Source organism: Drosophila virilis, chromosome 2 (genome assembly GCF_030788295.1).
Source record: "Drosophila virilis strain 15010-1051.87 chromosome 2, Dvir_AGI_RSII-ME, whole genome shotgun sequence".
NCBI lineage: Eukaryota > Metazoa > Arthropoda > Insecta > Diptera > Drosophilidae > Drosophila > Drosophila virilis.
The window spans coordinates 23,516,524-23,659,560 of record NC_091544.1 but is presented as its reverse complement, the minus strand read 5'-3'; the positions used below and the strand labels follow the sequence as shown (position 1 = coordinate 23,659,560).

General features: G+C 35.3%; 14 protein-coding genes across 35 annotated transcripts in view; 9 read left to right on the top strand and 5 right to left on the bottom strand.

Annotated features, from left to right (window-relative positions):
* lobo (lost boys) overlaps positions 1–6,002 on the top strand; it is a 32,152-nt gene extending 26,150 nt beyond the window's left edge. Inside the window, exons 3-9 of one of the 3 annotated variants that reach the window (XM_002052911.4) lie at positions 2,875–3,234; positions 3,298–4,012; positions 4,091–4,272; positions 4,860–5,075; positions 5,144–5,365; positions 5,422–5,616; positions 5,678–6,002. In XM_002052911.4, the coding sequence (XP_002052947.2) occupies positions 2,875–3,234; positions 3,298–4,012; positions 4,091–4,272; positions 4,860–5,075; positions 5,144–5,365; positions 5,422–5,616; positions 5,678–5,923 (2,136 nt within the window). In that variant the 3' untranslated portion in view covers positions 5,924–6,002. Of the gene's footprint in view, positions 1–2,874; positions 3,235–3,297; positions 4,013–4,090; positions 4,273–4,724; positions 4,761–4,859; positions 5,076–5,143; positions 5,366–5,421; positions 5,617–5,677 lie in introns of those variants that run through there. The other 2 variants (XM_015171792.3, XM_032432864.2) reach the window with 2 other exon arrangements.
* Positions 6,003–53,681: 47,679 nt separating this feature from the next.
* On the bottom strand, positions 53,682–55,478 carry danr (distal antenna-related). Its single transcript, XM_002052912.4, has one exon. It carries the CDS (start codon positions 55,253–55,255, stop codon positions 53,999–54,001), a length of 1,257 nt encoding a protein of 418 aa, XP_002052948.1. The 5' UTR covers positions 55,256–55,478; the 3' UTR covers positions 53,682–53,998.
* Positions 55,479–60,139: 4,661 nt separating this feature from the next.
* Positions 60,140–81,312, bottom strand: Bili (FERM domain-containing protein 8 Bili). 6 transcript variants are annotated; one of them, XM_002052913.4, is made up of 12 exons: positions 67,443–67,550; positions 66,795–66,892; positions 65,320–65,707; positions 64,584–65,254; positions 64,368–64,528; positions 63,962–64,308; positions 63,744–63,905; positions 63,502–63,690; positions 62,123–62,252; positions 61,663–61,761; positions 61,428–61,578; positions 60,140–60,436 (listed from the first exon to the last, which is right to left on the bottom strand). In XM_002052913.4, exons 3-12 carry the CDS (start codon positions 65,679–65,681, stop codon positions 60,309–60,311), a joined length of 2,400 nt encoding a protein of 799 aa, XP_002052949.1. In that variant the 5' UTR covers positions 65,682–65,707; positions 66,795–66,892; positions 67,443–67,550; the 3' UTR covers positions 60,140–60,308. The 6 variants fall into 6 exon arrangements, with proteins under 6 accessions (XP_002052949.1, XP_070063801.1, XP_070063802.1 ...); XM_070207700.1 differs by lacking the exon at positions 60,140–60,436 and adding an exon at positions 60,494–61,062 and having other exon boundaries at positions 67,443–67,553; XM_070207704.1 differs by lacking the exon at positions 60,140–60,436 and adding an exon at positions 60,496–61,062 and having other exon boundaries at positions 64,368–64,504; positions 67,443–67,553.
* Positions 70,689–78,729, top strand: Clbn (Nuclear export mediator factor NEMF homolog Clbn). The gene is made up of 6 exons (XM_002052914.4): positions 70,689–70,830; positions 72,338–72,428; positions 72,576–73,293; positions 74,913–75,805; positions 76,999–78,093; positions 78,327–78,729. The coding sequence occupies exons 2-6, from the start codon at positions 72,373–72,375 to the stop codon at positions 78,523–78,525; spliced, it is 2,961 nt and encodes a 986-aa protein (XP_002052950.2). The 5' UTR covers positions 70,689–70,830; positions 72,338–72,372; the 3' UTR covers positions 78,526–78,729.
* On the top strand, positions 80,213–80,485 carry Mocs2A (Molybdenum cofactor synthesis 2A). The gene has a single exon (XM_070207706.1). The coding sequence runs from the start codon at positions 80,213–80,215 to the stop codon at positions 80,483–80,485; it is 273 nt and encodes a 90-aa protein (XP_070063807.1).
* On the top strand, positions 80,484–83,322 carry Mocs2B (Molybdenum cofactor synthesis 2B). 2 transcript variants are annotated; one of them, XM_070207705.1, is made up of 5 exons: positions 80,484–80,618; positions 81,900–82,206; positions 82,367–82,591; positions 82,655–82,905; positions 82,968–83,322. In XM_070207705.1, exons 1-5 carry the CDS (start codon positions 80,490–80,492, stop codon positions 83,082–83,084), a joined length of 1,029 nt encoding a protein of 342 aa, XP_070063806.1. In that variant the 5' UTR covers positions 80,484–80,489; the 3' UTR covers positions 83,085–83,322. The 2 variants fall into 2 exon arrangements, with proteins under 2 accessions (XP_070063806.1, XP_002052951.2); XM_002052915.4 differs by having other exon boundaries at positions 82,292–82,591.
* A 1,981-nt stretch (positions 83,323–85,303) lies between these two features.
* On the bottom strand, positions 85,304–89,769 carry vig2. Of its 2 annotated transcripts, XM_015171789.3 has the most exons (3): positions 89,730–89,745; positions 89,215–89,662; positions 85,304–86,570 (listed from the first exon to the last, which is right to left on the bottom strand). In XM_015171789.3, exons 1-3 carry the CDS (start codon positions 89,730–89,732, stop codon positions 85,987–85,989), a joined length of 1,035 nt encoding a protein of 344 aa, XP_015027275.1. In that variant the 5' UTR covers positions 89,733–89,745; the 3' UTR covers positions 85,304–85,986. The 2 variants fall into 2 exon arrangements, with proteins under 2 accessions (XP_015027275.1, XP_002052952.2); XM_002052916.4 differs by having other exon boundaries at positions 89,215–89,769.
* Positions 89,770–91,148: 1,379 nt separating this feature from the next.
* LOC26530753 (uncharacterized protein CG7065) lies at positions 91,149–98,808 on the top strand. 2 transcript variants are annotated; one of them, XM_070207544.1, is made up of 2 exons: positions 91,149–91,290; positions 95,149–98,808. In XM_070207544.1, the coding sequence occupies exon 2, from the start codon at positions 95,315–95,317 to the stop codon at positions 98,276–98,278; it is 2,964 nt and encodes a 987-aa protein (XP_070063645.1). In that variant the 5' UTR covers positions 91,149–91,290; positions 95,149–95,314; the 3' UTR covers positions 98,279–98,808. The 2 variants fall into 2 exon arrangements, with proteins under 2 accessions (XP_070063645.1, XP_015027821.1); XM_015172335.3 differs by lacking the exon at positions 91,149–91,290 and adding an exon at positions 91,424–91,514.
* Positions 91,149–107,256, top strand: TTLL5 (Tubulin tyrosine ligase-like 5). Of its 5 annotated transcripts, none has more exons than XM_015171794.3 (5): positions 91,149–91,290; positions 101,887–101,935; positions 103,486–104,235; positions 104,648–104,861; positions 104,916–107,255. In XM_015171794.3, the coding sequence occupies exons 1-5, from the start codon at positions 91,242–91,244 to the stop codon at positions 106,665–106,667; spliced, it is 2,814 nt and encodes a 937-aa protein (XP_015027280.1). In that variant the 5' UTR covers positions 91,149–91,241; the 3' UTR covers positions 106,668–107,255. The 5 variants fall into 5 exon arrangements, with proteins under 5 accessions (XP_015027280.1, XP_032296767.1, XP_002052953.2 ...); XM_032440876.2 differs by having other exon boundaries at positions 104,648–104,841; positions 104,916–105,079; XM_002052917.4 differs by lacking the exon at positions 91,149–91,290 and adding an exon at positions 91,424–91,514.
* Positions 107,257–109,442: 2,186 nt separating this feature from the next.
* Nepl16 (Neprilysin-like 16) lies at positions 109,443–116,046 on the bottom strand. 2 transcript variants are annotated; one of them, XM_002052918.4, is made up of 10 exons: positions 115,810–116,046; positions 115,359–115,755; positions 114,924–115,216; positions 113,451–113,618; positions 112,091–112,174; positions 110,962–111,237; positions 110,644–110,900; positions 110,535–110,590; positions 110,089–110,473; positions 109,443–109,640 (listed from the first exon to the last, which is right to left on the bottom strand). In XM_002052918.4, exons 1-10 carry the CDS (start codon positions 116,044–116,046, stop codon positions 109,541–109,543), a joined length of 2,253 nt encoding a protein of 750 aa, XP_002052954.2. In that variant the 3' UTR covers positions 109,443–109,540. The 2 variants fall into 2 exon arrangements, with proteins under 2 accessions (XP_002052954.2, XP_032288951.1); XM_032433060.2 differs by having other exon boundaries at positions 115,359–115,700; positions 115,810–115,892.
* A 41-nt stretch (positions 116,047–116,087) lies between these two features.
* Positions 116,088–126,748, top strand: LOC26531866 (uncharacterized). 5 transcript variants are annotated; one of them, XR_011416231.1, is made up of 11 exons: positions 117,459–117,838; positions 117,900–117,924; positions 119,073–119,183; positions 119,246–119,384; positions 119,436–119,577; positions 121,495–121,611; positions 121,917–122,227; positions 123,173–123,481; positions 124,132–124,512; positions 125,403–125,509; positions 126,569–126,748. XR_011416231.1 is itself a non-coding variant. In XM_070207548.1 (7 exons), the coding sequence occupies exons 1-7, from the start codon at positions 117,503–117,505 to the stop codon at positions 122,322–122,324; spliced, it is 1,047 nt and encodes a 348-aa protein (XP_070063649.1). In that variant the 5' UTR covers positions 117,459–117,502; the 3' UTR covers positions 122,325–122,521. The 5 variants fall into 5 exon arrangements, 1 of the variants encoding a protein (XP_070063649.1); XR_011416230.1 differs by lacking the exon at positions 119,246–119,384; XR_011416232.1 differs by lacking the exons at positions 117,459–117,838; positions 117,900–117,924; positions 119,246–119,384 and adding an exon at positions 116,088–116,166.
* A 935-nt stretch (positions 126,749–127,683) lies between these two features.
* Gip (hydroxypyruvate isomerase-like protein Gip) lies at positions 127,684–133,869 on the bottom strand. 2 transcript variants are annotated; one of them, XM_070207549.1, is made up of 4 exons: positions 133,474–133,869; positions 132,294–132,408; positions 131,989–132,161; positions 127,684–127,727 (listed from the first exon to the last, which is right to left on the bottom strand). In XM_070207549.1, the coding sequence occupies exons 1-4, from the start codon at positions 133,661–133,663 to the stop codon at positions 127,699–127,701; spliced, it is 507 nt and encodes a 168-aa protein (XP_070063650.1). In that variant the 5' UTR covers positions 133,664–133,869; the 3' UTR covers positions 127,684–127,698. The 2 variants fall into 2 exon arrangements, with proteins under 2 accessions (XP_070063650.1, XP_002052956.1); XM_002052920.4 differs by lacking the exon at positions 127,684–127,727 and adding an exon at positions 130,367–130,813 and having other exon boundaries at positions 133,474–133,862.
* LOC6630860 (transforming growth factor beta regulator 1) lies at positions 127,698–129,491 on the top strand. Its single transcript, XM_002052919.4, has 2 exons — positions 127,698–127,846; positions 128,699–129,491. The coding sequence occupies exons 1-2, from the start codon at positions 127,784–127,786 to the stop codon at positions 129,449–129,451; spliced, it is 816 nt and encodes a 271-aa protein (XP_002052955.1). The 5' UTR covers positions 127,698–127,783; the 3' UTR covers positions 129,452–129,491.
* A 1,581-nt stretch (positions 133,870–135,450) lies between the features above and the next one.
* The window catches only part of Rat1 (5'-3' exoribonuclease 2 Rat1), an 11,718-nt gene continuing 4,131 nt past the window's right edge, over positions 135,451–143,037 (top strand). Inside the window, exons 1-6 of one of the 2 annotated variants that reach the window (XM_070207547.1) lie at positions 135,451–135,632; positions 135,685–136,039; positions 137,185–138,464; positions 138,868–138,957; positions 139,608–139,764; positions 141,797–141,888. In XM_070207547.1, the coding sequence (XP_070063648.1) occupies positions 135,558–135,632; positions 135,685–136,039; positions 137,185–138,464; positions 138,868–138,957; positions 139,608–139,764; positions 141,797–141,873 (2,034 nt within the window). In that variant the 5' untranslated portion in view covers positions 135,451–135,557 and the 3' untranslated portion in view covers positions 141,874–141,888. Of the gene's footprint in view, positions 135,633–135,684; positions 136,040–137,184; positions 138,465–138,867; positions 138,958–139,607; positions 139,765–141,796; positions 141,889–142,112; positions 142,288–143,037 lie in introns of those variants that run through there. The other variant, XM_002052921.4, reaches the window with a different exon arrangement.

Below are 143,037 nucleotides of genomic sequence, written 5' to 3'. Positions count from 1 at the left end.
AATGCTTAAGCGTGCTTTCGTTCCTTTGTTTTTGTCATGCTTTTCCTCCATTGTTGCGTTTGCGAATACAAGGCTTGATCCTAAATTAACACGTTCGAATAACCTTGAAGCGTTTCTTATTTCGCGCCATCGCAACGAGTACCTGATGTCAGCGGGTACACGAAAACAATAGGCCAGTCACATATACATAGGGGGGAGCTCGCACCGTTAACTGAGCCAACTCCGCCGGAGCGGATTCAATTAGACGCTGACGGACTGGCTGGCAGCGAATGGTTTTGACCTCGAATGGTGCGATGTCTCTACCCGCTGCGCGCTGATGCCTTGAAACACCTTATTGTGATTCTTATGGCTTCACGTGGAATTTGCATTTCAATTCCGAAACGGCGGGACGCGTTCACAAGGTGTGCCGAGAATGCCTCGTAAGATATAAGCGAACAAGCAACAAGTATGAGCACATCTGGTATGTTTTTTGCTATAAATTGATTTTGTTCTGACATAGCCGTTTCCGTGAATTAGTCTCTCCGTTTTAAATCTCGTCCCATTTTTTTTGTTGCACGCAGTTCATATGTTAGAATCGGCTGGATCGGGCGACTATATTATAGTCGTTAGAAATGATCGGTTGAGCAGTAGGTTGTTTTTTTAATCAAGATATCCTTACCTCACTGTGCTCCTTATATATATTCAAAATATTATCAATATCAATCCAACATATTACATATTACTGCCATAGAAACAATCAGTCTAAAATTAAGTTGTTTTGAAAACATCAAGATATCTTGAAATAGACCGACTGACAGACGAATATGACTATATTGACGCTCGGCTCGGAGTTGTCTACTTGTAAGCATTGTACATTTAATGACAATTTTAATACTGTCTACTCCCATGATATAAGTAGTTCAAGTTCGCGACATTGAATAAATGTAAGTTAAATAAGGAAAAATTGATAATTCAACTAGTTTGTTAGTGTATACAAAATGATGCTTACTTAGCAAAAAGAAGATCAACAAGGAAACGTAAGTAGGTGGTGCTAGGTTTGCTAGGCCTCACGAGATCTACATGTGTAGTAAATGCACAAACATAAGTACTTTTTTTTCTCGCAAATCGCTGAATAGTCCCCTTGGCCCTTGTCTTAAGAAAAGTGATGTATAGGAGACATGCGCATACACCTACGAGATAATTGCAGCTGCGCAGGTAAACGGTCAGCTTAGAGATAAGAAAACATCGGGTGGATTAGGTAGGGGTGCGATTTTTTCTTTGTCGCAGCTTGAGACAAAAACAAACTGACGTCTGTTCCGATTCTAATAAAATTCGCGCCGCAGGACATCCGCAACTATATATATGTGTGTGTGTGTCATCGTGAAATGATTCTGTATATATGAATGTTATACCCTCTGCTTGACTAAAAACTCCATGTCAAATGTTGATTTTTTTCTAGCATTTTCGGCAATTTTTCGTATTTTAATTTGAACCATCGCAAACGTAAGCTCCCGACCGCTCTATACACTGTTCACAGCTCAGACACTCCCTTTAATGAACATTGATTCCAATACCCGTAAATTTATAAGTAAGTGACTTTATAAGGCACTGAAACTATACAACTTTGTGTATACGTGGAGATAATAAGTGAGAATAATATGCGGCAGTTGGCTTGCTTGATTTTCAAGAAATGTTTCAAAAGGGTTCGACGGCAGTTGCATAAACAGGTAGATAGCAAGGCACGCATTGCACAAACCGATATGCTCTTTCACTTAAAACATAGGGTATAAATGTCGAATCCTTACAAGTCGGTTTCCGCACTTCCTGCTGCGTCAGCAATATTCAACTACCTTTCACGAAGGGTCATACTTACATAGGTATTAACAAGGTGTCCTTTTGTCTCATGCTGCGAAACGGTTTTGACGAAAATTCGTAGAACAAACTTCCAGTTCGTTGAATATTTTGTTGCTGCATCGCGATATTTACATTTATTTTGTTTTTAGCTGAATAAAATAGTAACTGATTAAAGTGAACTTATTAGATGCACAAAAAATTAAGTACTGCAAATTTATTAGAATATATATCATGGAACAGAGAAGTATTCGACTACCACGAGTGTATGATTTATGCGTACTCAAAACATTCAAGAAAACTTCCAAAACCTCAAAAATATGCATTATATATTTTTCTGTAGTTTTTAAAATTAAATTTTTTTTTTAATTGATTTCTTCTGTTCAGTAAATTGCATAAGTCGGAGCCTATATTACCTTTAAAGCTATATCGATTTTTTTTCTTGATTAAACGATTTTTTGGATTTGTTTTGTCCGATTTATTTTAAACATATACCAAAATTTATTTATTTTAGAAATTCCAAAGTTGGAAAAAATGGTTAAATTAGTTATTTTATTTCCATTCAAAATGCTTTCAAAGATCTTTGTGAAATTCATATAGTAGTGTTCCACACTTTACAAAATCCACTCTTTTTGGATGATAAACGTAGTGAGAAGTTATTTGATTTTTTTTTGCAAAGTTCACCACTCTTGAATGGAAAATGTTAAGGCAATAATCAAGCGTTTATTTTTCGGCTTCAAGTTCTCACCACAATCCAATTTTTGTTTGTTTTGTCAAAACTCTTTAAAGCTGAAACAAACTTTTAAATACTTAGAAATAAGAACAATATGGTATGGGTATATGCCAATTGCTGTTTACCTTATCGATTGTTTGGAAACGGAAAGCAGACCTTTTCGGCTAGATCAACTCGATTATTGATGCTAATTAGGAATATATATGCCTCGTGTCCAGAACCATTAAAGTCTTTTTTACCTGTCTTCAACGGGCCCATACAGAATGTTAAAAAAATATATATAATAAATCTTTATTGACATCGCTATTTAGCCGACTCGCTTAATATCTCCGGAGACCTTGCTTCGAAAGCGGCGTGGAAATTCATACGAAATGGCAACATTGTTGGCTAGCATGCTTATTGGAGCTGGCCATCCTGCTATGGTTGTGTCTGGAGTAGCACGACAAGAGACGGTTCTTAATGATCAACACAATGTGCCGTACCCGTATCCAATTATTAAGGAAGAGTCCGTTGAACAGGAACAGGTGAAGGAAGAACAGAGTGTTAAGTACAAATTGCGCGCCTTGCCTGATTTGGAGAGTCATCTAGAGGAAGAAATGGCCGAGGTCCACAAACGTAGAGCCGAAGAACAGAGACGGTTGGAAGAGAACCTTTTGCGAAAGCAAATGGCGGTAACAATTGCAGACATTTACTTTTACATTCACAATGTGAATTGAATTTTAAATTTTCCTTAGGATCTAGAACTTTTAGCTGTCGACCGTTATCACTATCGGCGCTCTCACGCATGGGTTGTGATTATAAATAACGCACCTTGGAGTGTAAAGCCCCGAATTACATATACGGATGTGAATGGAGATGTTGTGGAAGCCCCTCCCACCGGAGTATTCATAGAGCCCTCAACGGGATTTATATGTGAAACAGGCTGTAAACAATACATTTTAGTTGACACTGTCTGGAACCAGTATAATTACTATGTTAATAAGCAAAAGTACCAGCGCGTCGGTGATTTGCGTTGGGATTTACGCGATATTAATGATTGGGAACACATGCTACCAGGCGAGCCACCTGAAATGCGCACTTACAAAGTTTCATCAGATGAGAACATAACAGATGGCGATACTGATGTAAATGATGAAAAGCATTTAGATGCCATTTGTTACTGGGTAAACAGGCTTCACATCGGCTTCGCGGACTACGAACAACGTTTTCCAGGCTCTGGAAAAAAAGTTCAATACAAGGGAGCCATACACGAACGCTTTTCTCCATACTCGCAACGCGACGGCAAGGTAATGCAGTTGACTTTGTTTAATGATAATATATGCACCGATCCAAGAGTCCGCTACGAATATTATAAGAACCGGTTTGACTTAATGGAACAGTTGAATTATACCTATGAAACCGACCACTATGAGGAGCTGTTTACTAAAGGTCGAAACGATAGTTTAAAATGTAAGTAAAGTCTTCATGCAATTGCGTTCGAATGTTCCTTACTTAAATAAGAACAATATGTATTATATTTTGATCTAGCAATCGAGTATTTTTCGGACACTTCACTACCCAGAAGATTAAGTTTCTCTTCGAACTCAAGATTAGACTCATTGGAGACTGTAGATTTGAACCCAGGATCGATAATATTACATTATAAGGACCAATCTGACAGGTGCTGGTACAGGGAGTTTCAATTTAAGCCAGGTGGTGGAGTTCTCAAAGTAAGTGATCTCGTTTTTACCAAATCTCCTAAATATCAGCAGCTAGATTGACCAAATTAGGCATGTAGCATCTATAATACCATATGCAGCAAAAGTATAATTCATTTTATGGCTCGTCTTTCTTCGACCAAATGCCACAATTGATTTTGCTATTGTCTTTTTTAGAATATAAGAATATTCTATAGCACAATAAGATCTACGCTAAATATTATATCCAGATCGGTTACGAAAAAAAGTTATGAAAATTTTGTTATATTGGTTGGACACTTGTTAGCGGCAGCTAACACAAATCGCAAGATTTTCAATATGCGTGTGCACACAAATAAGCAAAGACATACACGCAAATATAATTGCAATTGCGATTGTATCGTATATTATAATATGTGCTAATATTATAGTTCATTCTATTTTTTCGTCCAAACTGTATTCTTGGTATGGCTATGAATAATAAGGCGGTGGCATGCGTTCATTAGTTTGCGAGTTGAAAGCAAGAGCTTAGCGCAACCTGCATACGGTGTTGGTAGAAGAAAGCTCAGGGTATCCCCTATTCGGCCACTCCCGATTTGAGCACTCTTACTTTTTTTTAGAAAGTCGTAGAAAAATTTCATCGCTCTGACGAAGATGAGATAGGATCAAATGACATTGCCAGCCGAACATTCTTGTTTCATCAAAACAAAATAATACTACAATTTCACTACACATTTGGAGCACTGACTGCCACCACAGTCGAATTTACGAAGCCGCCGAAGCCAGATTATGGCAAAGAACTGATTTACGACGAGAAGCTAACCAAAATATATAGGGTAAGTTTTACACATTTAAATATACTGTGTGCCTATATGCTCAGATTATTTTAAATTAACTTATTCAGGCGAATCCCTTAGATCCGATACGTACTAATCTAGAGCTATATAAATTGTTGCTGGAACAACTTCAGTCAGAGGATCGTATTAGGAAGCAGTTTGAAAAAATCCAGGATGATCTCAGCAATATTTTTGATCAACGCAGAATGGAAAAGAAGGAACCTAAACTAAAGTTCGGTTTATTTGACCCACTTCGCAATGGTGCTGCCCGTGCAATTCGAATGCAACAGGTTTTTAACTTGGAACTATTAAACGTTTTACTTATCTGATTCGACTTTTCTTGCAGTTCAAAGAAGAGCTAGAACAGAAACGCGAAATAGCCAGTAAGCCGGCAGACTTTTTGGCTCCATATTTGGTACCATACAAACTTCAGGATGAACTGACTCAAGAACAAGCCGTGGGTGCCTACCATGCTTGCTTAAATGATTTGAAAACTCGATTTGTGACTCTTCTCAATAATTTACAACGACAATATGAAGACGTAAGTACTATTTATATCACACCTATGAATTTGGCTCGTACATCTCTTTTTAAATGAACAGTTAACCAGCGAGGCGAAGTCTTTAAATCGTTTCTTAAACAAGTTCGAGAATCAGTTTGACAACTTCGATTATAATCGGCTTGTACAGCAGGCTAAAGACTTAGAACTCAGGAAACGCATGGTACAGCAGCGGCTAACTCTGACTCATCAAGAATCTCAGAAAAAGTATGAATGGGTTAAAGCTTCATTGCAAAAAGATCCTCGATTAAACTTAAAAATGGAAGATAAGAAAACATCTGATGAATAAAAATCGTAAATAAAAATTATTAATGGACCATACCAAAATTTAGAAATTAAATGCTCTCCTACGGCACGCTAAGTATTTGTTTTATTCTTGTAGTCATTTGCCTGACGGCTTACAGATATGTAAATGCTGAGTTTGATGAAAATATCTTGGAAAATGTAATATTTTGCCATACAAAAGCTCTTTCAACCGATTCTTTTTATAGTGACATATACTTATTAGAGTAAGGCAAATTTAATAAAACACATATATGATAATATGAGCAATATGAGCAGCATACCAATATCATTTTATAAACAAATTATAAACCATCTTCAAGAGTATAAAAAGTGTCAGTGGAATAATTAATAGAGTCTGCATATGTGACAAACGTACAAACTAATTACATTTTTCGGCATCAAGTACAAAGGCTCTAGTTGAGAGCGCAGTGCTCCCGTAACATACATACTGTTTATATATATTTTTTATTTTTGTCTTGATCAAATCTCTTAGGTCTCAAGAACTAGAGTCACCAAACTTAACATGTAGTTCAGCATAGTATATATTGCTCAAGTTACTTTTATTTTAGAGCCATCATCATCTTCCGCCACCATTACATGGCTATTAATCAAATAAATCCATTTAAATTACAGATATTTTTAAAGCAATTGTCTTTTTGAGAATATAAAGGGGATATTGTGTAGGCAAATCTGCCTTATGGGCTAGTCAAGAACGATCTAAGACGGATCTCTATGACTTATTCATTTTGGCCACTTTATTTCTTGCATTCGGAATAAACACAACTATAAGCTTGGCCCATTTGCATAGTATATTCTGAATGTTTGGATCACTCTGTAGTGTGCTCGACTTCAGAATCCCCTGTACCTTTCAGTCAATTACTATTTTGGTATTTCTGATTGTTTATCAAAATATCTTTGCTAAATCTCGGTTTCACTGTGGTCCCTACCTACTTGTAAAATGTTATAAACATCGGACCGCTATAACATATAACTGCCTTAGAAACGATCGGTCGAAAATTATGTTGTTGTATTAAAAACATTTTTGTTAATCAAGATTTTACTATGCTCCTCATATCTATGCTAAATCCCATCAAAATCGGACCACTATATCATATATCTGCAATAACTATTTTCCCTGTGCTACTTAGATACGGGTAATGCATTATGAGCATTATGAAAAGCGTCTGCAGAGGTATTAGATCTTCGGCGTGCCGAAGATAGCCTTTCTTTCTCGTTTCTCATTAAGACCGTTGGTGGGGCTGCTGAGTAGAGGCGTTTGCTAATAATGTATATATCATGTAGCTGCTATATTAAATATGGGTGGACTAGTAGAATATTATATGGTTAAATATTCTGTTTTCAAAGATATTTTAACAAACTCAGCATTTGCGAGCTGCACTATTCTCCAATATCTACAAGGGTATTAAATCTTTGTTTTTCGTTTTTACTTGTGATTGTTTTATTTGCAAAATATTCAATTTATGTGAATGCTCTTATGCTCTTAAAATAACCAACAGCTTAATCTAATGCATTATTTGAAAACGTATATGTATATATATAATTATAAATGCGTAAGAGCGGAAAAATAATATTGAATTTATAAAGGAGAACAACAATATCGTGCATGAGCTTAACGTAATGTAAGGCAAGTCAACACCCTGGAAGTATGGCGTTCAGATATAGACGCGAATGGACTTGGAATTGTGCGCGGTTCCGAATACTTGAACGTACCATAAGTAGGGGTTGAAAGTATGTTAAAGTGGATTCTAAAATGCGAATGCCAATTTCATGGTCTTGCATCACAGCAGCAACGCGGGCACCGTCAAGTCATACCCGAGTGTGGGGGAAATTCGTTTCAAAAGTGACCGTCTGAAAATTGGACAAAGTGGCTGCCGCGGCCGTGTGTGGGTTCAAGGCATACAATAAGGCGCACAAACATAGCCGGAGGCAGTAACAACAACATCATATACACCCATACTCACATATACATTCTCTAGCACGTCACATAAGCACATGTGCGAGCGACCACCCGAGCCGGACTCCTGTCCGTTTTGGCGCTATACCCAAACCACCCACCGTCTACCGCCCTCACAGAAACACAGTCGTCTACGTCCTACGCACACTTCCAAGCCAACTTACTTACATATATGATGCCAGTGTCCGTCCATCCCCCATCGGCGGCGTCTAAATTGCGTTTGTCCCTTGAAAGAATCGTCCTAAGATGAAAGTGCTGTCCCTTGTCCGCCAACCGTCCGTTAGCATCGCTGAAAATTTGCTCGTGGCATGAACACATGTGGCGTTATTTCGTCGCAGATTTTTGTTCGCCAACTGGACAAGGATATTGTATACACTGCAAACATTTTTTTATCCGACCCAGTTGTTTGTACCATTCAAAACAAAGAGTATGATGAAAACGTACTTCCATTAAATGTAAGAACAGATTTTTTACAACATTTTCTAATTGTCATAATCAAATTTAAAAAAAAAAATATTGGTTAAATTTGACCCTCCTTGTATTAGTCAGATTCTATGTAAAATCCGTTTGAACATGGTATTTTAAGGCTTCTAAAATTTAATATATAATATACAATTTTTTATATAAAATATAATTTTGTAAAGACTTACATATAAAGATAGCGATAAATATTTAGATATTTAATTTAAATCATACGTTTACAAATTGAAATAAAAGATAACATAAAACAACAAACTTTAACGAGAAACTTGTCTGAGTCAGTATGGCTGAATACTTTAAACTTAAAATCGGATGCGTTTTCTTTCAGTGTAATTCGAAAGTACTCACTCCAAGCGTCTCCCATAGCGGCAGATATTCGTGCTTCCTTTGGCGAGCCGTGGGCCACGGTGAGGCCTTTGTCGTTTTTAATGCTACGGCCCGGGTAGTGTCCAGCTTGCCGTAAGTACAGTTGTGCAAATACACTTCTAGCGGACAGCATCGCGGCCCAAGAATTTGTATTTTATCAGCATCGTGCGCGTCGCGTAGTCAAGGACTTCCAATATTTACGCGAAATACACACGTATACAACATACATATGTGTACACATATATGTATATATATACACACATACACACACACACACATGTATATACATATAAATATATATATATATATATATATATATTTATATATATGAGTCTAATGTGCATGTGTTTGTTGAAGCAAATGGGATATGTGACGTAGTGGGGAGGGGAGGGTTTCGCAGGCCTCTTTGGATATGATGTGCATGTGTGCGTGTTTTTGTATATGGGATGTGGGAGTGGGGTGGACAAGTAAGGCTGAGGGTTATTGTACGATCCTTTCATTTTAGTCCTAAATATCCTTCTTCCAATATTTCAAACGTGCTTCGTGACGCGTCCGTTTTGTAGGATGAGTGGGTCGAAGGCGGCCCTTTGTGGGCACAGACTTTGTCACCAGTGCCGTCGTTGTCGCCGTCGTAGTCTGCGTTGCTTCTGCTGTTTCTGTTCTTGTTATTGTTGCTGCTGCCGTCGCTGCTGACGTGTTGTCCTCGCGTCACGGCGCGCAGTTTAGCGTTGGACAGACGAGAGCTCACCAGGGCTTACGGCCACTATGCTCTGTTGTGGACATGCGGGGCTGAAACCGGGGTCAGCTTTTATCACGGCATTTATTTTTCTATTCCACTTATAATATATGCCAGAAACAGGATACACACCCACATGGGCATATATTGGATATTTATTTTGTATTCGAATGCGCGGCATCGGGCACCGAGTGTCACAAGCATTGGCGGTGTCGTTTGGTAGCTGAGCCGCTGGACGGTTAGTTCAGGGTTATCCAGGGTCTGCATTTTCATGTGTGTTTGTGTACTTGTATGAGCGTATTTTGTAAGCATCGGTTATTCTCTTGGCTTGTGCAAACGGACGGACACTGAAAAATGGCGAGAATCCACTTGGGTGATTTGCGCGATGTCGACATACACAATCATACGCGGCACAAACACATGTACCTACATCTGGTATATACATTTAATGATGAAAACATTTCTTTCTTTCAATTTTTCGTATCCTTCTTTTGGGCACACATCCATGTGCATACATTTCAATCGTGTACATATAAAAGCTATCGGATAAGTATTAAATTCGTTAAGAGTTCCTGTCGAAGTGGTCATTCTTAACAACAAATTATTCATTTCATTTTTCAATTCTATCTTACCTTCTAAAAATAAGTTTAAACGTTTTTTTTCTTCTATTGTTTGGCATAAATATATATGATCTAGCAATCCGAAATTAATTTCTCTTGCAAGTATCACATATATATGTAAAGTAGAACATACATAGCTTTGATATTATTTTGCTTGATATTATAATATATAATAGATATTATAGCAGCAGCCCTGCAGCTGCGCAGGTTACGTATATGGCAACATATAAACCTAAGTATGTTGCTGGTCACCAAATTTTTCGAAAAGTATGTAAAGATAAGATTATAGAAGGTTCAGGGCAGTCGCTATTGGTAATTTTTGGCTCATAGTTCAACATCTAGTATGTCTTTCAATTTTTGCACACCTTTTTTAAACTCGGCGAAGTGGATTTTTCTCAATCGTTTTTTTTTTCGATTATTGAAGCTCTAGTCATTAGGCTATAATCATAAAAGCAGAGTATTTACTTAATAAATTCGGAAATCAATAATGACATGAAACTGTTCCTGCTTTGAGTAATAAAATTGATAAAAATAATATTGAAGAGTAAGATCTATAAATTTTTATATTTATTCTATAGACTAATAAAGCTCCTAGTACAACTGTAAAAAATACATGCCATGTCATTTATTGTCGAAAAGACAATAGGCCTGTTCTCTGTATGGTGTACGAAAATATATATTACAAAGTTGTGTATTACAAAAATATATCCCGTTTACACACTTTCAAAGGACTTTGAGTACAGTAATTATGCAGTTGAGGTTCAGATGTTCGGTTTATGGTGAATAGATATTTGAATTTTGTTTTCAAATCGATTCGCATCAAAAATGACTTATAGCCTCGTTTGTAGCTGGTTTCTTCCGTCTGGCCAAACGTTTTATACTATTTGAGCTTCTCATTTTACTTTGCTTTTAACCTATATGATTCTTTATTTCCTATTTCCTTAGAGTAAAAAAGCTACATGCGCTTTTATTCACTTATGGTGAAACGTAACTGGTCAATAAAGTCTGGACACCATTATCTTTGACACAGTGTCAATGAAATCCTACTGCTTATATGCCGGCTCGGCACTTAACGCCTCTTTCGCGTTCGAAATCGTTGCTTATTGCCCTAATTGCCCTCATCTTGCCCACTTGTGCTGGTAACTGCTTATCTGGGCACAGTTGATATGTTGATGATGTGTTTACTGCAGCTTAAAGTTCATTTTACGACTCGTTTTATTTATATCTCGGTACAGAGCCCGAGGTTCGGCCTGTCCTGGCGTCAATAAATTTTTATGAGCCATGATGCGGTTGCTCTTGTAGCTGGCGTCCATATAAACTGATTTCAATGTTTTATGGCGAATGTTGTGGCCATTCGTTTCGTATGTAATTCCCGTTCAACTTTTACGTAAGAAAATTAGTTTTCAATTTGTTGCGCATTTCCCAGCAGCTTTTTGCCCTTAACAATAACAGTAAAGTCTGCTTGTAAATCAAATCGATCAAAAAGTAAACAACCTACTTTTATTTTCTTGTTTATTTTAACAAGTATTAATGGAAGACTATTAACAATGTAACTATATGATTAATGTTAGCATATTAAAATATCATTTCAATGATAATAACGTCAACTCCGCAAAGTCAGTTATTGAAAAAACTAAAGTCGCCTTTAAACTTACTGCTAAAATAACAGCAGGAAATGAATTCTTGATATGCAGAAAACAACGATTGTTGCAACAATTAAGAAATACGCCAAGGAAAAAATGTTTGCCTACATATATCGGATTTTTGCCAACAAATTTGAAATATAATAAAAAAAATTTTATTTATTAATTTGAAACTGTGCAATCACTATCGTTACAAATATTTTAAAAAAGAAAAATGGCAACTGTAATCTAGCATTAAAGTCCTTACAACTTTGAGGATTTTGACTTTTGGCTTCACCTGGACGAGTGGGTTGGATTTCTTGCATGAAAGGTGCCTCTTAAAGACTTGATCGGTATAAACAGACAACTCAATACTGCCATCAACGTATGTTCCTATGCAAAGCAAGATATCTTGTAGAAACTTTGCATAGATCTATCTTTGTTAAACGCAGTACAATATCGAAACCGGAACAGATCACTATATAGCTACCATAGGGAAGATCGCTAGAAAGTTAAGTACTTGAATTAAAGATAATTTTAGAACATTTATAAATATGGCGTTCGAGCTATACCCTGCAACTTTGATGAGTTTGATGAAGTTGTCTTAAAACCGGGAGTGTCCGACTAGAAGCTAGCCTGAACACAACACCGACTTACTTGAACGAGCATTAAAATATACACAAAACACACCCATAGACATATGCCTTCACTTACACCAACAGATACAGCCAATCTATCAATCCAGCTTTTTTGGGCTTAGGTATAAGACACACACTATTTGTTTTAGATTTTAGCTCAGCTTATCTTAGCATATATATATTCTCTCGTATAATATTAGGAACAACTCGCATTTTTAGATAATTTGACCTCTATGTAGACTTGTGACTTGGAGTATACACACACAAAATTCCGTAAAGATCTGACAACAAAAGTAAAACTTTTTCAAAAACTTATTTTAAACAGTGTGGCGCAGGCGGAAAAGCAGCCCTGCAGTTGCGTAAGTTGCGCAGATGGGGTGTTTGAGATGGCATGAGTTTTGTGTGTTGTGCATTAATGCAGGTAAAAATACATACAAGGCTTGAAGAATTCAAACCGCGGCCCTAAGAAGCAAGACATAAGATTAGCCGGACATGAGATTTGGTAGTCATGCACATTCGAGGTCAGCGATAAAACTGTTTAAAAATCGATGTATTGGTGTTTCAGTTCGATGTATCAATTACTATTTTTATTTAATGGTAAAGGCATATACTGGTATTTTTGCATAACATAAAATTTTAATAAAATTCTTTCCCCCTTTTGGAATAAATCGTGGCACTAACTTATTGTGCTAATTACTATCGTCTCATCCCTAAACGTCATACCATCATTTCGACTTAAACGGAAAAAGGAAAAACACGGATATCTTCTCTGTATGTGCTGCTATTTTGGTTTAGTTTTTGTTTATTGAAACTGGACTTTTACAATGGCTGTGAGGTGTATGGCGGTAGGCAAATGGTGTTCAATGGAGTTGTACGAGTTCAACATTGGTACAGGAATCTAAAATTTGTTTTTATGGTAAAGCAAACGAGCGCGTAGCAGGAGCTGCATTAGGTGTCAGTTGAATAATGTTTAGAGCATCTCCTCGTCGGGCACTCTCGACTAAAGCTTTTGTTTTTACTTTAGTTGTTCCATCTACATATGTACATGTGCATATTTTCTCTTGTTAATCGCTTTGGCTGCTATGTTAGTTAGTGGTCTGTCTCCCGATAAATTCATTTTAAAAGAAAATTATTGGTTAACAGAACTTATTTGACTTTATTTCAGAGACGTCCTACCAAAACGTTAAATTAAAAAAGTACTATTAACAAAATTTGTTTCCGCAATTTTAAATTTTTGATGTACATATGTATGTATGAAGATAATTGATTTAAGTCAACCTTCCACATATTGTGATGATAAACAGATAAGCGCACATATCCCAAAAATAGTCATAACATTGGTTCATTTATACTACTTAGTGTATTCGTTACCTCACTAATTAACCCAGTTGCACCTATATATGTATATGTAAGTGCAATTTATGTATATATATATATATACATATGTAGGTGCATATATACATAAGTATATTCAAGTACATATATGTACAGAAGTACAAGTACATATGTTCAGCATTGACATTGACTTTCATCTCATTATAATGGCTATTTATGACCACCCCAGCTCTTATGTATTTGCATAGTCTGTGGATATGCATGTGCTGCTCATACATATGTGTGTGTGTATGTGTGTATGTATGTTTGTATGTAAGGCAAATGCCAACCGAATTGCCAGAAGCATTGCTTCAAACCACTTGTTTTCCTAATTTATTGATAATGAGCTATTTATGGGTTTGTGTCCCTGTGCTTTAGTTGGCCAACGATGGTGACAGGGAAAGTGTTCTTAATTGGCCGTGCGTAGCTGAATAAGTTTGTGTCTATGAACATGAAGTGTATGTGTTTGTGCAATACAATAATACAGTCTTTACATTCGAAAAATATACCCGTATATCCGTTCCAGGTAGACTGCTTAAATTATATGCCTTTAAGTCTATATATCTGACATCACAATCATGATTACTTTTATATTTTTACCCGCGTAAGTGTTCACATTTTTCAATTTTTTTTCAATAGGATGGCCAATATAAACTTGGTCCCCGCAGTTTTAAAGGTAGAGCTGCTCTTAATTTGGTAAAACATATTTTCTTAACGCCGCCGAAACACTGCGTGGACTCTTGATAAAATCTATACATCTTATTAAACTGAATGGGTAGCTAGAAGCTATTAATCAGTTGCGTCCGGCTTCTTACTTGTAATGATTGTTATATCCCATAACCGGACAACATTTTTACACTCTGAACCCATTTAAATTTTGTGCAAATATAATGGGCAGAAGGATGTATTTTATGTCTCCGGACTTCTTTGTTTATTTAAAGTCGCCGATTACTTGCCCTGTTTCCAAGCAATCGGTAAAAAGTGTTAACGAATGAAATAGTCCCCATATTTGGTATTCTGTATTCTTTATACGGTTGCCTAATGTCAATAAGGCAGCTTTCTGAAGAAGCTGCAGAGTTTAGATTCAAGCACATGAAAATGTTAAAACTCCGAAATTTCACGCGTTTTGAGATTTAATTAACTAATTGCTTTAAGGCGCTGATATATTTTTTTCGGGACAGAGAACTGCCAAAATATGTTTTTTGTTTGTGATTAATGATTAAGATTTACTTTTCATAGACAATATTTTTACACCGTGAGTCAAACTTTCATCAACGAAATTTAAATTACGTATCCATGAATGTATATCTTTTTAATATAAAATAATTACAATATTAATAGAGTACAAAAAATTGAATTTGCAAGGAAACATCAATAAGAAATCAACAATTCTCGAGATTCTCGTTTCGAAGCTTCTTTGATTGAGACGGCTTCTTATATGCTTTCAGAAACAGAAAATTAAAATTTGAAATAGAAAAAAAAATTGCTGAAGATATTGATGCAAAATTCGAAAAATTAGCATAGAGTAAATTCCTCGGTTATGAGTGAATACTACTTCTTCCCATAACACCACCCTATTGGAAATGCTTTTTACGAATCTTCGCATTTAGTGTCCGATCCTAATGAAATATTTCATTTAATACCAAAGACCAAACAGGAATCCACAACGAATATTCTCGATCAGCGTGATAATAGGATTTCAATATCGATATTATTATAAATTTTGGGACCTTTGAAAAAAATAATAATAATACAAAATTAAAATAATAATTTTTAAAATAAATTCTCAGCTTAGAAAAAAGGTCACAGATCAAATTAATTTCTTCAGCCACTTCTACGCGAAGGGTCTTGGCTCAACCCAATGCAGAGAGATACCCAAATAGAATACGTCCCTGCAATATAGCACAAACCAAACAACACATAAATGGGGCAGGTTGAGTCAGGAGTGCCCGACAAGGAGATACCCTGAACACCAAATGCAGCTCGCACTACGCGATCATTTTAAAAATTACAAATTACAAAAGAATGTTACCTCTCTTGGAGTCGAACTCGCAAATCCCTTTAAACCGCCGAACTACTTGCCACCGCCTTATATTTTACATTCAGAACAAGAAAGAATTCTCAGGGAAAAATAACGAAACTATGTTTTCTCTAATAACATCGGTGCTTCAAATGAATATTGATGAAATTTGCGACAATGGATCTTATTGCGCTAAACACGTATATTCTCAAAAAGACAACTGCATTCAATTGGTTTATTTTATTTACAGCTACTGGGTTGTGGCAGGGGCTGACGACAGCTATAAAATTAAAGTACTTGATCTGTGTATACTATTTCATGAGCTACAACCAAATTTGGGGACTAAGAGATTTGCTCAAAAACAGGATTTAGAAATCGATTGCTTGAAAACGGGAAAGTTAACGAAAGCTCAAAATCGACTCGGCTGTTGATGCTGATCATGAATCATGATCATGATCGTGATACTGATATATATATATATATACTTTATAGTATCGGAGAAGCTGTCTCATGCCTATAACATACCGTTCGGGATATAAAGAGTTAGTGATTAATTATTTGAAATCTTTTTACTTCAATGTATCATTGTAAATTTCCCTTCAGAGCAATTACCCTATAAGTTATTAAGTTATATAACCTTCTTACAGTACACCACCTTCATAATCTTTCGTTTGGTAAAGATCCGAAGTTTTTGATCGATTCCGGCCCCCTAAAAAATAAGTCAGACCAAAACCACACACATATCACCTTGCCATTTTGATATGGACTTTACATTAGAGCGACGTGTGCGTAAGAAAACATATATATTTTAACAAGTATACGACTTTTTGCATATACAGCTAAATATTCAGTAACATCTAATTGTCACTATACAAATGTGCTGTTTCTTATTAGATATATAATGTATGTATGTGCACATAACAATATCCATACATACATACATACATACATGAACAAATATAGTTATACAGAACCTGCAAATTTTCATACGGACCTACATACATACATATTTGTGTACAATATACGGTCCTTACATACTTTCTTGTGTACACATATAAGTACATACATACATATGTATGTATGTTGTGCTATATTCTTACACTTAGGTTGAAGTCTTGCAATCTTGTCTCCAATGTGCAATGTTTCATTTGTCTGGTATAATTACTTGAGGGCAGAGGCTAAAACAAAAATAATCATTTCGAATATTTGTAGCTATACACAAGCACAGGCCTGCTCTCTGGAGGTGTTTAGGAAGGGCGTTTTAAATACCTAAAGAAGTACTTATATTATACTCGCTCGTCTGTAGACATGTTGTAGAGCATCTAAGTGTATATCGATAAACATACATACATACAATATACGCACATCTCTGCGTACAATTATGTATATGTACAGTAAAATACATATGTAAATGCATCCGCATGCGAACACACACGATTTCTTAAATCCCTTTATGTATGTGTGTGAAAATATACTTTTTGGAAATTCATATACAAAATGCATGTTTGGCTTTGGGGAGTGCATGCGTGTGTATGCAACTATTTTCATTGTATGCGTTCTGACGTCCAATAACTGAGTATTCCAAAAACTTAACTTACCGAGAAGCGATTGGTTGGGCACGCATGTGGGTAGCTGCTTTCTTAGTTTATCTGTTACTTCTTAATCGTGCTAATTCAGCTTTCCTTCTTTCTAGCCACGTATTAAACACTTGTTTAGTCCCGGAAATTGTAATTGTGAAACAGTGTACTAGGTATCTACATGCATACCTGCATGTTATGCAACGAGCATAGTCGCCAGACATACATATGTAAACATACATACGTAATCGAAAATTTGTGGTCCATTTTGAATAGAAATATCCGAAAACGGAAACTTTAATGAATTCGATCTCAAAACTACATTGGTTGAGCAATGATGCTACACGTTTCCCAAAAGTTGATAGCATCGTTCCTTGCCAAAAATAATTATAACTATGATTGGCTACACAATAAATTATTAATAATTTTTGGTTGCCAACAACTTATTTTTCTTATCGTTATTGGCTTAGAAAAGTGAACTTAAAAGCTTGAAACAATAATCTAGTATTACCGTTATATGATCTCGACATCTTTCTCTCAACGAGGTTATTATAGCTTTATAAAAATTTGTTTTTTTAAGTACTGGTTGAAACAAGCTGTAATTTACTGAAAGAGCTCTAGTAACGACCGAAGCCAAGGTTTCTACAATAAATATTTTCAACTATTTGGATTCTTATTAATATCTCAGGATATACTTTACTACTTATCTTTTAACTCTAATGATGACATACGCCCACTAAACGAAATGGGAAGAGAACATTTTATATAATATTTCTGGGAACATCCACAGCTTCTGAAAGAACATTTAGTAAAACATAACATAATTATCAAGAATCTGAATAAGTCATTATTAAACCTAAAACAACCCACCAAGGGAAAACATGTACATTCATATATGTATATTGTGACTAGGAGGTGTTTTCCGCCCATAGCAAGTAAATATATCTATCTTAGAAATCCAAAATCGATTAGACGTATTAATTGTTATGTAGGATGCTTAACAATACATTTGAAGCCGAGGAGGATACGATAAAGTAGCTGAAACACGAGTTCATTAAGTTCTTAGATAGGACTTTAAAATTAAGTTTAAAACAAATCGGACTGATCAACACACAGCCCAAATCATGAGAGATCCACAACATAGCTGTGGTTTCTGAAAAGTCCAGCTGCACGTATGAAACTTGAATGTAACTTTTTTGTTTACCATCCGATCAGTCTCAAACTCATTTTTAAAGATCTGTGTGAAAGTTCATTTAATGTGTTTCGAAAAACCATTTGAGACATGTTTTAAGAGAAGTAAGGATATCTTCAACTGACTGAAGATTTAATACCCTTGAAGACATTTCTCTTTTGCAGATACGTGAGAAAAAGTGAAACTCAAAAATATTGAGACTGTTGATAATTTTTTTGAAAACAGAATATTATACCTACTATTCCACCGATCTTTCCTATAGCAGCTTTATGACATAATGAAACTAATAAATTCCGAGCTCGGTCAAGTTATCGTAGAAAAAGTTTTCATATTAATACCTAATGTTTGCCCGATTGTTCCTATGGCAGCTATATGGTATAGAGGTCTGATGGGGCATAATAGCATAGTAAAAGTGGGCGTACTAAAAGTTATAAGTCTTGGTAAGTTGTGGGTTAGATGTCTTAATGTTTTATATATAATTTATTATTTATATATATTATTTATAATACAAGGGTATAAAATACACACAGAGAACAGCATACAATACAATTGCAAATACAATGTATACATGTGTAAACCAATTTTTGCAATTTTCTTTAGCTGCGGAATTCGCATGGCGCATCACATTTTTCTTTTGAGTTTTTCGTAGCGATCTTTTAAAATTTTCAGCACAAGATCTTATTGTGGGATAAAATAATTGTGTATTTGCAAAAAGACAACAGCACAATTGTCGTCAAATAAGATGACTCTTAGCTCTTAAAACAGGAGATTTGCTTAAAAACTCAATTTTTAAAAAGATTCTTATCGATTGTTTTGGAACGGGGCTATTTTTCGATTATCGCAAACAAACAAGTAAGCTAGCAAAGCTCTTATAGGTTCTGAGATCCTTGCGTTTATACATAAGGACGGACGTGGCTAGAGTGACTCGGCTATTGATGCTGATCAAGAATATATGTATATACATTATGCCGTCGAGGATGTGCCCATATACACAATTTTATTATGTTTAAAATATCGACTAAAATAGATTTGAACTAATAATTTGAGGATCTTTCTTGGTCTTTTCCAAAAATATAAAGGATGTAGATATTTTCTATGTGCCAATGTTCTAGTAGGGCGTAGCAATATGGCCTTAAAACTATATCTGAATCGGGTTTATACTAAAACTGCCAAATTTCTAACTTCAATAGCGCCGAAAAAATTATGCATACATTTTAGCAATGAGCTTAATAACGATCGGAATAACTTCACTAGTACTAAATTCCTGTCAATTACAAGGTAAGATCACAGGAAACCTTGACCGTAAAGTTTTTAATAGACACTAAAAAAAACAACAACACGAGTCGAGAATATACTTTAGAAGTATATTCCCAAAAATTTGGCGAAAGAATTGTCAAGTATCTCTTTATCTCTATATGTAAAACTGCGTGTCTTGACTGACTGATTGGCGACCAACGCCTAGCCCAAGCCGTAAGAGCTAGGAAGTTTAATTTTTGATTGTAGTTACCTTATGTGATGAAGATGCACGTTAGGACGGGGCTTAGGAAAATTATAGCCGGAAATGCGCGAAAAATCGCGAAAAACGTTTGTATAAAACTTTTTTGCTTATCATCGGCCACAAACTCATTTTCTAAAATCTTTGTTCAAATTCATTTAAGGGATGTTTCGCACTTTTTGGAAAATCCATCTCTCCTTAATATAAATGGGGGTCAAAGATATGGTGGGTGACGTTTCGCGTTGAAATTCGTTTGCAAAAATCTATGCGAAAAATCATTTGAGACGTGTTTCTCACTCTTCGCAGAATCTAAGACTCCTTCTTTTTGAGAACATTATTTTATACGTGCCACGGGCAAGGCCCGTATACATGTTCACACATTCCTATTCATATGCTTTAGTAAGTTCAGCTATTGCATTATTATGTTAAATTATCCATTTTCGGGCTCTGTTTCACAAAAATTATCTTATAATTTGAAGTTATCCCCTATTCCTTTTATAAACATCCGCAGAAAACATTCATTTCTGTTGTTTGTCGTTTCAGACAATACATATGTATGTCGTAACAGGCCTATAGACGGATCATTTATTATCGGTTCAAAATTTGCTTATTGTATATATATATATATATATTTTCATCGATTGTATCGCTTTCAATTCAGACAACAAATAACACACGAGGCACCCGACATTTTTCAATATTCGAGAATCTCATAACCGCTTTTAATAAGTTTTACTTTCCTGAACGTCTTTTGGCTTAGACGGTGGTTGCAAAAGCCTCTGTCGACTCTGACTTTATAATTAACGCAGGAAATCCTTAAGTCCCTGTAAAGTACGCAGTTGCATATGTAAAACGGAGCTCTGGACAGTCGAAGAATAGGCAACTTTCGGAGTGGTTGCACTTTTTTGCAAAAAAGGCGACCATGTTTTCGCTAGATTAAGGTTTCTATTCTTTGAGGTTAATCTGTTACGTTTCGAAATGCGTGAAATATGCTAATTTTTTACTTAACATAATTTAGAGTAAATTCCGCTAACAGTTAAATGTAATATATAAATGGATTTATAAAAAGCTTCATTAAGACCAATTTGTTTTTTTTTTTTTTTTTCATTAAAAATTGTTATAAAAGAATCATATTTGGAAAATGTAATATTTAAATTAAAGAGTTTGAAACTTATTAATTACAAATTTTTGTTTGTAGACTTTAAAACGTAATGCCAAATGGTTTTTTACCACTCCTCCCTTTATTATAGTATACATAAATTTACATGCAAATGCCAACTACCCCACATTTACGCAAGCCGTGAAACTTAGAGTGGGAATGGGTTAGTAGACTTCCAGGCCTGCTCACTCTTTTAGGTTCCTGGTCAACTGCTTTGTTGGCGGCAACGTGAAATTGCCAACTATTTTACTTATATACAGCCTTATATTTTTGTTGTTGCAAACCCTCTCTGTCTTTGGTTCTTTCCGCCCCTTCCCATCAATGGTACATGTGTATGTTTGTGTATTAATTTACCCTCCCACTCTCTCACGCATACGCTTACGACGGACCACTGTGGCCAAGCTGGCCGTTTCAACTTGAAAATTCGAATTTTCGCAGCTTCCATCTCTTGGACTTGTGCTAGTACCTCAGCCGGTGTTCCTACTGCTGGCCCAGCCTCTTCCGCAACCTCTGCTTATACTAAAGCCTCTACCTCAAATACAACTTCAGCCACGGTGATGGCAACAGCAGCTACGAGCAGCAACGGCGATGCCGACGCAACGAAACGTGACCTAGCCGGTTAGTACGCAGTCCACATGGCCTCCATCTTCATACCCATTTTATGCCGCACTGGACCACTGGCAGGACTTCACTCTCATCCTCATCATTTGACCCCCATACAGCGTCGGACGCCGATGTAGCAAGCAATCGCAAGCCGTATGCAAACAACATTTTGCAAAGCTACTGAAGGTTCTTGCTGGTCGCCTTCGTTGGTTTCCTTCGTGCGCTTGCCATGTCAGTGCCTTCATGCTGCATGCTAGTCCTTTTGCTTCTTCTTGTGCCCTGTACGATGTCCGAGCTAGCACACACACACACACACACACGTGCGTACTTATATACATATATATGTACACGTAAATGTACGTATACATATATTGTACATATCTATGTACGTATGCTGTGATATTCGTGTTTGTGTAAATGTTCGCATTTCTAAATTCGCATATATAGCAGTGGTCAACTATGGAAATTATCGATCGACTTGCTTTTGGTGTCAGGTGGTTGGGCGATGGATGTGGTGGCAGCAAAGGCAGCAGCATGATGGACACGCAGTTGGAGTGGAAATGGAGCGCTAGCTCTTGTATGGTGGCAGCTGCAGCCCCAACGGATTTAGGGGGCGGCATCACCCAAGGCAGACATGGGCGCAGTAGCAACGCGATGATGTTGATGAAGATGAGACAGGGTTAGGGATAGATTTTGGAATAGGGTCTGTGACGAAGGCAAGAGCTTGTTCGAGCAGTGCCTGCGACAGCGACAACATACTGTATAGGACGTTTGCGACAAACGCTTGGTCCTTTGCTTGGTTGCTAAGGCAAAAGCGATGCGGCTATGGCATGGCCGTTGCCTATGTTGGTGTTCAAATCTCGAGTTTGAGAATAAGTTGGCATCAACGTTAGCGACAACAAAATTCCACTGCCTGCACACATGAATCATCCCTATCCAATGCTCAGCACGACGAATCTAACATGACGAGAACGAGATGACGATGACCAAAAGGAATAGAAGCTACAGCAACTCCAATGTGAAGCATTCGGTGGAAACATTCTGCCCAGCTCGCCTTTTCAGCCGTTCTGTACTAAGGCAGTCCACCCAGCCTCTCACCCATACAAACGGAACATGGCACATCAAAAGGCTGCTGGTCCCATTCGACCATTCAAATAGGCGAATGGGTTGGCAAGCCGTTTGGAAAGACAGGTGTGGAGTTGAGGGTGTACGACGGAGTCAGAAATTGCTTATGCGACATCTAGTGTTTTTGCTTTTTGGCCCATTCGAGTCCAGACGCAAAGCAAGAAAATATGCAGAGCATACATGCTCGTATATGGAAGATTGTACTTTTGCGTTCGTGTATATAGATGTATCTATGTTTGTTACACTTTTCGCTATAATTGGCTAATATTACCCAAAATACCAAACAAACAAAAAATAATTACAATAATTAAACTTATTAGCACACTACCTGCAAATGTTGTTTATCCAAGGCTTAAATAAGTATATTGAGGATATTAATTTTCGCGGCTTCACAGCTCCAATTTGGTGAAATTTTTTAACAGTATCAAATATTACGTTCCTTATCATGAGAAAATTGCGTTCATTCTGTAAACAGAGTACAAAACTGGTCTTTAGCAAAAACAAAATTTTCAAATTTAGTTTACGAGATATGTTATGTGACTCTAATTATAAGACAGGCACATATTTTTCAATATAAGTTTTAAGATAATATACATATTTGGAATTTGATTACATATTTTAATTTGCACGCTTACCACGCCCGTAGCGAACTTAGCCTGCACGAATATGGACATTGCACAATCGAAAGATACTCTATTTCTTCACTTTGTAAACGAGTATAAAATAAATTAAGATGACTGATGGCGTAATCTTCAGCTGAGCATATATTCAAGTTTGGAACACAAATAATTGGCTATGCCGATTCAAAGTTCCGCAAAAGCACCAACTGGGATGTTGAATTCCATCTCGGTCTCGCTTGTCGGAGTACAATGTGAACAACGCTGTTTAGACGAAGGAAGGACGTGTGTTGCGTGCTCATCGAAGCATTAACTTGAACATTGAATGTTCTGCTGGACGCAATATAGCCTGGCCGGTAGAGAAACTCCATACCGTTTTGGGGCTTATAAAACCTAAGGGAATTTATTCGTGTCTTGGCAGCAGTCTTAGTGTTTAGATCGCTTTGGATAGCATTAGACTGGGTGACATTCGCAAAGCTGGTAAAAATTTGCAATGACCAATGGTCCATTCTCCTGAGTTTAGTTAATTACGAATGCGGAATGTGTTGCTCATGCCTTCAATTGAGCGTAATGGTATCCTAATGGTTAACCGCATCCACAATAAAATTTTCGAATCGATTTAAAAATTAAATTAGGACCGATCAATACAACAACAGTTGAACATCTAAAGACGCAACCAATTTTCCCATATTCGGGAGGGAGCACTCACAACGGTTGAATTTGATTTTTCGTCGGAGCTCGTTCAGCCTGCAAACTTGTGCTAGCGAAAATAACTCTTCTCCCGTCCAGTTACAAACATTATTGTAGGCTTACAAACTTTTATGTCCACTGAGATCTTACTCGGACTCCCAACATCCTAACACATTCAATCTATCCTCTTTTGGCCCAATAAACTCATTACTGGTCTACTTGCTTATGTTAAGTTTTCTTAATATACATTATCTTGACTCGATATCACAAAAAGACTTGTTTTTATTCAGGAGCTCCCGACTAAAAATAAATTTAAAAGAGTCCCTCATTTGATATTACGCACGTAAACGACTAATCTTTTTGAAACGTCTATATTTAACAATTTATTGTTGACGAAAAAAACGAATTAAAATAGCAGCTTATTTAAAGAGTACTATACTATACAATCAAAACTGGAGTGTTGTTTGAAATGGTGCATGTTTGTGTGTACATGTACACAGTAATTTGCACTAGTTAACGCAAACTCTTGGCTAGTCAATATACATAGACATACATTTTCATTTATAAATCCTGTGTTTCCGATCTCAATTACATTTTTAGCAGTCGATTTTATTGAACTGTCAAATATTCGTATATACTCAAAACACAGTTTCATTGAAATTTTAACATAAGTTGATGGGGACTTTCAATTGATTTATTTATTTGACTTAAAGCTATTGGTCGGAGGGGAGGTGGCGACATCTACACAATGAAAAAACCGTATACTATTCCTGAAGCTTAGTTTATAATTTGGTAACCAGCTACTATGCAAGTTATCTATTTTTGGAAATATACTCGTGCTGAGCGGGAACTACATTGAAAATAACTCTAGCTCTTAAAGCTTCTGAGTTCGACACGTTTATACATACGGTCAGACGGACATGACTAGATCGACTGATCATTAGTTTTACTATGCTCCCTCCATTTATGCATAATCTTATTTACATCGGACCACTATATGATAACTGTCATTGGAACGATCGGATGAAAATTGTATTGTATGAAAAACTTCATTGTTTTTCAAGATATCTTACCCATAATCGGCATTAACTATTTCCCTGTGCTTCGCCATGCCGGAGATAGCCTTTCTTTCTCGTTAATTTTGTTGGAACAAACTTCTTTTTTAAAAGGCAACCGTGCCTGCAGCGTATGCAACATACTTATATTCAACATAAACCAAGTTTCCTAAAGATATCTTTAAATCTGAGTTTGCATAGAAACACCTGATCGAAAATATATATACTTATGTGCTACGTGTTACACATATAATAAATCGCAAGCAAGGATAAAATAAACATGTGTGATAATATTGATTTCTATTACGCACGATTCGCAGTTACCATTAGTGCGGGTAGCTGCAATTTTTATTTATATCAAAGGCAGCGTACACGAAACTGTATAGACGTCTGGCCATCCACATTTGGCCTAACCTAGTCTTCTCCACCGTCTAACAAGTGGCCCATAAAACTTCAACGAACATAAGGATGGATGTAATAATTTATGCGCGATGCTCCACTTTCAGATTACGAGTGCGAGTACAGTGGCATCTTGATTTTTATTTTCTTTTTTCTTTTATGTTTTCCGTTTACTGGTGCATATACGACGTGCTCAAATTTTCTTTGTGTGAGTCATCCAAGCGCTCAACCTGAGACTGGGCCAAAGACTGAGACTAAGTTAGTCGCAAGTTCAAGCGGTGACAGGTCACAAAAAACACTTTCCACATACTGAGCCGAAGAATAGAAAAAAATCAATGCTTAAAGGCAAAGAATAAAATATTTATTCATCCATTCTAGATTTCATTCATGAACGTTTACTGCACACACACACACATATGCTACAAATGTTTTGCTACTCGTACATGTGCAGAGTATTCCCGCTGCAAACTTTTTTATGGTCCCATACTCTTTCTATCTTTTCTAGCCCGTAGCTTCTACTACATACTTCTTACTCCTGCATCGGTGCCTGCGTTTGTAAGGTTGTTGCGGGTTTTTTTTAATACCCTTTAATCGTTGAAAATAAACACAAATTGTATAAACAGTTGATATGTGTTTATGTGGGAATGAACTCCGAAAAAGGAGATAAAAACGATGTTTTTCCGACATCAAAAAACGTTTTAAGAGGCAGACAACGTTAATAATTAATACTATTTAATAAGTGTAGCTTTATAAACTATAAACTAGCTAAATGTTTTTTTGTATTATTTTTGCAAATTTCTAAATTGATGTGAAATACTCCATCATACAAATATAAAGGGTATGGTATATGCGCATATATGTAAAAAGGCAAAGGCGACTATATCTTACGGCAACTCGGTGCAGTTTAAAGGGTATCGTCTGGCCGGCCACCTTCGATTAGTGGACTGTTGTTTTATTTTGTGCTCCACTCAAAGTTACAACTTAACTGTTATTTTATTACAACATTTAATAAAAATCAACAAGTGCATGACTTTGCTAGAAAGGAGTGCGCTCCTGACTGTGCTGCTGCTTTGTATGTTTTGTGCCCCAACACTGTACTCGCCCTTGTAGCTGTAGCTGTAGCTGGCGTTTGAGCAAATGGAGCGTGATATTGTGGCTCTATCAAGTTTATATTAAGTGTTGGTATTAAAATAAAAATGCTTGTTATTTTTCTTGCCTTTTTATTTAGTTGCCTTTACCCATCTTTTTTATTGCACACAACTCAAAGCAGGTCAGAGATAAACCTAAGGCATGGGTGAAGGGAATATACAGGAGCGCTAACATCAAATCAAGCGTAATTTAATTACCCTTCTGCAACCGGATTGTCTCTGCAATAACAAAATATCAAGTTTCGATTAAAGCCAGTATGCTTCTTAATTTTTTGCAGACTATAACGGAATTGGCCGCTGCCGTTCTTATTTCGTGTTTCAGAAATTGACCCGATGTGCACTTTATTCAGGATTCGTATTAAGTATTTAGTTACAGCCTTGAGTTTGGTGGCATATATGTATATTTAATTCTGCATAAGCTAGCAGAGCTCACCTGACGTTGCCAGGCTTATCTTTTCTGTTTGACCTAACTATGTAGATATATATATACATATATATATTATTAAATTTGAAGCAAAAATTAGACTAATTAATTTTGCTTTGCAACACTATTTATTTTTTTCGCGTGTTTGAAATTTTTTTAATACTTATAAACAAGTAAGAGGCTCTAGCCGGGAGCTCCTGACAAGGGAATACCCTGAACCCTCATCTACCAACACAAGATACAACTCGCACTACAAGCTCGTTTGCTTAAGCAGTAATTAATTAAAAAAGAAAAAGAAGGAAAGTGACTCCTCGATAGGACACGAACTCGTAATATACCGCACTACTTGCAACCGGCTCTACTCAACAGCCACACCACCAGCTCTACTCAACAGTCACACCAAGAATTGAGTATTCAAGAGAAAATAAACTGATTAAAATAGCAGCACAGAAAACAATACAATCACAATTGTAATGCGCTGATAGAATTCAAAGAAGACGCGCATGAATATGTGTGTGTGTACATGTATACATAATTTCTTGCAATTTGCGTTAGCTGCCGCAAACACGAGTTTAGCCAAAACACATTTTCTTTAATAGCGCTTGTGCTTCTTACAGTACATCTTCTTTCTACAGTACATCTTATTGTGCTATAGAATATTTGGATAATCTCAAAAAGTCAACTACATCCAAATTGTGGCTTTAATACAAATTGGTTCTTTAGCTGATTTTTAGCTATGTGATTATAGATGGGAGATGAAGGATACTTGATGTATAGTATAGATATAGAATAGTATATTCTAGCCATATTTTTTACCAAATTTGCTCAAAAAACAGGATTGACAGGATCGATTGCCAATTCCTTGGAAACAGGACAAGCTATCGATTATCGACGTACATAAAGACGGACATGGCTAGATCGACTCGGATGTTGATGCTGATCAAGAATATATATAATAATAATTTAAATAATAATAATATAGCTTAAACAATTAAAGCAAGCTTGCATAATAAAAGGATATACCAACATGGTTTTTCATCATCCGGAGGACTCGAATCCCAATAACAACATGACTATCAAATATGCTAAATAATTTGTATACAACATTTTTGAAACCCTTTTTATCAGTACTTAATTATTCGTCTTGGATCATTTTTTAAAATATTACTTAAATATGGAATGTCGAAGCCAAAATTTGTTTCAATACGTTTAGTCGAACCACAAACCATCCAACAAAGTAGCTAGCATGTGAGTGATTTCCCACATGTACTTCTTATTTGCTCTGGTCCGCATCTTGCTTACTTCAGCTCAGCGATGAAGAGAGTTATAGGATGCTTTGTAGAAAATCATGTCGGTCAAATGTGTGATAGAAGGTCATCGCTGTCTTCTGTTTCATAGATCGGTGAAATGCATGTCTGTGAAGTATGAAGTGTATGGAAGAGTAGCAGCGCCCCACATATTAAATTGTTTTCTATTTTGGGTTTCATTTTTTCCCTTTTAAAGGAAGAAGTAATATAAGATAATAAAAGAGTTTGGAGTCCAATTTCCCAAGTAAATATATATGCATGCATGTATGTATATATTTAATCCATAAAAGTTACTTTCGCCCTTTAATTTATGTATCGACTGTGGGCAAAGTTTTATCCTATGAAAATAAAGCACAAAAATCAGAGTAAGAGCTCTGACACTGACCTAGCCCAATGGCGTTCATATTATTTAGCTTACAAAAAACTAATGTAAAAGTTCTGAATGTGCCGCCGCACACACGCAAGCACATTTACATGAAAACAGAAACACGTGCTAGAGCATGCATACATACATGAACATACAAACATTTATACCGTACTACATATCATCAGCAGTGTGATAATACATAAAAATGTACTAAGCATGTGTGCATATGTACATTTAGTTAAGAAGGAGGCCTTTAAGCACAGGCAGGCAGGCTCGTAAGAGTGCATTCATTAGTGTGGACTATGCATCAAGCGATCCGAACACGTTTGAAAAGAAAACACGCTCAGCAGCTGTGTAATGTTTGATCCAACATTGTAGATCTGCTCCCAAAGATTAAGATCTGTACTTGTACTTGGTACTTATAAATTGGTTAGAACAACAAACACAAAAGTTTGATGTGCCCATCCACCGCTCTCCAACCACAATGTTGGTCAATATGTCATTATTTGTTTGCATGCGCTAAGTTCTAAATACATATATCATATACATTACACACATTCATATTAAAGTAAGAATTTATTCTCTCCTTTGAGTTAGCTATAAAAAAAAAACAAACGGTCATAGAAGCTCCACGTAGTGACCAGTCTGAGCCCCAACTCTAACCGACATTGACCTCGACACCAGTCTGGCGTTGAGCAGACCAACAGCAGCACACAACACACGACATGCAATATATATTATTATGTAGACAAAGTCTGCTCAAAAAAGTGCAAACAGAAAAAATAAAAAAGTAAAATAAAAAGAAATGCTTACATATACATAGACAGAAAAGAAGTGGAAAAATTGGTTTTATGATTCAAGGACAGGAATCACATTATTCTTACAACAGGGTAAAAACCCTCACATATGTACACTAGGTTATGGGAAGGCCCCCATGCCCCCATTCCCCCAAATAGTCTTGTCTTTGCGGTCGTACGCTGTTCGCTTTTGGCTCAATTCAAAGCAATAATTTAAGTCGAACATTTTTATTGCTACACATGCACTCTTTAGTATGTTCGAGTGTATGTATGTACATGAACTCTTATATCCCTAATATGTACTATTTACACAAAGTGAAAGTACTCTCGATTTCGTTCAATTGGAATTTGAACTTTTGTAAAAAGAATCTAAAAATACTAACTACATAGGAAAAGTGAAAAGTTGAAAAAAATGTGCTCTTTGCTTTATCTTTTTCTCGTTTCTTTTTCATGTGTAAATAATTTTTACATGATTATATGTATGTATGGATATATGTATGTATGTATATCTTACATCTATATATAAAACTGTTTGTCTTGAGTGAATTGTCATTAACGCACAGCTCAAACTGTAAGAATTTGGCTACCTCATGTGATAGAGATAAAAATCAATTCATCCTTGGTATGAATAAGGGTGAAAGATTTGGTGGGTGTAGTTGGCGTTAATATTAATTTACAAATATTTTATGAAGGCTCGTTAAAGACTTTCTTTACACCTTTAGCAGTATCCAAGACTTCTCTGATTAAATGCGATTCAAAGATTTTTTGGGCGAAGTTTTGTACCTTTGGGAAGTTTTGTCCATTTGGCTTTCAATTTATTTTCTAACATAACATATCAAGAATAAAAAAAATACGCTTCGACCGATCGTTCCTATGGCAGCTATATGATATAGAGGTCCGATCCAGCTGGTTTCGACGCATGTACTACGAAGTTGTATCACGATAGCTTAAAAACAGAGAGACTAGTTCGTGATACAAAAATGTTGTGTGAGATTAGATTAAAATAGATTTTCCGTTTCTACGCCTATCGAATTATAATTCGTTAATTATAACATAAAAAAATATTTTTTCTTAATTTTTGTCGTTTTCATACTTTGCACCTATTAAAAAACGGTACAAATTTAAAATGGGTTTCTGTAAACTTATGTAAATATGAAATATCAAGTACAATTGCATGTGGACATTCAGAGAGAGAGAAAGATTTTCTTTGCAGCAAATAAACGAGACAAACAATTTTTCAGGAAAGAATTTAATAATTTGGGACCTTAGCCTAGCTAAGAAACATTCTGCGCCGTAAGCATCGCGATTAAAGTTGCGAATTCTAAAGGAAAGCTCCAATGCTGTAATTATGGCAGAATCCTGTGGGACAATGGTCGAAGCTGTTTGATTGTTTCACACAGAAAAAGCGTCTATAGAATGCTTGTCTATGGGATAGTCGTGACAAGAGCTCGTAGGCCACAAAAAAGGTCAGATTAAAAGAAAAGTGTAAGAAAAATGGTGCAAATATTACTTTTATTTCACAGAAAATAGAACATTGTATATACTGTGTACGTATAAGAGAGAGTTATCACTTTGAGAATGTTTATTTGTGCTCCAAAATTTGAAATTATTTTTGCGCTTAGAATGTGAATTCTAAATTTTAATAGTAAAGTTAAACAAGAATAGTTTGTGTACGAATATTTTTTGATAATTTTCTTGCTCTATTTTTGTGCACTATGTTTCGTCCATTTTGCAATCTTGCATCATGTCCTGCTGAAAAAACATTGCCCACTTAAGCAGGCTAAATATTCTGCACAGTCGATTTAAGTGCTGGTTGTGTAAAAATATGATGTAGTTGCGACAAGCAAATTGATTGCTCCAGAATATAAATTCTGTGAGAATTTTCTGGTGGGGGGTTGGCAATAGCAATTAAATGATATGTATAGAATAGCAGGCTTGCCCATGAAAGGTACACACCCGTGTTAAATTAAATGTTAAATTAAATAATAATAAACTAAATGTAAGCATCTTGATCTCCAATTCTATTGTAAAATATAAAATCATTTTGCATCGAATCAAAGTATTCTTAAAATTCGCATTTACTAACGAGTTAGCTTGGAGCTTGAGCGCGAAACGTTAGCCACGAAATCAAGTGGGGTCAAACCCACTTTCCACTGAGAAAGAAATCATTTTTCGAAAAGTGTGAAACACCCATCAAATGAATTTGAACAAAGATTTTTGAAAATGAGCGTAAGGCCGCTCAGATGGTAAAACAAAAAAGTTGCATACAGACGTTCTTCGCCAATTTACCAGTATGTATATATTATATATATATAGTACATTAAAAATATGTTAGAGACAAATCGGAAAAAACCTTAAACTTCTCCAAAAAAAATCGTGCATCGCACTTTCTACAGAGGAGTCTTGAATTTTGTGAAAAGTCTAATCATTTGAAATGAATTTGAAGTCTTTGACCCCCATTCCACCAAGGAGGAACGGATTTTCCAAAAAGTACAAAAAACTCATCAGATGAATTTTGTCAAAAATCTTTAAAAATGTTTTTATATCCAATCGAATGATAAGCAAAAAACTTTCATACAATCGTTTTTCGCCACAATTTACCACTGGATTATATGTGTGTGTGTGTGTGTGTGTGTGTGTGTGTGTGTGTGTGTGTGTGTGTGGAATACATAATGTCCTTAAACTTTATTTACGATAATTTTAACAGTCCTGGCATTGACCTTCATTAACTTAAGATGCAGTAAAATTAAACACCTTACTCGTACCGTTACAGTGCAGCATGCACCCATACACATACATATGTACATACTTATTTACTTCAACAAGTTAATGTATGTATACTTAATAATGTAAACAACCTTACATCTACAAGCACATGTGTATAAGTAGCATAATGAGCCATTTGACGAGACGTTATATGTATTTCAAAATACATAATAATAATTGTGATAATAATTATGTGTTTACGCATGTCTACATGTATGTACCTGTGTTTGTTAGAGCTTATGTATTAACACGTGCATGTCGGCTGGCTCTGACTCATAAATACATTTAGCCAGGTCCAAACATCTACATTTCAACAAATTAGGGCAACGTCAGCCAATTGCCTATTTAATTATAATGAGCTGCGTCTGATTGCGGCTGCAGTTTTGCATACAACATAGGATAAGTATGTGTGTGTATATACACATGGAATGAGATTTAGAATGCCAATATATACTCATTTGACTAAATACATAGTGTGCGTATATTTAATGATGCTGTTATACATATATGTATGTGCACGTTTGATACATTACACATACTTTGCACATAACAAATGTAACCTTGAACTTGAACGTGGGTATGTACATGTCTGTACTCGGATAAGTAGGTCTTATTAGATCTCCGGTTATACCCTTACTTATGCGATGGGGATTTCGATGTGATAAAATTGTAAATAATTAGTCGATAAAGTAAACAGAAACAGTGGCGAAATACGCATTATTTTGTGCTTAAAAAATCTTAATGTCAAAAAAAAATATAAAACAAAAATGAACCCATCTCACTTTTTAATTGAGATGATGTTGCAAATTGACCATCTATTTTGTTAGGTGCTTAATTTGCCACAAATAGTTGAACTCATTAAATGTGAGTAAATAGGGTATAATGTATTTGTGGAAATGTATCTAACAGGCAGAAGGAAGCATCGCTGACCCCATAAGGTATATATATTCGTGATCAGCATCACAAGGGCAGTCGATCTAACCGTGTCTATCTGTCTGTCCGTTCCTCCGTACGCATGCAAGAACGCAAGGATCTTAGAGCCTGTAAGAGCTAGAGACTTAAAAGTGAATTTAGGTCCTTCTAGTGCCTGCGCAGTACAAGATTGTTTCCGATAATCAACAACTGGATACAGAAATCCTGTTTTTTGAACAAATCCCTTAAGTTTAAAGGGTTTGAGTCGTTCTAGAATTGTGTAGGGAGTGCCTAACTCAAGGATATCCCAAAGCGTTTTCCATCAGATACAGCTCGCGCTACACACTCGCTTGCTGGGTAAGGTCTTATATATTTTTTTAAAATCGATTATTACATTAAATTTCTCCACTCCTCGAGATATATTATCTTTTATAATTATAATAATATTATAATAATTCGGATCCTCGCATGATTGTTCACGTGTTTATGTCAGCCCTTGCCTGACACCTTTTAACTTGTTTCCTTACAATATCACAACCAGTACTAAATTCTACAAAAAAAAAGTAAGTTCGTATTCGATAAAATATCATTTTCACAAGCTGGTTTTCGAAAAATGTTATTGTTTTTAATGTGATTAATTGACTTGCCAAAATTGTGGCGTGTTATTTGCTATTAAAGCCACTCCCCAGTCACATACTTCTACTCCTTCCTTCTTTTAATATTCAAGTTTATATGCAAAGAAGTGTCTGCTGAAGTGCGTGGCAGTGCCAAGACCAGTACGCCGTTCGTTGTTTTAGATCAGTACAATTACTAATCATTTGAATAGAACACTTGGCTTTCTCTTTGTCAACGAAAACCTTATTATACCCTTGCAGGGTCCATTATAATTTTGTCGTGAAATGTGTAACGCTTAGAAGGAGACATCTTTGACTCCATAAAGTATATATATACTTGATTAGTATCAACAGCCGAGACGATATTGCCGTCTGTTTATATGCGGAGACTTGCTCTTAGTTTTAAAGCAATCTCCATGAAACTTTGCAGAAGTCCCTCTTTTTGTTGCATGCAGTATATACATATGTCGGAAACAGCCAGATGAATCAAAAATTAAGTTGTTGTATGAAAAACATTTTTGTTTATCAAGATATCTTGACCAAACTCGTCAATTATTAGCTTTACTATGCTCCCCATATAAATACAAAATCCAATCAACATTAGACCACTATATGATATAGCTGCCATAGAAACGATCGGTCGAAAATTAGGTTTTTGTATGAAAAATATTTTTGTTGATCAAGATATCTCGATCAAAGTAAGCATTTATTAGTTTTATTATGATGCTCATATATATGCAAAATCCTATCAACATTGGACCACTAAAACATATAGCTACCATAGGTCGAAAATTAAGTTGTTGTATATATGCAAGATCCTATCAACATCGGACCACTAAAACATATAGCTACCATAGGAACGATCGGTCGAAAATTAAGTTGTTGTATGAAAAAAGTGTTGCTTAACAAGATATCTCGACATTTTTCTTTACCTTCTTTTTCGATATATTTGAGTAATTAATTTAGTATAGTATTAATAGTATTAATTTCTTTCTTATTATTAGTAGCATCAAGATCAAATGTAGCTCGAGCCTCGCGCTTTCCAATAAATATACTTATCATATGTAAATTATTCAAAAAGCCACTTATCGAAATTAACAACTCTTCAATTTCAATAGCCTGAACCGATTGAATGGGTAAAAAGGGCAGAAGGAAGCATCTCCGATTTCATAAAGTATATATATTCTTGATCACATCAATAGCCGAGTCGATCTAACTATGTCCGTCTGTCTGTTCGCCCGTCCGTATGTATAAACGCTAAGATCGCATAACCTTTAAGAGCTAGTGACTTGAACTTGAGATTGAATTTGAACGTAGGGCCCTCTTATTGCCCGCGCAGTACGAGTTTGTAAGCGGATATCGATAACTTCTTCCTTTCCAATCGATAAAAGTTTATATTTATATATATATTTTTTAAAATAGTATATGACTTCTAGAATAGTATATACAGATACTTGAAACTTGATTTATAATTTTATAGCTATCGCCAGCCCCCCGTCTCCACCCGATAAATTGAATCAATTAAATAAACTAATTATAGCCACAATTGTGTTTTTAAGAATATACGATTATTCCATGGCACAAAAATATCTACTGCTGAATATTTCATCAAGATCGGTTCAAATTAGTTATTTAACAAACCGTGTGGCTATACATAGTATATGGACAGGCCACGTCTCAGAGTTATGCGTGCCTCCATTGAATTTTATCAACAGAATTCTAGTGTATTTGTATTAAATTCTGCACATAGTACATTAGCTGCTATTTGAATTCCTTTTTTTTGTCTTACCGAAAATGAATGGCAGGATTGGCTGTCGAGTGGAGGCAGTGAAATGTGGTGCGGTTGGACAGGTTCAAGTCCGATTAGGAGGAACTAAATTTTTTTTTAATTTTTAATTGCTGTTGAAATCAACAAGTACGTAGCGGGAGGTACATTTGATGTTGTTCAGGGCATCCCCTAGTCGGAAACTCCCGCCTAGAACCCATTACTTTTTATACCCTTGCAAAGGATATTATAATTTTGTCTTGAAATGTGTAACGCATAGAAGGACACATCTCCGACCCCGGAAAGTATATATATTCTTGATCAGTATAAACAGCCAAGTTGATAAAGCCATGCCCGTCTGTCTATATCTATGCAAGCTAGTCTGAGTGACTTTAAATAGGTATTATAGCTCGGAGGATATACGAGGAGTGACACTTTCTTTGTACTTAAACCAATTTCCCAACATTCATTTTTATGCGATAATTTTTTTAGTGATGAACCCCTATGTTAGTCAAGAAACAAATTTCCCGTGTAGCGTGCGTGCTTGTGTGTCTTAGTTATGACAGCTTGTTACTTCTCCACTTGCGACGATGTGTTATATATTACTATATAGTGAAACAAATGTTTTCCATCATATTTTTTAGGTATACCGTAACGCAATGCATTATTTCCAAAAATATCAACATTTTGTATACGTTTACACAGCTTTGACTTTTGTTAACACATAAAAACTCAACGGCCGAAGTTGCCTACATATGTATGTATCGAGCTTTATCTTTCATACGTTCACTTATATAAGGTTATGTGTACACAGATTCAGATACTACACTTATTTATGTCCTATGACTGTATATAGTACATAGCGTTCACATAAGTGTGTGTACAATCTGTAGATGGCAAGTCGTGTGTATATATATGTATATGTATGCGTTTGTTTTCCAGAAAATGTCTAATTCTCTAAAATGTGAAATTTTACAATCGCCTAGCGCACATCTTACCCTTCATCTACCCGGCGCTCCCAGGACGGAGCATCAACTCGAGAGATGTTGCCGTTGCCCGGACAATCCACCACACTCACACAGAATTCTTGCCATAAAGTCGTCTGCCCCGTCTCAGACCCATGCAACGGCGCGTTGCTTGACCAGAACCCATGCTCATTCCAAGTTAGTCCGTGGCAACTACCCACGGCGAGTCCAGCGGTCCCCAATCGCGCTGAACTCCCACTCACGTACTATTTGCGGCATCGTCCGCTATGTAGCACTCACACAGGCGCATTTGCACACATACATATATCCGCTTACATGTACACACACACACACACACACACACACACACACACACACAAACTCACTCTTATCCTTTTCACATGTCGCAAGTAGTATGCAAACAACATTTTGCAGAAAGAGTTCGTTCCTTGGTCTTCGTTTTATCTTCATGGCAGACCCTTACTTATTGTGGGACTGACCAGTGTTGTTGCCAACGCCATCACACCCATACCATTATATATATGGATGTGGATGCTACTGCTTTCGAAGGTTGATTTAGTTTTAGCCTCAGCTATAGCTACGGCAACGGCTTCGTGTGTGTCGCCGGTGCTTCTAAGAGTAAATGCTTAGTGGGTTCATACGTATGTATGGATGTGTGTGTGTTAGTTGTTAGAGGGTGATTTCGTACATTTGCTTGTGTTTGTGTAGATGTCCGCTTCAAAATTCGCATACACAGCAGTGGTCAGCTATGGAAATTATCGATCGACTCGCCTCCAGCGCCAGGTGGTTGGGTGCTATGATGGAAACGTGGGGATGGCACAGCGACGACGGTAGAAGCAATCTGCACTGCGCCGCAAGTTGCTCTGCCATGTGTGGATCCATCGTCGTACAAGTAATCGCAGTGGTAAGGCGAACGAGGTAAAGGGAGTCGCATTCAAGCTAAATGGCAAGAACGTTGACGGCAGCAGCAGCAGCAGCAGCTAAGAGATGCCCAAAAAGAAATTGCGGACATTTACATTATGTGTCCATGTGTGACTACCTAGAACGTTGGCCATGGCTAGCTATGGCTAAGTGTGCATGAGCCTGACCGTATGTGCTTCCATATATACTGGCACACAGTGAAATATACGTGGGTCCACGTCTGCTAGCGATGTGTCCTCTTGTACTAGTCCAGTCGTCGAGTCGTCCAGATGTCCAATCGTCGCTTTTTCGCCCGTACGGTCCAGTCTAGGCATTGAACTCGTAGGTCTCCACATCTACATCAACGGAACGAGACTTCGTTCGTAAATGGGCGGTGGGAGCCATAACTACAAGGCAGACGAAGGAAGCGAATGACTAACGAAGGAAATTGCTGATATTGTGTGGAGCAAAAGTTCTGCATGTCTGTTTCTGGTAACGATGCTTTAGTTTTGACAGGACCTAGAAAATCTCACTACAATACCATAACGCATAGACACATAATTTCAAGCATTAATATATACATATGTATTTATATATTTGTAATGCATACAGACACCAAACACAAATATACGCAATAGGCGCGAATATTGCATGCCATGTTGATATAGCTTTGTCCGGCATCTTGAATCGGTTCGTTTCGGGTTTCGTTTGAAAATGGATAAAAATGGTTTAAAGGTTCTATGCAAGTATATGTAACAATCTTCAACCCCAATATATTCTTTGTCAGCATCAATAGCCAAGTCGATTTAGCCTTTACTGTCTGGTCAAGAGCTAGACAATTATATTTTAAAATAATTATTTTCCTATAAGACACGCAATATAAGTTTATCGTTTTCACTCAATATCTCGTTTCATTTTTAAAATACAAATAGGTTTTGAAACTCGTTGGTTTGTTAAGTTGGACACGTTCGATTTGAGTACTCGTGTTGTATTGCCTAATTCTTTAAGAGTTCTTCCACACCGCAGCGTTAACAATTATGCATCTACAGACACCCGAAACAAATCAACACAGCCTTAGTAGCAAATTCAGTTATGCTACTAAAGATTCAAATTTGTCGAATCGACCAAAAAGTGGTTGAATATTGGCATTGTAGGTTGTGGGCTCGCCGCGACAACTTGGATCCGATCTGAGTCACAAAAACTGTTAAACGGGAGAGTATGGCAAACGCCTCCACTTGCGTCGAGCATACCGCCGAACCGAATAAGTGCGCGGGCATGAGCGCAAGTAGATGGGCCTGTGCAACCTCTATTCACAGCGAAATAAAAGCTTTAAGAAAAAAGTGTGCATGTGTTTTAGGGATGACTTAATTCGAGTTTGAATTCATGGCTAAACTTATGCATTATACTGTCTTGAAGGAAGAGTTTTCAATTTTTTCATGGGCGATAAACATTTTACGCACTTATATTTCAAAATTAACAATTTTTATTAAAAATGGGTAAATAGGATATAATATATATATATATATATTCTTGATCAGCAGCAACAGCCGAGTCGATCAAGCCATGTGCGTGGTCTGTCCGTCCGTCCGTATTAAGTAAATAATTCAATTTGTATTGCTCACCAATGTATGATATTTTATCCTGCTATATAGTGTCGTCTTTTATGATTTCAAGTCTTATTGAGGGAACTTTTTTTTTTAATTTATTTTTATTACTGGTGTTAGTAGAAGTGGATTCAGGGAATCTCCTAGTCGGGCACTTCCGACTAAAGCACTTTTATTTGTATTCAAAAGAGATGGGTCTGCTTTGGAATCTCAAGATCGATTGCAAAGAGCGAAAAACGAAAAAAACAATCTAGGTCATTTCGGACATTCTGTTCTCAGGCACAAATTGGAACAATCGCTCCTGCTTGCAATGGTTGGATTTAAGTGTTCACACAAACACGCTGGCATCAAGTTCTTGCTCACATAAGAAAAAATTCACTGCGAAAACTTCGGTGTTTACTGTCTGATATTTTAGGGATTTTTAAATGAGTTTTATTATTATGACTAGCTTGTTTTCCTTGCATTGTCCGATACACGACGAGCTTAACTAAAGCAGCGGCAGAGAAAGCAGAAATTCTTTTTAAAACCCCTTGCAACCCAGATGGCATGGTTTGATTCTCTTTCTTTTTCAGACATTCAAGAAGTTTTGGCCATAGAGGCCCATAGAGTTACTTCACTTTAACAACATGGAATAGGCTTGGAGGGTGTCTGATTTCCATTGTGGAGTAATACAGCCCACAGCCTAACCATTTAGCTTACAATACATAGAGTCTTCAAACGACTGATTTGTCATTGCGAAAAAGCCTCATGAGTGATATGTCCATGACTCTGCCGCAAAGTTAGTTATTCACTTCGAATTCCTTACAGCCCAGAGACATATGTATGTGTGTAATCACGTTCAGAGTGTGTATGAGGGTAAAAGTTAAATGTTTATCGCGTGGGTGGTCGCTGCCACCCTGCAATTGATGAAAATATCTGATTATTACAAACGCATTGATCGACTTGTGTGCACATCCACACATTACATACATATGTATGTATGCAGATCATTGCAGGGCAAAAGTGATAGCCACAATTTTACAAGGCAATAAGTGAGTGTGAGATACACTCATAAATATATTGACGACGCTGTGCGCTGACCAAGATACGGCTAGTTCGGGCTTGAAGCTCGCTGTTCGACGGACTCTCATGGAATTTCTTCGCATCGAAGAATTTACAGTAAAACGAAAAGGTATGAATGTCTTCGGCCCTAAAAAGATCTAAATCTCGTAATCGTTCCTATAGCAGCTACATTATATAGTATTCTGACCCGGTTCTGATCCGAGATATGTACTGCCTGCAACAGGAACACTGCTAAGTTTTAAGACGATAGCCTTAAAACTGATAGCTTCATCAACTCGGTTGATGCTTATCTAAAAAATATATATATTTAACTAGCTCAGCCCTGCCTAAAATGTTTTGTGCTAAAAAATTTAGGTACTACCTTTCCACTAAGTAAACAACCGTGGGAAATTGAAATTTACCCGCTCCATCTTATACTCCACTTCTATTTAATAATATGTTTAAAGTGCATCGAATAAAGAACCAAATGTTGGAATCAGAGATTTCCGCCCTTGCTAGTCTAGTGGTAAGAATCTTGAGGCCAAATAAAATCTTTCGTTTAAGCCTTTGACCCGCATTTTCCATCCAATGGTGGTGAACTTTGCGAAGGCGTGTCAATAAAGCTCTGATAAAAATATTTGAAAAAAATCGTTGGTTGAATCATTTATTTGGAAACGGGGCAAGTTATCTATTTTCCCAAACTCATACTGAATGGGCACCAGGTGGACCTACATTCCAAATTTCAAGTCTCTAGCTCTTACAGGCTTTGAGATCCTTGTGTTCATACCTTTGGACATTTATACATTTAAAATTGTAACTTATTTAGTCGACTGACCCAGACCCCGGTTGTTGACTTGCGTAAATGACAGGGACTTAAGCAACCGTGAAGTGCTAATAGCAAAAAAAAAAAAACAACAAAAGCGATCTCACAAAATTGTAAATAATGGTCCACTAATTTCCTTAGTGCAACAGATACATAGGTTACTAGTGTAAGCGCATTATCCACTTATTGTCGTGATATACCCGTAAAACCATGTTTTGCAATTAAACTGTGGGAAATAGAATCATGCCCAAAGCTAGGAAAGAAAAGCAGGACTACATTCAAAAATTTGGAGCTAGAAAAAATGGATGTTTTTATGTCGGAGTCGTGTCAAAAACCAACAAACATTTCAAACACACATCGCAAGCACTTTGCACGTCCATACAAGCCTAATCGGCGACAGTATCACATGACGGCCAAAATGCCACATCTACATCCAATGCGGTGTTGGACACCACATGGCCATGTCGCACTGCACGCGAAGACGTAGTGGTTATATGAGCGAGGCAGAAGCAGACGGTATACTGTTGCTGCAACAGAAAAAACAGTGAAGTGCATCAAGCTGCATGCCACTGGGCAAACAAGCGGTTTCCAACTGACTGCCTAATCCCCTTAAATAGCGCGGCCTGCTCGTCGTCCGACGATTTTTTCTCCGTGGCTCCAAGCGTTTAGTGAGCTGTGTGACGACCGCAGTTTTTGTTTTTACCGCAATTTTGGCGCATTGGCGAAAGGCAGTTGGCGCAAAAAGAGTCACTTGATTGACCTTCGCATACGGCTGCAGTTTTTTCTTCATTGGCGTCAACAATATCACGGCAGTTGCCAACTAAATTTCCATATGGTGCAATTTTGATGCGTGCTAACGCAAAAATGCTTTTATTCATGGCCAGCTATTCGCATTTTTTTCTTACATAGTGTTCACTGCTTTTGCATCGCGTCGAAAAGTGAATTTTTTGCTACTGCAATTAAGTTCAACACCTTTTGCGACTGTGCCAGAAGAATTGTGGGTATTCAATAGCTGCCAGAGTTTGTTATACACATATTTAATTTTCGGTTCCCAAAGTAAAGAGTCATATCTCAAATATAGCCCACTATACATCAAGAACGTATGTACACTGTAAGGATTCCATCGTACGAATTTGTCGTTTCTGCATTAATTTGAACGAACGATATTTTAATCGATGATCCATTAATAAATTTATGTACGTATCTATAGAATGAAACAAATTGAATAATAATTCGGCGACATTCCTTGGTCAAATTCAACTCAAAAATTGAAATAGTAAATGCTCCGCTCTACATATCTAATGAAAACATACAAAAATATGTGAAAATTCCTCATGTAAAAAAAGGAATAACAAAATATGAGTAAAGAATTCATTGATAGACTTCACAATCAACAAAATAACCTAGCGTTAAGTCCAACAGATAATAGTCTAGCAGTAAAAAGACTTAAAGGGTGCATATTCTTGATCTCCCAGATATATATATTAAACATGTACAACTTCAACCTTAACATAAGACAAAACAAGTAAGAGGTTCTAGTCGGGAGCTCCCGACTAGGGGATACCCTGAACCCTCTTCTTCCAACATCACATGCATATATATATTTTATTTTAGAAGCTATGTGTCAAATTTGGGGACTCTAGCTCTTCTTACTTACCAAAATGGCCCATAAAACAGGATATCGATATCGATTTTCATCGATTGCCTGGAAACGGAGTAGGCTATCGATTATCGGAAACAAGCTCGATCTGCGCAGGCACTAGGAGCACCTACATCTGAAATTTTTGTCTCTAGCTCTTATAGATTCTGAGATCCTTGTGTTCATACATATGGACAGACGGACGGACGGACAGACGGACAGACAGACAGACGGACAGACAGACGAACATGGCTAAATCGACTCGGCTATTGATACTGATCAAGAATATATATACTTTATGGGGTCGGAGATGCTTCCTTCTGCCGGTTACATACATTTGGTGTTGATAGAGGTTCACGGTATCCCTTAGTCGGTGACTACCGGTTAGACAACTTTTACTTGGTTTCACTTCTGTATGTAAAGTATAAGTATAGTACGAGTATTTTAAAAATTTCACGAAAAATGCTTGGGTAATGAATATATGAAAGCAAGGCCATGAAGCACCTGCTATTGCTTAAAATAAAGCTATGAAAATTAAATTGAAGTAGAGGAACTAAAAAAAGAAGTTGCAATGAACATGTTAAATACATGAGTGAAAAATATGGAATACACCATTGAAAAATAAGTAGAAATCCTCATTGCCAAACTCGCATAACAAACAGGCGAGAAGCCTTTTTACGAAACATATACATATACACACACATGCACTGGAAGGGATTTTTCCGGGCTTAGATGTTAGGTTCCTACCGTTTTTTACCACTTGTGCTGGAATTCTACGAAACTTCGGCTTGTAACGTAATTACATACAAAAATTAAACTTCTAAGCTCTAACGGTTGGGCAATGGGTTGAGAATAACATCAGCTATTATATCTGCTTAATGGAACGAAATCTTCTATAGCTACCCGGTCGAATCCACGGGGACTCACGTCAACATCAATCGCAGGCACGAGTGAGCTGTAAAATTTATGACAAATTTTACTACTACACAGCAGCAATTTGATTACACTACTAACCCTATTTCAAAAACTTAACTAAACATAATATTGTAACAAGGGTACGAGAGCAACACCGCTCGTTGTGCTCCGCACAATAACCTTCGCTCAGGACATTCGTGGGCTTAACGAACCTTTGCCAATCTGTTGACCACTACCACGGTTAAAGTTATATGTGCTGACCACATTTAGGCGTACATACACATACCTTCATAAACACTTTCAGTCGTACATAAACAGACAAATACATACAAATTAATTTGTATGCATACACTTACATACACACGTATCTTATAATATACATTTATATTAAACAACAGCTACTGCTCATTAAAGTACATAGGTGTTTAAACCATAATACTGCATAAAGATATTTATGTATATATATACATATATATACATATATCTATATATGTATGTATGAATATGTTATATATTTAATGAAAGTTTTGAGTAGTGTGACTATGTATGTCATAGTATATAAAATATATACATACATTTACATACATACGTATATTTTTGTAAATTTATACGCATAATATATTTGTAATACCATTTTCAAACCTAGTCGTAAGCATTTTTCAGTCCTTTCATCCCTTTTCTGGACACTTTGGGGTTACTACAGGAGAATGGTGTGCGTGTGCACAACACCTCGCGTGCTTTGGCCCAGCATCCACAAACCGCATCTATCACAAATTTTAGCTGTTGGCAAATGGTGTAGTCCGTTTTGAGCCGGTCCGGTCCGGTCCGGTCCGGTCCGGTCAGGTTCTGTCCCGGTCCGGTTTGGGGAGGCCTGAAAGGCCTAACGACACGGTTGATTGTCCAGCGACACAGTAATGCGCAAACACAAATCGCACCACACTCTGAGCAATTATTAAAAGAGTGAGTGGCACGTTAAATTCTGTCTACTTTGGACCAGGGCTGGAACCATCGCTGTTGTGTTGTGTAGACATCGCATGTAAAAGGGTTTGCTTAGGGGTTCTTTATGCCACCTCCGCACTCGAAACAAAATGTAGGCCTATTTTTTTAAAATTGTTTAAGTCACAAACACACATGTGTGTATGAATGTAAAGATATACAATATATATGCATGCGTAAATTTAGATGTGTATGCATAATAACTGTTATAAATGACGGCGAGTCCCAATTTCAACATTGGTCGTACACATGATTATAAAACAAGAGTATTCTAACTAGTTGAGAATGTCCGACTGTACCCATGTTGTTTAATCACAGCAGCCCCGTTATTGCCTATAAACAGACATACACGTACCAAGCTTACAAGTTAAGACAGTGGCTGTAGCCTCCTTCCCAAGTATCCAAACTTTGATTAATGTATTTCAAATAATGTCTTTGACTATATGCTTCCCAATTTTGAGGAAAGAATAAAGTGTACTCATTATTTACTTAAAAAACAAGAATGTTCTAGGCAGAAGTGTCAGACTAGGGTATACCCTAAACCATCTTCTACCAACACCAAATAAAGCAAAATCAAAATTAAAGACCAAAATTAAAAATCAACATAAACAAGTAAGAGGTTCTAGTCGGGAGCTCCCGACTAGGGGATACCCTGAACCCTCTTCTTCAAACTACAAATGCACATATATTTTTTATTTTAGAAGCTATATGTTAAGTTTGGTGACTCTAGCTCTTATTATTGACCGAAATTGCCCAAAAAACAGGATATCGATATCGATATTTATCGATTGCTTGGAAACGGAGTAAGTTATCGATATATAAACAGACATACACGTACCAAGCTTACAAGTAAAGACAGTGGCTGTAGCCTCCTTCCCAAGTATCCAAACTTTGATTAATGTATTTCAAATAATGTCTTTACTCATTATTTACTTAAAAACAGGAATGTTCTAGGCAGAAGTGTCAGACTAGGGTATACCCTAAACCATCTTCTACCAACACCAAATAAAGCAAAATCAAAATTAAAGACCAAAATTAAAAATCAACATAAACAAGTAAGAGGTTCTAGTCGGAAGCTCCCGACTAGGGGATACCCTGAACCCTCTTCTTCCAACTACAAATGCACATATATTTTTTATTTTAGAAGCTATATGTTAAGTTTGGTGGCTCTAGCTCTTATTATTGACCGAAATTGCCCAAAAAAAGGATATCGATATCGATATTTATCGATTGCTTGGAAACGGAGTAAGTTATCGATTATCGGAAATAAACTGGAAATATCTGCGCGGGAACTAGGAGCACCTACATCTAAAATTTCAAGTCTCTAGCTCTTATAGGTTCTGAGATCCTTGCGTTCATACATACGGACGGACGGACAGACAGACAGACGGATATGGCTAGATCGACGCGGCTATTGATGCTGATCAAGAATATATATATTTTATGGGGTCGGAGATGCTTCCTTCTGCCTGTTACATACATTTGGATTTCGCACAAATACAATATACCTATTTTTAGTGGGTTCAGGGTATAAAAAAATAAATCTAATAGAGGTCAGCATAAATTTAAGACACTATTTAAATGCGTGTGCTTATATTGCGGGGGCTATCGCAAATTGCAAGAATTTCTGTATACATCCAAAGCATTAAGAGATTCCATTCAGACGGATGGCAAGACGAACATTGCACAAAAACAATATAGTAAATATACGGCTTACCAAACTTTTATTTAGTGCCTCTACCCCTCCCGAATTGTCGACAATGACAATTAAAACGTTACTCATCCCACGAAGGTTGTTCATCCCTTTGAAAACTAACAAATCTGCACCGCATTCTGTGCTCAGCTGACAAAAGACTTTTCAAATAAATCACTGTTTCTAATTTAGACTATTAGATATCCTTTACCAAAATTTAACAATAATTTCACTTGAATTATTGAATTTTATTATAACTATTATAACAACTAATATTAATAGAATAGTTTAAGGAAGCAGTCTTATTGTTGGTAAAAAGAATATATAATCATAATATCATGTATTCATTAAAGATTCAAAAGAATAGGGTATGACGGTAGCGTGCAAATGAATGCACCAGGCCACAAGAAACACTGACTTGGGTAAATTCATCCATGTCACTCTCTCCGACTAAACCGATACCTTAGGCATTGGAAGTTTGAATTATAAAAGATAACAATTTTTAAAAATACGTAAAACGTACATTTTACGAAATACATAAAATAAGCGTACAGCTGAGTATGTAGATCTTTAGAAATAAATTTGAAACCGAAACTTCACCCAGCAAATTTTACTTCTACCAAGAAATCGGCTATGTGGTTACAGCATCGATTTTTCCGAGAAGTGTCAAGCATCTCTCAGATGAATTTGAACAAGGATTTTTAAAAATAAGCTTAAGGCAGGGCAAATGGTTAACAAAAAAAGTATACAATCATTTCTTGCGTAATTTTTCAAGACCCCGCATGCCAATACACCTCCAACGCACAAGGTTAAAATTTTAGCTTGCTTTAATTGATGATCAACTTTTGGCCTAATCCGTAAGAGCTAGAAAGCTAAGCTTTGTAGGACTAATAATTTGAGGATATACTGTTTGTTCTAGCAGAGTACCTAACAACTTTAACTCTCAAAGGTATAAAGCTGATATTATGTAGTTGACCTATGTAATCTTGTGCTACAGAATATTCGCAAACAGATAAAAGTCTTCAAATGATGACCTAAAGTTTATGGTTTCCTCCAAAAGAATTTTTATTAATTTGATTTTTTGGGGTGGGAAAAACAAACATCCGTTAAAAATTTCAAGTCTGAGATCAAATATATGATCAAAAGATATGGCTAAGTCGACTCGTCTATTGATTATGACTAAGAACATAAATTCTTTTTAAGGATAGCTTCTGTTACATACATTTTTACAAAACCATTACACCTTTCACCCACTTTCAATGGGTTCAGGGTATAAAAATGTACATAGATTTACTTTGATGTTTGTAAGTACAAAGATGTAACAGAGCAATAGAGTGTATAACTATAAAAAGAAATATGAAACCATAGCTGCAATTTCGCTGAAAGACAAAAAAGTGATTATTTTTGCTAAAGATGCTGGTTTATATTTTCAAGTCAATAGACAAGAAAAAATATGTGTCCGTTTACGAATCAGTTTTCTTTGTCTGAATTTAAATTACAAAAAATGTGGTAGCAATAAAATAAAACAAGTCTAGCCTAGATATAAATACGTACATGTATATATATAAGAATGCTTAACTTAGAAGGGCCCAACTGGCAACCTGTATCCATTTATCAAAATACATTAAAAATATTGGAATGTAAAGCTATATCACAGTCTTTTTGGTAAGGGTGCAATTGAAAAAATATCATCTATATCGGTTAAGAAACACAGAGTTTATTGAAGAAAACGTGCATTTGCAGCCCACGTGACAGCGGCAACGAGCTCAAATCGCAAGAATTTCTCTATACATGTACTCAACGCATTCACGCATGGTGTGCTGTGCTGTTATTTTAACAGTTTTTTTGTTTTTGTTTATACCCTTACAGTGGATGAAATGTGTAGCGCATAAAATGACAGATCTCCTATATCTCTATAAAGTATATATTCTTGATCTGGTCAATAGCCGAGTACGAACAAGTCTCTCAGATGTAAAGCTTTTGTTATGAAACTGTGCAGAAGTGCCTCTTTCTGTTGCACGCAGAACATGTGTCGGAACTAGCTGGATCGAACCACTCGGAAGGGGTCGAAGAGTAGATTCTTGTGTCAAAAACATTTTTTTTATCAACATAACTTGGCCAAACTTGGCATTTATTGGTTTTATTATGCTCCGTATATGTATACATATACTATCCACAATAGACCACAATATCATGTAGCTGCCATAGGAACGATCGGTCGAAAACTAAGTTGTTGTATAGAAAACTTTTTTGTTTTTCAAAATATTTTGGTCAAACTCGGGATTTAGAGATTTTACTATGCTTCCTTAATTTTTTTTTAAATCTTATTTACATCGGGCTGATAAAGTATCATATAGTTGCCATGGGAACGATCGGTCGAAATTTGTTGTGTGGAAAATAAATGATTTGTTTTTTCAAGAAATCTTGACGGTAATTATAAGTTTCACTATGTTTTCTAAATTTATGTGAAATCTTATTTACATCGGACCATTATATCATATTACTTTCATAGGAAGGATCGCTCGAAAATGAGGTTCTTGTATGAACAACTTTTTATTTTTCAAGATATCTTAACCATGGTCGGCATACCTATTTTACCTGTGCTTCTTTGATACGGGCAAATCACTATGAGCATTATGAAAAGCTTGGGTCTGCAAGGGTATTATATCTTAAGCGTACCGAAGATAGCTCTTCTTTTTCTTTGTTTTTTTTTTTTTTTAATTTACTTTTATTATTTTTTTTTATTTATGATAAGCGAACGAGCAGCGCGAGCTCCATTTGATGTTGGGACAAGAGGGCTTAGAGTAGAGTTTAGAGCCTCCTGTTTTAATCTTATTATTATTATTTTTAGAGTGTAATGAAGTTAAATATTATTAATGTTACTATTCTATAAGTAGCGCTGAGCAGTAAGACTCAAGTTAAGACTAAAACATCCCTACAGATTCGAAACGGCACGAAAATACTTAAGTTTTTTTGCGAGTTATAGATACATGCATGCAATATGTCTGTACATTTCAATATCTTAGCATACATACGTACAACTGCAATACATATATGTCTATATAAATGTTCAGCTACGATCGAGCGGGTTACGAGGCGTCACAATATTGACAGCAGTTGGATGCCAATGCTCTGGATATGCCCAGAGGATTGCTTTTAAGTAATTTAATCCTCATCCAGAATGCCACGAAGATGTTTACATAAACAGAACATGCAATGTTAACGCATACATTGAAAGCTTGGCTGGAAGGCCGGATGGATGACATGAATGCATGGAAACTTTGTCAGTCGCGTAATCATCGTAATAATTCGCTTCAACTTCAACAGTTGGCAGCAGCAACAAGAAACCAAGCGGAAATTACCAACACGCGATATTTAATTTAACCAAAAGGTGAACCAATCATTCGTCTGTTGCGGCTGCTTTTGCTATTCGACTTTGTTTAGAGTAGATAATTATTTCCCGAACGAAGCTTCTGTACATTTTTGCAGGCAAATGTATACTAAATGATAAAATGAAAGTCAATTTAAAAACATTTTTTAACTTAACTTAATTTTTAAGAATCTAGAATCCCTATTAATTTTTTGCTTCGAATTTCGGTGAACCATTTCACCCATTTTCCACTTAAATTAAATTTAACAGATATTTGAAAATGAGTCTGATGCCCATCGAAAGTTAAGGTAAACATTTCCCGACTATTTCTCATATGAATATTCAACAAGATCTTGGCAAATGAGATTACATCCCAGACAGTCCCCATTTAACCTTTGACCCATATTTTCCATCTTTTGAAAAGTGTATAAGTGGTATCAAAAGAATTTTCACAGATATTTAAAAATGTGTTTGAAGCTGATAAAAAGATATAAAAATATCATAACACTTCAGTGCTAAAATATCTTTCCCCATATTTTCTATCATCTATCCATCACCATTTCAGTCAACTTGCACAAAAGTGTGAAGTAAACTTGAGATCAGTTTTCCTACCTGGCAGTTGTAATTTTCCAAAAATCCGTCTTAGCATGCACATCCAGCACATAAGGTAAGGCCCACTAGGAGCAACTTTGAAGGAAGAAAGTTCAAACTTGAAATATAAAAAAGAATTAATATTCTTGGTCCATTCAATAATCGAATCGACATGTCTGTCTATCCGTCCGTTAAAAATGTTGTACACTAAATTTATGGGGCTTAAAGATTTTTCTATCTTTAGAAAAACATTTTCAAAACAGTTTTTCCTAAATTTAGACCGATAATAGAAACCCACAATAAAATTTGATTGACTGCAAGTTTTTTTAGAAAATTAATTTCTCAAATTAGGGCTAGTAAGAGTGTACTAGTTGGGAATGCCCATCTAGGGGCACTTGAAACCCTAAACCTTATTCAACCAAATGCATCTCGAGCTACGCGCTCCTTTTCTTAAGCATTAACAGAACTTAATTAACAAACAGACAGAAAAGGAAAAGGATACATTACATTTAAGAGAATTGGATAATTAGAAACTGTTACGCTTTGCAATTGTGTTGTATTAAATCCTTTTTTGCCAGCGTATACTCACAAACAAAAAAAAGGCTTCAAAATGTGGATAGTATGTGGTAGATAAAATTTAAATTTTTGCTTACATATGTATTTCAATTTAAACACGGTATTCCTTTTTAGGAAGATCTACTACAGTTAGGAGAAACATAAGTTATTAAAAAAAACAAAATCCACAAATACAAAGTGCAAAAAAAACACACAATTAGAATTGTAGATGCAATTGTATCGCACATATGAAGTCTGTTTTCTATCGCCCGAGGAAGCATGCTTATTTGTAAATTAAAGTTCATTTAATGTTTATACTTTGGTCAGAAGAAGTCCACATTTTGCACCACTCGAATAGGACACTTTACCTATAAAAGAGTTCCAAAAAGTATATGAAAGTATAAAAAGGCAAAGCCTCTATCAATATACGCATTGTATTCAAATTGTGGCTAACCCAAATTGTAATTTGAAGATGCAGTAATACGAAATGGTTGGTCCAAATGTTAGGTTCGAAGATCATGGAAATATTAGCCATAGCCATCGGAGCTTTGCCAAAATAATTTTATTTCAGTCTTAAAAAACCACGCGGCATGGCATGCCATAGGCAAAAACCGAGACGTTAAGCTACTTTTAAGAGGTTTTAATGTGCTTTTAAAATAATACGATGCAAAGTTATAAAACTTGCCTTGACCTCACATTTTTCGATCATTCTTGCCAGACTCTTAAGAATTGGACGCTTCTCTCAGCGTCTTCTTAAGCGTTGAACTTGTTTGGCATCAATCAGGGCTTTTATTCGATCAATCTTACGTGATTTTTAAATAAAATCGGTAAAATTAAAATTTTTGAACAACGAACGTGTTTAAAAGACAAAAACGACAAAACTATTTTGAGCTATTAATGTTCTCTTGAAGTGACGCAAAATTTGACTAAATTTTAACAAATGATAACATTAAGAACTTGCAAATCATCACAAAGCATATGCATATGTATCTCAGCATTCCCACTAGCACATGCAGGTGCGATCATTCCAATTTGTTCCTGAAGCTATGCATGATTCGCAAGGTACGCCTCATGGCTCAAACTGACGAAATCAAAACATCGGACGCTCTTTGGGGTCCATGCTTTATAAATTTGTTCATACAAAATATGTTTAATTAATATAATTTTAATATTGTTTGTAAAAACAAAACTCCATATGCTTGTTGTGAGTGTGGTTGCAGATGCTCTTTAGATCTTAGCTTTTGCAAGTGATCTTGAGATTTAATAAAATAATTATATTTACTAAAAAATTTTTGATATTTATATTTAATATTTGATATTTATGAAACATATTTTTGTGTAAAGTGCATGTAAAAGCACATACGCCTTATTAGTGTGCCTTGTGCTTTTACCTACTATTTTAAGAGCTACAAGTAAAAGTCGGGAGGTCCCGACTAGGGGATACCCTGAACCCTCTTCTTTCAACATCAAATGCATATATATATTCCATTACAAAAGTTGTGTCAGGTTTGGTGACTCTAGCTCTTATTATTTACCAAAATTGCCCAAAAAACAGGATTTCAATATCGATTTTTACCGATTGCTTGGAAACGGGGTAAGTTATCTATTATTGGAAACAAACTCGATCTGCGCAGGCACTAGGAGCAGCCACATCTAAAATTTTAGTCTCTAGCTCTTATAGGTTCTGAGATCCTTGTGTTCATACATACGGACAGACAGACAGACGGACATGGCTAGATCGACTCGGCTATTGGTGCTGATCAAGAATATATATACTTTATGGGGTCGGAGATGCTTCCATCTGCCTGTTATATACATTTGGACTTAGCACAAATACAATATACCCTTATACCCATTTTAAATGGGTTCAGGGTATAAAAATGGTGTAAAGCTAATAAATAATATCAAATAGGTATCAAACGTCCACAAAGTCCAAGAGAAGATGGTGGAAAACAAATTCAAACATTCTGACCGGGAGCAATTGGATAATGTGGACGAAAATATCAAACATTTTTACTGGTGTATTAATTTACTGAGTATGTCGAGTTCAATTCCTTCAAGGGACGACTGAATGTCCTGTCGAGAACTTACCTGTGTAAGTGTAGCATTGTCAGTTCAAAATATTTGAGCTCAATAATGCAAATAGCTATATGGAAACTTATGTATGTTTACAAAAATATATGAATATGTATATGTTAAAAATATATGTAAAAATATGTAAAAAACAGAATAATTTTAAAATACTACATAAAATGCTTGAATTAATTAGTGGACCTAAACCTTTACCTTGCCATATTTTCGAAATAAACAGTTTAGGTTTTGGCCCACTAAATATTTATGAAATTGGTTCGGGCCATAGCATCGAAAATAACGAAATTCCTGAATTTTGCTTAGATATCTTACTTTCTTTTTTCTATACGATTTTGCTCATTTGTAAGGAACATAGTGAAAATAATAAATACCGGGTTGGCTCAAGGTATCTTGATAAGCAAAAATGTATTCCTATTTTCATTTTCTACCGATCCTTGCAGGGGTATAAATATTTGTAAACAACTTCCATGTTGGCCATTTGTTATGAAATTTTTAGATCCTTAAGATGGGAATTAATAATTGTAATTCGATATTTCTTGATTTCAGGAAACCTTTTCAAGTAATTTTTGGTTGAAGATCAAATCGCAGATAGTTAGATGTATGTAACTGAAAAAATTTTAAAAATGACACTGCATTCATATGAAAATTTATTTATAAATTTTCAAGTAATAAATATTTTATTTCGATGATACTTAAAAATACATATAATTTATTTTTTACAACAAAAATTTAAAACTTAATATATTAATTTGGAATATGCCAAAAGATTTAAGCTAATAAATACATCTAGAACTTTTTACTTATGTAAATTGCATTTGGTTTTATACACAGTCAACGATAGTTGTGTTACGATGTTAAAATTAATAAGTAGTTGTTATTATTTCATAATGATTATTGCTTGGATACATTCAATGATTTAAATTGTAACTGTCTTGCCCCGGATTTAATAAGTTATACGATTAGATTTACCTAAAAGACGATAGAAGTATTACAAGTACTTTAGACTTATCCACAGTGGTATTTCCAAAATGACTATTGCTCAATATCGCTGTGTATTGATGAGCTTGACGTACTTCTTTTATCGGGACTGTGCGATCGGCTGTTTCCCGGACTGGATACTTTTGAAGCACAGGAACGAACGGACAAATCTTCTGGTTCGCTGTCATAATAACTTTCTTTGGAAGACTCACAATGAACCGACGAACTTAACCTTTTAAGAAGTGCATCATTTAAGCCAATTGCGTCGTTTGTTTCAGTCGTCAACTCCATTGTTTTAGGCAGGGCTTCAACTGCGGGGTGCATGGTAGCAGCAGCTGCAGCAAATGCAAAAAAATTCAGGCTTGCGCTAAACATTTTACACCAATCCAGCAGGGTGCCACCCTGACCATCGGTATCTGTCGCTGGTGTAAAATTTGCAGCTGCTTGGCTTGAGTGATTTCCAAATGATGTTTGTACCATAGAAGGAGGCTCGCCAGACGTCGGTGGAGAATGGCTGGTGACAACTGGAGTAGGCGTTGATGTCAGAGGACAATCAATATCATTGTTGTTATTATCATTAATGTATTGGGTTTGAGTAGGTGCCACATATTTCGCAGGATCCTTTGCCCAGTTTTTGACACTCAGCAAGGGACAATTATATTTCTTTGATTCTTCTAATGCAGTAGTACATTCAGGCTTAGGGTTAGGTATGCCGCTATCAGCAATATAATTCAATTTATGAGACAGCTTTGAGTTCAAAAGCGCTAGCAAGTTAAGCTGTTGCACCATATTGTTTGTTGAGTATCCCCACACAGGTGAGACAGAATCTGGACTGGCAGAGTGAACATCCGATATTTGGTGCATTGCTTCGGTGTGCACTCCATTTCTTTTTATGAACTCGACTAAAGCCGACTTTTCTAATAATGTCTCATTGTAAGATGTGTAATCCATCGCCTGATACGGCAAATTGCTGTGACTGAGCTCGTCATAATTGGGCAATGGTGCGAATTTCGTGGGCAGCAGTTGAAGCTCAAATTTGGCGCGTTTTTCTGGTGGTGTGTCGAGATTCGCAAGACCCAAATTATCTGATCCCAATTGACGACACATAAACCTTAACTTTTGCTCATTTTTACACCAACCACGAAGCGTAGATTCAGGAACTCCAATGTCCCTTGAAACACTGGCTTTTGTTTCTCCATTATGAATTCTTTGAATTGCCCGCACTTTGTCATTAGGCGTTAGATTGCGAAGTGGTCGTTTGCCACGAGTACTCATTCGAATATTCATATGCTGGTAAGCTGATATGTCCATTTTAAAAAACTAACCACTAACGTCTGCGATATTCTATGCACGAGGGCCAATTTTCACAAATCAAACTGTTTATGTTGCTACGAGTACTGCGACAACTGTTGTTCACTCTTCGGATTAACAGAAGGATATGATTATAATTCGGCAAACATTGTCCTGTCGAAGCTATGGCTGTTCCAAAGAGAGTTCAAGGCGATTGCGGCGAAGAGAATGAAACACAACATGCATCCGAACTCATGAACTGCTGACCATTTACTAACATACACACACGTATACAAACTCTCTCGGAGAAAAACGACTAAGAGAAACTCAGAAGCCAGAACAATTAAAGAGAAATATACCACCACAACAACTTGTTACTCTTGTCAGCCAGAATTCGCTTCGCGCAAACTCTGTGTGTAAGTGGATGGGAACAGAATTGCTAAGATAACAAAACTCTTGATTTGAGAACGGTTTTCTACACTACCCTCTCAGCTGATTTGCATTAAGAGCTAAGTTTCTGTGGGTACACTTGCAGAGGGTATCATAATTTTGTCATGAAATGTGTAACGCATAAAAGCTAAAGCATATATTCTTGATCATCCACAGTTAAGTTGACATACTGATCTCATTTTTAATACAACCGGCTTAAAGTAGTACATGTTTCACAGGCGGGCTGATATCTCTATATATAAAACTGTTTATCCTGACTGACTGATTGGTGATCAACGCACAGCCCAAACCGTAAGAGCTAGGAAGCTGAAATTTTCACTGTAGTTACCTTATGTGATGAAGGTGCATGTTAAGGCGGGGTTTCGGGAAACGTTTGTATGAATCTTTTTTCTATACCATCCGATTGGCCTCAAACTCAATTTCAAAGTTCTTTTTTCAAATTTATTTGAGGGGTGTTTCACACTTATGTATGAAATGAATGTATTCCTCCTTGGTGGAAATGGGGGTCAAAGATTTGGTGGGTGACGTTTCGCCCTCAAATTCATTTTGAAAGCTCTATATGAAAAATCATTTGAGACGTGTTTCACATTTTTCGCAAAATCTAAAATCCTTCGGTAGAAATGCAATTCAAGGATTTTTTGGGCGAAGTTTTAAGTGGTGTCCGATTTGCTTCAAACTTATTTTTAAAGCTCTACATAAGAACTTAATGAATACCTGTTTCAGCAATTTGGAACATTTCACTCGAAACAGTGGTAATATGACGGAAAACGTTTATATGAAAGTAGTTTGTTTACTGTCCTCGCAGTCTCAAAATCATTTTCAAAGCTATTCGCAAACATTGATTTTATAACATAAGTGCCACGGGCAAGGCCGGGCTATAACCGCTAGTCATATAAGTTTTTGTTTTGGTATCAAATATTTTTAACAAGGATGAGCAAATTACTCTTCGCCATTACGAGATTTGCCTTATCGTAATCGATAATAGTTATCGATAATCGTTATCGATAATCGTAATCGTAAGAAACTGCAAAATAGGTTGAAAGCTCAAATACAACAGTCATCCGGCACTACTCCAGTCTCCAGTAATATGCTCGGTATATTATTCACATCGACTGATGACTTCTCGACTGTCGGGAAATATTTCCACACTTAACAATGGTGCAACCCATTATTTACCACCTAAAAACTAAAAGGGCCACTTTTACAATTAACCAACGCCTTTCCTATAACCAAAGGAATTTACTGCGAAAATGAAGCAGCTTTTAGTTCCGAGACAATAAGATCTACATTGAAAAGTTTCTACGGTATCGAAATAGTTAACGCTCTACCTCTACATAGCACGTCTAATGAACATGTGGAGCGTCTGCACAGCAAGGGATAATGCGCACTTGCAGCTGATTAAGCGTCAAAAGCTCAGTGTGAGCATACACACCTTTAACTATTACTGATCAGCAGTTCTTTTAATACCTTAAGTTACATATATACACCTAAATGCATAATTAAATCAGAAATATGTATAAGGCGTGGTCGAAAGCTCTTTCGCTTGCATCTTTACCTGTACACTCACATTAAGCACATTATGTTTGTTTGTACACAGATACGAGGATGCAACGAGAAAGCTTTCGGAACGTTAATACGCTCAAAGATTTTAGAGAGAAAGATAGAAGTGTGGTCACTTACATATATCCAACTGCTTCCAACGCTGAGGAAGATGTGGTTCCCCTTCGGTTTATGTTGTGGGTTGGTATGATGTGGCATCTTTTTGTTCTTTTTTCCGTTCGTTTAATCACTTGAGCACTAAACGTTTTCTTACTTAATTTTGCATTTTTGTATCTGTTTATTTTAATTTGTTTTGTAATATTTATTTATCTATATATGCACATATTTATTTATTTATGTTGCTTAGGAGTTTTGTTTTTCCAAGTGAGAGCAGTGTTGATTTGCTTTCTAGTATACACATAAAAAAAAGTGATAAACAAATTGTCTAGTACCCTATTAGTGGGTTTAAATAGTATGGCACTCTACCCAACATTTAAATATATTTTATACAGTTCATTTAAATCTTTTTTTTTTTGTGCTTTTGCACTAGCTTTGCGATGGTGATCCAGTTGGGGTTGATGAGACCACAATGGGCATCAATTTCCCCTGGACCCGTCAGGCGGCTCCAATTTGCACTGCACTCTTTCTCAAAGGGTGCACTGTGGTGGCCAAAATATTAGGCCATAGCCCAGAATTACTCTGGTTGGTTACCCTGGAGAACACTAGCAACGATCAGGATGTCAGGCTCCTCTTTTCCCTTTTCGAGGCTTTATTATTAGCTGCTAATAGTGGGGTCAAGATGGAATGCCCTTAGATTATGATTTTGGAAGACCGTCACACGTGGCGTCTTGGTTTATATGAATTGCCACTACTCAAGCAGTTCCGCGCCCAATTGCATGGGCTTACTTTTATTGGCGGATATTTCTCCTTTCGTTTTATTTTTTTTTCTTCGAACTTAAATTCAAAACAAAAATATAACCACGACAACCTCCTTCCTTGGGGAGCTACAGCAGTAAAAAGGCCTTCTGCAGATATCCGAAGGTTTTTATAAGCTTTTAAAAGCTCATTCTCCCGGATGGCAAGTGGGGAAAACGAAGTTTGAGGTGATCAAGCTTTCTTGTAGATATATAAGTGCGGCGCAACCTTGCAAAAGCTCGACTTGCATCGAGCACATTATCTAAAGCTTTATTTGATACATTATACGATAAAAACGCAAGCTTTTGTCCGTAACAACACCGGCGACATTTTTATCGCAAACGATCTGTGGTAAAACTGCGGTTATTTTTTTACCTCTACTCGCCGAAAAATCGGAGAGGATAGTTGAAAGATTAGCAGGAAGTTGCTACGCATAGCTTTGCCGTGATATGTTCCTGACTGACGCCGTTGTAAATTTTCTCATTATTAAAATCTCTGTCATGCTAATAATTCGACACTTCACAAAGTTCCTCCAAAAAACTTCTTGGTCACTTTAAAGAAGACAGGCCTGGAACTTAAATTATATTGCGCCGCACTCTTTTCATACGAATATTAGGTTTTGTATCTTTTTTTCAGTAGGCCAAACTATCTGTTCTTTGTAATGACCATATGGGCTCTTCTAAAAACAACACTTCTTTTAAGAGATGCTAATTTGCTCGATGATTAGTTATATATAACCCAAAAAGAGCTTTATATGTAAATTAACCTAATGATTGATAAGAGGCTGATTGTAATGCACACGACATGGCCAAAATGTATATGTCCCATCCAGTTTGCGAACACTGTTGCTTTAATGAGAAGTCCTGAATCGAGGAAGACGTGCATTTTTTATCCGATGCAGCCAATGAAATTTCCTAAATTGTTCTAACATAATCAGCAATCCCACATGATCACTCTTGCTTCGTGAATAGGTTTTCTTGAATGTTCTACATTCGCGGGCAAAGGATATAGTTAGGCGCTTAAGTTTTCTTACACGTGTCGCATTTACAAACGTTATTACGCACATTGTTTGCTTATCCTGGCCACAAAAGATTTCAACGTAATATTCCGAGCTTGCTGGAGTACATCTTTCCTAACTCTATTGGGAACCCATAATTCCCATACGTTGTTATCGTGCGTATTGATCCTATTCGCATTTTCAGCTTTATTATAAATAAATTGATTGGATACCTGGAACTTTAGACTGCTGCAGATGCTGGAAGATAGAATTTGTGATGCATAATTAGTGAGGAGTAGATGCATCATGCTACGTAGGAAAAGGAATACAATGGAAAAGGATTGAAAATATTGACTTTCTATTAATATTTAGATGCCTAGGCGAAGTTTGTTTGCATATACACCACACTTGTCTTCCAGTTCTGGACGGGCTGAAAACTAAAAACTGAATTTTGAAATCGATTTTAATCGATTATTTGGTAATGGGAGAAGTTATCAATCGGAATCATATCGGAAGTAAACTAGTCCTACGAAGGCACTAGGAGGACCTACGTTCATTACAACAAATTTCTCTTATAGATATAAAAGAAAGACAGTACGCACCGCTTAGCCTAGGTAGCCTTATAAAAGTCCACCATTTCGTGATCGACCAAGTATCCAGAGATCCGGCTGATTTTTTCATTTCAGGCGCCACATTAGTATAGGAATCTAGCCACGTAGCATCTAGCCACGTAGAAATGCATATCTAGGCGGGCCCTGCATCGGTCGGAGGTGGTAGATGGTTTTAAAAACTGCCCGCCTCGCCACCTCGATGAGCTGCTACCAGGCGGAATAGAGCGCAGTGGGCTTCGTTAACCTCCACAGAGAACAACTTGTCTTCCAGGAACAATGCTAGTACCCCGTACAACCCGTCAGGGTGCAGTGGCATGAGCTTATAAAAAGAGACCTTCGTGCCAGACCCGGTCAAAAGGCTGTCGAGACTACAACGTCGTGGAGCGTCAGTAATTCGGTTAACACCTGTATATATTTGAAATATTAAACCTACGTGGAAGTTACCTATGTATGTTAAGTATCCATAAAATGGATTTACTAGTAATTCTAAATTTAATTTTCATACATTGTAAATCTTTTTATCTCCTTAATTTAAACTTATTTATAAAAATATCAACAGATGTTAATAGCTTATAGATAATGATCCCATTTGGCCAATACAGCGTCCCTCTTCATCAAAACTGGCTAAGGTCAATCGAGACAGCTTATTGCATAATACTCCGTTGCCATTGTTTTGAATAGGGTTTGGTTCTGAAAAAATAGATGTATATCAGATAGTTGTTCAATATGATGAATTACACAAGCAAACATATTCAGATTCGGTTTCGCTCTTCGTCGAACATTATTTCGTAGTGTACTCTGTTTGGCGTTTCTGGTTTAGCAATACACACCGCTGTGTCTAATAGTACCAACTTAACAAAATTATACGACGGCCGTTGGTTCTTTGACATTTGCTTGCACCCGCGAAAGGACCGCTGTTAATAGATGTTGCTTCCGTCGCTTAGGGAATATTTCGTCCTAGGGACGTCTAGTGTATGATTCAGCAGAGACGCTGGGTTTTATTCACATGGCTAGCTTCAGTGCATAGCCTGGCTCACCCTCTGATCATTGGAGTCTAATATCCTGCTTGCCGACACCTTCTGCAGTCGCTCCACGCTGCGTGAGCAATTGACCACAGTGCCTCGATTATGACGGCGAGCGCATTAGAATTGGTGACGTGAACGGTTCCTTGACTGCATTTTTATTTAGCGACGACATTTTGTGACGCACGCAATAAGCTGATATCGTTCTCACTCTATTCTTACTGAAGCCAACTGGATTTGCTTTGTTTAATATTTTGAATGAGGGGTCGCTTGGCTTCCCACAGGATTTCAAGCCTAGAATCAATTGCAACCATATTGTATTATGCTTTTGTAACTGGTTGTATTATTCGTTGAGAATGAATGGTTCGTATTGCTTTTTTAATTGGTTTTTTGTTTCATCAAAAATGAATTGTCGATATAACTGTCTAGTAGTAGTGACAAGTAGTGCAATCGGATTCGTGTTAAACTTTGGAAACTTTTGTTAAAATGTATTTTTTATTACTGCTTAAGAAGAAGAATAGAGGCTCTTGTTATTACTGCTAAAGCAAACGAGCTAGTAACGCGAGCTGCTTTTGGTCTTGGTAGATGAGGGTTCTGGATGTCCCCTATTCTAAAACCCCCGACTAGAGCCTCTTACTTGATTTAAATTATATTCTTACCATCATGATATTGTTCAGCAGGATTTCCCTCTTGTTTCTTTTTTCGCATTTGCTCCGTGAAGTGAGATATAAGAGCGTCAATCATAGCAGCTTCCTTAGAAAACAGTTGTACTAGCTTAGATATTTGTATTCCATTTTCAACAGCGTCAAACTAATTACAAAATTGAATGAAAGTATGTTTTTAAATTATATTATTTTTTTTTATTATTTTTCTTAATTTTTTTGAATTACTAACCTGTAAAAATATGCATGTGAGACATTCTGAATCCTCACTAGCACTTGGTTTAGCATAGTCCCACGACATATCTTCATATCGAAGTCCCAATAATAGCGTCTATGCATGTAAAACATATAAAATTGACGGTTTATAGAAATTAAGTGTCATTTTGTCGATTGTGCCCGACGAAGATATATTCTATACCCAGATCTGAAGAACAGTATTTACTTGTATGTATTCACACGACATATTATATAAGCAATAAGCTGTCTACATACACTTATAATTTAATTAAATATAATTTTAAAAAAAAAATCGGCAACTTGTAGAACTGACATACGAATATTGGTAATTGCAGCTAAAATTTACTTTTAATTTCGGAATTATCGGATCTTAAAATTGATACTAACCGGTTATGGAAAAATGTGTAAATCTGGCTGTGATCGATACTTTTATATGTCTGAGCAGGAATACTTACGTTTTCAAAGCAGTCTATTATAAAAACTCCTCTCTCGTTTACAGCAATTAACACCTCCATATCTTTATGGTTAACTAAAGACATAATTCCTCTTACAGGTTGTTCCATTTGTCCATGAAAAAATGCTGCACTGCAATTAAGAAAATATTATAATAAAATTAGAGGATATACGCGCATAACAAAAATGGTTTGCACAATATAAAGATAAAATTGTTGCTCAATATAAAGGTAAAAATTGATGCTTGTGTTGAGATTCCGAGCTTAAGCGTAGGTACTTGGAATTCATGGAGGATTACATAACGTTGGGTCACATGTCTAAAATATACGATAAGATTTCAAATACTCCACACTGTTGGACCGAACATTAAAGAGGATCTTTTTTCGACTCTGATTCAATTTAGACTCCACAAATATGCATTGGCAGCTGGCATCAAAAAGATGTATTGGGAGGTCATGGAACATGGAACGGAACATTCTCTCCGGCCGGCTAACCAACATCTGATGACAGATGAAATACGTATCTTAGAAGCACGCAAATCAGCTGTTGGACTAGCAGCTACTGAAGACCGAACAGAAATCTTAGAAACTATCGATATTTTCTCATCGCATGCTGAGAGTTTTTACTTATGTGATCCGCTTTATTCAAAAATGTAAGTCACGAGCACTTAAATTTGAGAATATCCCTACGACGCTCGAAAGAAGCTTTCCATAAAATAGTTGAAGTCATCCAACGAGTTAAATTCAAAGATGACATAGAAAAAGTTCGAAAGGGTACGCGCGTGGGTCATAGCTTGCAGCTAGTCCATTTATACAATCTACCGCCCCAGCAGGCGTATGGTTGAAAATTTTAAATTTTCAATTGAATTCTTCGCAGAGCCGTCGATTAATTACCATTGCACATTCAACTTTGAAGTATTTTTATTTTTATTTTAAGCAAAAGACGGAGAGATCGCGGACCCCATAAATTTATTTTATATATTTATTCTAAATCAGCATCAACAGCCGAGTTTATATATCAGCATCCGTCTGTCCGTATGTCCGTTAGAGTGTTAATATAGGAAATAGGCGTTGAGTTTAAAAGCGTTCGTCTTAAACGGTCCATTGCATAGATCCGTTTTTCCGAATTCCGGCCGAATTGCACAATTATATCATATTGGTGCCATAGGAAGGATCGGTCGAAAATTAAATTCTTGTATTAAAAAGTTTTTTGTTTTTCTCGATATCTCGGCATAAATGCAAAATCCTATCAATCTTAGACTACTGTTTCATATAGCTACCACATGAACGGATATCAAAATATTTTCATCAATCTTTGGCGTGCCAAAGATATCCTCGTTAATATTTATATTAACAATATTACCTAGCATAAAGAAACTCACCCATAAAATGGCAATGCCCAGCAAAACTCCAAATATTTTCGCATTAGTTTCCGAGTCGTAGCAGTCTGTGGCACTCGCTTGAATTGTTCCAAAAGTTTAATTTCTGCAGAGTTCTTTTGACTTATTGGCAGCCACAACCAATTTGAGCTTTTAGCAACATGCTTTGGTAAGAATCTTGACTGATTTTCTCTAAATAGACAAACGTTTTATTAGCTCAAGTTTTATTCAATTTTCATACTCACCTAAAAAAACCCACAGTGTGCGTGAGAGAGTTGTATGGACCAAGCTCAATTCTAGCTTGAATGCCACCTAGCATTAGCGAATGTACCGGCTCCATTATATATCTTCCCGTTAAAACGCAATGCTTTGCCTCTTCGTACAAAAGCTCAACAATTCGGTGATCCCTATTATTTTTTTCCGTTAAAGTTAAATAATTGTTCATCTCAAAACTTCAACTTACTTGATTTTTTCTTCATCCCGCTTAGAAAAAAATACATTCCTCTTTAAGACTATCATCGGTTCATCGTATTTTCGTTCAATTGGATTTCCACTGCTATACTTTTCGAGTAAGCTCGGCCAAGCTACTCGCACAATATATGGACAATGATGTGATTTCAGCTGCATTTCCAATAAACTACTAGTCATCCATAGTCCAAAAATACTTTGAGCTAACAACTTATTAGAAATTCCTAATTCCTCGCATCCCAGTGCAGCTGCCAGCATTACTTGGGAAGGACAATGCGCTGTACCCTCGATTTCCATATGCACAGCAACTCTTGACATCAAATATACGCAAGTCGGAATAACCTAGTAAATAACAAAAGAATAATATAATGTTTAATGTTTAATTTATCCATCTAACTTACATTTAGTAGAGTGCGGGTGACCACTGAATTCGATTTTCCTGCACTTGTGTAGGTAGAAGCGGAGTTACCGCCAAGCATTCGTTTTGTTAATGCTGGATTCTGTTGAGCGTCATTGCTGTTACTGCATTTTTGTTGAACTGGTAAGAAATTTGTAAGAATTCCTGATTGTAAGATTAATATAAACCTTAGGTTAAGAACTAAAAGTTTCATTATTACCGGATGCACTTCGAACTCCCGTCATTGGTCCAAGCGAATTGATGTTATTAATGATATTGCCGCTTATGTCTGAAATATGCAGACCACTGTGACAAGCATCATTATTTGGCATGGACATCGCTGAATTAATTTGTGCTGATGCCATACAGTCATTCTCATTTCGACTTGCACTAACAACGCTAGATACGCTTGCGGAAGATGCAAATGCACTTCCTACAGCTGTCTGAATTTGAGCTGTTGTCACCACACGATGTACAGTATACATAACAGGTGGAACAGGTGCATTTACGGAAACCAGGGATACTGGCGTTTGTGAACCTATTATGTCACATGCGGTCACATTAGCATTGCTTATATGCGTTTGAGTCGCGGCCACAACGCGCCCGTTTCCATTGGAATTTGAAAACATTGTACACTCAACCGAATCATCAACAGTGTCTAAAGCTGAGCTTGGACTGCATGTGATCGTTTGTTGGTTATTTTGCATAAGATGGTTGTTAGAATTTTGATTGATGTGTTGCAGTGGATGTTGAATGTGTTGATAATTTTGCATTGGCTGTGGCATTTGGTGGTGAGAGGGCACAGTATTTTCATTACTGCATTTCACATTATTTCCTACATAGTAATTGTCACGACACTTGCCATCCGTGGTGTTGTAATACACGCGTGAGCTGTTTAAAGTGCACAAAAATTTATTTTCAATTTATAATATGTAGAAAGACGTATGATGACTTACTGGTAATCCTGGGAAGATGACTTCTTGCGATTATATTGCAACGTGCCCAATGGTACAGTCATAATGTTTATATAATTGCCAGTATTACTCGTATTATTAGTACATTGACTACTGTTATTACAGTTAGAAAATACAAAAGGGCTTTCGACGCTCCGATTTCCTATTTGAGATTTTATATTTCCATTTCTTAAAGGCATACCCCTTGAATTGAATCCCGATTCCAAATGGTTTGAAGTACAAGCTGGGTATTCTTGAGCAACATTGCTTTCATAGCACATTTTATTTAAGGGCTGTTGAGAAATTGATGATGAAGATAAACTCTGCTGAGTTCCACTTCGGCAATAATATTGGTTTGTCTCCATATTGTCATATTTTAGAGTTAAATCGGCTGCAATTCAAAGAAACATAATAATTAAACTTCATATTTATACGTTGTCATAGTTATTTTTGGTCCATAAGCATAGATCTTTAAAAAGGTTATGATCTCAAATAATCCGGGTTGTTTGGGTAATGAAAATATCACCATCAAATGCAGCTCCGTGCTCCGTTGCCTTGTCATATAACAATAAAAATTAGTTTCCCAACCATGGCCATGACTTTAGACCTGTGTTGTATTAAGACGGACTTTCTTTTACATTTGACTATACTGGTCAAACTTTCACAACAAATGAGCAAGCACTTTATCCTTACAGACTATAATCTGCTAACATTTGCATTGTCATACATACCAAACTCAAAATGTAGTGGACTTTTAATACTTTAAAGCCATTTAATGGAGTAAGGGTTATAGCTAGAATTATTACAAAAAAACTTAATTAAAAAACAATCACATCTGCTGTTTTCGAACTCGAGTCCTTATCAATGGAAAGAATACATTTTTTTAGCCTTACCGCCATACTGACATTAGATCTTTTACAGAAACTTGACGCTTGACGGTAACTGCAACGTTATACTTTAATATGAATGTTTAATAACTTCTGCGTATCATAATTAATTCGATGGAACTTTTTGCGTTACTGTGAAAGAGAGAATACTTGTATTCCCAAAACGACAACCGCCTAAAAACCTTGGATGTATTTGGTAGCTGGGTTTACTCGGAATTTGGATTTACTTTATTGCTCAAAGGGGTTACAAAAAAGATGGAGATTTGGAAACATTTTATATTATCCCTTGAACCCATTGATTTGTGCAAGTGTATATTGTTAGCAGAAAGATTTCCGATTTCAAAAAGTATTTAAATTCTTCGTTCGAAAGTTTCGTATGTTGGGAGCTGAAATGTTTGTGAAGCTAGCCCGTGGGTACCCCAGGGAACCTCTCATTCAGGAAGACCGATTAGAAAAGTATAAAATGATTGAGTTAAGAATTTAGAATTAAAAGGTTAACCTCTGCACTTTGGGTGCCATATTTAAGCTCTAGATATCTTTAAACTTCAAATTTCGGAAACTTTATATTCGAATCAAACGAATGCGTCTTACCTGTTCTTCCTTCTTGATAAGTATTGATATAATGCACGAAATGTTACAATTTAAATTTTTAGTATTTGGTATAAATATATTAAGTCCAGTAGTGTGGGCTTAAACAGAACATTTAACATTGTTTTAATAACAATCTGGTTTACTTTTAGCCCGCATGCAGGATTTAATCAATACCCTCGTGGTCACTAGTTTCGCAAAATCCATATACCCATACCCAAAGAATTTCAATGTATGTATGAATATATATGTACATAGCATATATGTATGTATGTATATGTTGTATGTACTTAGGAGTGTAATTGAGTATAATTAATTACATTAGAAACCAATATTAATCTGACTTTGAGTCTTATAAATACATAAGTAAGAGTATTAAAGTCATTTACATTTGTATAAAATTTACAACATTTTTAACTATTAAAACTCACTTATATATATTTTAACTTTCTCATATCATTATCTCACACACATATGCGTATACAATATATATAAAATTTCATTTACAAAAAAAAAGAAAGGAAAACATCAAATGAGCAAACATATGTATGTATGTATGTGTTTTTCCCCGTACAAAAACCGTTACATACTATGCTATTCTATTCTACTATTTCGATTCTACTTGTTTTTATTATTATTATTATTTATTACAATTTCTTTTGTATCTTTTCAGTTTTTATTTATGTTTAATAGGCAAATTACATATTACACTTAGCACCAAAACAAACACAATACATTTTGTATACTAGAATGTCCCCAGTAAATAAATACATACAAACTTTTATACCAAACTGGTATACCCTTACCTTGCCTTGCCTAGCGCATGCGCAAAAAGTATTGTGGTTATATAAAGTCGATAACAGTATAAAACGAATGGCTTGAAATGCACTTACAGGGTCTATACCTGAAAAACTTAGTGTTAATAGCATTCACATAACTATCTCTCACAGCTGTGTGAAACGAAGTTTAATAACTCCAACAAGAAAATGATTTAAAATGTAGTATTCCTATTTTTATACTCTGAACCCATTGAAAAAGGGGAAAAAGACTGCTGAGGGAAAGACTACTGATTTTTTTTTTCAAGACATTACATCTTGGGCTTGAATTTATGCCTGTTTTAAGAATTTTACATCAGCCAATGCAGAGTGAGGGGGTAGGCCTGAAAATAAAAATATGTTTCTTCTGTGTAACGCAAACTAGAGGCTTAGGGGCCACAGGTGTGATATGGGGAATACTTTTAGCTATGGAACCTAAAACACGCTGTATTCCGGACGACAAGCCTTCTAGCGGCCGCTGTAAATTTAATTGTTGCTATCGTTCTGTAAGAACTTCTACGACAGCGAACGACTCGTATAACTTAATGGGTTTTCTCGTACCGATGTCACACATTTCAGAGCAGAACTAGTATCCGCCGCAGACTTAACAGCTACCGGGGTAACAAAATATATGATCTGCTGTTTGATCGGGGTAGTAGAGATAATTAAATACTTTCATGGAGGTTTACCGCCGATGGAGGGCGGCCAACCTCAGGCTGAACAGGAAGAAGCTGATCCATCTAGGACATGATATTTGCGGAGAAGGGATACGTACTTCTCCGGAGAAGGTGAAGGCGATACGTAACCTTAGGGCTTCATGGTACAGGCGTTTCGTTGACAACTTCGCGACTCAGGTATAACCGCCAACACCGCAGGAGGAGACACTGCCTCAATTTAAGGATAGCTTGACGACTGCCCTTTTTTGGTTTTTCCGTCCGGCTTTTCTGTTCGGCTTTTCCGCACAATTCGTCGTGTAGACTGATGCGAGTGAGCATGACTTCGGCGCAGCGCTTAAGAAGACAATAAAGGGACAGGAGCGGGTAAAAGCGTACGCGAATCGAAAGTTGAAAATGAGAAGAGAAAGAGTGCTGGCAATCGTGCGGTCAATCCGCAAGTTTCTTTGCTACTTAGAGGGATACCGTTTCGATGTAATAACAGATCATCTGGCAATCAAGTGGCTCAACTCGATCGAGAACTTTTCAAGGATGATGGGAAATGGACACTGGAATTGCAACAGTTTAAGTTCGATGTCCACTACTCACGAGGGAAGCTCCTCTAGAGACCTGTCAGCAGGCAGTGGTGGCTGAGTCCCCTGTGAATGAGTTACGAGAATGCGTGCCAGGATCGCCGAAAAGCCAGCCAACCCTACATAGAATAAAATGAGCGGTTGTATAGGCACGCCAGTCGTCAACGGCAGAGGGTATCTCGGGAATGACATGGTGCTCCCACGGCCGGTCATCAAGGCTGGAGGAAAAAAGTGTCAAAGTTGGACCAGAGGTATGGCTGGCCGGGCATATTCCGCAAAGCCGCCAAGTAAGTGAAGGGCTGCAAAGTCTGCCAGAAGTTCAAGAGCGAATAACTGATGGCATGCTGACGAGATGATGACGAGCAACGGGCCAAGTTATCGAATATCGGAAATGAACTCGTACTGCGCAGCCACTGAGAGGGCCTACGGTGCAAATTTAAGTCTCTAGATCTTACAGGTACTGTAACCGTTGCGTTCAGCCATATAAACGGACGGACGGATAAACAGGCGGAAATGATGCTGATCATATAATAACAAAAATATACAATACTTGCCCTAGACACTTTGGTTAGTTCCCCCTAATGCACAAAGCAATGAGTGGGACCGAGGATCAATGCTCATGCATACACACGTATGCTGTAAGGAATTCAAAAGTAAAATATTTAACTTCGGCCACAGCGGCGTTGAGCTCTGAGCGCGATACGGTTTGAAACTGATCGCTCAGCTCCTGAGGCTCGGCTTTCATTTGCCACTCTCAGCAATCTCACTCTCTCTGGAAATTACAAAATAAAGACGAATAATCTGTTCCTATCCCATACTGTTCCAAGAAATATTAAGCCGATAATCATAATCAATAGTCAAAATAAATTAAAGAGTTTGCTCGAAATGTCTGACGATCGCGATCTGACTCTGAAAACCTGCTAATAGATATATGGCAAGAAAATATTGGCGAACTGAAAGATGCACGGGAAAATTCGAAGAGTAGATAGATCAACCTGGGTTCATGTCAAGCTGGTAGGTATTGTGAAAGGCTTTAAATTGCACGAAATATGCAAGGCACAACTTAATCAGAGTATAGCTAGGACTGGCGAACGATAAAACCAAATGTGGCTGTTGATGGCGTAATTATTACTTTCTATGAATAAATATGTAATAGGCAACTCAACATTTAACATCTGTCAAGTTGTTCCCTTAGACATTGCCGTGCCAACATCTTCTCATTAATATCAAAAAATCTGTTTCTATCCCATACTGTTCCATTATGTGAAGAGCAATATTGCAATTGTCACTGATGCTGATTTTATGGACATTCAAAACACGATGGCGACGTAATTTGTTAGGTAATTTCAAATCCTTTCTCTATCTTTGCTACAAATGGTCAAATTTTGAGATACCTTTTCGTTGGTTCACTTCGGCAATAAAAATAACAATTGCGTATCTATTTTTAAAATTCAGCACATTGTACTACTTCCATTTTCAAAGATTCGTTCCTCGAAAATGCCCTCAACGTAAATTGCCAATACCATACATTTTCACAATTATAATTTATAATTTTATAGTTGCTGTCTTGACTAAACATTGTACTAGGGATGATCGATAATGTTATTTCTGTGTCACAGTTACAAGAATTAGCGGCAAAAATTTGTGACAAAAAATAAACGAGAACATCTATTGAAAGCCTGATGGGCTTCAGAAAGCGGGTTACAGATTGAGGATATCCCGCAGTCAGGCAAAAATAATCTTCATATGACAAATATTGCTGTACTGTTAATTTGCATTCCTCATAATACTTTACGTCGTTCCATTGCTTTACTATCGCTTAATGTCTCAGGTTGATTTTTTGTAGACGTTGCTTTTTTAATACTTTAAAATACTTGTTACTTTAAACGGGTTGAGTAAGAATCGTTCTTCTCTAATGTGTAGCTCATGTGTACAAAAAGTATTCTTTAATTTTCGAAGAATCTTGCAAAATCAAACAGTGAGTAGTGATAATACTACTTATTTACATACACGCATACCAGGGATTGCCTGCTTGCTCACATATAACGTTTGACTTTGAATAAAGAATATGATGTCCATATGCAAAACAAACGGAAGAAATTATACTCTATTAGCAAAATCTACTTGGTCGGGTGACCACCGAAATTTTAGGTTTAAACATTTGGACAAAAAGCAGATTAACTATAATTAGATTCGTCACATTAAGTTATTACAATATAAAGCGAACGGCGGAAAATCATAAAGACAATATGTATAAGATTTTTTACTACTAAATCTGATATAGAGGGTCGCCGTTGATGAATGTGCCAAAATTTGGCCGGTATCTTTATAATATGTACATATGCATGTATGTATTTAGATTCTTGTATGACACACAAAAAAGTATTTTTATTTGATGAATACTGATAAACTTAAATGAACTGATAATACTATGTGACAAAATATGGCGCATTTGATGATACCGATATTTTTGATGGATTTTTAGTTCCTAAAACTTAAGTGATATTCTTTAATACTTCTTATACCTGGTCTAATTCTTTAATTTAAATTAGTTTTCTTTTAATTTACTATCTCATTTTGTATGCTCGACATGAAAGGGATCCGTTCTAAAAACCAATAATTGTATGAAAACCAAATTCGTTTTTAAAGCTTTCAACCAAAGTATACAGTTTTTAATTTCAATGTGATTAGCATATTAGCGTATCATATAGCTTTTATTGTTGCTTAAAATCCGACTTATAATATTCTAAAGGGTATTGTAGTTTTGTTGAGCATTTATTGTTGAAAATTTCAGTAATCGAAATCTATCATCCACTACTTCTGCATTTTTAATATTTCCCTTATTTTCTATACGTACTGCATTTTTTTTAAAAAAATACTGAAGCTCACTATCATATGAGCTATTATATTTCCTGCGATTTCTCTAGGCATTTCTCGCCACAAAACGAATCGCCGTCTCTTGTTGCTAATTCCACATTTTCGTCCCTCTATGGGATATACAAAATAACTAGTTCTCGAAAATAATTTCTCCTATCAGAATTAATATTAAATCCTATATCTTATAATACTGGGAGTGTGCCTCTTCTTCTTAACGAAGCCACTACCATCGTTTAGTGAGTAAACTAATTGCTGACAAGCCCTTGGTGTTTCGATGTCATTAGCATGTCATTAGTACCACTATGCAGTTTGATAAAACTGTAAAAAGCAGCAAAATTAGCTAGGCATAAACCATCTTAAGCGTAGGGGCGCTGAGCATAATGTTCTATTTGCTTCTGGTAATAAGGTATTGATATAAACGACTGCGTTGCTGCTTTCGAATAAAGGCATATCTAAACAGCAGTACCTGCTTATAACGAGAAAGAAAATAGCTAGCTAGAAAACAGGGTATTCCCTATTCGGGGATAAAACGTTCCGTGCGCAGGGCCGGGCAATACTCGCTCGTTGTTATATATATATATCTCAGTTAATATAAAATTTCATTTTAGGTAAAACTGGCGACTTTTATCCTGAAAAATCAACCATGAAGACACGGTTTAACTCTTACGATATAACATGTGGTGTCGCAGAGCTTCAAAGGTAACAAAATATCGTAAAGATATTTATATCTATATTTCTTTATATACCCTGAGTATATTGAAATTAGATGAACAGTAAAATTGGATTCATGCAAATGCATGTAACAAACAAAACATAGCAAATTTAACAATAATATTTCTATTTTAGGTTAATTGGCTTGCGTGTAAATCAGGTGTATGATATTGACAACAAAACATATCTTTTTCGGCTTCATGGAGGCGGAGCTTCGGAGAAGGTTACATTGCTGATTGAGTCTGGCACGCGTTTTCACACGACTGCATTTGAGTGGCCAAAGAATGTAGTGCCTTCAGGATTCAGCATGAAGCTAAGAAAGCACTTAAAAAACAAGCGACTTGAGCGTATAAGTCAATTGGCCACGGACAGAATTGTCGATTTTCAATTTGGCACTGGGGAAGCTGCTTATCATGTTTTGTTGGAGCTATACGACCGAGGAAATATTATTTTAACTGATTACGAGCAAATAATATTATACATCTTACGACCTCACACAGAAGGAGAATGTTTGCGTTTTGCCGTTCGGGAAAAATATCCCAGTGGCCGAGCACAAGTTGGAAACATTGAGCTGTCGGAAGAAGCTCTGCGTGAAATAATAGAGCAATCAAATGTTGGTGAAGGTTTGAAACGTATTCTATTGCCAGTTTTAGGCTGTGGTCCAGCTGTAATTGAACACGTTCTAATTGAACATGGAATAGAAAATTGCGTTGTTAGTGCGCAACAAGAACAAACAGAAACATCGAAAGCAAATAGATGTAAAAAAAATAGGCGTAGCTCACAAATAAGTAGAGCTGATACTAAGTTATTTGATTTTGCGACCGATCTACCATTGCTAGTGAAGGCTATTCAGGTTGGTAAATAATTTGTTTTTATATCTTAAGTTACTTTAAGATTTGGGTTTGCTTATTTTATTAGAGAATGTGCAAATAACTGTTTCATAATATAGTTGTATAAACTTGAAACTTCTCCCCATACATAAAATCTTAAGATTATCACACTGCAAAATCATAAAGATGGTATAATTAAGATATCTATAACAAACTCGGCATTTCCTATTTTATTTATTCTGCTTAAATATGAGGTCAATTTTATCAAAAGCGCACCATTATAATGTATTTGTCATTAGAAAGAATCGGTCGAAAATGAATTTTTGTATTCCAAAATATTCTGCTTTACAAGATATTTTCATTAAACTCAGTGATGAAAATTATTGCAATTTTTTCTATTTGAACATAACATTTTCTTTTCCATCAATGATCTGGGCTTAATTTCATTTGATGGGTGTTTCATAGTTTTCGAAAAATGTATTTATACTGGGGAGAAATGTAGGTCAAAGATTAGGTGGGTGATGTTCACATTTCATTTTCAAATCTCTACATAAAAACTTAATGAATACGTGGTTCAGCGATTTAGAAAGTTCCTCTCAAATTTTTAACATATGTGCAAAACCATTAGGCAAATTTCAACAAGGGTAAAGTTATTCTTCCTTTATTTAATATGTTTTTTGCCTTGGAGCTTTAAAGGGATTTGCGTCAAAAAAGCTGTCATTTGGATTCCTCAATTTAGATTTTGCTAAATCTTCGCCATGACAAAGTTATTCTTGCTTTCTTGTTTATGATTTAATATATATCTAATATACATTATAGGCATGATTATATCGTTTCTCTTTTTTGCCTTGGACCTTGACAAAAGGAAACATGTTATTTGAAAATCCCAAATCCTTATTTCAATCTTTGTACGCTCCCGTCCGAAACATTCAACTTTAGGTCTCCAAGGTTTGTAGGGGTGATATTTTTTTAACCTCGATTATAATTTTTCGGTCTTGATGTGTTGAAGTCTTACATTTTCTGCTATACATCTTCAACTTTTCTTTACAGTTTCAAAAAATTTTAACTGCGTAAAAATTGTTCAAACTTTTTCCGCTTACATATCATAAAGTTTATATATTCTTGATCAGCATCAATAGCCGATTTGATCTAGCCATGTCTGTCTGTCTGTCCGTAAGTATGAACACAAGAATATTAGAACATATAAGAGCTAGAGACTTTAAATTTTAGCTGTAGGTTCTCCTAGTCCATGAGAGGATAATCGATAATTTACTCAGTTTTCAAGCAATTGATAAAAAGAGAAACCTCTTGTTGATTTAGGTAAGAAAAAAGTTCAATATTTCTAAAAATAAAACAAATTACTTTTTGGTAGTGCTTAATGCTTTTAGTATACAGGTTGTATTGGCATATCCTTTTAGTTTTGAGACGAAGTTTTATTATTTCAATGAATTAAATATTTTGTCCTACCTGACCATAAGGTTTAAGAATGTTCACAAAAGCTTACTATATTTTATACTGTGTAATAAGGAAAAAACGCGCGTGTTTCTTTTTCTTTTATTGAAAATAGGTATTAACATATACGTTTGAATTGAAAGACATCTTTGAATTCATGTCATCTTATCCTGTTTATATTTATTTGCAGAGCGCTCGTGATATAATGGACTTGGGACAGAAAGGAAACTGTAAAGGATTTATAATTCAAATTAAAGAAGAAAAACCGTCAAGTACTGAAAGTACTGACCATTTTTATAGAAATGTTGAGTTTCATCCGTACCTATTTTCTCAGCACAAAAAAATGCCTTTCAAAGAGTATAACACATTCATGGAAGCAGTAGATGAGTTTTTTTCTACGCAAGAATCGCAAAAAATTGATATGAAAACATTACAACAAGAACGAGAAGCCCTTAAAAAGCTTTCTAATGTTAAAAATGATCACACAAGGCGGTTAGAAGAACTTAACAAAGTACAAGATTTAGATAAGAAAAAAGCGGAACTAATAACATGCAATCAAAGTTTGGTGGATAAAGCTATTTTGGCGATCCAGTCAGCAATAGCAAGTCAGTTGTCGTGGCCAGACATACAGGAGCTTGTAAAAGAGGCCCAAGCTAATGGTGATATTGTAGCACGATCGATAAAAAAATTAAAGTTAGAAATCAATCATATATCGTTATTGCTAACTGATCCATATAAATGCGGAAACGAATATCTGAATGATGAGAATGGTGCTGATAATGATGATTCGCTTTTAATAGATGTTGATTTGGCCTTATCCGCATGGGCTAATGCATGCCGATATTACGATTTGAAGCGTTCAGCGGCTCTAAAGGAAAAAAAAACGATCGATGCATCCCAAAAAGCACTCAAGTCGGCTGAACGTAAAACGCAACAAACTCTAAAAGAAGTACGCACCATATCTAATATTGCCAAGGCACGTAAGGTCTTTTGGTTTGAAAAATTTTTTTGGTTTGTTAGTTCCGAGAACTACTTAATAATTGGAGGAAGGGATGCGCAGCAAAATGAACTCATTGTTAAAAGGTGAGTATATTGATAAGATCTTTAAAAGTTATTTAAGAAAAAAGAGTCCTCTAGTCGGGAGTGGGTGACTTCTACAAAGATAGCTGACAAACCTCCAGAAGATATCTGCCAGGCTCAGTATCTGACGGTAGCAGTAAAGATTTCAATCAACGCCTTCATTAGCCAAAACAGCGTAAGCCTTTCTCCAAGAAGTCTAAACGACAGAGACCCGTGCTGAATAAGTGGCCACCACAAGGCAACCCCTACTGGTCAGCAGTCTAAAGACGGAAGTGCATGCATAAGTTCACCAGGGTCGGTGGATTTTTTGGATTTTGGATGAGCTAGTTACAAAGAAAGGAGTTCTTATTTAATAGTCACAATAAAACTCTTGCGAACAAAACTCGTTTTTGCAGCTGGGCTCCAAATATAAGAGTCGTATTAACCGACCAAAAGCCAAATATAAAGACAGTCTCGTGAACGAGTCTTTAAACTGGATAAAGATGCGTCTAACAAACCCAAACACCGTGAGTGTTAGGCATAATATAGTTGATGGCCGACCGAAAATGAACTTAGTTAATCTAAGAGATAATCTGACGCACGAAAGAAACCTTAAATTAATAATAAATTTATTAAATTAAAATGGATCAAAATAGGTACCTGCGGAACCCCTGAAGATGCGACATAAGGTGCGGACAAAATTTGCAATAATAACGATTTGGCAGATAGAAACTTACGCAGATTAATAAAGAAGAATGAAAACCCAGCCCAAACAATTTCTTAACAAGAACCCAATGGCAATCGAAGCCTTTAGAAAAGTCAATAATTTTTGAAAAACACCAAATACCATCGCAATCCGACTGAGAAGAATTGTTTGGGGTTCTAGCGGCATCATAATAATCGTCGTCTGAAAATGTGTTTCCATCATTTAAAATGTTAGAAATGCAGCCAAGGGAACGATCGTCAACGAAATCATAAAATTGCTGAAAGTTCGAGCTAAAATACTTGGCAAATGGATGAGCTCTTCCAAAATCAGAATTGGCTGTACTGTACTAAAGCAGGCAGTGGGGGTCAAAATTTTTAGCCACCAAGCAGGCACAGCCGGCTATGTATAGTATTTACACTCTCGGCTAGATCTTAAACTTAAAGATCTTTTACTTAAAACATTTTTTATTTTCTATGTGCCTTTAATTATCGTTTTTTGTCTTCAAAAATAGGTACATGCGTCCAAAGGATGTATATGTCCACGCCGACATTCAAGGTGCATCAAGTGTAATAATTCGAAATTCTACTGGAGGAGATATTCCACCCAAAACATTATTAGAAGCTGGTACTATGGCGATTTCGTACAGTGTTGCGTGGGATGCAAAGGTTGTGACAAATTCATATTGGGTTTATAGCGATCAAGTTAGTAAAACTGCACCGACAGGTGAATATTTGGGCACAGGCAGTTTTATGATTCGCGGAAAAAAAAATTTTTTACCATCTTGTCATCTGATAATGGGACTAAGCATACTTTTTAAACTTGAAGATAGCTTCATACAACGCCATGTAGGGGAACGTAAAATTCGAAGTACAGAAGATGCTATTGATCAAGAAAATGTTAAACAACCAGAAATTACATATACAGATCCTAATCAAATAACCGAGCTTAACGATGCAAACAGCGACTCCGCAATAAATGTTTTTCCAAACACTGAAGTAAAGGTTGAACATGATACCGGCCGAATAACAATTAAAACTGAGTTATTAGGTGAAGATATAAAAACTAACATTATTGAATCACAACATGATAATCCAATAAATGAAGAAGATGCAGTCATTATAAAAGCCGCACCATCCCGTAAAAAAAATCAACAAACAAAAAAAAGAAAAGAATGCAAAGGACACATGGAAAAAGCAGATCTTGAAAGGCTCCAAAATAATTCGCCAGAAATTCAACCCATTAATTCCTCCAAAGTAAAACGAGGCCAAAAGGGAAAATTAAAAAAGATGAAACAAAAATATAAAGATCAAGATGATGAGGAACGTGAAATACGAATGATGATTCTTAACTCTTCAGGAAAGGACAAATTGAAAATTAATAATGACAAAGATGAAGACAAACCTAACATTTCAAATAAAATAGCTCCAGTAGAAAAATTAGAAACCGCCATCCCCAAAAACCAAATTGAAATTGAAGAAAACGACGATCTTCCGATAACCACTGACGCCGATTTGTTAGATAGCCTCACTGGTGTGCCTTTCGATGATGATGAGGTGTTATTCGCTATTCCAGTTGTAGCTCCGTACCAAGCATTGCAACAGTATAAGTAAGTATAGCATCAGAATCAAAAATTAATTATATTTTTGGTAATTTTTCAAAAAAGTTTTCATCTATCGCTCAAAAATAATTCATAAATAGCCGCTCACTCGATCAGTTGAGCGCGCGGGTATTTGGGTGCTTGACTATGGCATCACCCTATAGCAACGGCTTCGTAGTTATATGACCCAAGGTTCCTGGCTTCTATCTTATCTAAAAATCTTAATTCGAAATTTTTTACAGGTTCAAAGTAAAACTTACGCCTGGTACCGGAAAACGTGGGAAAGCGGCTAAATTAGCACTCAGCATTTTTTCAAAAGACAAAGCTTGTAATAACCGAGAAAAGGATTTGCTGAAGAGTATTAAAGATGAAGCTCTTGCACGAAACATCCCAGGAAAAGTAAAAATTTCTGCACCTATGTTACAAAAGTTACGAAAGTAAATATCGACGACCAAAATGGCAATTCTTTATTCGAAATTATAAGTAAACTATGTACTTATAAAAATAAGGAAACTAAATTATTATAATAAAGTTTACTTTGGAATTATCAAATACAAGTGATAACGGAATAAAACGAAAAAAGCTTATGAGTCAATTTTTCCGCATGAAAAATGGCGCAGATATGTTAAATGATTATTAAAATTACATTTGTGTTTACTTTAGTGGTGGGCTCGGGATGGATGGCAGGAAAAGGATTGGAAATCTGGAAAATTTTCAGTTTTGCTGTGGGGACCTATTTGCTTAAAATAAAAAAACAAGTAATAGGATCTAGTCGGGAGCTCCCGTGTAGGGGATACCCTAAACCCTCTTCTTCCAAGATTAAATGCATATATATATTCTATTTTAGAAGCTATATGTCAAGTTTGGTGGCTCTAGCTCTTATTATTTACCAAAATTGCCAAAAAAAAAAACAGATATGGATATCGATTTATATCGATTGCTTGGAAATGGAGTAAGTTATCGACTATCGGAAGCAAACTCGATCTGCGAAGGCACTAGACCACCTACATCTAAAATTTCAGTCTCTAGCTCTTATAGGTTCTGGGATCCTTGCGTTCATACGTACAGACGGACTGTCATGACTAGATCGACTCGGCCATCAAAAATATTTATGCTTTATTGCGCTGGAGAGGCTTTATCCTGCCTGTTACATACATTTCGGTATCAGCGATATAAAAACTGCACATGGATTGCGTTTGATTGCGTTGCTATATGTATAGGTGAATAAAAGTGCATTATTTTTATTTTTGTTTCTCCATAATGCGGTAGAAATGCACTTGCTTTATGCTGTTGAGACCTAACCCGGTATATATATTTATGGATATGAATGCACGATTAAATGAACGCACTTTTAAAAAGCAATGCTACATTATAATAAAGTCATCTGTCTTAGCGCATATTGATATTAAAACATTTTCACATAAAAGACAGCGATAGTGTATATGTGCTTTGATGCCAAGCAAATTCTGTTTTCCCTTAAAATTAAATTGAAAAACACAAGGGTTATGCTAGTTCTCCTGCTGTTAGCAGCTGAGTTAGGAGCAAATCCTTTGCTTAAACATGTTATATACCAGCCACATTCTAACGTCTTGATCACTTGTTGCTGCAAGGTTCTCTTTACGCAGTATTTGCTTAATCAACACAGTAAATTGGCATCTGAGCGAAAATAATTGAATTGCATTGCCACAGAGAACAGTATATCAATAATATCAATTGCCAATATTATTGATATATTGATTGAAGAAGAAACGAAAGAAACCTTTCGTACTCGCGGTTACTTAAAATCCGAATCGTTGCTGCGAATCGTAAATCAATTTTTTCTAATATTTAACCGACTTTTGCATAGAACTCGCTTAAAAATTTTATTTAAATGACTTTACAAAATATTAACAAAGTTCTCTATGAAATACATAAAGGGGTTCATATGGGAACATTATTTTTAGCGGATGTTTCTTACAAGAAACGGTCGCACAATGTTTGCACGGTACAAGCACACGTAAAAGAAAACAGCGGCATATATAGAGCATTTCGTTTACTATCGAAAGAAAAGTATCGATATTTTATAAAAGAAAAACATCGATAATATGATTGTGCGACAATGTTTTTGCAGCACAAATCAAAGTTGATCATGGAAAGGGATACTTCGTTTGTCAATATTAACGTGTTATTTTTTGCAAAAAGTCGTGAATTAGCAAAAACATCTCGAGCAGAATTTACTGTTAAATCTGTGCTCATAGCAAGGAACTTGTTGAATCAATTGATAGATCGCTTCAACTTGAACACGATAAGCAACAATTTGATTCTAGCTCACAACGAAAACTATATTGAAAACCTGGACACGGAGATCAATTTACAAAAAGGAGACGAGATTGCTGTTATTCCGCCTATAAGTGGCGGGTAATAAAATGGACCACATTCAACTGCTTAACGACAAGATTGACATTAATCTTATCCATCAACTGTTAATCGATCAAAGTTGCGGTGCTTGTTCCGTTTTTCTTGGCACAACACGTGACAACTTTGAGGGAAAAAATGTATGATTTTGTTTTTGTTCAATATCTTAAGTACGTCAAGTACGTTATGTACATACTTTAGTTCTACGTAAATGTTGACAGTCCACTCTAAATACTTTACAAAATATATAAAGTTCGTTAATGTTGTATATTGTACACACAATATTCCTTCTGTTAATGTCTAAATCTATGGAACTCCTCTTGACCAATTAAAAGAAAAACATTCGAGTAAAACAAACACCAACCTTCACTATACTTAAAAAAATAATTAAACAATCGAAACAAGTAAACTGTTCTTACCCACGATTACTAGCGATTTAAATTATGTGCCTGCATAGTTATCCAAAGGCTCTCCAACAAACGGAATCAGCCGTTAAGATTGTTGTATTATAGAAAAATTTATATACCCTTGTAAAGGGATTATGATTTGTCGATCCCATCCAAATTAGTATGTATGTATATCCATGTTCATCCTTCCGGCTGTGTGTTCCTCTGCGAACGAGTTTCTCAATCTCCATCTTGAAATTTTGTATATGTCCGTCTATCTCTTTTTACCCATTTTCAATGAGCTCAGCGTATAAAAACACCAATAGTCGAATTATTCCACGTTTGCCAAAAGGTACATACAATCAGTTTACTTGTATTTTGATTTCTTGTTAACAATCCTAGTTCTTAAATATTTATAAAACTGCTCACTAATACTGCCAATTGCGCACTGATTGCTGTGCCAATACTTACATATACATACATATGTATGTGTATGTGAAAGTCTGTACATATGCATGCATATGCATATTCATACATGTACGTATGTACATATGTCTTGTTTCTTATGAAAGTCAAGTCACGCCACACAAAAGTATAATAACGGTACTAAGAAAGGTGTCCAAAGAAGAATTGATCAAAGGCATTGAATAAATAGACTACACAACATACAGAAGATAATGTGCCGTTACCATTTAGAAAGATAGCGTTATTTTATATTTCGATGAAAGAATATTGTAGATTTATAAATGCAATGCTTAACATTTACATACATACATCCAGGACGCCATTTTAGTTATGGAGAACAAAAACAAGACATAAATTCAAATCTATCCTTGAATCCTTTTATAAGTTGAATAGGAATTAATATCCAAGTCGAAATAGACAAGGCTGCTCGTAGAAAAGCTTAAGGTTTACCAGATAGTATAATATATTGTTTTGACCATCATGTAATTGTCTTGTTTATGATCATATTTGCATATGCAAAAATATATATATGTAAATACGACATTATAATGGTTTTCTTCATGCATACAGGTTATATCATTGGAATATGAAGCTTATGAGAACATGGCTTTAAAAGAAATGGGTAAAATCTGCACTGATTTACGAGTTCGCTGGCCAAGTCTTAAGCATATCGTGATATACCACCGACTCGGAATCGTTCCTGTGAGCGAAGTTAGTGTAGTGATTGCCGCTTCTGCACCACATCGTGTAGCTGCATTGGAATCTGTCAACTTTGCCATAGATCAGCTGAAGTCACGTGTGCCTATATGGAAAAAGGAAGTGTATGAAAAAGACCTAATCGGAGAGTGGAAGGCAAATGTCGAGTGCCCTTGGCCCCGTAAGACACTCTAAGTTTTTTATTTGTATGAGACACATTTATTGTTACAAAAAAAGCGTTTTATCTTTTTCTTAATATACAACAGAATATTCAAAAACATCTTTAAGGACTTTCGAATTCTTTTCTTGCAAAATTGATCAGAAAACTGAAAATATTCCAGATAAGTTAGTACAAATCAGAGTCGATGACAGCGAGCTAAACAGACGTGTGAAATGTTTTTTAAAAAGGAAACGAGATGAAATTAATCTATATAATATACATGACTTTAAGCAGTTGTCGACCAATACTGAACTGGCAGACAGCTCAGAATCGGAGGTAAAATATTCATGCGCCCGTACTCAAAGTTCGCTTGTAAAGCAACAACAATCAAAGAGTCACCTAAAAGGTAGTAATAATTCTTAATATTAATTAAAATAATCAATTATTTGTAATATTTATCCTATCATAGTACGGCGTGAGATTGACAATTCTGGACCACACGTGCGACCCAACTATTCTTCCCAACTTAATAAGCTGACGACTGCACAGCACTATAAAAATGACTCGTTTGAAAACAGCATGCTAAGAAATTCACGTCTGCGCAATATAGAAGAGTATATGTGTGTTACCTCGGATGGCGACAATATTTTAAATCGCATTAAAAATATAGAAAATAAAATATTGTTGTTAGAATCCATCTCTCCAGAATACAAATATTTTGTAAGTATATTTATAATTGTTTATCAAATGTTTATCTTATCGAATTCTTAATATACTTTTAGATACAGTTCGGAACGGATTTGAAAAGAAATAATCATAGAAAAACCAAAAAAGAAATTTACATGTCGGATAGATTGAATGAATTTATTAGTAATTTAAAGAGAGAATTTGGACGGTAAAATTTGAGAATTTTAATTTACAAGAATTTTTACGCTAGTGTTGTTGTCTCAGAATCTTCAAAGCTATACAAAAAGGAAATAATTTTTTCACCATATGCTATTATAAATGTAATTTATAGGATGGGATTCGAAGGTCATCGTATGTAGAGTCAGCGCTATGTAAAAAGTTAGAAAACCATAGTTTATTAATAAAAGCATTCATGCGCGTCTGTATGAAATTCCATTAACAGTATTGGAATTGAGACTGTATTGTTTTCTACATGTTTGTGTTGTTTGCTAACCGGTAAATCAAGTAAATTTGGTATTGCCCAAGTGCAGCGATAGCAAGCGCAAATTGCATAAATTTCTGTATATATGTGCACACACACATTCACGCGCGTCTTAATGGAATCCTGTTGCTGCATTTGGTGTTGGTAGAAGAGAGTTCAGGATATCCCCCAGTCGGGGTCTCCCGACTAGATCTTCTTAGTTGTTATAAACAAATTGTTGGTATAGCTGTTAAGTAGAGGCGGTGACATGTAGAGCGGTCTGATACGGATTCGACCATTATAGAGGAACTACATTTTCTTTAAATGTATTTTAATTACTGCTAAAGCAAACAAACTCCCTGCGTTGGAGTATGTGGAGGAGGAATCACGGTATAGTAGAGAAAATATAATTCTTAAGTAAAGAATAAAAATAATCTTTATGTACTATATTATTTAAGAAAATACAATGAATAAATGCACCAAGCATAATCATCCGTGTCGTCGTGGCCGAATCGCTTCAAGTATCTTTGAAAGCATCCCTGCTCAGATAGGAGCTGCGTTAGATAGAAATTAGTTTCTCCATACTTGCGGTTTATCCAGGCTGCCAAGTTTGGGATAAACCTATAAGTTCTGCGTCCTTTTGATGAGCGATCCCATCGTACTTGCCATTGAGCAAGGCTCCCTGCTTTTGTACGATCCGTGTTTGATGTTTCCGTGCCGCTTCCACTTTGGGCTATACAGCAAACAACCATGGTAATGGTACCATCTCTGCGATCACATATTCACTAACAATAGCCAAGCAATAGTTTGACTATGCAAGCAGGGTGTTAGCAGCACGTCATTGATGTTTTTGGCAGACTACGCAAAAACACCTCAAAAAGCATCTTTAGGCAACCGCAAGAGGATTTACCTGGCTACCATGTCACGAAGACCGGTATAACCAATAATTGGAAGCTAGTAATTACAGATATTAAAAAAACTACTCTAACGTAATAGTTATTATCGATGCTGAATGTGTACAAACGACGCTTACCCAAGGCACCTTTTAAGCAAGGATAATTCCAAACGTTAATCATAGGTAATAAAAAGAAAGACAAGACGCCAATACTAGTGTCTGACATATCCACTAATACATTTTGAATGGCTTTTCAAACGTTAGCCGGCCGTCGAGGAGTCCCACATACCGTCTATTGCAACAACGCAACGAACTTCGTCGGAGAAGGCGCTAGACTCTGGAGTTGCGAGCTCAAATCGAGAGAAATTCGCGAATTCACATTAGAAAGCGGATACGAACTTGCGTTCATACCGCCAAGAGCTCCGCACTCCGGGGTTCTGTGGGAGTCAGGTGTTAACTCTGCAATGCACCTACTCCTACGAACGATAGGCAACAATCAAATTGTGTACAAAAACAATAGTGCAACGCTCAGGGCACTGTGTTGGTATTGCAAACTTCAACGCTGCGACCCCTTTTTTTTATGTTTGCTGACAGTATTCAGCTCTTTAGAAATTATGAAAGTAACAACCATAGTACGCAAGTTGCCCTTCAACACATATCGCTTAGACAAACATAAATTTTATAGAGTACAATGATTAGTCAAGGCAGCACGCATAATGTTATAGATTAAATAGTTGAGCAACGCTGAGTTACATATATTTCTTCGTAAAATGTGTGTAATACTTACGCCATCACGTAGATTTCCTATTTATTCGTCAGTCTATCCTAGCGAATAAGAGAATAACCGAAATTGTTTTTTTTCCTGATATTGGTAGCTATGGTAGTTCCTTTTTAATGCTTGTTACTTTTAATGAATTGAGTAGCGATGAGACATCTATGGTTTATGTGTATGTAAATACTAAAAAGGTGAGATCATTCATCTTTAGGTGTCAGTTGTATTGGGAGTAAAATATAGAGGACTCCCGATTATAATTCTTCCATTTTTAATATATTGTAGAATTATGTTTGCTGTAATATTTATACAAAATGTTATTTAATATTTATACAAAATATTAATATTATGTTATATTTATACAAAATATTACTATTGTTATGGAATATTATGACACTGGGTTGACTAAATAAAATTTTTAGTCCGTACTACATTAACACTAACTCATTCATCTCTATCTCTTACATTTTGCAAATTTGACATTATGTAATAAGTATTACGGGATATTTTGTTTGAAGTTTTCTCTATTTTGTATTAAGTCCCCTATTCTTAACTATTTAGCTAGTAGATGTCTATGTCTATGGTGTTAGTTTGTATACGTTTTTGTATTTCGACTCCAGCCGTACGTTACTAAATATAAATATAAAGTGTACAATATCAATGTTTGTTTATTTGAATTTGATTTATTCATCTATTCAAATCATTGTTTTTTTTCTTTCACAATATTCATCAATATAACTATTACATGGTTCCAACCTCATGTACTTAATTATTTTAAATATAAGCTGATCAAAAATATTTAAATTAAGTATATCTGTTTCAACATTTTGAACTATTTGCAATAGTTTAATGTAATGCATAAATGCCGTGAGAAATTCATAGTTTTTTTTTATTATGTAAAGTACATATTAATATAAGGCAGATTGATTAACCTTTATTAAAAATTAGAATATGCAAGAATATTTAATAAAAGCTTGATGTTGGCTTTTAAGAAAGAGTGGGAAATTGCAGTTCATCATTAACTTTAAAAGTTTTTGATCCTGAGCGATGTTTTTCACCGAATTTGTGGGATGCTGTTTTTTCCAATACGTTGCTAGACAGCGTTTCTTGGCGATGGTCACCACGCGGTGGAGCACGCGGTCCCTTACGAAAACCAGATTTTCGCGCATCATTGAAATTGAACTGAATGTCCACAATGCGCTGTAAACGACCAACACGCTGAGGATACATTGAAGGGTCATACTCTAACTCATCTTCAATGTCTAATCCCTTTTTTTTACTTAAGACCGTCATCTTTTTCCATTCAGAGTTATCCACGCCTTCCCCAGCTTTTCGCAGATTATAATTGGGCTTCGCACGTTGATCCTTAAGAGCCTTCCACTCATCAAGAGTCATTTGCTTTGATTCGTCTTCTTCCAAATTATTTATAAGATCGTTACACTGCTCATTTGCAGAATCTTCTTTTTCTGTTATAGGAGCTACAGCGCCTGTTTTAAGATCTTCAATATCTTGCTTGGCAGAGCCCCAGTTATGTGCACCAGCACCATCGCGTTTATCGATCGATTTAATTCCTAAAAAATCAATTTTTAAAATAAATGAGTAAGACGTGCTTTAAAAAACGCTTTTTCATAAACGGATCCTTTAAAAACTAAGGCGAAAAAATTAAACAGCTGTCTCTTGCACGAAAAATAAAATTGCTGCATATCTGCAGGTTTGCGGTAAACTGCTATTCTTTTTTGTGGCATTTTGTATTAAGATTAGCATAAGATATAAGAACTCTCGAGCCAAAGAAGCGTTCTGAAACAGAAAGGAAGGTTTTAAGAATTGTGAAGCTTCGGCACAGCACAGTGGATAGCACTTAGTTCTGTAGTAGTTGAAAGATTTTGGATCTGTTCATTTACCTCCGCTGATGGCAAGGATTAGCCGCGGCAAAGTTTTAAGTTACATTTGACTGGTTTCAAACTTGTCGTCAAAGCCCCACATAAGAAACGAATGAATGCGTGTTCGATTTTGAAAATTCCAAACGCAACAAATTTTAGCTGTAGGTCCTTCTGGTGCCCGCGCAGATCGAGATTGTTCCTAGCAATCGATAAAAATTGATATCGAAATACTATTTTTTGAGCAATTTTGGTAAATAATAAAAACTAGCCACCAAACTTGACATGTAGCTACTAGAATTGTAGATATAAGTATCTTTCATTTTGTAGCCCTCACCACCTCCTCGCTACTACATCGTAGCTATAAATTAATAAAATAACTTTTAATGCAATTGAATTTTTGAGAATACACAAATTTTGTATAGCACAATAAAACCATAAGACACTGTAGAAAATTTTATCAAAATCGGTTAAGAAACACAAAAGTTATTAAAGAAAACGTGATTTGACTTTCCCCGTATCAGTGGCAGCAAGCGAAAATTCTAAGAATTTCTGTATTCATGTACACACACACATTCATGCGCGTCTGTTTTGAGTTCTACAACGGCATTGCAAGGGCGATTGTATTGTTTGCTGTGCTGCTATTTTTTTTATATATTTTATTGTTAATTTTTTTTTAAACTCTATTATTGCTGTGGCTGAAACGGCGGCTCGTAGAGGTCTGTTGGGAGTTCGACCAGGTTCAGCTAATCCGATAATCCGTAGTCGGGAGCTCCCGACTCCCAACCCCTTAATTGTCTTCTTTTTAACACCGGATCGGATCTAAGCGAAAATTCATCGGATACATTTTGCAAAATTCACCCTTCTTGGATGATAAATGCGGTAAGTTTTTTAATAAAATTCATGTGAGTCCCAACGCTAAATCCGCCCCTTTTGGATGATAAGTTCGGCTTGGTGAAAAATAGCTTGGAATTCATAGTATACCACAACCTTTTTTTTCGACCGATCGTTCCTATGGCTGCTATACGATATAATAGTTATTTAAGCGAGTGTGGTTTTTATCTTGTCTATCAAAAATATTTTTTTATACAATAAAATATATATTTGTCCTCACCGTGGTTTTCTATTTATTGCGACAAGTACTTATTTTGCTTTGTAGTTTTTCAAACCAAAACAATGAGATCTGATCATATATCCAACGTTGGCATATTTCCCGATTTTGATTTGAAAGGATTAAATGCGATATTACAAAACGAACACAATAATACAGCGTTGTCATAGCCGCTACTATAATCTTAACAAACATCTTTTTAGTATTTTATTTGTTAAGTGCTTTATAAGTTATGACTATTCTGCGTACCGAGGCTATATGAGTTTCATGTTTGTTATATAGCATTGCAATCATTCAGCCATAACTGCACAGATTAATGAAGTGGACAAATGTATTTTTATGACCTCTTTCCTACTTAAGCCCTTACCCCTTTTATGGTTACATTTGGCACCCCGAAGAATTAATACCTTTGTAGACATTTGGCTTACGGTTTGGCAGATATGTGAGAACGTTAAGTCTTGAACTAGAATTTGGCAAAAATATATTGGAAAAAAAAACATATTTTACTATATAAAAACTCATTTTCTTACGATTCTTTCTATAGAGCTTTATAATATAGTAGTGGGATCTTGTCTCGATTTGAATACATAACGAAAGTAATAAATGGGGTTTAGTCGAGTTATCTCGATAAACAAAAATGTTTTAATTTGATTTTTGGCCGATCGTTCCAATGCCAGGGGAAGGAAGGAGCATAAATGCCCAGTTTGGTACAGATATTTTGAAAAACAAATAATTATTCATACAACAACTACATTTTCAGACAAAAGCTTCTATAGCAGCTAAAGGATATTGTGGTTCGATTTTTATAGGATTTTGCACACACATATGATGTGATATAGGGACGTAATGAAATGAAACGTTATGAAACTAATAAATGTCGAGTTTGGACGATATCTTGAAAACAACAATGTTATATATGTTAGAAGTGCAATACAAGTAAAAAATCCCGAATTTGATCAAGACAGTCTTCTGTTTTTATATTCGTGTGAAGGGAGGAGAGTATTATTTTCCCTGTTAATTATTTAATACATATCTGCGATTTCGATATGTCTACAAGGGTATTTAATCTTCGGCATGGCGAAGGTATCCGTTCATGTTTTTTGTACTAACAACCATTACAAAAGCTCTTCTGCGTCGAAGATACATACTTGCTAAAACAATATTTTAATGTGTCTGTAAATACTAATTTACTGATATAAATACACATGCAAATATTTTAATATTCACCTGTTTTGTCGGAACCAGATTGACGATCAAATTCTCTTTTTCCCAATTTCTCATTGGTACGATAACGTGGAGCCTTACTATCGCGGTCTTTAATTTGACGTTGTGGGAGCTCACTGTTGTATTCTGGAGCATTGGAATGATTTGTTTCTAACCCGTTATTACGAATGTTATTTCTTGGACGTGTTTCCTTGACTGCATTTGAAGTACTTCGCACGCCATTGGGCTTTGACACCGTGTTGACATTTGCAACTTTTGAGTGAGAGTTATTTTTATTTAATATGTTTAATTTATTTTCCTTTTCATTTTTATTGATGTTCTGCTTTGCGATATGATCAGTTTTCTTCTTGCCGGCTTCATTACATTCGAGTGAAATAGGAGCAGCTACCGCGTCATCATCCATAAATAATAGCTCATAACGATTATTGCCGGAATTCTCCATTTTGCAATCCTTCAAAAAAAAAGTTGCTTTCTTTTAAGATGACAATGTTATAAAAAGATTAAACTCTTGCAGAAACCATTCGTATTCCCAGTATTCAGTTCTCTCGACATGAACTAGTTCTGTTGAGTGAACAGTACTATCGAGCTACGGCTGAATTGAACATTATAAAATCAAACTTATGCAAACGTTGGAATGGAACAAATGTTTTTAAGCTAAGGCTTAATATCACAATATGCGTTTAGCCGCTCAATCACATTACGCACATTTTTCGGATGATGCGAAGTTTGCTAAGAAGCGTCCTTGCGGCTATTCCGTAATCCTGAAGCCCTTATCGCCACGTAGGGGTAAGGATAACCTTATAGATAAGGACTCTGTTTTAAAACGGGAGTTTATTGTTGGGGCTTAGCAGCCAGCTCATGCGCCTGATTTTGTTTTTCTTGTTGTTTATTTTTTGCCTCGGTTACATATTTTTTGAACGTTAGTCGTCTGTCGAGTGTGACCTCTAGGTATTTATGGAAACGCAACTGCTTTAAGAGCTCGCCGTAGAGAAAAAGTCAGGGGTTCACTAGGACATTTTCCCTACAAACCGGTTTTCGAAGAGCTTAGGATACTCCTGCTGGATGTTCATTGCTTCATACACGCAATTTTCTTAACAAGAATTGCCATGTCATCAGCAAAAGTGGCCAACAGGAGGTCCTGCCGACTTACAAGGGCCATTTCGTTTGCCGTGGGCTATCGTGCGTGAAGAGGCTGTAAAGTGTGGGACCCAAAACACAGACTTCTGGGATACCCGCTCTTATGCGTTTGGTGTGAGAAGCTACTCCATCCTGCTCCACTTGAAATGTCATTTGGGTCAACAAGCTCGCAATGATTCTAAAGAGCTGCAAGCTTAATCGTTATTTATCTTTGAGGAAAGAGCTGCGTGCCACACCCGGTAGAGAGTTCGTTCGTTGTAGTCGTACTAGTTCGTTGCCAATCCATGCGCTCGAACCAGGACGTTTAATTCTAACAACTTCACCTCGAGGCTTTCTCTCTTCACAACCGAAGTGTGTTTTTAGGAAATTATATATTTCATTGCGATAGTTGGAGAGCCCATTAGCATTCCATATGGCTATGCGAAGATCTACTTGTATAGTTTGTTGGATATATTCGGTCTATTATATGTAAGCCAGAGGACGATTATGCTCCACGAAAGGCATTACATTTGTATACCCATATGAAAATAGGTTAAAGTCTCAGAGATGTTGAAGTAAATGAGAATATGTTGACACGGCAATCCCTTACTCAACATCTTGACAGAAGATGTTAAATTTGCTCAGTATGAATTAACAATAATGCTTCATCAAGTGAGAAAAGGTGATGTATTCTATATCGATGACGAAATTATCGGCAGATATTGATTAGCCTATCGGTAAATTTCCATATCTAATTATTATGTGCACCACTAGCAACCTATGTGAAACACATATATCCATATAACCCCTTTCGTTGTCATCGAAATTTTCAGTGTCTTCGTGCTAGTGCATAACAAATTTAAGTTTTTGCAAGTTTCTGTGGAAATTGATACATAAACTTAGGAATTGCGTGAATGGTACTGCAATATTTGATTATTAGAACTCAATGGGATAACATTTTAAGTACGTATCCATGTTTAAAAATTCGGATGAATCAATTGTTTTATGTAGATTAATATATTTATGTCGATTAATATATACTGACACAACATTGATCATATATCCTTAATTTATGTTGTTAAGAACTTTGCCTTAGGATCATAATTTGTCTATCTCTCCGCCAAAAGTTGCTGGGATTTGCTAACTATCTGAACTTTAAGGTCCACTCAGATTTTCTAAAAACACCGGTAAGTTAGCATAATGGTTTTTATAGTGAACAATTTTGAATTATACAGTGTTAAAATATTTATTAAACTTCATATTTTGTGCACATGTGTAATCATATAAAATCAATATATTTTGTATGACATCATGCTTTATGTCAGCCAGTCAAATTTTCTACAATTCTAAGCGACATTCAATTTAATTTATACAATATACACGAATATAATCAATATCATTTAATTATGTACACATGCATAAATATTGACCCACACTTATGTACGTTCATATGGAAGTTTGGCAGAGTAAACAATTCATTATTTATATTGCGACCGTCTTGAATATAAAAACCATTTGAAGTAATATTCCGATATGAAACTCTTAATTTACAATCAAAATCCGCTAACGATTATTATCAATTTTATTATAGAAGTTTTATTTAATTTTTTCAAATAACTTTCTTCTTTAAATTAAAAAGTATTTTGTGGATATAAACAGTTGTGTTAAAGCGTTTGGCTTGGAATAAAGAATATATTGCGTTTCTGCACCGATATTTTGCCATATTTCCAGTAAAGCCGGTTTTATCTGAGTTTAATTTTCTTCCTTTATATTAACATTGGTAATTGGGTTTAGATTTGGAAATTGGGGCCAATCAGAAAAGATATATGCGGTGTTATATGCTGGCCCTATTTTAATGTCGAAAATCCTATGTTTAGATCCTTATTGTCCATTAATTTGTTCAAATAAACTGCTCTGTCCATCAGCCTTGAAAAATGTGAGTGACTAACGCCTTGCTTTGTACTTAGATGGCCTAATGCAGCCCCCTTCTAATAGTCATTATTGGGTGTAGCTATTTTCCAAATAATTTTTGACCCAATCATGTTATTTACTTTATCGCGGTGACTTTAAAGCCAAAGGCAACGTTGGCAAATGAAAATGTTAAATTATTTTGCAGGAAGATAGGAAGTTGTTCGTTGTTTTCGAATGTAAAAATAAAAAAATACCACTCAAGCACATCTAAATTTTTGTGCTTTACTTTACAGTTATATTTAAACTCTGAGCATATGAAAGCTTTAAAGCGTTTTCGCTAAATTTATATTTTTTCGTTTAATATAAAACGCCCAACAGAAATACTCACAGAAAAGATAAAAACACGATGGAGTGCACCTTTTATCTTAGGAAGAAACACATTCAAAATAAAAGAAATGAATTTTTATTTACCTCTCTTCAGCTATTTGATCGCAATGATATTGAATTTGTTCATCATGTTAGTGTTTATATATATTTTTTTAAACATTAGTATTATGTTACTGTTACTAAATGTTAACTGAGTTAAATGTTACTTTAAGGTGGATATTACTAATCTGAACATATTTGCTGCACTAAAATTTGTGTGTGCTTGTATGGTATTAATACAAAGTCTTTAATTCATCCTCTTAAACTGATTCAGCTAGTCTTAATCTCACATATATGGCTTTTGGCTTTTATAAGTAACACACAAGCACACAACAATTTTAATGCACCAAATATTTTCAGCGTAGAAATATCCACCTTAAATTAATTAATACTAATATTAAGTTAACATCTATATATTGGCGAGCACTACTATGATGCCGTTTGCTATAACTGTTTAAAACAGAAAAATAAGCTAGGCATAAACTATATAAAGCGCCGGGGCGCTGAACATTATGGTCCAACAGTCCAATCTGCAATATTGCTTCTGAGTCATCGAGTAGGCTTCGCTTTGGTAATGAGGCCTTGATAAGAAACACTAGCGTTACTGCTTTCGGACAAAATCATACCTAAACAGTAAACGGCTTGCTTTTTGTGTATAGTGAAACATTTGTTACATTGCCCCTGACAATCTCCCTTACAGCTTTATTTTGAAATTCTGTTCTGGGACTTGTTAATATAATTAACGACGTAACTGCAGCAAGCATAGGGATCTAATATTAACTGGATATCTATATTAGCTCGCTGCAGTAGAAGAAGGTGAGTATTATAAGCGTTAAGCTTAATTGCTGCCAAAATTGCTTTTAATATATTTTGGAATTGTTAATATTCACTAGTGCATTTATATGACATTTGTTATAAAAGTTTAGTTAGCCGTGAGATAAAAAGTTATTGAAATTGCTAAGGTAATTTATGATTTCACGATCAAACGGATATTCTAAACGCCCTGAATCTGTTCAATACTTCTACGATGCTTGGGCATGGTCATGATAGGGTATAGAATACAAAATCTTCATATGTTTTGTGCCCTAATTTCTCATACACATCCACAGCCATATCCAGATTATTTGTTTCAGTTGTGATAAACTGATCAATAAAAGACTTAATCGATGGAATGCTTGATTCATCAGACAAGTCAGCAATCGGGACATCTTTCAGTCAAAAAATTACATGAATGTCGGGGGGAATATTACTTTGTGATCCTGTGACTGCTAAAAACACCGCCTTACTTATTGATTGTTCCTTATAGTAATAATTTCAATTTTTATATAATTGAGAAATAATTTATCGGTTCTTCAACCACTCCCATTAGTTTCTAAGTTCTGAACTCTGGTTGTACAACTTTCAAGACACTTTTCTTAATGGCAGCTTTAACTATTCTTTGCATGGCAACATTTTCGAGAGCATTTCTCTGCGTTCTTGATAAACATCGTCTGTATTATTTTGCTTATTTATAGAGGCGTGAGCAGATTTGTCTGCTAGCTTTAATACTAGTTCCCTGGGGTCAGCACCTGGAGATCTTGGCACTTGGAGATCGCCATTTTAAGCTCGTGTATTCCTTTCTTGCCTATCAATAGCCATATACAAATATCGATTGTTAGCATGAGCATGTCGAAGATGGTTTCTTCTTGTTTCAGTATACATATACCGATGGGTTTTCGGTCCTTCGGAATTTCGTCGCACAAGTTAAAGAACGACAAATTAGGGCAGCGTTGTTTATTTTATACCCTTGCAGACGGTATTATTATTTTGTCGTGAAATGTGTAACGCATAGAAGGAGACATTTCCGTCTACATAAAATATATATATTCTTGATCAGTACCATTAGCCGAGTCGATATAGCCATGTCCGTTTGTCTGTTTCTATGCGAACTAGTCCCACAATTTTAAATCTGTCGTCATGAAACTTTGCAAAAGTCCATCTTTCTGTAGCACGCAGTACATATTTTGAAACCAGCTTTTCTAATAGACTTGCTGTTCAAAATATTAGATTTAAATTTTCCATGGGCGGGAACTGGGTGAGGAATTCCCAGAACGTCTTATATTAAATATATCTAGTGCCGGCTAGAGGGTAATGACACCTAGTTATATTTCGTTTATGAGGTAAACTTTGTATCAGCTGTGCAACGTAAAAATGGTATTGGAAACAAAAGCTATGTGCTAATACATGTCGCTTTTGGAACCAGAAAAGTTGGCATTAAATCGAAAAGATCTCTCCTAATTAAATTATGTACTTTATCCTACACGTCAGTACTTGTTGGCAAACTATAATAATAGGTAGTGCTTTCCTTGAGAAAGCGAAAAGTATGACCAGTGTCATAAAGCTTTTAGAAATTAACCCCAATTAAAATATAACATTATATGTATGTGTGGTTCCTTATTAATTGTATTATTTTTAAATAAATGTATTTTTCCTTCAATTTTATAGCTAAAAAAAAGCGGAAATTATAACCGAAAATTAATACTAACATCGCAGAAAAAAGATTATATATATACATATGTATATATGTATATATATTTAACTATATTAAAAAGTCGACCATATGCAGAAATTACACTAGCTAATTTTTTGCTAAAACATCTTTATAAAGAAAATGGCAGCGCCAAATAAAGAAATATTTGATAAAACGGAGTTTTCAGAGCTTTTATCAAAATTGTCCTTAAAAGATTTGTTGAAACTTGAATTTCGAGCTGAAAATGATAACACGTTGGAAGCTATGGTTATTTGTGAAGACCAACAGAAAAAAATGTATTTATGTAAAGTTTGCAAAGTGTTTCAATATGGAGAAAAGAATTTATTTTGCCATCTTGGTGGGAAGAAACATTGTTGTAAAATGGAATCAGTAAAGCAATTGTACCTTTCGACGGATAGAGAGTATACGACTGTAACAAAACAATGCAAGAACGTCAAATACATAAAAAAATCAAACCTTGCTGAGAACTTAAAATATAAGGAAAAAATTGAAAAATCCTGTGATTTAAAGAGTAAATCAGAGTCCTCTATTAAGCCAAAAAATATACAATTTAAAGCGGATTGTAAACAATTAATATTAAAGCCAGCAATCAACAATGTAATTGGTGCTAAAACTACTAGTATCGATGCCAAAAAAACAATTTCTGCGAATGACACAGTAAATCTTGTATCGAACGAGAAGCTGGCGCCAAAATTAATAACGTCTGTTGATCAGAAAACAAATTCAGTTAAAGACGATTGCGCTAAGAAAAAAATGGTTACTATAAACCAACCCGTGGAAAAAAAAATACTCGGATGTGAAGATAGTGCTGTAAAATGCGGAAGTGATAAGTTGAAAACCTCTTCAAGTTTTATAAAGAATAAATATGAAGACGAACTGAAGAAAAACATAATTTTGCAATCACATGTTACAGAGAAAACGGACAACGAAATGCTGGATCCATGCAAAACAGATTCTGTCTATGCGTTAAAATCTGCTGCCCAATCCAATATTGTAATAAATCCACTTTCAATGTCAAAGAAAACAAAAATTTCTTGTGTACCAATATCAAAATTGATATGTTCAAAGATGACTACGGAAAATAATCGTAACATTGACACAATATCTGGATTTAAAACTTCAAACGATATTTTAAATTCTTACCACAGAGAAGACAAATGTGAGGAAATCGACACCATTTCACAAAGTTTTAAATCGGAAAAGGTAAATATCCAAAACAGTAATATGTATTCCCCAATATTACCCGATTCACAAAATTCCACTTTTGAATCTATGTCAAACATAACTCAAGTCTTTGGGCTTTTAGGAATTGAGTACGTTATCAAAATTGTAAAAAATCTAAAAGATGGAGCTCCAAAATTCTTATGCACTTTATGTAATATTACTACAGATGAGTTATCAATGCATAATCATATCCTTAGCTACAATCATCGTTTAAAATTTTGCGAAAAACATTTTCCAACAGCAATTCGGCAGTACAAACAATATATTTCACATGTACCGGAGCATCATGTTTTTAAAATATTAGCTCCGATATTAGAAAAATTGGCAGTGGCCATTGAAAAGCACCACGGCCGCGAAACTGCATATCTTTGTTACGAATACTCTTTTACTAAAAATCGGCAAAATATCGTTTCAACCGTTCTTAATCGCAGACATGCATCAGAAGTGCTAGGTCCTGCATTTACTCATGTTGTAGATTCTAAAGATGTGGATTTCTTAGTTGAAAATGCTATTACAAACAAATTGCCATTCTTAAAGAGTAACATCGTTATTAACGAGGTCATATTAAACACTGTCAACGACCCCAATAATATAACGATGACTCAAAATGAAATAGCCAACCATGTACATTTTAATGAAGTGAAAAAAACAGAAATTGTCGATGATGAAACTCATAAACGAATGGTTGATATGTTTTTAAGGGATACCAGAAACTCTCAAACACTGCGTCATAAGCAAACGTCTCGAATTTCTAAACGTAGTCGATCGAGGTCAAGTTCTATTGATCGAAAACGAAGACGATCAATTCCTTTATCTATTTCCCAATGGAATATTGAACGTAAATCGTTGTCCCCATTAAGGGATGGGGACATTTGGCAAGCTTATCGGCACATGGTTGATCAAAGTGTACGCGAATTAAATACAACGTTTGAGTTATATAAATCGGATCCTGAAGAACATCCTCTTTATAAAGACGAGTGGCAAAAATTCTGGAAGCGGCGGAAAGACGAACTAATTGCCGCTGGCATAAACCATCGGTCTTACAATTATCAAAATGAATGGATCCTGTTTTTCAACGCTCGTTTGGAAGAACTCTATAATCAAGACATTGAGTACATTAAAATTAAGTGTCGTGAAAGGTTATGTTTGCCAATGACTAATGACAATTTATCAAACTCGAAATACCATGTTCACATTTATGATAATCTTTTTGACAGTGTTGGTCCCATTAAGAACCATAAAAGTGGCGATAAAAATAATATACAATGTAACGAAAGTGCAAACATAAATGTTATCCATGTGCTTCGACTATTAACTGCACTAGAGGATCATTTGGGAAGCTTGGGCCCTAGCATTACGGAACTATTGGCTAAAGCACTCCAAATCTTTAAAATGCATCCAGATAAAGCCAATATTTTACTTCTCACTAGTGAAAATTGCGCTATCTTAGAAACAGCAAAGGAAAAGTTTACAGGTTTAATAATTTCTAAAATGTTGGATCCAGTTCAGGAACGTGCTTTAAAAAAGGCAATCAATGATACCGAACAATTATTAATTTTTGCAGGAAAGATACGGACAGAACTAGAAAGCAGCAATACAGAGCTCAGTGTTAGTAATCTTGAATTCTTAAAGAATTCTCAAAGTAGAGTGAATACTAATATTTTAAACAAAAAACAAGATCGCGTAGATACAATAGAACTTGCGTCTAAGCTGGCTACGTCATTGATATCTCAAGGAAAAACCAGTATTAACCAAGAACAGCTACAACAAATTGTTCAAGTCTATTCTTTAATTGAGAAGAAGAAACATAGAGATTCAACCTCGTCTACTCGATCCGTTAGCAGTTTAGTTAATCGTTAATCACCTCATTCTACATATAAACTATTTCTAATGCGTTTTCACCTCGAGGGAACAACGTATCTCAAACAACGGCTTCGTTAAAAATATTAACAGTGAATTGTCGAATTCTTCATTATTTGTCGTGAAGCAAAATTTGGACACTAGTGCAATTTACTTATCTGCAAATATGGATCGAATACATAAAACAAATATTAAAACAAATATTAAAAATAATAATACAAAAAAATGAATTACTATGCAACGTGCAAGACTCCCAGTACAATCAATACGACTGCAAAAAGTTTGGCAACGAGGAATCAACAATTCATTTGAATTTTGTTTTTAAAAAATAAACGGAACCCATCATCTCTTTACGTGGACAACAATTATTAGTCTATTCCAACTAATATGAGTACTGGAGGGAAGACTATCTGGGATGTAATGCTTTGAATTTAAGATGAGATATTGATATTATTTTAATGTTATGGATTGCCATTATTTTTAAACTACTGTTTTATAATATATATTTAACCATGTACATAAAATAACGTGTTATGTTTAACTATAATATATAAAAAAACAAAAAATTAATGTTTTTATGTTAAACAAATTTATTTTTAAGTGAACAATGAAAGTTTAGTAACATTTACGCATTTAGTTTACCATTTTATTAAAGTGATAATATATATAGAACGCCATAAACTTTGAATACTAAAATGTTTTTATGAAAAATACATATTTTTTGCAAACAAATACAAGTACTAATAAAAATAAGCATACAAAATAACTATTGTTTTATTACGCACCAGCAGATATAAGGCGGATATTAATAATTCTAAACATGCTAGCGGTTCAGAAGTTGTCTGTTGTTAAAACAAAAAACCACAGAAATTTCTCATTCATATAGAAAAATATATTCCATTGGCATGTGTGAATATCGGCGCCCATATACACACGGATTGTAGTCGGTAAAAATGGTTAAAACAAATGAGTAAGAGGATCCAGGCGGTAGTTCCCCACTAGGGGATACCCTGACCCTCTTCTACCAACACCAAATGCAGGTTGCGTTTGATTTAGCAGTAATAAAAATTAATTTATAACAAAAAATTTCTTCACTAGGACTCAAACCCGTAACAGCCAAACCACCAATTCAATCGTAGCGAGAATAAAACGAATTAAAATAGCCACATGTACACACAGTACAGAATACAATACCGATTGTATTACAATTGCAATTGCAATGCGTTTGATATAGTTCAATAAAGACGCGCTCATTATGTATGTGTACATGTATACAGAAATTCTTGCAAATTGTAATTTTTTTTTGATAACTTCTGTGTTTCTTAACCGATCTTGGTGAAATTTTTTACAGTAGATCTTATTGTACTATAGAATATTCGTGTTTTTCGCTTAAATTGATGGGCAATATAAGTTGATGTTTTTACTTGATTTTTAGCTTTGTGGCTACTATGAAAGATGATTTATCTGTTTCTATTATTCTATAACTTACATAATTTGCTCATAAAACAAGATTTTAATATTGGCTTGTATTGAGTACTTTGAAACGGGGCAAGTAATCGAATATGGGAAACAAGCTTGTACTGCGCCGGCACTAGGACGAACTACATCGAACACGAGAAAACAAGAGTTTGTCTCTGCAGCGGCTTCCTGGCTTGACTTTTTTTGCGTCCTTTTTATAACTTCAAAAAATACATACAAAACAAAAACATTTAAAATTAAGCAACTTGGTGTTCCAAGTGCCGATGTTTTGCACACCATTCTACGCAAACGACTTGAGTGGGTCTGCAAAAAAATGCACGGCGGAATGTATTTGAGGAAAAAGCAAAAAAAAAAACTATTCATGATTAAGAAAACAAAACATTATAAAAACATAGCACAGAAAACAATACAATCGAAGTTGCAATGGTGTTGATAGAATTCAATAACAATGTACATGATTATAGAAATTCCTGCAATCTACAATAGATGCCGCAAACACATGGGCAGCCAAAACACAGTTTCTGTAATAATCTATTTGTATTTGTATTGATCAGGAACAAGACAAGTTATCGATGAGAACTCGTACTGTCCGGACACTAGGAGGGTCTACGTTCAAATTATAAAATACCTCTTATAGGCTAGGAGATCGACGCCTTCGGACATACGGACAAACGGACGGGCGAACAAACAGACGGATAGATCAACTAGGCAATTGAAGCTGATCAAGAATATATATACTAGTTTCCGAAGTATAATAATAATCACGATCGAATTGTTACGCAAATTCTGCCTTTTCTAACGTTTTTTTTAATAAGCTGGGATCTGAAAATTTTTTTTGCCATTGTAAGTCTACCTTATCATCCGTCGGGGACCAACCGTAGGACAATACTCTTTGTTGTCTCTCGGCGATATGCTTTTCTTTAGGGTCGACTTTAATTTTCTGCTTATTCCTTCATTTCATCTCTCGTCTCTAAAGTACTATAGGCTTAAGTTAAAGTTGCAGCTAGTACGCAGAGCTCAAATATTGTGTGTCAACACACACGAGGCTTACTTTAACAACTAAGCGAGGCTATATCGATAACTATCTACTTTATTACAAGGTTTGTTATATTGCTGATCAGCTAATTAATAGCTTTCCTTTTTATTTTTATCAAGATTAATTGATTTTGTTCGGAGCGCTTTTATCAGTTTTGGCAAAACTATTGCATCCTCAGTAAGCGGCTCCTTATTTTTGGATACACTAGACTCTGTTGAGAATACTTATCATCTAGGTCTAGGCGACCTGGGATTTCCCGACTAGAAACTCATACTAGTTTTTATAATGGTTTTGTGAGGCACGACACATAAACGACCCCATTAATTATAAGTATGTATATCTTCATCAGGAGAATGAGCTTATTCTATGAGCTAATTAAGCACATCAATTTGGAAAACTTCGAAAGCTTTAAACCTTTAATTTCTAATATTTATTATTCTATGCCATTCGCAGCCCATATATTTATTATCTCATTCGATATCGATAAGAATCAATTTTGTGACTTTATTGATTAAGCTTAACACAAGAACTATAAGACGCAGATGTAAGATACACTTCATACATCAAACTACACACATAAAAATGTATTACTTCTTGGGTACCTTACCTCATTACTCCTAATCGGTATACAATACATTTTTATATGTAGAGCCCTGTGATTTGGTGTACGCATATTTTTTGCCATCCAAAAAGCACCATATACACGCTCAACTCAGCAATATTCTCATTAAGTATGCGAATGATCGGTCAAAACGAATTTTGGTAAAAGTTGGTTGTTTGCTTATTGCATTCCCCGCACTTAAACATATATGTTTTACATTTGACTACATTATCATAAAGCTATTAAAAAAGAATTGATATTGGCTAAGAAAAACTTTTCCTGCTAACTAACTTGTTATAATTCTTAATTCTTAAATCTTATCGACATCTGACTACTATTTCATATAGTTTTAGCAAAAACAATAGTTTTATTCTTCGACGTGGCGAACATAGTCGTGTTGTTATTATTACATCTATTCTTACAGCAAAGTGGAAATACAAATGTCACACCTAAGCAGTATTAATATAATAATATTTTTTTTCGTTGTTCCAGAATTTGCCATGCCTGCTTCTTCATTGTGTGACGCACACAATAATTGCGCGTAAGTTACTTTTTAAACTAGTTACCTTTTCTTATCTCCGATTTAAAGTACATATTTATAGATAAAGTGTGGTAAACACTGGGTAGTTTTTGTACAATAGTTATAGAGTTAAGTCCATTTAGCTATATACTTTTCTCCGTCTGTATGAACGCATCGCTCTCGGCAGCTACAAAAGCCTAACTCATTATTATACCCTGAAAACATTAACAACTGGTAAAAGGTAAATAACAGGCAGAAAATATTAAAATGTTTTCGAGCTTTTACTTAAAAATACATGTTCACCATTGCCGGCTTCAGCAAACACCTGCGATCTGAAATTATCTGACCAGCTGTGCTAAATGTTCTTTATAATTCTGTGGACGTCGCAGAAATGCAAAAAAAAATTGGCTGAAAATTGTAGGCCCTCGCTATTTATCTGAAAATAAAAAAAAACCATTTCAGTTTTGGGTTGAGAACATGTAGCTTATATTAACAAGTACTAAACTATATTTCCATCCAATATACAAGTGTGTTTCGGTCCTCCGGCTCGTTATGAAATATTGTCTCATAATAATTATTGCGTCCGACCGTGTTGGTTGCAATTTCTAAGTTATTTACTCTGGTTGCTGGTTGTGTTGGTGGAGCTGATGGCTGGTGTGAGTTTTTTTAGACATTATAGAAAAATTTTTCTTGTTTGAATTGGAGAAAATGTGTCACTAAAATCCATTTCCTGCTCCTAATACTTTTTCTGTCTACACTTAGGAGATAAACACGTTTATAACAATCAAAATGATGATGATCCATTCACACATAAAAATCAATTTGGGCCGAATTCCAGAATTTAACAATCTATTTCAAAGAATAATATTTTGAAGGAAGCCCTAAAAAAACATTAATGAAAAAATAATTAAAATCACCCTACAAAAATTATAATTTTTATAATTCCATACTATAGTTGCACAACTAATGATTTAAATTTAAAAACTTTTTATTTATTGAAAATGAGAAACAGGTTATAATGTAATCAATGGCAGAAGTAGGCGTGTTTCAGTGTAATATTTTCGTGGCCAGCATTAATTTGAGCGTCGAGTTGAACTGGCCATATCCGTTTAACTGTCCGACCGAAATTTAGTTCCATTGGGTTAATGTGTGGGGAAATACGCAGGCGTGAATGTTTGCATATTGGATTGGAATTTGCGTGAAATCAGTTTGAGTTTCTTACTTTTTTTTTTTACTTGAAACATATTTGAAAAATCTAAACAAATATATTATTCTTACTTGGTTTTGAAAATTGGGAAATAGAGTACAATGGCTTTTTATAAATTAAAATGCATTTGTCCCAATATATATATTGTTTTTATAAAATATATATAATTATTTTTGTTTTCGATAATGTTTGAAACGAGGGTTTATGGCGTTAATTTTACTTTAAACTATTAAAAGTTGTCTTATCTACACTATGCACTATATAGTTAGAAATTCCTTTTGTCAAATTTGTATAGCACCGTTTAATTTTCAAAAGAAACACACGTGTTATCTTTTTTAAATAAGCCATTGTCTTTATATTTCAGCGAAAAGTGTTTTAAATACATAAAACAGGATGACTGGGTTACAAGTGGAAAACTTGGTTCACGAGAAGCAGTATTAGTTTTTCGAACTAATATACTTAATCCAAAAACTAGAAAAACGCTTTTAGAAACAACACCCGAGCAAGTGAAACTTAAAAATGTGGAGGCTACGTCCACTCAGAGCGGTGTGGTTCTTGAAAAGGCTATGTCTTCAGCAATTTGCAAAACAAATGCAACTATAGGACAAGCATATGTGTCAGTTGAAAAGTCACCAAATAGCAATGATCTACGGAATCCTGTTAAGAAATTGCATGGTTCATTTTCCTCCTGTGATACTTCTGTTTCAAGTGATGGAGATGAAACTGTGCAGTATAACGAAAAGAAACCCAGAGTACAACAAAAAAATCGAAATGCTGCAATTGTCGAAATCGAAGTTAATTTAAATAAGGAAAGTGGCTATAATTCCATTCCGGCTACTCAATTCAATACTGGCAGTAATACTAGTGAGGAAGATCAGGAAGCATCTAGTGAGGAAGATAAAGAATGTGGAATAAATATGCCTGCACATCAGTTACAAATAACGTATAAATTTATACAGACTGAAACAAAATTATTAAGAAAAATATTTAATGTTCATGGCTTAACCGAAGTGCAGGGTGAATCAAATTTTAATTTGTTATGGACAGGAGTTCATATGAAACTAGACACCTTACGGAACTTAGCGCTATATCAACGAGTAAATCATTTTCCAAGGTATGTGAAATAACAAATACTCCATTTTACTTTAGTAAAAAATATAAATTATAAAATAAATATATATATATATAAAAAATATAAATATAAAATATATATTTCACCATAGCTTTCATAACGCATTACCAACAACCAGTTGTTTGTGAGTTATTAAATTTTGTAGATTTTTCACACAAAATTTGGATGTTTAAAACGTTGAAAAAATTTCACATATCCTCATATCAGCCATGTTCAACCAATTAAAAAAATTTCAAAAAGTATTTTTCACTTGAAACCTCAATACAATTGTAGAGAAATGTTGCACTCTTTCCGCATTTATGCTGACGCATAATGTAACACTATAACTTTTGTATTTTATTTTTTATATTTGTAACTGAAATTCAATCAAAATATTAATGTCTTCCCTATTAAGGTCATATGAGCTAACCCGTAAAGACCGACTTTACAAAAACATTGAGCGAATGCAGCACTTGCGGGGAATGAAACATTTTGACATTGTTCCCCAGTCTTTCATTCTTCCGCTAGAGTCTCGAGATTTATTATTTGCTCACAATAAACACCGAGGGCCTTGGATTGTTAAGCCGGCAGCTTCAAGCAGAGGACGAGGTATTTTTATTGTGAATTCGGTAAAAGTGCTTCAAACATACTTAAAACATACGAATAATCTATTTTGTTTACAGCCAGACCAGATTCCACAAGATGAACAAGTTTTAGTATCCAAATATATCGTGGATCCTCTTTGTATTGATGGCCATAAGTGTGATTTAAGAGTTTATGTATTAGTTACATCGTTTGATCCGCTTATTATATATCTATATGAAGAGGGTATAGTCAGGTTGGCGACTGTAAGGTACGATAGAAACGCCGATAACTTATGGAATCCTTGTATGCATCTTTGTAACTATAGCATCAACAAATATCATTCTGATTATATAAGATCATCAGATGCTCAAGATGAGGATGTAGGTCATAAGTGGACCCTTTCAGCACTATTAAGACATCTTAAACTTCAAGGATGCGACACTCATTTACTAATGCTAAACATTGAAGACTTAATAATCAAGGCTGTTCTTGCCTGTGCTCAAACAATCATTTCCGCGTGTAGAATGTTTGTACCTAATGCAAATAACTGCTTTGAACTTTATGGCTTCGATATACTGATTGATAACACTCTTAAACCTTGGTTATTAGAAGTGAACTTGTCCCCTTCAATGGGTGTGGACAGTCCCTTGGACACTAAAGTAAAAGCCTGTCTAGTCACAGATTTACTGACCTGTGTTGGTATTCCAGCATTCAGTCCAGAAATGAGATCACACTATAATAGTAAATCGTCGCAAATTCGGAGCTCGAGTTGTCACAGACAGGTAGATACAACTGAATCAGGCATTGCAATTCGATCAACAAAAACAAAAAAGAAAACTTTTGGATTGATTCAATTGACACAAGAAGAGCAGCGCATATTACGTAGTGCACGATTGCAGTACTCCAGGCGTGGAGGTTTTGTTCGTATTTTCCCAACAGACGACACAATGCAGCGATACGGACATTTTTTAGATTCTGCTAATGGTATTCCAATATCAACACCAAACGTTCAAGGTCAAACATTCCAGACATTAGTCACGCAACACAATTACAATCAAATGCTGCATTCAAATTTATACTGCCTTGGCTCGCGAAGCCTTAAAGATGATAATTGTCAAGAAAACCGCATAAGACAGTACGAACGAGCTTTGGAAACGGACTCCGAAATTCCATTTCTAAAGAAACAAATTGTAGAAAAGTGTGAAGAAGAAGGACGAAGGCTTCGCAAACAGTTGCTTAAGAAAATTGGGAGTGGTTCCACATTGACACACTTTCAAGCAAGGCAAACGTTTAGCTTGTATTTAGAATCTGTTTTACGACGACTGACTCAAGATCCAAAAGACAGTCATGAAAAAATAATACTTAAGTTCTTAAATAGGTATGGTGGAGGGGTAAAACCTCCAGTTTTATTTCGAAATACGCTAAACGTTAGCAAAGCTCGTTCGGCAATGGTAGCTAAATTGTTAGGAGATTTCCTGGAGCTGTACAAAAGAGATACAGAAGCATATGTAGATTCATTTGATCATTTTGGAATGATACCAACTAGTGCCTATAGTCTATTTTTAATACATGCCCAAGAATCAGATTTAGAGGCAGTCCTAACTCACCATACAAATGTTACTGGTATAATGCCGTTTTTGTATAACCGGTGTGGATTGTCAGTACCACCAACGCCGCCAATTCCGTCCGGATTGCATGGGTTTTTAAGAGCTCTTCCAGCAATGGTGTCGGCTTCAGGGTTCTCAAGAGATGTTAGCAAGTATGATGGGTATTTTAAGAGCTGCGATAAAAATTTGGAAGATGTGCATGATATTTCATTAAGATCAAGGAGCACAAGAGATTTCAAATAAGGAAATCTGCAATTTATTTATCTAAATATTCTTTCTAAAATCTTTGAAAAATCTCTTTTCGATTTGAAAATTAAATACATTAAGGCTGGTCTTATAAAAAATATGAAAAAAACATGCCGTTTAAATTTTATATAGTTAATTATATGCATTTTACGTATATTTAAGTCGCATAAGAAAATTAACCAAAACATTTAGTATAATCCTTAAATTTAAGCAAAAAATGATTGAAAATTGCAAACATACGGTTTAGTAAATTTACATGACGCGAAGCAGAACTGACAATATGTGAGCAGCTTTTTAGCTACTTTTGCAAGAAAATTGTAAGAGTTGCCGGGACGGATGGCTTATGATAAGGAAACGGTCAAGACATATATAATATGATATGGGGCCATGCGTTGCTTACCGTTGCCGCTGACGCTTACTGGAACTATTATCTACAAGGACAACTATAACTATAATAATGGTGAGATTTTTCTTTCGGACGGTTGCATACCTCGCTTAATTACTATTAGTCAATATGCCTTACTACGGTTAGTTCAAATAATGAAAATGTCGGGTGTCCAATACATTTGAAAGCTAGAAATATAATATTAAATAAAAAAGAATTTGGTTTTATTCAGAGAGAGAGAGTTCTCAGTTGGAATGATTGAAGTGTTTTACTTGTGCTCCAAGATTCTTATATATTTTTGCACTTTAATCCAGATATTAAATTTTAAATGTTTTGTGCTTTATTTAAAAAGCTTTTATCACTTCTGCAAAGTGCTATCTGTTGTGCAGCTTAAACGTGGCGCCAGTTCCGTGTTGCTATTGCCTGTTTTGATTCTTTTGTCTTGGTTCTCCCATGTATGCTTGCATATTTCTGCTTGTGTATCGCGCTCTTAGAAATTATTGCTGTTGCATTTCGCTCCAAACAATTTGATTGTATACGAATTTATTTTGATCGTTTGCTTGCTCTATTTTTCTGCGGCGTGTTCCGTATTGCTCTCGCTCTCGCAGCTTCTGCCTAACTGTTAATGCCGGTAGAAAATATGGCGTGCTTTAAGAAACCGTGCACGTTCAAGCAGGCTGATGAATCTGCGCAGCTGCAGTTTGTTAATAGCTGTCTGCGTAAGAATATGATCCATGCTAAATGTGCAGGTCTCACTGGGCGGGATTGCGACAATCAAATTGATTTCTCCAAATTAATTTCTGCATAATGCTAGGGCAATAAAGAGAAGCGTGCCAGATCAATGAAAAATAATGTTAAGAGCGGAATATAAGATAAGAATAAGATGCTGCTTTCATCAGTTGCGAGGTGGCTCAACTGGTTTGGCTTCGTAGCTAGACAATTATCACATATCAATGACCCAATCGTCATCTTCACTGATACAACGGCCCTGATAAACTGATCATGCGGTCGTACTTGAGTAACGTGCAACTTGCGCAATGGCATTCATGATCAGCTGTCTTACCCTGTTCAGCTGCTCCATATATAAAGGAATTATTTGTTTGCTTAACCGCCGTCAAAAAGCAAGATATCGATCTGAAATAGTGACCGAACTAGAAGTAGTATTGCAAAGCTCCGAGTACGTCTCTTAGCTACGGAACGAGCAAACAGTAGTAGAAAAAAAAACGTTAATAGGTCGTCTAACTTAAACAACTAAAATAACATGTTTGCTCCATCTGAAAGGAGAATTAACGAGGCGCAGCGGAAGTATCTTAGCGACGCTGCTGGCGCGGACGTGCGGTTTCATTATGGGTGGCGATTACTAGAGTTGTTTAATTTGAGACTCACAAATGGAGTGTCCGCAACAATATCCAAAACCAACCATTTGATAAATCTTATATAGGGATGTCGAATTACATAGCTCTCCGTTAGGCTAAGCTTTTATATCTTTCAATAATCAATTATAAAAACGACATCAAAACGGCCACAACTTTTGGATTTCATACACGTGTTGAGAATATTCCAACGGAACGACTTGATACATTTCAAGCCTCAAGCATCAATTGTCTATGGGTCGTCTATGAGATCCTCTCAACTCTTTGTTGTAGAGTGTTAAGGCAGATTTTTAGCTAATACAAGCAGCCTTACGAACTTTTGCCTTATTGAGAAAGCTATTCCACTAAGGGAAATCTCTTTTAATTCAGGAAGCAAATGAGCAAATAGTATTATATGGACGGCTATCGCAGATTTTGGTTAGAGTTATAGAAGCTAGCATGCGTACTGTGGGAAATCTAGAAAAGTCTCCTGCTTTTTCGATAAGGATTCATAAACAAACTTAAGACCATAGCGCATCCATGGGCATCTCATGCTTTTGGCGTCGGTTCCTCCCAAAATTTTCACCCGCTAACTTTTTCCGTTCCTAGAAATCTCCAGAATATATATATTTCTATATCCCATTACCAAATTAAAATTGTGCTTCGTCGCATTCGTTTCTCTGCCAAATCTACGCGGAAACAATCCTCTACGAAAATGCCACCGATTTTTGCGAGTGAATGCAGAGAAAAGTTTCCGCTTAAATCTTATAAAAAAGTGCAACCTAACTGACATTGGCCATGCTGCTCCAACAGAGGATCACACAACGCCAACAGCCCTCCCTGAGAGGGTATTGTTACTGGCCGTTACAGTTGCCTTATCACCATAGCTTATCGGTCAGAAAGTTGCAAGTTTCTAAAAGCCCAAGACCCAAAAAGCCAGCTTTTCCAACGGCCTCAGAGTCTCTTTGGTTACACAACATTAATATAATATTCCGTTTTTGAATGATTACCCACGAATTAAAACGTTTTCAGCAATTAACTTAATACGGTTGTTCTTTTCTTTATTTGTGTTGTTTACAAAGGTTCTTTTGAAAAACTAATTTTCATTTTTAGTAAATACTCTTATTTTTCATTTAAAGAACATTGCATGTTTTTTGAATGTTGATCATAGATCCCGATGGACATTTAAAAACCTCAGTCGCGCTGCCCCCTTGAGCAATAAGCCAACCCAATCTGAAATGTATAAGATCAAAAAAAGTATATTAAGTTTGTTGCATATTTTTGTGTGCATATCTGGGAAATCTTTAAATAAAGTGTTTTAAAATTCATTTTTTACACCCAACACAGAAAGCAGGCTTCCCTCTTGGCTAGATTATTAGATTAGGTTGATTGTTAAAGTTTAAAAAGTAAAATATTCTTCGTTAATGTATACAAGAACCAAACATTATGTGCAACTTTTAGGTATACAAGAATCTAGGACTGGAAGGCATTTTTTAAAACATTTTGAAGCGGGCCAAAAAACTTTTGGTAAAAATTTTACACAATATATACCGACCGACGAGCTTCTTAAATTGCCGATAAAAGTTGTATATATGTAAACTATATTAGGTTGGACATGCTTTGATTAGCCTTAGGTGTTAGTTTTTTGGTTCAGTTTAAAAAAATGTTCTGAAATACTTACATATTGTCAAACTCTGTTGCGTTTGTGTCAATTCCCATGTAATTTGATTCAGTACAAAGTTCTTGGGCAGACACCAAAAAAAAAATTTGTGTTGGTGTCAAATTTAACCCTGGGAGGCGGGGCATTCCTTTGATAGGGCCAGTGAGTGAAAGCATTGAATGGTATGAAATCTGCATTCCTCCAGAATGAATTAGTAGATCCATTCGGCTAAAGTTCGAAAATATGTTTACAGAATGCGGCACACAACGCATAGCCTTATCATCAAAGTTTTTCGTTATTGAACGCAGAATTTCCTTAGCAATAGAAACACCAATTGAAGCATAATGCAGGTATGGAGGCAAACGTGCATTAAAATATGGTATTAGTATGACCGACAAAGGAACAACTGCGAATTAAAAAAGAGTGGTAGGTAAAATAAAAGTCATCAAACCAGTTCTTATACCGACCAATTGAGTGGCTTAATGTGTCATAAAATATGGTCGACACAATAGGATATGCCCATCTGAAATTAAATATAAGCTAATACAATTTTTTTTTTTTTTTTTTTTAGCTTACGCGTCATGGGAGTTAGCGTCCATATTAATTTTATTAGGCACTATTTTATTCCGTTTATAAATCTCTAAAATGTTATCCAGCCAATTGTCCTGACTGATTTCAAGGGGTTCCAAGGCTTTCGTCAATTGTGTAATATTTGAGAATCCTTCCCATGTTTTTGATTGAATTTTTAATGCGGAGAGCTTTACAAGTGCTGCGCCTTTTAAAGATGGAGCTCGCTTTAAGTGAGCTTTTAGTGATTTAAATATTATTTCCGCCTAAAAATGATAATCTTTGTAAACATTATTTTATTTTAATGTATTTTAAAAATTTGTATACCCGTTTTATTATGTCTTTTGAATCTACTGAAGAATGTTGTGAAATATATAATTCTGAAGCTAGATCTGGTAATGCCCACATAGTAGAGCGTGTGCACACCTCCGGATTTGGAAAATCTTTGGGTAAAATTTCAAGTACACTTAGTAATAGCATTGAGTTATGTGCAATTCGAGATGGATACTTTGTAAGAAAAGATTGTAACGCTTTGAGATAATCAGCGTTTCTTACAACAATGGGTCCGCTCCAGTCCTTTGGAATTAGCAAAGTCCAATTCAGCTAAAACGATGCAAGAGAAAAAATGTTTGTATAAATAACATGTAAGGGGGATCTAGTCTTACAGTTAAGTTAAACCCTGCTTCAATCTTTATAAAGATACCTTCGATGTGGTGTACTTGGATTCATTAATCGTAGGGCTAAACAGATTAACGATACTTGTATAACCAAACTCCTATAAACTCTCTTGTTCGCCCAATCCTTGAATACTGCTCTTGCAGCTGGTCTCCGCAGTATAACAATAGCCAGGATCGTATTGAATGTCTTCAGTAGCCTTAATAGGTTTAAAATCGGATCCCAAGCTTTTGTTGCCATCCTACTCCACCAGCCTGCTTAGTCTTGATCTTCAGTGGTTAACCAACCATCGGACAATCCTCGTGTTATCTTCCTGCATAGGTTGATTGTTGGCAACATAGATTCCTCTTTTCTCTGTTTGTTTCTGGTCGTTTTCAATTCTCTGTTCCGTCTAGATCTACCAGGAATTATCGCCCCTTGTTCTTAACAACGTACACAACGGATTGCGCTATGCACAATCCTTTTCACGTGTTATATAAAAATAACAATAGTTTCTATTCCGCTTTTTCCAACGACCTTTTTCTACCCCTCTTAGCTGTAGACTCTATTAGAGTCACTGAAAAAATTAGTTGTGAAAAGGGACATAGCTGGCCGGATGGGCAAATGGAACCGTCTATCGGTCGCTGATGATATTAGAAAGTTGTCCATACGTCTTACTGTTCTCATTTTCCTTACCATATTGTATGTTATTATATTTTTACCATTCATATCCATTTGTCAATCAGGGCACATCTTATATACAGCTTATTTTAAAAAATAACTTGCTGAAACGGTTACTTACAACTGGATACATGGCCTGCAAACTTGATACATTATATAAAACGGAGCTTTCCCAAAAACCTCGGCGTGACTGTTCAACTTGAAGCTAAAAGTATATACAGAAAAAATTTCAAAATGTTTCATTTATCTCAGTCAATTAACCTTGAAATAATATATAAAGTTAAAATGCATTAGTCAAGAGTACGTTATATGCTAAGAATCCTTAATATACGATCCAACGGCGTAGGACCGTGTTTGATAATGCAAAACGGATCCATTCTCTAATGGTTTCGAAATTCATTTCAAGCAAAGCAAGGTTAACGATTTCACCAGCAAACAATCCGAGTATGTACTATTATTTGGGCTATTTAAAAAAAACCCCTCTTTTATTTGAAAAGAATCAGCTAAATCTGGCGAACTTTAACACAAATCGGAACATTCAATTATATAGCTGTCATATTAACTCTTGCTTGAAAATGGATTTTTTTTACGAATAAACTTACAAAACTCGTTTTAACCACTAACCATACAATATATAGATGAGACAGCTAGAACACAAAAAAGTTTTTGTTTCGATCTATAGCTCGCTCAATTGATCTGAGAGCAAGAGTTAGAGAGGTATATGCTTTGTGTGATTATTATTGCATGTATTTCTGTATGCATGTACACACACACATTCATGCGCGTATTTATTGAATTCTATCAACAGTATTGCAATTACGATTGTATTCTTGAACCCATTACAAATGGGTTAAAAGGGTATTGTATTTGGGAAAAATGTAAATGTATGCAGCAGGCAGAAAGAAGCATCTCCAGCCCCATAAAGTGTATATATTCTTGATCAGCCGAGTCGATATGGCCATGTCCGTCCATCTGTATGTATTAACGCAAAAATGTTAGAAACTATAAGAGCTATGGGTACTCCTAGTGCCTGCGCCCGTAGAAAGCCGCGAGCTTCGCGGTCAAAGGAACGATCGTACGAAAATGAGGTATGAAAAAAGTTTTTTTATCACATTTTTTTTTTTTGTAGTATATATATTAACATATATATTGCCATAGGAACGATTAGTCGAATGGAATATTTTTTTTGTTTTTCAAGATATCTTAGCCATGCTTGACATTATTTTATTTCCCTGTGCTTCTTAGATACTAGCGAAGCATTATGAGCATTATGAAAGGCTTCGGTCTGCAAGGGTATTATATCTGAGGCGTCTCGAAAATAGCCTATCTTTTATATTTTATTAACTTCAAAGTAAATTGGTAAAGATGAAAAAATATTTTTAATAGCACTACATATTTTACCTGTCATTTATGGACACCAGTATTATTTGCTCTTGTAAATATAAATTATCTATATTCAAAATCAAACGATAAAAACATACCTTGTTCAGATCCTTTATAAATTCTAAAATTGTGTCTTTCTCAGATATTCGTTGAGCATATGATAAGTAACTTGGTAGAAGTTGATCGATTAAATCTGGCAATAGCTTGGGTATTCCTTGACGTAAGCGATTTGGAGGTGCTTTCGGGCTCATCCAGCGAATTTTATTCTACAAATGAAGGAAAATAATACTATATTTATTTATATATTTTCTTATTGGCTACACATAAAATACGTAGGGGTATGACTATAAATATTATCAGAACTGGCAACACTTTGAAACTTAACAGAATGACAAGTGACACTTTTGGATTTTTTGTCTGCAATTTCTACCTTGAATCTCATGTCTCCAAATAAATTTTAAATATAGTATGTCTGCAGGACTTTTACGGCAAGACCGAAGACGAATAATTTAATATAGAATGTAATATTTAGAGTTATAGGCGTTGTTATATCCTGAACCCATTGAAAATGGATTAAAAAGTCTATAATGTATTTGTGCAAATGTATATAATAGGCAGTTGGAGGGATTTCCGACCATATAAAATGTATATATACTTGATCAGCGCCAAAATCCGAATTGCCATGTCCGTCTGTCTGTCCGTCCGTTTGACCGTCCGAGCGTCTGTCCGTATGTATGAACGCACGGATCTCAGAAATTTTAGCTGTAGGTCCTCCTAGTGCCTAGTTTCGTGTCCAAGCAATCGATAAAAATCGATATCGAAATCCTGTTTTTTGGGCAATTTTGGTAAATAATAAGACTAGAGTCACCAAACTTGACACATAGCTTCTAAAATAGAATATATATATGCATTTGATGTTGGAAGGAGAGGGTTCAGGGTATCCACTAGTCAGGAGCTCCCGACTAGAACCTCTTACTTATTTTTTAAGAGAATAAATCAAATAAATCTAGAATTATGAAGGTTGGGAGGGTCACATTAGCCACAAGCATTCTTACATTACACGAAGCCGTTTTCAATTTCTTGTCTGTCTTATGCACTTGTATAGAGAAATTCATGCGATATTTGATCTGTATATGCAATATTAAAGCTAATTTAAAATTTACTGACTCGTGTTCAAGAAACCTAAGAATTTGGTCAAAAAGTAGGACTGCGATACTCATTAAAGACGATTTCTTGGTAACGAGGCAAACTATCGATGATCGCGAGCAAACTCGTGATATGCGGGTACAATGATATACATTTCAAATTTAAAGTTTCTAGTTTAGCTTCTGAGATCGACTGTCGCGATGCACGGCAAAAACATATATACTTTATTGGGTCGGAGATTTTTCTTGTTCCTTTATATACATTTGCAAAAATAAATTTTTTTAGCGTTTTACCCATTTTCAAAGTGTTCACGGTATAAATATCGGTTTAATCGGAGGCGGCCACAAAAAACTGAATTTTGCTGCATAGTCCAATCAGTCAGTCAGCCAAAACAAGAGTCTTATATATGTAGATAATAAACATACCTCTAATATAACAGATGATGTGCTTGGTCCACTTATGATAAGAAGCACATGTGGTCTTCTTCCATAACTAAGATCGTAATATATATCAACAAGTGGACTTGGACCAAGGTCATAGATTTTGGCTACAAGCGGAGCGATTGACGAAGGACCTAAAACACCAACTGTTAGGTATCCTCCTAAATAAGCAAATACACGGTGTATAGCGCTTGAATTGGTTGTCAGCTTTAAGCAGCTTTCATATAAACTTTGTAGCTTCTTATAATTTCCACTTAATGTCGAACTCTGCAAAAGAACTAAGATAAAAATTAATTCATTAAAAATTAATAAAAATTATAATATATACATATAAATACATACATATATTTTTATTAATTTTTAAAATATATGTATATATATAATACTAACTTTAACTCGTAAGAGAAAATTACAACTTACATTGTATTTGCATATCCACTGACTTTTGTGAATTGCCCATTTCAATAAAATTAGTTATATTGTTATTGAACGTTTTGCGCCAACAACTAAATTTCTTAAATTCAGAACAAGGATCTTTATTCCAATTTAGTCTTGCTTGAATGTTAGAAGCCACTGTTTCACAAATTGGTTCCGTACATTCTGAAGGAGATGAAATTGTAGACGAACAGCCATCGCCCTCCATATAACAATCTTTTGGAAGTGGCGAGGGTGCTGTACTGATTAAAAATAATATTGGTGAAGCAACCAGTAATGTTGTTACCAATAAAGTTGCGGACGTTATAGCCACTTTATGAACTGCAGCTGAGGTGCGCAGCCATATGCAAGGAGCGCAGCATATCCAACCAATAATATTATTCTGAAAATAATTAAGCAGAATGTACAAGAAGTAAAATGTTTTATGTTATAATACCTTGTTATATCGTCCTGCAATATTGTCCAAATTAGAATTGTCGATAATTTCAACATCATCAGCTTTACCAAATTGGTTGGAACAAATAGGGGTTTTAAATGAGAGCTGTTTTTGGAGAAGGGATGCGCTGCTCCCCCCAGATGGATTTGCAGAAGTAATAACATTACGAGCATTGTTGTTTAATCCACTAACGCCCGTTTTTCGAAACGTATTACGCGAGCTAAACTCAGTTGTCATTGTTTTTCTTGTGTTATGTTTTAGATTGACATTTTTTTATTAATAATTCTCACATTTGCCAAATTTTGATATATCCTTCAAAAAATGGCTTGCGCCTAATCAATATTTTGTTTAAGTAAAGTAAGTCATAAGCGTGCTCAATATTTATATTCATATTTACTTGTACAAAATTGTAATAAGCTATGTTTGTACATTCTTTTAACAGTTTTAGATTTATTGTTTATTTGCAACACTCAATATATTACACAATTTACTGCCGAAATAAGCAATGTGTATTATTTACATTTACTTTCACATTCCAAATTTATAATCACAATAGACTAAAGCTCAAAATGCTTTCTGTGAAAGCTTTTGGCGAGGAAGCTTTTTACAATTTTGTGCTTAATATTAACAAATATTAAAAAAAAAAAAACACACAGGGAGTATGTCTGGAAAACCAAAGTCTTGCCGCAAAATAGATGACGGACATAAAAGTAATTAGCACAGAATTGAAAACATGTTCAATTCATATACATATGAGTTGACTATGACTACTCTATTGATTTTTCACCAAAGGTAAATTTGAAACAAGAAAGAGTGTTTCAGTGAGATGATATTTTTTTTTAAGAATCGGTATCCTTGGGATATTGGACGTTAAAACATACGTATGCCTAAGACCAGCCCTGCATTTTGCTATAATATCCATACTGCGCGAACGTGGGAAAAAAAATGTATTTTCTACTTATTAAGATATTTAAGAGTATTGAAATGTAGGTTCCCTTGGTAGGGCTTAAACTCACGACAGACCGCATCACAATTGTTGAGTTATATTGAGAAAATAACGAATTAAAATAGCAGCACAGAAAACCATACAATCGCAATCGCAATGCTGTTAGTAGAAGCAGACGCGCTTGAATTTTGCGGGTATACATGTATACAGAAATTCTTTGAATTTGCGCTAGCTGCTCCATCCAGCTGAACAGTACAACATATAACGTTTGGGTTTTACTTGACCGATCTTAATACAATTTTTGACAGTATATCTTGTATATCTAGTACCATAGAATATTTATGTATTTCAAGAATTTCTGTATGTATGTACACATGATAATTCATGCGTCTGCTTCGAATTCTATCAATAGCATTGCAATTGCGATTGCTTGGTTTTCTGTGCCGCTATTTAAATTAGTTTTATTTTATTTATTTAATAAGACTCAATATTGGTGTGGCTGTTGAGTAGAGGCGGTGGCAAGTAATGCGGTCAGTTGCGAACTCGAGCCCTTCCAAAAGAACTTTGATACTACTAAAGCAAACAAGCCCATAGCGCAATCTGCATTTGTTGTTGGTATAAGAGTGTTCAGGGTATTCTCTAGTTGGGAGCTCCTGAGTAGAATCTCTTACTTGTTAACTTTGAAATAATAATCAAAGAAATCAGAATTATACGTTTCTTATATCAGATATTTATTTCAAACAGAAAATGTTGCATTTTTTTGTTAAATTGCTGGTTTGTATTGTTATCCTGAGGCCAACCAACTCTATGGTTAAAAATGATGTTAACTCTTTTCGAACGAGCAATTTAAACACTGTTCTACTTAACTGCGCAAATGATAATAAAGAATGGCCTTGCGAACCTCAATTACTGATAACTATTAACTTTATACCCAATTTAAATGTGGAAGCTCACGATAACCTTCTTATATTGGATAAGGCCTACGAGCCTACTAAACGTAAAAATTTAAAAATAATATCCCCTTACATAATTATAGTTAGCAGAAGCGAGCCAATAATTGTGCACCCACTACTGAAACCAAAAGTAAGTTTTACCTATTTACATACACATTTGTAAGTAATACTAACTTACAAAATGCTCACAGTGGACGAGTTTTAATAATTATAGTGGTGAGTATAGTTTTTTATAAGTATTTCTATCAATAGTAAAAGTAAAACTGTCAGTAAGTTGTAAAATAAATTTAATGGTTTATATGTGACGTTTTGAGAAGTAGTTTTGAAAATTCAAAATCTTTAGATGAGAATCGGTCACTTTTAAATGCATTTATTTATGTTGTTGAGCTTGAAACCAAATACATTTAAGTTCAGAATTACAAAATATTTAATTAAAAATCGCATATACACCATTAAAGCATAGAGTGTCAGCTAACTAATCATCAAATAATTATAAAAATCGATTAGCCGGGTTTTAAGATATTTGAACAACAGTGCAGCAATGCCGCTGCTACCCCCAAATAAAATAACCGTAAAAAATTACCCTTGCACTTGAACCCTGATATCTTTTCCCAACTTGAAGATACATGTTTAAGGAAGCTTAATGCGTTAATTCTAAACAAATCGATCAGCCAGTTAGAAAAATAATAAAATGTAAACATGTAGTTCATTCAAAAGGCTTATCGAACAACTAGCTCAATCGGTCACCAAACCAACACTCGGAATCAGTGTTGAACAATGTTATACGGTATTTCGCGGTAACATATTAATTCAAAATATTTGTATATGGAAAAGACACGCAGGAATAAAGGAAATTTTCAAAAAAATATTATCACCTATGCATTTATGTATTAATACACGTATAATAACAAAAAGGTGGCAATATTTCTAACTATATAATATAATAACATAGAATCGAAATTACTTCTAATTGTAGAGCTTCAGATTTGCGAGCAATCTTATCCAATTAATTAAATAGTTTGATTTACATCTATAGTTAAGTTATACCTTTCAAGACACGATACTTGTATCTATTAAAGTTAAACAGCCACAAAAACTAATTTGATAGGCATTTTTAAGTCTTTAAATTCCAAATTTTTTAAATCAAAGCATTTAATAAATAATGCATATCTAACTTTAAATAGTTGTCATTAAATAGTTGTCACTCTATCAATTTCAATAACTATCATTTTTATTCGGGATTTTTCCGAATCTAAGAGTAAGAAAATCGAAAAAACATAGCTCTTTTTAAATTATCATTTTTTTTGTATAAAGATAAAATGGTAATCAATACTTATATTTATTATATTTATTTATTTTTACAGTTCTGCACAATCAGGCAGAGAAATATTTAACTAAGCTGGATCACATTTCTATTCAAAATATGAGCATTTGTAGAAGAAATCCAGGCTCTCAGTTTACAAGTCCGGAAGAAGGCAAGCATTTTCATAAATTAATGTATTCGTATAAAACATACCCTATTCTTTTAAATGATAAGGCGATAAATTGCAATACATGTGATGATAAAAATAAATCGATTGGAGGCCAATTTCATGTTTTTTCCAAACCCAATTGCACTTATTACGTGAAAAAATTAGATTCTCAAATTCTTCAATCTAGGAATAATTATGCCAAAAGTAATGGGCATGAACCAAAAACGAAAATAATTAAAAAAAACTACTTCTTAGGTAATTCACGCCAATTCTCGCATATCAGTGCACAAAAGAATAAAAACGATATGATTGACAGGAAGATAGTCCAAGTAATATGTGATAATTTTAATAAAGGAAAACTGACAAATACAATATTATCTGAAATTCCAAAAAAGTGGTAAGTAACGAAACTTAAAATAGTAAAATAGAATAGTTCTCACGGTGACGGGATGTTTTGCGTCAACTTGCCTCGTTGTTTCAAATTAGTATTAATGAAAACATAACATACAAGTTAGTCGACTCCGTTACTATTATTAAATTTATTTATACCGGAGCTCAATATTATTATTATGCATTACTCTACTTTTGTGTTATTCCCTAAAAGGGCACTTACTGGACCCCTAGTGCTCCGTTGCATATTTACGATTATCCACGCTTCATTTTTTTCTCTCAGCAGCAACCGATCAGCGACTCACACTTACAGCGGCGGCTGGCGGCCATTTTTAGCCTGAACACATTGAAAATGGTTCATGTATATGTATATTCTTGATCATGTATATTCTTGATCAGGATCAATAGCTGAGTCGATCTAGCCATCTCTGTCCGTCGGTCTGACCAATGTATTAAATGCTCTTAGATCCTCCTAGTGCCCGCGCAGATCGAGTTTGTTTCCTATATTCGATAACTTGCTCTTTTTCCAATAGCCATAATATCTATATATATATATATAGCTATACATCAACAAAAGCAAACCAATTTATTGCCCATCAATGTAAGGTTCAATTTAAATGTAATTATGATTTTGACAATACACAAAAATGTTATAATCCAATAAGATCACAAAAAATGTGTTTTGGCTTTCCTCGAGTTTACGGCAGCTAGGGCAAATTCCAAGAGTTGCTGTATACATGTACACACACACATTAATGCACACATGTGTGGGTGTACATGGATCACACACAAACACACACACACTAGCAGCATGGCAATTCCGGCTGTGCTATTTTACTTTTTGCTAGTAACTATTATTTTTTCTACTGCCTGGTGTGGCTGTTGAGTAGAGGCGGCAGCAAATAAAACTGTCAGTTGCCAGCTCGAACCCTATCAAGGTAACTTTTTTTAATTTATCTTTATCACACTAGTGCGAGCGGCATTTGGTGTTGGGTTCAGGATATCGCCTAGTCGGGAGTTTCCGACTAGAACCTCTTACTGGTTTTTAACTTAAGCTATGACTTCAACGTGACACTTTGCCTTAATAAAATTTAATTATAGAATATAAATATAAATATGGTATTTAGGATGGCTACCTTATTAGCCGCCTTACAACGCTGTCATGCCTTAGTTTGCCTTCTGACTTTAACTGCAAAATATCGATTAGATGATATAAGTCAGCATATTTGGACTTATATCATCTAATCGTTATTTTGTATTTTTTATTATTAAAATTCACTCCTTTTTTCACCCACCTAAATACTATATCTTTCTTATAAGTCTAAGTCTTGTGCACCCTTTTCATTGTTTAATAATTTGGGTTCGCAAGATCGACATTTTATTACTTAAGTATAAGCTTGGCCATCCAATGTATATATCGGAATACGCGTATTATTTTGTGTCTTATTGTGTCAAGTTTTAAAGCGCAGCGAGTTTCGATGCGTATACTAGGCGTCTAAGGATGCAACTAACTTCAAAGTTCTTCATTTTCCCTTCGTATCCAATCGAACCACACCTGGCGACATTGTCGCCTTCCTCTGACATTTGTAAGCAAAACGACAACAATAGTTCTGGAACAGTCCCAGCATACAACTTCATTTGGTATTTCCAATCATTGTGAACTACCAAATACTTTGACATTTCCAATCATCCACAACCACACTTTCTGTATGCGCCGAACTATGGAGTGTATTAAGCCAAGTTTGTCTGTCCGTCCAAATGAACTCTGCTTAAGGACAAAAGAGATTTCAATATAAAATCAGATACCAATGCGCCTGCTGGCATGTTGCTGCGTTGCCCCTGAATAATTTGGATACAAACTTTGATTTTTTATTATAAATCTATATTAAAAGTACTTTTAATTATTGTTTTCTTTCTTATTTAGTTATCCACGTGCGTCATCCGTTTATAAGTTAAGCGTTCCGTTTCCATACCTCGCGGCCAAAATACGGGTGTTCAAAAAGAGGAAGAGAACGTGGTGGATGATAATGCCATCTATCAGGTAAGCATATATATACCCTACCGAAGAAACTGTTTTTTTTGTGGCTGCGATAAGTTTCTAGTTCGAAGCCTGCCAAATTAACTTCTGTTTAATCTATCTTTATTACTACAAACGACCGCGTAGCGCGTGATGCATTTGGTGTTGGGATAAGAGGGTTCAGCGTATCGCCTAGTCTGGAATGCCCGACTAGAACCTCTTACTTGATGTTGTATGGTTTGTAGGGCATAGTGTGATTATACCCTTTTTTCCCATTTAAAACTTATTAAAATATGGCATAAATCGAATAATAACTTTTACACTAACAGATTAAATAACATGTCTGGAACATATGTCAATGGAAATGTGTCAGTACTCTTAACATCACATGAAGACATTTTGGAGACAAGAAGGTCATTATTTTTAGGAAATCATACATTTTCGATCCCAATAAGCTTTTTAAATAATTCAAAAACCCTTGATATTGAAAACGAGACAGCAAATATTAAAAAAAATGTTAAGAACGGAACAGGAAAGATGTCGAAAGCAAGGTTGATTCCAACCTCAAATAATTTGCTAGCAAAATGTCCAACCAATAACAAAACATTGTGCTTAAATATAGTAGATGACAAAGTGCCAGGTAAGCAACACCGTGGGATCCGGTCAACAATGCTTGGTTCACAAAATTTTTCGAAATTAATATGCAGGCTTTACTTAATACTCTCTCCGCAGTGTAATAACTGTTAACAAATTTTTAATTATCGTGCGGATTTCAAACAATGTATCAAGGTTGCAGTTTTTGTTTTTATTTTTATTAGAATTCATTAAGAGAAAAAAATCATCAGCATCGGCATTACGTTGGCTAGCCTGTTGTATGCAATAAAGAATGTTATAGCCGAAAATGGTGGTCCCTGCGGTATACAATTACTCAGCAGAAGGATAATGGATGTTTGCGATGATACTACTTATTACAATTTTTCTTTTACAAAAAGTTTAAAATAGATTTTAAAATGAATAGATAAACTAGTTTTGCAGGCGTGTGGAATTTAGTTATCTGATCAGTGGATACGATATTCAGTTGAGTCCTAGCGTTGACCCTTCAGAAGTTTGTATGCTGGGTTGAAATTCTTTAAATGCGATATCTTTTTCTAAACGTTGTGAAGAGAGTGACGGGTAGTAGGATCCATCAGTGCTGTTGTTTTTACTTTTATGAATTGGATACTAAAGTTGCAAACCCGTCTTATATTTGAGAAGATTTTTGCTGTTTTCTTGAGTTTCACCGTTTTTATGAGAAGCGCTTGGCTTCTGTAATAAATTTATTATCTGTAGTAAGGTTACGTTTTAAAATTCTTCACTTCCACCAAGGAACTATGTGATTTAGTTTGTGGGATGATGATTGTAAATTGGTGTTAGGTGCACAATGTACAATCATTTTAGTTATGTTGGCTGTTTCTTTATTGATGTTTAAATTAACTTTCAATTTTTGGATTTGGGTATATATAAATTAAAATAAACAAGAGGTTCTAGTCGGGGGGAATTCAAAATATAAATATAATTAATCTACTGAGAATACTTTTTTTAACAGGGTTTAGCATTAAAATTAAAATGCCATTTAGAGAGAACGCAGCACAGCAAAATGCTTTAAAAGTTAAGGTGTCTAGAATTGTAACTGATGCCACGACTAAGGATGCACTTCAAATTTCTGTCGATGTTATAAATAAAGGCTTGGAAGCGCAAGATTATTTAATAAGCATTTCTAGCTGCCCATTATCAGAAAGAGAATCGGCTATATCGACTGTAAAGAAAATGCTTCTTCCCTATATATCTGAAACTATAACTTTTTTGTTGCCTTTTATAATGGGATCAAAGAAAAATTTCAAATTTAATTGCGAACGTAAGTACAAATCACGGTATTAAAAGTAGATTTAAACTGTTTTTGATAACAAGAGAAAAATAAGGCAATTTTTACAATAAAGTCAATGTTATTTATTATATATTCCGGACATAAATATTCCACCCATTTCCTACCCATGGAAAACTTTAGTACACAACTATCTTAAACTTGATTTCGAAAGTTTTATAGACATTTAAAAATACGTTTGATGTCTATTAAATAACGAGCACAAACGCTTTCCGCCCATATTAGTTCCATGGTAAAAAAAAATCTAGCTGCCGAAAATACGAGGCCATCCAAGTCACGTTTTCTTTGTATTTCTTAACCGACCCTAATGAAATTTAAAGTATAGATTATTGTGGCATAGATTATTCGTGTATTCTTAAAAACACAATTGATTTAAAATTGTAGTTTAAGTTTGTGGGAACTTCAAATGTATTTAATTTATTGCTACGCAGTAGCACTAACTAAACAATATATGTAAGTTGTTTGGTTATATATAAATATATGTATATAATATCGCATTATAAACTGTAATATTTTTGTCTAAGATACTATATAGCTCTTATGTGACGCGTGTATTATATTTGTGCAATATAGTTATACCCTTCACTCAGTATTAACCGATTGAACGTATTTTTTTATTGCAGTAGCTGTTAAGGCAGTTGTTATAAAGACAACAACAGAAATTAAAGCGAATAAATCGAGTACGTCGGAATCAAATATATTTGTTGTATCCAGAAGACTTTTTGAAATAGAAACTCACTCAAGATGTTTTTGTATATGGAATTGTCGTTGTCATTGTATTGGAAAAATAGAAACTCATATAGATGTCAGCGTTTGTCAGAAGATGAGTTATGCGACAGAAAAGGATGCTGGATTACTTTTGAACTGTCCACCCAGTGAAGATTCTTATGACTTTTGTTTAATGGATACAGTTAATGAAAACAAAGATATTTCTACGGCATTTGGTTTTCTTTGCAAAATTGTTGGAATAATTATAATTTTATCGATAATAATGTTACTGTTTCGTAAGTACTAAATTTATGAAATATCTACATTATTCCCCATGATTTGATGAATTCTTTGCTTGGTGCTATAATCCCATAATTTTCGTTTAATCCATATTAGTTTCTTTATTTGGTCAAGCCAGTAGTTTATGATCACTAAGGATATGAAATTTTCATGCCAATTGATATTGATAGGACCTGAAATATAAGGTGTCCCACACGATTGCCAATCATTCTTTTTTAATAGCTGAATGCTTCTCCCATGTTGATTTCGAAATTAACGTTAAGATACATTAAATAAAATTAAACAATTACTTAAACAAATTAAACAAGTAAGAGCTTCTAGTCGGGAGCTCCCGACTAGGAAATACCCTGAGCCCTCTTATTCCAACACCAAATGCAGTTCGCGCAATGCTCTCGTTTGAAGTAATAAAGATAAAGTTGAAAAAAGGTTCCCTTGGCAGGGTCCGAACTCGCAATTGACCGCATTACTTGCTGACGACTCTACTCACCATACGTTCAGAAGAAATGGTTGTAGCTGATTAAGGTGGTGATTAAGGTGGTGCACAAAGATAAAATCCGATAAAACTCCTAAGATATCCTAATCTTCCTGGCTTCCGTGACAACACGTATTACGATATATTCTAACTCAAACTAGGAACCGTTAATAGACGGGGACGTAATAGGTTATATTGAACACGAATAAACAGACTCAAATAAACCGTATAACAGACATTATAAAGCATTTGTTAAAGGTGACTGAAAAAAAACCATCGACACGGCTCACCTGACGAGATGATCCGAACTAAGTGAAAAACTTACTACGATTATTTCCACTCTATAATAAAGAACAAAAATATTTTTAAGTTTTTAAATTAAATTTAAATTTAATTTTTCTTTGCGTTTTTCAGTTTTGTTTTGTTGCAAGTGTTTTACACCAAGAGAAGAAGATCTTATTGTTGCGAGTGCAGAATGGTTTTGTTACCCTGAAAGCAATTTTGAAAGTCACACAAATGAAGTAAGTATACTAAAAACGGATTAAAATACATTAAGTTATTAGCAATAATTCTGAAGACATATGTATGTGTTTTACTACCTTCTGAGTTTTGAAAGAAAGAAAGAAAGAAAGAAGGCTTAAATGTCAACTCAGCTACTATCTTTTTCCGATTTAAGAGGTTATTATCATTTCGTTTCAAACCCAGATTAGTCTCAGATGTCCACTTATTAAGTCTGCTCTATGATGCTGGACACAATTACTCATATTTTATATGTATGTGTATGTATGTGTTTGTATTATATGTATCCCAAGTCTCAAGATTTTTGTTTTAAAAATATCGTAAAATTGGTTATACCACTAACCATACTATGCTTTAGTGTGCGGGGATAGAGAAAACCCGCTAAGAGTGGCAGCCAAACACCGCCCTTAAAAGCCGAATGTTCTGCTCAGCGCACAATGTCACTGCGGCTGATGCTTTTTCTTAATATATGTATGTTAGTTTAAATCCTTACAGCCTAAATACATGTGTGTGTGCATGTGCTGGGTCACTCTCACTCATTGCATCGCGCACTTGTGTGCATCTCCCTGCATAGCTTCTTAAAAAACCCCGAAATCTACATACATACACAAGTAGATCACGGCGTTTATCGCGCGCCAGAGATATTTTCTTTAATTAAGTGCCTTTTGTGCCTGTATTGACTTTGACTGACTTTTGACTTTGACTGACTTTGTGCGCAACTTATTTTTTCTTGGGCAAAATATACGTTAAAATTGCTGATAACATTTCACTTAAATTTTAAAATATTGCCACCGCACACCGACCGTTCCTAAATTGGTGCATCGCAGATTCTGCTGTGGCTTACTCGGAGCTTAATAACAATTTTTACTACTCCTTACACTCCTTTCCCGGTATAAGGTAACTAAAGGGCCGACTTACCGTTCAGAGAAAAAAGAAATTTGAACGCAAATTTGTATATATTTTTGATATACACATGTTTTGTTTTAGTATTTTCGACAGATCACTTAATTCAATAATTTTCATTTTTAAATAACTTATTATTTTCCTATATATATTTTTAGCACGGTATGTCGAATGACTCATTATCACCAGTGTGTACAGAATCAGAAAATCCCTCACGGAGAGAGCTACATAAAAATATTAATCAATTTGATTTATTAGAGTCCGCTTTAGTTACGCTCACGCGACAACAGCAAGAGATAAGAAATCAATCCATTAAGAAGGAATAAAGATACTTTACAGAAATCGCATAGTGTTTTAATTTGTTTTTATATTCTTAGTGTCTTAAACAATGAAAAGTAATATAACCATTTTGTGCAACTCAGCACAAAGACTTATTTTTGTAGAATGGACGAGATTGTGGATGTAAGGTGTTAAGATCGATGAGTATAGATTATTTTTTGGTGTTTTACATTATTACAGTACAATGACATGTTTCTTACGATGAAGTAATATTTAAATCAAGAACATGCCATATTCCAATTCATATAACCAAGTAACAATAAAATAATTTATAAATTCGAATAAGTGCCATGCGTGGTACACAAATACGTTTGAAAACAAAAATATAAGTCTTTGAATTTTGCCGCACACAAGCAATAAGAATTTTGGTGACCCAATCGAGATCAACAAGCTATTTCGTCGGTAGCAAAATAGGCCAACACAACACTTTTGGAAAACGAACTACAAACTTGATAAATTTCAAACGGAAGTATTTATAAAAGAACTACGGAAAGGTCTGTGGCAACAAGTAAATGAAAATATCAAAAGTGAGACTCATATATAAACTAACAAAAAAAAAACATTATTTATCCTCTTCCTTCTCCAGATCAGGTCACGTTTCCGGACCCAGCGCACCCATCCTTCCTAAGACGATCACCTAGTTTCGTCTCTCTCATTTTGACCACTGGATGGGCTCCAACAGCCCGTGTTGGCAGCAGTATCATATGATAATTATCCAGACATTTCTCTCTTCTGTAGCGTATAATTGGTTGCATTTCCTTAAAAGCATTAACAGTTGGTCCTAATTTCTTATATATTTTGAATGATATCTTCATTCTGCCATTCATCATTTCTTGAAAGTTGACGTTGAAGTTGGTTCCTTATATACATGAAGAAATGCAAATAAAAGTGAGCGATTCCTGTTCCGATACCAAGTACCAAATATCGACGCTAAGTTGACACTTATCCGCTAATTTGACGAACATGGAAAATCATCACCTTTTAATAAAAAAAATCGATGAATTGTTATAAATCGTTTTATTCTTTAAACAAAAATGAAAACAGATTATAAAAAAACATATAAGAAGTTAAAAAGGCGTGTAAAAAACTACCTTTTAGTAAGTTTTTAGAACTAGTGTGTATATTAATATATATACAAATGTATGATAACCAAAAAATAAATAAATATACCATTAGTTTGTTTATAAAATATTGGGTCATATCTCTAAAGTGAATGAAGAAAGTAAAGTGCCGTTTCCAAAATGTATCATATTCAAACAGTTCTGTTAGGACATGTTCACTAATCAGAGCTTGATAAGGCTGCGCACCCACTTTGGGGCACTATTCAGTTTTACAAACAACTTAATATACCGCATCCAAAGGCGAGGCAATGCATCTTTGATAATCTGACAACAGGTGATTTCGTTCGAATTTTCCACCCCGTTGGACCTCCATGTATATGTACTTTGTCTACACATTCAAGAATTTCTGATATCTAAACTGCGACAACGTATTGTGGATATAGGCAATACAAGTTTTTGCGATATGTTGCGTTCATCATGGAATAACGAAACATGTAGATATTAGATATAAATTTGTATTATTGGATCACTCGTATTGAGAAAATACGAAACTGAACAGCCTTGTTTTCCTCTTCTTGAAGTGAATAAAGATGCGGATCAGGCATTAATTTTGTAAGGGATCCGGCTTGAAATATACGGGTATAAGAAGAAACATGAGTGTACAAAATATTTAATTACAAATAATATATTGGTTGTGTTCCACGCATGAAAATTAAGAAAATAACTTTTGTGGTATTCTGTGGATAGCGAACGTACACACAGGCACTAACTTCTCTTCATCATACACTGCAAAAATAAGAATTATATCATTGTATATTGGCTAATGTAGGAAGATAATTATTGCACGAGTGAGCTATGCGAAATGAATTATTTTATTTTATATTTTAGGAAAACGCTTCTATTGTTGATGAAGTTTGGCTTTTACAAAAAGAGTTATCTGCGGCGCGTTCAGAAAGATTATCCTTAATTGAAAGACTTATGTTTTATGAAGGACTAGAAAAGGCTGCTATCGGACAACATCAATACCTGCATGAAAGCCGGGATCACACAAGTAAAAATGTCACACAAAATCAGACTGTTATGACCGAAAAAACAATACAAAATAAATTCCCTGACATACCAACACTACGTGATAAAACCTTCCCATTAAAATTAAATAATATTCTCGTACACTCCATTGGTGAAATTATACCAGCAAATCTAAATTTTCATACGTCGCATTGGATATATCCAGTAGGATATGTTGCAACGAGAATTTATGCACACCCAAGAGATCCACGAAAAAAATGTGTATTCACATGTAAAATACTTAACAATGCTGGAGTTCCTCAATTTCAATTGATTCCTGATAATGACTTGGATGGAGTGCTCTTCGGAGAAACTGCTAACAAATGTCATCAAGAACTACTTAATTGTATACAGGGGTCTACGAATGAATCTTTGAAGGTCGAATTGAAACCAAAGGGTGAGGTATTTTTCGGGTTATCAAATCCAAAAGTGAAATCGCTTATAATGTCTGATGTAAAAATTAAGCAATGCACTAAATTTAAGGGATATATCTTGCCCAATGATACCGAAATGTTGGAAAATAACGATCCAACACTGTCCTTTGCGGAACTTCAGAGTTATCTTAGACAATAACATTAACTTTTTATCTAAATAAAGAAAATTGTATTCCTGATTTTACATTTTATTCTACCGACCGAATACAACAAAAGGGTTTCAAGGAAAAAATGTACATATATAAATTTTGTAGCAGTTAATGGAAGAGAGAGCAGTAAGAAGCATAAGACTACAATTCTGGCTGGCATCATCCACGGAAATGTCCATTAAAAAAAGAGAAGCCATCTTATTGTTTATGGAACTAAAATTGATTCAATAACAAACGTACTAAATTAAATTGTCAGGTAAAAGTAGTTTCCCTATCAAGCTCGACGTAATACTTAATCTGGAGCTAAGTGCGGTAAATTAACAAGATGTATAGGAGATAAAAACATATATTATAATTTGTTTGTGTCATTACAAAACCTACTTTTTATATCCTGATCCATAAAAATTACTACCTAGATCCCTCAATAGTACTCGAACACGCGACACCCTTCTTGCCACCACCCCTTCTCAACAAACAAGCCAACGGTTCATTTTCATTGAGAAAAAAAAACGAATTAAAATAGCAGCACAAGAACTTAACGCTTGCTAACGGGCGCGGAGCTGCAGACGATTCTTGTCACAATGAAAGCCATCCTTAATTCGAGGCCGCCATTAAGGGTTCTGCCAACAAAGGGGACTTCGGACCGGCAGGAGGGTCTCACCTGCTTGAATCGATGGCTAGCTATCTCGTTTCTCAACCAACAGTTTTAGCGGCGATGGTCAAAGGGTCGGACTCCAAGTGCGGAGCAAGCCAAACGTCATCGCAGTGATCGTCGCCGGACGGCTGTGCACGCAGGTAATGACGGTGTCGTTGGAGTGGCAGAAATAAGGACGGCCGGTGCCGGAAATTTCAAGTGTTGGCGCAGTTCCGCGCATTGCCCCACAAAATGAATTTAAAACTTGAAGTGAAGGGCGGAACGAGAGCGCAATATAGTGCCTTTAACGCCACTACAAAGTTCGTTTTTTATTATATAAAATAATATAATTTTTTAATGACTACATTGCAATTACTTTTTTAGTAATGTATATCATTTTTTCATTCTAATCAAAAGCTAGAGTCATATTTCTTAATCCAATTTAATCCTTCGACAGTTGTTCTTTTCGGTTTGTATTCACAACCGATCCAATCATCATAGCCAAATAATTCTATAGTCTTAAAAACGTAGTCATAATCAAGTTCGCCAGGCGTGTCTGGCTCATTTCGATTAGGTGCCTGGGCAATTTGAAAATGTCCAATTACATTCCTATATTCTTCTAAGGTTTTAGTAAAGTTCCCGCATATATGTTGAAGATGGTATATGTCAACCATAAGTTTTATATTATTAGATTTAATTTCTTTCAGAACGGTTGATGCTGTAAATAAGAAAATATAAAAAATGGATAAGACTTCTTCATAGAGATAAGCATTTGCATTTTAATCATTTAATAAGAAATTAGCAATGTTATTTTAATTTTAGTCTTCCGGACTAGTGCAGTATACCAAGCGATTAGTGGGCCATTAGGCGCAGATACCTTTTTTAGCCATAGAGCAAAATTATCCAATTACTGCAGAGCGCGGAGTAAGTAATCGATCATCGGAAATAAAAACTCGACCTACGCAGGCGCTAGCAGGACCTACATCTAAAATTTTAAGTCTCTAGCTCTTATAGGTTCTGATATCCTTGCGTTCATACATACGGACAGACGGAAATGGCTAGATCGACTCGGCTATTGATGCTGATCAGGTATATATATTTTATGGGGTCGAAGATGGTTCCTTCTGCCAGTTACATACATTTACACAAATACATAATACCATTTTTACCGATTTTGAATGGGTTCAGGGTATAATTAGGTAAAGGGAGTCTGCAGGTTGTTTGTAAAGCATTTTCGAGAACATCCCGGCTTTAAACTGACTGCTGCCGACGATAAATCTGCAAGCCCTTGTCGCCAAGCTGCAGCTATAAATGCTTCAGAAATATAAGCAAAGAAAACCGGACAAAGCCAGCAACAGAAAAGCCTACTCTTTTTTTTACCCTGTCATATACACTGTGTTTTCAAGAGAGCATCGCTCTTTTGCTAAAAAAAAAAAAAAAAAAGTGCCCAATATTTTGTTGTATAACAAATTTCAAAGATATGCAAATTTTGGTGATTATGCATTGTTGATATTTGTTATATATTAGCCTTGAAAATAAATTTGAAGAACACCAGACAAAACATAATATTTCACCAACAAAATCTTGGAATCGCATTTGGAAACACGTCTAAAAAGATATTTTATGTATCGTAATAAACATATTGCAGAGAAAATGAAATAATTTTCAGATGAAAATTATTTAGTTGCCAAAATAATGATTTTAATGTAACGCGAAAAGCTTATTAAAATTCTCGAGTAATAATTAAAGACGCAGACACCTCAGCAGATCAACAATTTGTGACACTGATTTTTTTTTGTGTCAAAAAATTGTTGTATGTGGGTGAATACATGTATTATATATTAAATAATATTTACATATAAATTGATTTCATTAAAGGTTTGAATACCATACCTTTGATGTAGGAGTCCATAAAGTATAATGGAACAGCATACTTATTTATCGGTTCAATGAGGCCAACAATATTATTCAATTGTAATACCTCGGAAGCTTCTTTTAAATTGGACACATATGTTTTAAAATGATTTTCCAAATGGTTATTTACTGTTCCTGCCATCAAATGAATTCTGAAATAAAAATAAACTTTATCTGTTAAAAACTATTAGTTTTTACGTAACGTTATAAGTTATAAACATAAAAGTCTGAGTGCTCAAGTTGAGAGCACCTAACTAAGAAAAATGTACGATTACATTACTTACTTCTTGCAATTAATAGATTTGGCAAATGCAACTGTTTCATCCAACTGCATTTTGAAGAGATCTTCTTCCCCAGGAATACTTGCAGAACCATACTTTAGCTCATTCTTCGTTTTATCTGCAAAAAATATATTGAAAAATCTATCACCAAATTTAATCTATAAAGGTAAATGAACTTCAAAAACATGTATTTTTAAAAAATGTTTACAAATAATTGAAATTTTATCAATCGATGACCATTATTAAAATCAAGTTCCCAACCCAAGTTCTTCATACATATGTGTGCAATTAGATCGACTCGGCTGTTGATCTTGATCAAGAATATATATTCTGTGAAAGTTGTAGTCCAGGACGCCCACTCACAGGGTGCTGGCGTGGGCGCCATAAATCAGGCGCTGTTACGATAAGTGGTTCCCATTTAGAGTGAAGAGTTTTGACCCTGTACCGCGATGATACCGATGCCGTGGTTTCGACCATAAGTTGGCGTTTGCTGTCGCTGCGGCTAGATGGGTCACCTCGAGGCTCTGTGCAGTAATGCACTAAATTTCGCCATTAAGGGGAAGCCGTCAGGACATCTGATGATGCCTTTAGCGCGCCCGATATATAAATGATCCATGTTTTAACGAAATTATTCGCTAATATATTCCTTAAGTTCCTATGTAGAGCTTTGAAAATAAGTTTGAGGCAAGTCGGACAAATATGAAAAATTCACCAAAAATATCTTTAAAGTGCACTTTCCACCTTGAAAGAGATTTTATTACCGTTTTAAAGCAAAGTCAAACACAAAAAGCCACAGCAACAAATCAACTGCAAAAAAACAACAATGCGCAACAACAAGCCCCATTTTTTTTTCTCGTTTGTTTTGATCGCTTAAGTGTTTGTGCAAGATTTCGTGGCATAAGATAGTCTGTGCTGTGTTTATTGCTGGTTTCTCTATCTAATTAAAATAATATATTTTACGAAAGAGCTTTTGATCCGAATGGCTTCTCTGTCTCTTTATTACTCTTAATTATTTTTAAGTTTTATAGCTAAAAATATGTATTTACTTGAAAAGTACAAAGTAATATAATGTCGTTTACATTCCTATAAGTCTAAATACTCATACATATGTATGTATGTATACCTATGTCCATTAATAAGTATGTATGTATGTATGTATATGAACATGTTAATTGTGACATACCCAATTTAATATTTATCAGATTCACCAATATTCCAGTATTTTTAATTGCTTGTATAACATCTGGAAGTTCTCCGTCAGGATATGGTATTTCCACTGCTCGAAATCCATGCTGATGCGCTAATTTTATTCTTTCTGATATAGCTAATGCAGTTTCAGTAAAAAGGAAGTTCAGGTTTGCAGAAAATTTCATGGCGCTCACTTGACTTTTATTTAGAAACTGATTGTGAATAGATGTGTAATATAACCTTATATAAAGTCAAAAGTAATTTAGCCTTTGTGTATGTTTACATACACATGTATGTATGTGTGTGCATATGAACATTTACGGACACAATTGCAACTTCACACTTGTGTACATGTGCTCAGTTATCTGTGGACTGCCCAATAGAACTTGGTAGCTACGAAAAAGTACTTCTCACAGCTTAAAAATTTCCAGCTTAGTTTCAGACATTCTCTTAAATTCGACCGACCCAATAAAGTATATATGCCAGCAGGCCATGCGATTCATATCAAAGAGCTACGCATACAGTGCACCAACATAATATATTATAACGTCGTGTCTCATAGAACTTTATGTCTGTGATGTTTAGAATATATTTCTATCTCTATTACGTACATTGAAGTCATTTATTAATGGGGTCTTTTATAATAATGAATTCATTTAAACATGTATACATTTGCTGTACGCAACTATCGCACACAAAAACTTTTGGGCTGTAACGGAATATTACAATCTTCTTAAATTGACACAGTTTCCTTGGCATGCCAAGCACACATACATGCAGAGTTGCACCAATATATGTGAGTTGAGACACACAACTAACTACTAACAACTATTTGGCGCGCCGAGGCTTTGATACGCTTACTTATAAAAATTGTATATAATGTTTCAAGAAAGCAATTATTATCGATTGTATTAATAGTTGCACAGTAAATATGAAATTATATATTTCTCAGACATTGAATAAATATATTTTATATAAGAAGGTTTGTGGTATTTAGTCACAGCACTGATCAATAGTTAAAGTACCGTATTTTGAGGAAAAGTGCTTTGCTTGTCGAAAAATGAAAAAGATACAAAACTGCCTGACTTTAAATGGTCCATCGTATGGCATCTGAAACGATCAACGAACTGTGTTTTACGTAGAAAAATTATAGTTGAGATAACTAATTTCTTAAAGATTAAAAACATTGATAAGTTGAGGTTGGCAGCTGAGATTTGATCGTATCTCTGCTAGTTCATTGGCGAAATCGGTTTGCTGTTAAAATTGTCTAAAGTTGTAACAAAAATTCTCCAGTACGACGATGACTTGCGGCTTAGACCTTATTGTCAGGTCCCTGCTTGGTCGACAATGTTCGAGCAAGAGTCTTCCACGAGCGTTGAAGTGAATAATCCTTAGAAAAATTCACTTCCCTGCAAAAATGCCCATCAGCTCCTCTTCAACTCTTTTACTCAACAGACAAATTGATTACAGTTCAATGTACAATACATCGATTGACAATATCGATAGTTATTCAATTCAATGAATATTTCAAGGAATGTAAGCAAAAATACTTAATAGCTCGAACACTGCCTATAATCATTCATAAATTTTATGTAGAGTTGTATTTGCTACAGATATTTGGTTTACAATCCCCGTAAAACAGCCGGATAAGAAACAAGCAGTACCGTAACAAGCCCAAATACAGCATTAGCAGTATAGTTATTATCCAATGCAAAAAAAAACGTTAGTAACATAAGATTTAGATTTCTAGAATTATTAAGTTCGATCAAATTTTCCATTTGCGATTCTATTTATTAACAAGTGAAGCACAATCTAATGTAAAATGTGAAGGTGGATGCATGTATGTGGAACATCTCTTTAAATATATCGATAAGAGATTGATGCGGTATAAAAAGCATTGCAGTGGAAACGAGCTTATTCGATGCTATCGTAAAGAAGATTTTTTGATTTAAATATTTACAGTGAATTTTTTATCCGACTTTTTCGCAGTTTATGGACAATTTAGTTTGGTGCAGACAGCTATTTTAAGTTTAATCGTTTGTAAACAGGATATAAAGTGCTACATTACTGAAAGTTAAGATGGGAGTGCCTGCTTTTTTTCGATGGCTAAGCAAAAAATATCCTTGCGTTATTATAGAATGTAATGAAAATAAGGTATAGTAGAGAAAGAGCTTTATTATGATTTTAAATAACGAAAGAAATACAGAGAGTGGATGTAGAAACAGGCAAGACCATCTTTGAAGATTCAACTTTACCCAATCCTAATGGAGTGGAGTTTGATAACTTATATCTTGATATGAACGGCATAATACACCCTTGCACCCATCCTGAAGACAAACCAGCTCCTAAAAATGAAGAAGAAATGATGGTTGCTATATTTGACTGCATAGACCGACTTTTTGGTATTGTACGCCCACGAAAATTATTATATATGGCCATCGATGGAGTTGCTCCCAGAGCAAAAATGAATCAACAGAGATCCCGAAGGTTTCGAGCTGCAAAAGAAACAATTGAAAAGAGATTGGAAATTGAACGCATTCGAAATGAACTGTTAACACGCGGTAAGCATTAAGCCGTACTATATACACTTATTTATAAAACCTAAAGAATATAACGTGTCGTGGTCCGCTTGATTTGCCTATATAAATTCTAGCTTTGCGGTCTTGGCATTGCTGGAAGCAAAAAAAAAATTGTTCAGGTTCGCTTTTCAATCATTGTGCCCATTGCCCATTCCCCATTGTTTCCAATTTATTTTTTTATATCAAAATATTGAAACTAGGTAAAATGGTGCCCATTTTGTAAATTGGCGCATTATAATTTATAAGAACAATATTGTACTGGTCGTTTTTTATGCTCTGAACCTTGGCTTGGTTGGAAGAATCCCCGACCATATATAAATTGATCAGCATCAGTAGTCGCGTGAATGAACGATCTCAGAACCTATAAGAGCCAGAGACTTGAAGTTTTGAAGGTAGGCCCTCCTAGTAGCGTGCGGTACGCGTTTGTTTCCGATAATCCACGTGTGACCATTGACCACGTGGTTAGCGGCAGCTAACGCGAATTGAAGGAATTTCAGTACGCACCTAATTCCCAGACCCTAAAAAAAAAGGTACAAGGTACCAATAACAATATTATAAATTTCTAATTAGAGTTCACTTGAGAATTTATTTTCCGTGCTTTCACATTTAAATAAATAAAATATAATAAAAAAGGTTGCCTAAATTAAAATAACATCAGAAAAAAAAAAAACAAATAAAAACAACAAATCTAACAACAAATGCTTTCAGCATTATTACGGCGTCAACAATGAAGGGGGTAGCCATCTGGCGGGTCAAACCGCTTTGATATTTGGGAAAGCACTCCAAGCTTATGTATAACTATGATTTTACCCCAAGTTTTGAAGGCACACGGAAGAAACCGTTCGAGATTGCCCAAATATTCAGGAAAAATTGCAATGGGATATGCGGCTGGCTTCAGTTTGCACTATTAACTATTATTATTACTGGTAAAGTAGACAAGCTTGTACCGTGAGCCGCATTGGGTGTTGGAAGAGGAGGATGAAGGGTATCCTTTAGTCGGAAACTCTCGACTGGCGTCTTCCTTGTTCCTCGTCTAGTTCGTCTTTCAAACGCGATTTACGTGCACAATATCGCCGTTTTAAATTTACTTTGATGTTTTTTAATGCTTAAATCATTGTTGTTTTTAGGTTGCAAGCTTCCTCCGGAAAAAGAAAAAGGCGAACATTTTGACTCGAACTGCATAACTCCAGGAACACCATTTATGGATAGATTAAGTAAATGCTTACACTATTATATACATGATCGCCTTAATAACAATCCGGCATGGAAAGGAATACAAGTTATTTTATCCGATGCAAATGTACCTGGAGAAGGCGAACACAAAATCATGGACTATATACGAAAGCAACGTGCACAGCCTGATCATAATCCTAATACACATCATGTTCTTTGCGGGGCTGATGCAGATCTGATAATGCTTGGACTCGCTACTCACGAGCCTAACTTTACTATAATTCGTGAAGAATTCCTGCCAAATAAGCCACGACCATGTGACATCTGTAATCAATTTGGTCACGAAATGGACAAATGTGTTGGTCTAGGTGCAGCTGGCACAAGTAATAATAATCATTTTTCGCCAGATGTTCCAATCGGAGCAGAAGTGAAATTTATATTTGTCCGATTAAGTGTGTTGAGAGAATATCTTAAGAAAACTCTGCAAATGCCCAATTTACCTTTCACATATGATTTTGAGAGAGTCTTAGATGACTGGGTGTTCATGTGTTTTTTTGTCGGAAACGATTTTTTACCCCACCTACCGAGCTTAGAAATCCGAGAAGGTGCGATTGATCGTTTGGTTGAGTTGTACAAAAAATGTGTTTACAAGACCAAAGGATATTTAACGGATTCAGGTGAAGTGAATTTAGATAGGGTTCAACTAATCATGACAGACTTAGGAAATGTTGAGGATCAAATATTTAAGGATCGGCAAAGGAGGGAGCAGCAATATAAGGCGAGACAACAAAGAGATAATAATAACTCCAAAGCCTTGGAAGAATCTGTCTTCGGACCGGCGCCAGTTGGACCAGATAACAATAAAATTCAAACCATAACGAATTATAAACAGGCAGCATCTTCTGTAAGAATGGCGTCAAATGGGGCTGCTAAACGTTCTAGTACAACAGCAAATTTAGATGATGATGATGAGAACAACGATGAAGTCAGACTATGGGAAGAAGGATTTAAAAATAGATATTACGAATCTAAATTTGATGTACCCCCTGACAATCTCCAATTTCGTTATGCTGTTGCACTTCAATATGTAAGGGGTCTATGTTGGGTTCTAAAATATTACTATCAAGGCTGTGCTTCTTGGAACTGGTATTTTCCCTACCATTATGCCCCGTTTGCTTCGGATTTTGTAAATATACAAGGGCTTTCCACCATTTTCGAAAAAGGAACAAAACCGGTAAGATTACTAAACTTACATAAAATTAAGAATTGTACTCTTAAAGCGACATTTGAAAACTCTATTACAAAATATAGTATAAGAAAATCTTATAGATGGTCCGTTTTCTGAGCTGATGTCAAGAGTCTCCAAAAAAATGCCAATGGAATAACATATACCATTTATAATATGAGCTCCCAAATACAAAAAAGATTTGTTTTAAATCATGATTTTCCACTCTTTCCTCTCATACATGCTTTCCCGGTGAATGTTTTATTTTTATTTTATTTTTTTAATTTAATATTTATTTACATTTGGTGTTGTCAGACGATCATTTAGGGTATCCCCTAGTCTGGGAATCCCGACTAGTGCATTTTACTTGTTAAAAAACATAAAAAAAAACATAATATTTTCTGTATTTTAGTTTAATCCCTTAGAGCAACTGATGGGTGTTTTTCCAGCAGCCAGCAGTTCCCATGTTCCAGAGCCTTGGGCACAACTTATGTCCAGACCTGTAAGTAACAAACTTCATTGTAAAATTATATAATATATAACGTCGATCCGGGTATGACTTTGCAAGTAAGTGTTTTCGAGTGGGCAATTTACGACCTGAGCACAGCATTGTTTCCTCAACCCATTGAAAATGGGTAAAAAGGGTACAATTGTTTGGTCCAAATATATGTAACAGGACGAAAGAAGCATCTTAGAACCCATAAAATGTATATATTCCTGACCAGCATCAATAGTATATTAATGTTGTGCACTGAAAGTAGAGATTTGAAAATAGAAATATTATTGCCCGCTTATCAGATGACATCGATATTCCTTACAGATCCGCTAATAACTTTCCATTTGGGATCAAGCCAAAATGAATCTCTCTGCTCTTTAATTAATATCTTTTGGTGGAGCAGTAATATGAAATAATGAAACATTTTCCACGACGATGTAGCATTTTACTTGAGTGAATTTATTTATTGTCCATTTGAACATTTTTTTTGCTTTTGATCCACCGATGGCCAGTTTGAAATGCTGCCCGGTTCTTCAAAGAATACATATTCTAGAAATGTGGTCAATTTTGATACAAGATCAAGGTTGAAGATTCCTTTTTGAACATTCTATATGGAGAATTGTTATCTAATTTTGCTATTTTTATTTACTTTCTAGGACTCAACTATAATTGACTTTTATCCCGACGATTTTAAAATTGATCTAAACGGAAAAAAGTTCGCATGGCAAGGAGTTGCCTTGCTACCATTTGTTGATGAAAACAGGTTATTTAAGGCACTTATTCCTCTTCATAGCCATTTAACAGACGAAGAAGGTAAGAAAACATAAAAAAACGTTTCATGAATAATGGGCAAATTGGCTTGGACGAAGAGGGAAGTCCGAATCTATGAAGTATATTTGTTCTTAAGCAAGATGTCGAATTGAGTCGATAAAGCCATGTCAGTAATCTGGGACTCGGAGCTAAGCTCTCCGCCTATCTTTCCATTTGTATGAACAAGTCATTTTTCGGCAATTTGAAATATAAATTCTCGTTTTCCATATGCTATGCAGATCAAATTTATCAATATGGCGATACTTTTGTCGCCCTGAACCCATGGTTTTGTGCAAATGTATGTAAGAGGCAGAAGGAAGAGTCTCAATCCCATAAAGTATATATATTCTTGATCAGCATTAATAGCCGAGTCGATCTAGCCATGTGCGTCTGTCTGTCCATCTGTCCGAATGTATGAAATTTAAGCTGGAGGTCCTTCTAGTCCATGCACAGATAGAGTTTGTTTCTGATAATCGATAACTTACCGCGTTTCCAAGTAATCGATAATAATCGATATCGAAATACTGTTTTTTTTTAGCAAATTGGGTAAATAATAAGAGCTACGGTCATCAAACGAGATATGTTTATTCTAGAATAGTATATACATCAAGTGTCTTTAATTTTATACCTATCGCTACCTACCCGCTACTGCCTCATAGCTAAAAATCAAACTTATAATTCACGAATATTCTACAGTACAGTAAGATACAGAAAACTTCATCAAGATCGGTTAAGAAACTCAGAAATTATTAAATAAAACATGATTTTGCTGGCCTCGAGTTTGCGGTAGCAAGCTCATTATCGTCTCACTCTCGAGAACTAATGTGTGATGATGATTTAAAAGTGCTCCTTGCATATAACGATATGGCCTCATGTAATCTATTACAAGCCGACATTGATGTTTTTCAGCTTTGCTGTCCAGTAATCTTTCTAAATCTAATCCGTTCCGAATGCAAGGTAATGCCCCCTATAGGTACTATCTTTCTACTCGAACTAACCACGCGTCTTACGCTAGGACTGTGGTCAATAAAATTTTCTTGGGTTTCATCAAGCGATGGTCTAAGGGGTCTGACGACTCGTATCCAAACACTTATTTATAAGTATGCCTCATCAGCCTGGTCAGCGCAATATTCAAGACAAAAATTGAAGACGAATGCGCCTCTCGGTTGGTTGGGCCTTAAATGGGATGCAGTACAGTACAATGCATCGGTATTAAATCTTCGGCTCGATATGCAAAAAAAAAAATACTTAAAATATATCTCAATCAGTTAACTGATCAGCCTTAACTACTCTGAACGACTCATTGTATAAAAAGCAACGTTTGTCTACAGCGATTTATCGTGATCGAGTTTTCAAAAATATTAATAAAATTCCTAATTTTAGAATATTTCCTGCTAAGCTTAGGGAACGCATCTTGGCTTTTGGGACCTTTGGCCGGAGACCACAGAGTGGTCATGAGAACTTTGTAGATCCGCATTAATATTAGTCAAGTTCTACAATAGAGCTTTTCTAATCCCGCAAAGATTTCGATCGACGCTCCAATGTCGTTTGTCGCATTCAGACGTACCAACCTAGCTTGTAGATTCTTAGCCATTTTTGTATGCCTTTCAACAGATCTTAATAATACTGCATTTTATCATATGCGATCATTTGTTCAAATGTGGTTCGAAATGTGTTGGAAGTAAAATGATGCCAACTTTATGCTGGTTTTCATAGTTAGTGGATGTATCTGTTGCTTATCATATTTCGACATATTTCTGCTGCTTAAATTATAGGCTTTGACGTAAGGAATGGTTCTAACCACTAAACACAACGATATCGCTAAGGCAATGCTATTGATGGTAGCTAAACGCGATTGAAATAAGCTAGCAAAACTCTTAAGCGACATTATTGCAGTACTATGGTAGTTAGCATTAAGATAACTATTGGCGATTTCTATGGCTAAAGCAATGAAAGGCCTTGCTTTTTATTGTTTTAGCTTAACACATTTATGTGTATACCTATGTACAAATGAAATTTATATATATCATTTTAGATATCAAGTTTAAATTATTTAAATATGGAAAATATATGTATGCCAGTGCACTACAAATTATATATTTTTTAAAATAAAATCAAATGTACATTTGTGCCGAAACGCGAGGCAAAGCAAACCAAAGTGCACCTGTCTTTAAATTACTAAACTTGCCAGGTAAATACATCATGGGGTTTCATTATGCCACATAGAAAATAAAATAACTATTTATAATAATTTTTTTCTTTCGCCTATGTAAGAGAATCAAAAATTAGTTTCGAATTTATTAATTTTTTTTTAAATTGTATATATTGAATTTTATTATATATATTTTCAGTTAAGCGTAACAAAAGAGGCGAAAATAATTTATATGTTAGTAAATTTAGTCCCCACTTCAAGACTGTTCAAAAACTTTATCAACCAGCCTACAAATCCCAACTTGATTGTCCTATATCATTTAATGGAATGTGTGGGACAATTTCAATATCCGACCTCAACACAGCTTTGAATGAGTAAGTATACAACACATACAAAATATGTTGCAACAAGATAAGCATCTAGCAACAAAAAATACATAATATACGTGTCCAATAAGCTATGAAACATCTATGGATAAACAACTAAGTTATTAAAGTCGAAAACTTGTTTATCCACCGATTTTATGGAGCTATAACTTGTTCGACGTGTATATAAAATGCCTTATAATAACAAAATACAATTTTTTTGTGTGTTTATTACGGACATTACTATCTAATTTGTTAAACTCAGATAAGAAGACACTCGGAATCATTCAGCGCCTTACGAACTCACATAGCTCTAGAAACTCGAAAATGCGGCATTACAATCTAGTCTATGGTGTCGTTAGTGTCATTTTTCAACACTTCAATTTGCCCCCATATTTAAAGATGTTTTACCCAAGGTTTGAACTAGGGAATCGCAGGGAGAATGTGCTCTAGATACATACCAAATCGACGTGTAGCATACATTATGGCTGGCTTACAAAGCTAACGAGAATCGACTATGAATACCATCCGGGGCGCAGTAAGGGATATAATATATTATTAGACTATCTTTCTCATTCTCAAAGGTGGGATTAAATATATATAGCACTGGTGGAGTAGCAAGGATCTCAGTGTTAAAAACGAATGTGTTCATCATTCGATTAAATTCCTTTTGCACGAACATTGTATCCAAAATATTGGACGCGTCCAAGCAGTAGGTAAAAATTGATATCGCAAACTCTTTTTCGAACTAATCTGTTA

What these genes read in the sequence shown, in the direction of transcription:
- danr (XM_002052912.4), bottom strand. Translation starts at nt 55,255, where the DNA reads ATGGACATATCAGCTTACCAGCATATGAATATTCGAATGAGTACTCGT.
- Bili (XM_070207701.1), bottom strand. Translation starts at nt 65,681, where the DNA reads ATGGAGACAAACCAATATTATTGCCGAAGTGGAACTCAGCAGAGTTTA. An exon ending in TCATCTTCCCAGGATTACCA is followed by an intron (nt 65,255 to 65,319) that starts GTAAGTCATCAT and finishes CACTTTAAACAG; the next exon opens with CTCACGCGTGTATTACAACA. An exon ending in TAATAGACTGCTTTGAAAAC is followed by an intron (nt 61,762 to 62,122) that starts GTAAGTATTCCT and finishes TTACATGCATAG; the next exon opens with ACGCTATTATTGGGACTTCG.
- Clbn (XM_002052914.4), top strand. Translation starts at nt 72,373, where the DNA reads ATGAAGACACGGTTTAACTCTTACGATATAACATGTGGTGTCGCAGAG. An exon ending in TGCTAGTGAAGGCTATTCAG is followed by an intron (nt 73,294 to 74,912) that starts GTTGGTAAATAA and finishes ATTTATTTGCAG; the next exon opens with AGCGCTCGTGATATAATGGA. An exon ending in AATGAACTCATTGTTAAAAG is followed by an intron (nt 75,806 to 76,998) that starts GTGAGTATATTG and finishes CTTCAAAAATAG; the next exon opens with GTACATGCGTCCAAAGGATG.
- Mocs2A (XM_070207706.1), top strand. Translation starts at nt 80,213, where the DNA reads ATGGAAAGGGATACTTCGTTTGTCAATATTAACGTGTTATTTTTTGCA.
- Mocs2B (XM_002052915.4), top strand. Translation starts at nt 80,490, where the DNA reads ATGGACCACATTCAACTGCTTAACGACAAGATTGACATTAATCTTATC. An exon ending in TGTCGAGTGCCCTTGGCCCC is followed by an intron (nt 82,207 to 82,291) that starts GTAAGACACTCT and finishes AATATACAACAG; the next exon opens with AATATTCAAAAACATCTTTA. An exon ending in ATCAAAGAGTCACCTAAAAG is followed by an intron (nt 82,592 to 82,654) that starts GTAGTAATAATT and finishes ATCCTATCATAG; the next exon opens with TACGGCGTGAGATTGACAAT.
- vig2 (XM_015171789.3), bottom strand. An exon ending in ATCTGGTTCCGACAAAACAG is followed by an intron (nt 86,571 to 89,214) that starts GTGAATATTAAA and finishes TTGATTTTTTAG; the next exon opens with GAATTAAATCGATCGATAAA.
- TTLL5 (XM_070207545.1), top strand. Translation starts at nt 93,896, where the DNA reads ATGTCGGGGGGAATATTACTTTGTGATCCTGTGACTGCTAAAAACACC. An exon ending in GACGCACACAATAATTGCGC is followed by an intron (nt 101,936 to 103,485) that starts GTAAGTTACTTT and finishes TTTATATTTCAG; the next exon opens with CGAAAAGTGTTTTAAATACA. An exon ending in CGAGTAAATCATTTTCCAAG is followed by an intron (nt 104,236 to 104,647) that starts GTATGTGAAATA and finishes TTCCCTATTAAG; the next exon opens with GTCATATGAGCTAACCCGTA.
- LOC26530753 (XM_070207544.1), top strand. Translation starts at nt 95,315, where the DNA reads ATGGCAGCGCCAAATAAAGAAATATTTGATAAAACGGAGTTTTCAGAG.
- Nepl16 (XM_002052918.4), bottom strand. Translation starts at nt 116,046, where the DNA reads ATGACAACTGAGTTTAGCTCGCGTAATACGTTTCGAAAAACGGGCGTT. An exon ending in TGCAGGCCATGTATCCAGTT is followed by an intron (nt 111,238 to 112,090) that starts GTAAGTAACCGT and finishes GCATCGTTTTAG; the next exon opens with CTGAATTGGACTTTGCTAAT. An exon ending in CACATTAAGCCACTCAATTG is followed by an intron (nt 110,474 to 110,534) that starts GTCGGTATAAGA and finishes TTTAATTCGCAG; the next exon opens with TTGTTCCTTTGTCGGTCATA.
- LOC26531866 (XM_070207548.1), top strand. Translation starts at nt 117,503, where the DNA reads ATGTTGCATTTTTTTGTTAAATTGCTGGTTTGTATTGTTATCCTGAGG. An exon ending in ACCCACTACTGAAACCAAAA is followed by an intron (nt 117,839 to 117,899) that starts GTAAGTTTTACC and finishes AAATGCTCACAG; the next exon opens with TGGACGAGTTTTAATAATTA. An exon ending in GAGTTTTAATAATTATAGTG is followed by an intron (nt 117,925 to 119,072) that starts GTGAGTATAGTT and finishes TTATTTTTACAG; the next exon opens with TTCTGCACAATCAGGCAGAG.
- LOC6630860 (XM_002052919.4), top strand. Translation starts at nt 127,784, where the DNA reads ATGAAAACAGATTATAAAAAAACATATAAGAAGTTAAAAAGGCGTGTA. An exon ending in GTGTAAAAAACTACCTTTTA is followed by an intron (nt 127,847 to 128,698) that starts GTAAGTTTTTAG and finishes TTTATATTTTAG; the next exon opens with GAAAACGCTTCTATTGTTGA.
- Gip (XM_002052920.4), bottom strand. Translation starts at nt 133,663, where the DNA reads ATGAAATTTTCTGCAAACCTGAACTTCCTTTTTACTGAAACTGCATTA. An exon ending in AAATCTATTAATTGCAAGAA is followed by an intron (nt 132,162 to 132,293) that starts GTAAGTAATGTA and finishes TTTTTATTTCAG; the next exon opens with AATTCATTTGATGGCAGGAA. An exon ending in TATGGACTCCTACATCAAAG is followed by an intron (nt 130,814 to 131,988) that starts GTATGGTATTCA and finishes TCTTATTTACAG; the next exon opens with CATCAACCGTTCTGAAAGAA.